General features: G+C 35.8%; 1 protein-coding gene across 2 annotated transcripts; it reads left to right on the top strand.

Annotated features, from left to right (window-relative positions):
- The first annotated feature begins 25471 nt into the window (after window positions 1–25471).
- Window positions 25472–88449, top strand: LOC150102356 (uncharacterized). 2 transcript variants are annotated; one of them, XM_090399449.1, is made up of 6 exons: window positions 25472–25615; window positions 25756–26082; window positions 38096–38332; window positions 52664–52789; window positions 86795–86843; window positions 87897–88024. In XM_090399449.1, the coding sequence occupies exons 2-5, from the start codon at window positions 25903–25905 to the stop codon at window positions 86801–86803; spliced, it is 552 nt and encodes a 183-aa protein (XP_090255575.1). In that variant the 5' UTR covers window positions 25472–25615; window positions 25756–25902; the 3' UTR covers window positions 86804–86843; window positions 87897–88024. The 2 variants fall into 2 exon arrangements, with proteins under 2 accessions (XP_090255575.1, XP_090255574.1); XM_090399448.1 differs by lacking the exon at window positions 86795–86843 and having other exon boundaries at window positions 87897–88449.
- The last annotated feature ends 38216 nt before the right edge of the window (window positions 88450–126665 follow it).

Genomic DNA, 126665 nt, shown 5'->3' with positions numbered 1-126665 from the left:
TCCAAGCATAATTGTTGTTGTAATTATTCGATGCTGACAAATTTGAAATAGCCATACAAATTATATTTACAGAACAAACTCAGATTGTGTGTGTGTGTGTGTGTGTGTGTGTGTGTGTGTGTGTGTGTGTGTGTGTGTGTGTGTGTGTGTGTGTGTGTGTGTGTGTGTGTGTGTGTGTGTGTGTGTGTGTGTGTGTGTGTGTGTGTGTGTGTGTGTGTGTGTGTGTGTGACTCGGTGGAAGTGGCATTTACACTCCGCAGCGATTGACCACACAAAGGAAGACTTGGATTCAAATGTAGTCACAAAGTAACGGAACATTTTTCTAAGCTTTTTTTTCGATTGGTTTCTGAGTTAGTCGATCTCTGGCACTGGAAAGTGATGTTTTTCTCATGGAAACAAACTCCGGTTTTTCGTCCCATAAACTTAAGAAATTCGACAGTCGAACCCACACGATTTTCAGACATTACAAATATTGTGCGAGGGCTAGGGAACAGGAGGTGGTAACACTTGTTATCTGTCTCTTCACTTCTTGCCGAATAAATTAGTGATAGCCTCGGACCAGCTATTTCTGGTTGGCTACCAGTGAAGACCGAACTGCCCAATCAAAAAAAAATCAGCTAACGCCTTTTTATTCCCCGTATACGGGGAGTAGGCGAGGCCATTTAGCCCTATCTAACTTTTGGAGACTGAGTGGCCAGTTCAATCTCCACCGGTACCAATCAGAGATAGATGGCCCAAGGCTATCACTAATTAAGCGGTACTCAGTGAAGAGAGACTGCTCAAATGTGCCGCCATCTCGTGGTCCCTTACCCTAACACAATGTATTTAATGTCTGAAATAATGTGGGTTCTACGGTCGATTTTCTTGAGTTTACAGGACGAAAAACCCGAGTTTCCGGGAGGAAAAACCTGCTTGCCCGTGCCAGAGATCGACTAACTCGGGAACCGGTCGAAAAAAGGCTTAGAAAAATTTCCTCTAGTCGCCGACTAGACTCGAAACCAAGTCTTCCTTCGTGCGGCGGTTGGCAAACGCCAAATCCACTGAGCTACACAGGCTCTCGCTGCCCAATCAGTCTCCCAAAATTAGGAATATAATGACCACTCCTACTCCTTATACGGAAATGAAATGCGTTGGCTCATTTGCTGATTTGATGTGTATATATATATATATATATATATATATTAAACATGAAACCGCCGCAATCTCTTACCTTCCTGAGACAAGCTCTGCAGATGTTTCGAGGAAGATAGCAGAAATACCACAAGAACAACAATTTGTAAAGTGAATGTTTGTTATAATAAAAAATGTAACAAAAATGTTTTAATGGTATATATGTAGATACACTGAATACGAAACTGATATCTATATCGAATTATTATTACTATCATTATTATTCAATTATATGTTGTAAAATATCTGTAATAAACATCATATATAACCAACATTATTGAAATATAATTACAAATGATGTGCAGGAAAAATTACGAATGTTTATATTAAATTATATTAAATTTCTATTATTATTATTAAATTGTGTGTTGTATTACTGTATTGTAATGGTGTATACAATGTGTAAATGTTTAACTAGTTAAAAATGAATATTCATATTTAAAATAAAATTAATGTGCTCTGAATTTTGTACCGAATCTTTGTACTGTACAGAAAATATAATCATACTCTATGTTTCATTGTATACATATGTAGTACTCTGTATGATAATACACCATGTGATTGTAAAAAAAATATTATTATTACAATTCGCCGACTGGAGGAACTTTTTCTAAGCCTTTCATTGACCGATTCCCTAGTCAGTCGATCTCTGGCATGGGTAAGCGGGTTTTTCCTCCCGGAAACTCGGATTTTTCTTCCCGTAAACTCAAGAAAATCGACCGTAGTACCCACATTGTTTCACAACAGTAACATATCTTGTTAGGGTTAGGTACCAAAAGATGGCAGTACTTGTTTGCCAGCCTCTTCATCGGTGGCTGCTATAATTAGTGACAGATATGGGCAAGCTATCTCTGATTGGTTACTGGTGGAGACTGAACTCCCACTCAGTCTCCAAAAGCTAGATAAGGTATAAAGGCCTTGCCTACTCGCTATAATGAAAACGTTTTGAAGAATTGAATTTGAAATTGAATTTGAAACGTTTTGAATCAGTGCTCTTACCAAAAGAGAGTTCAGAGTCCTGCAGCAGTGCCGGTAAGACTACAACTGTACGGTAAGCGGGTTTTTTTAAGTTCCATATGGAACAGCAGACAAACGTGACAACGTTTGAGAAGTATATCAGCATTTTATCAGACTGGGCGAGCTGGTCAACAAAAATTGGCCAGGAAAGGTAAAACTTTATGATACGTTTCCCCATTCAAGTGTCACAGACGTTGACGCCAAGATTATGGAAGATCAGTCAGAATCGACAAACCCCACTATTTCTGATTTTCAAGAAGTCCGCATACTAAAAAGCAGAGAACAACAGATGAACCACTCAAAAACAACATAATGGAACAACAATTTCAAGTTTCGGACTCCACTGCTTCTCCCGGAGAAAAGGTGCCTCCGATTATATTACGAAAGAAGCAGAGATGGGCAGATTTAAGATCAACAATGTCCAACCTACACATTGGCTATGTAAAGTTCAAATATATGGATGAAGGAATAAATATATATCGTACAACGGTGATAGACCACAAGCGACTAACAAAAGAAATGGACAATAGAGATATCAATAATATACCTTTTCGCTCAGCTCGGAGAAAAATTTAAAAGTGGTCCTCCGTGGCTTCTGTGACGACATTGATATAGAGGATATAGTTGCTGATCTTAATTTGCAGGATCTACCTCCTGTAAAGGTCAGCACAAAGTACAGATCCAACAAATCTCCCATGTCGTTAGTCCTTGTAGAGATCCATAACATATATAAAAATATCTACAATTTGAAAACAATCTGCGGGCTCATTGTCACAGCAGAGCCACTCCGAAAAAGGGCGTCTTCTGGACAGTGCCATAGGTTTCAAAAGTTTGGTCATGCCCAGAAATTATGTAAGGCGGAATCTAAATGTTTGAAATGCGGGGACAGCCACCCAACCAATATCTGCACAAAGCCAAAAACAACCCAGGCTAAATAATGTGCCAACTGCGGTGGCTCCCCATCCTGCTAACTACAAGGGATGCATTCAACACCCAAAAAAAGACGGATGGAATCAGCCAAACAGTCCACTTCCTCTAGTACAAGAACACCAGAGATCCCTGCACCACAGCCAGATGCTCAGCTTCCACAGTCAGAGACATTCAAAGTTAGAGTGAACCAAAAGCAAACAAGAAGATATGCTGACGTGGCCCGTACAAAAAATCAGCATATACAAACCTAACAGCTGTTATTACAGCCTCCCTAGCCAACATTCTACAAGATTTCAGTTTGTCAAACCCTTCAGCAACCTCTACCAAAAGATTTCTCCATGAAACACAGGTCATCATCACAGCGCTAATTGATGAGTAGAAACAAACTTATTCCATCCTCTTTGCAGATCATTGCATCGAATGCCAATGGCATAAGAAACAAAATTCTAGAGCTTCAAGACTTCACTAACAGATATCAACCAGATATTATATTAATCAGCGAATCTCATCTAAGACCCTCAGATAACCCTAAAATAAGGGGTTACCGCCTATACAGAAATGACAGATTGGTCTACAGAGGTGCTGGCACTGCCACCTTCATTAAAAACTACATCAAGCACAATTCTGTGAACAACCCTCCAACCACTAATCTTGAGATCACGGGCGTGGAGGTGTTCACCATCTCGGCTCGCAGACTGAAAATCTACTCTGCTTACAACCCACCCCTAAAACTCTATTACACTTTGACCTAAATGCCATCTTATGTGTCAGAGAACCCACCATTATAACCTGGGATCTGGACTCCAAGCACCCTGCATGGAATTGCAGATCCACCAACAAGAACGGTTGAATCCTTTCCAACTTCATAGGATCACACAAGGCTGTTGTGACAGGCCCCACCGAACCAACTCATCTTAGTACATTTGGGACTGCGGACATCCTGGATATAGCTATCTGCGGGACATTAATCTTCGATACAGCCTACGATCATTAAATGACTTGTCATCTAATCACAACCCAATACTACTTCAGATGGCAAGACAAGAATACCTGTCTCCTCCCCCCACTCCTATTTATCGTGGGAAAGATTGTCGGAAGTGTTCAGGAATAGTATTGGCCCTGTTTCTCACATACGTACAAAAGAAGACATAGAATCTTCAGTTACAAGCCTCTCCCAACTAATTAACACCACCATAACAGTAGCCACCTTCTCCAAATCTGTCTACAAGCCTGGTGGTCTGCCTGAAGACATTATGAACTTGATCAGGGAAAAAACAGAGTCAGGAAAAGATTTCGTAACACTCTTGCGCCACAAGATAAAACAAATCTGAACAGACCTACTGGGGATGTGAGATATGCACTCAAGGCTCACAGAGACCATCTATGTGAAGAAAAGTTAGCCTCTATCTCACCTACTGATCACTCTGTCTTGACATTACTAAGAAATATCAAAAACAAAGGCAAATCTCTTCTGCCAATACTCTCTGGCCAGGGCCTTGTACACATTGATGAGGACAAGGCAAGGCTATGGCAAGAAATTTGGAAGAGCAGTGCAAACCTGCATATGGAAATCTAGACTTCAATCATATATACAAAATTCACAAACAGGTCAGACACTCACTCAAACTTCCTGATACCAGTACTGACCATATTGTAGCCACATCACCTGGTGAAATATATAATATTATGAAATACTTAAAGAACAAAAAAGTTCCTGGACCAGACGCCATTTCAAACAGGGTAATCAAGCTGTTGCCTCGAAAAGCTGTAGTGCACCAGACCATTATAGGAAATGCAATCTTAAGATTTCACTATTTTCCTTCCACCTGGAAACTGGCTAATGTAATTCCTATACATAAGCCAGGCAAAGACCCACACCTATTGCAAAATTATCGTCCAATCAGTCTTATCTCCAACCTGGGTAAGCTTGATGAGAAGATCATCCTCTCAGGACTCCAAACCTCAGTAAATGACCTAAACATCCTCCATAAAGAACAGTTCGGTTTTCGGCAACACCGCAGTACTACCCAGCAAATCCACAGAATTGCGGAATGCATCACCACCAGTTATAACTGGCGCCGGTGCACAGGGGCTGGTTTTCTAGACCTATCCAAAGCATTTGACAAAATATGGCTTTTCGGACTCGTACACAAACTTATCTCAGCCGATATCTCACTAAAAACGGTTCATCTAATCCGTTCATATCTTCAGAATAGATCAATACAAGTGAAAATCAATGGTTCTACCCAGTGGCCTAGCTAGAGCTGTTGTAGCCCGCGGCGGTCCCTGAGTTTGCCACCCCTCTCAATACACACCAAAAATACTACAAAAAGTCAAAACGACGTACAGGGAAATAAATTAAAAAACTATGTTTATTTTTGAAGTAAAAATTTAATTTCAACATTCTAAAATGTTATTTTTCTTTTCTGTTAACAAAATCGTCGATGCCATTGGCGAAGTCTATTTCGTAGTAATGTAGGTAATTCTTAATCAAATTTTACTTAGAAAAACTCCTCTCACAACTAGCAACACGTACAGCAATTGTGAGGAAAATTCGCAATAGTATTACAATATTTAGAACTGAGTTCTCGAGACTGTACTTTAGAATTAACTGCAAAAGTTCAAAAAGGTTCAAAGTGCCACCTGGGGTGGACCGCCCCCCTCCTCAAACCCCTAGCTACGCCACTAGTTCTCTCTCATCACAGCGCCATATCTTTGTTGGAGTGCCGCAGGGGTCCCTACTAGCTCGATTGCTGTTTTCTATATACATGTCGAACATCCCGCACAATCCGATGTCTTCCATCTTGGCCCTGTATGCGGACGATACAGCAATACTAATCAGATCTCTCCGACCCAGTTTAATTACCAGAAAACTTCAAGAAAACCTTCGAAAGCTGGACGGTTGGTTCGCCAAATGGAGAATGGAAGTCAACCCCCCAAAAAGCTCAGCCATTATTTTCTCGAAAAGGCCAAATCTCCTGCAGGGGATGTATCGCTATTCAATACTAAAATTCTCTGGCAGACAGAAACAAAATACCTGGGTGTAATTTTCGAAAAAAGTTAACTTTCAGCCAACACATCAAGTCTACATGCGCAGCTAATTAATAGAAATAGCAAGCTAAGTAACAGAATCAAATTGCGGCTATACCAGATGACGATTCCTCCTATCATCACCCACGCCTCTCCGGCCTGGAGCCACACCTCTAATACCAACATTATCAAAATACGAGTACAGAAGAAGTGCTTGAGAATGATTCTGAACGACGCCCCATGGTATGTTAGAAACAATCAACTTCATAGAGATACAAACATTCCCTATATTTTCTCTTTCCTACAATCGTTAGCATCTAAGTTCTTCCTAAAGACGTCTATACGCCACAACGATTTGGTTCAGCAAGCTGCAGCACATGAGGCAACGGACATATTCAAACATAAAAGACCAAAATCTATTTTAACCTTCTATAGCGATGCATAATCTCCATGCCCAATCAGGGCGAGCAAACTGCTCATAAATTTTGCCTTCACTGTAACCGCAACAGATAGCGAGGAATATGAAAAGCATCTTGCTTCACCCCTAAAGACATAAATGTCAATTGTCGATATAAGGAAATAAAAGGCGTTAGCTGAGCTGAAATAAATAAATCAGGTCCTGTGTAGCTCAGTGGTAGTGGACAGGGAATCAATTATCAGGAATGCTAAGTGAACTTTAAGGACTCGAAATATGTAATCAGATAACGGTGTGATAAAATAGCTAACAATTAAAATTGTTAATAATAGTAATACAAAGGTATTGAGATTTAAAAACTGAATGTAATTAATAATGTAATGTCATGTAACTGTTCACTGTTAAAGGCTATGAGAATTAATTTCACAAAATGATTACTTGTAACATATGGTAAAATCCTTAAGGAGTTAAAGCATATGCAAACATATGATGAAAATATCTATCAATGTATCTGTTTTATTGTTGTGTATTTATTTTTATTTGTATAACAAAATTGATGTAAGGTTTCTATACGATTAATTCAGAGGATATTTTTGAAATCAGGACTGGTGGTGGTAGAACTAGGGGACATCTATGGAAGCTGGGCAAGAGTGTGGTTAGCATGGGTGTTAGAGCTGGGTTCTTTACTTTTGTAAAGTGGTAAATGAGTAGAATAAGCTGCCAGAGTCTGTTGTGTGTGCTATGACAGTGAATGAGTTCAAGGCAAGTTATGATAGATACTGTGAGAATGCCAAATAGTTGTGTGGACATGATGTTTAGGGCCTCCCTCTATGAGTCTAAGGACTCCCTCGAGTCGCTCGTAATAATAATAATAATAATTTTTTTTTGACGATGCCCAAAAAAAAATTTTTTTTTTTAAATTTTCTGAGAACGAATTATAAAATGTGGTTCTGTACGCTATCCTTTTATTTTTCTTTCTGATCTTCCTGATTTTTGTTTTAAAGATTTACATACTTATTTCAAAATATGATCGGATAAATAATCTAATTTAAATTACTTTAATTTAAATAATATATATATATATATATATATTTAATAATAATAATAATTTATTGATTTGCTAAAATATTTACACATACAATAAACATCTTGAGTGACATTGCAACTTATAATTTTACAGAATTCAGCACTAAGTGCTACATTTTCTACATTGGTTTTCAATTAAAATTTTTTAAAAATACTTTTTTGCCTCTACATTAGGTACTTACAACACATGTTCTTCTAATATTAACAATAAGGATTATACAGAATTTTTGAATATAGAATATACATAATAATAATAATAATAATAATAATAATAATAATAATAATAATAATAATTTTTTTTTGTCTCAGATAAATTGCATACATAGATGCTGTAATAATTATATATATATGTAATGTATATATATATATATATATATATATAATATTTATAACAAATTACAATTGTGGATAACAGATACTTGCTAGTTTATAATTTTCTTCCTCGAAGCTTAGCAGAGCTTATCTGAGGAAGGTAATAGATGACAGATGGTGGTGGTTTCATGGTTATGTTCCTATACTGGTCACAATCCAAGTGTTGATTTTACTGTTCGTTGGTATGTGCTTGGAAGACTTCGACTGCTATTACAGTTTAACTTTTTTTTTTGCAAATAGGGTTGGATTTAGACATGGTGTGTTTGTTTCTTTGTGTTCTTGTAGTGATGGTTTTTGAGAGGGGGTTTGTCATAGGTTTGTGTGTGGGGGGAGAGAAACAGGAATTGCTCTAATTTTCATTCTCACTATAATATTTATATAGCGCCCGTTTCAGCTCTCTGTATGTTCCTAGGTATGTTCTTCTGTATGTTTCTGTTGTCGAAAGGCAGTTTGTTTATCATGTCAGGTACGTAGAAGTTTCGGGTGGCTTTAATATGCTGATTGTTGTACTTATATGTTATGTAGTTTGTTGACTGTGGTCTTGTTATTTGATATGTTGTTCTGGTTACTCTCTAGGTTGGGCTGTAGTAATGTTTTAACATGACTGTGTAGTGGCATAAGTGCTTCACCTTAAATATTTTGTGTTTTGTCCATGCTTCCTGCATAAGTGTGGGTTGTTCCCAAAGATCAGTTTACCATTTTATCTTGCAACCATTGTAGCCTGCTAAGTCTGTAGTCTGCGCAGAATGCGTATGATGTGATTGCATATCTTAAAATGTTATCACAAAATGATTTATAGATTAGTATTTTTATGTGGGTTGGGGCAATGTCTTTTAATCCGTATAGTTTGCTTGCTATTATCCTAAGCTTGGTAGGTAGTTTGTATGGCTATTCCGACTTTGATCAGCATCGAAGTGAAGTCCGAGATAGCGTGTTGTTTTCACCAGTGTGATGTTTGTGATTTTAGGGTGTATAGGAGGACTAATGTTGGATAGTGAGATATTTAGTTTGTATGGGCAGGGTTTAGGGGTTTTTGAATACCATTAGCTTTGTTTTTCCAGGGTTTTTATATATATATATGCGTTTTCGGTTAACCAGTTAGTGATTTAATTGATGTCGTGTTGCATATTTGTGTAAGCGATATTTGCGTTGTTGTGAATGGATACTATGGCCGTGTGATCTGCGTACTGGAAGATTTTACTTTTTAGGGGGAGTTGGCTTATGTCGTGTGTGTATATGTTAAATAGAATGAGAGATAGGACAGCTCCTTGCGGTACTCCACAGGTTACATGTACCTCTTTGCTGCATGCTGATCCTATACGTGCGGTGTGCTTTCTGTTTTTCGTGTATGCTTTAAACCACTGGAGTAGACGACCTCCAATTCCGATATGGTTACGTTAACAAGGTTTTGTGTGTTAGTGTGTCAAATGCTTTTGTTAGGTCAATGAATACCACTAATGTTTTTCTGTTAGTTTATTAGATCTCTGAAATCTTCCAGGAGTGTTGCAGTTCCTTTATTTTTTTGAAAGCCATATTGTGTTTTGGGTATGATTTGAAATTTTTCAACGTATGTGCAGAGTTTCTGATGCACGATGCACTCCATGATTTGATTGATTACAGACAACGTGGCGATGGGTCTGTAATTACTTATAATGTTTCTTTTTCCCTGTTTGTGTATGGGTGTGATTAATGCAGTCTTCAGTGTTTCAGGTATGTGTCCCGTTTCGAAGATTTTATTTAACAGGTTTTGTATAACTGGAAGTATACAAATGATGTCTTTTGGTCTGATTCCGTCTATCCCCGGTCCTTTGTTAGGGTTAATTTGTTGAATTGCGAGTGATAGTTCTTCTTGTGTTACTGTGGGGAACCACATCGACTGGGTTGCTCGTTAGACCTAGTGGAGAATGTTCGTTTGTGTGAGGAAAGGTTGTTTCTTGTAGTTTTTAGACAGAGTTCACGAAGTGCTGATTAAGTTGTTTGCCAACTGCTTGAAGGATTTGAGGTCGCAGGCAAAGCTGTGTTTTATTGTTTCTGAGGCAGTGGTTCTGTGTATACTGTACAGCATTTCATTAATCAGATGCCAGGTTTCCTTTATGCCATTCTGTGCTGTTGTTAATTTGTTGTTGTAATAGTTCCTTTTTGCCGTTCTAATCTTTGTTGTTAAGAGATTCCGTTTTCTTTTGTATTCAGCTTTTAAAGCGATATTGTTCGGCGACTTCTTAAGTTATTTCCATAGGACATCTTTTCTTTGTATGTCTGTTAATATTTTGTCTGTTATCCATGGATTTTGTTTCGTTCGGGAGAGTGTTTTTATTTTTGTTAATGCTTTGTTATATATTTTGTTAAATGCAGTTTTAAGATTATTATATACAGCTTCAGCAGTGTCTAAAGATGCTATCTGCATCCAGTCTGTTTTTCTGATTTCATCGTTTACTATTGTTTCGTTTATAATGCTATGATACTGTTGTGTAGTCTCAGTGATTTTTATGGGTTCTGGTTCAGTGTGTAACTGTAATGCTGTGAAATAATGGTCTGCCAGTTTGCATGATATGACGGCTGCTGTGTGGCTGTTTGGAGGGGCCCTTATATTTATATGATCAATGCAGGATGAGGTTGTTTTGTTTCCGACTATCTCTTCTCGTGTATATGACTGTATGGTTGGGGTTATGTTATATGCCGATAATAGGTCTAGGTATTGTTCTGTGTTGATATTTATGTTCCTAATGTTTATATTAATGTCTCCTATTATTATCAAGTATTCTGAGGGGCCTACTTCCGTGGCTGAAAGCCATCTGTTTAGTTCTTCTAGGCATTTTTTGGTGCTTAAATTGGATGGTCTGTATATTGCGTTTAATATCATCGAAATTTGATGTTTTTAATTTCGATGCATATGTTTTCTGCGTATTCTAATTTATAGTTTATTTCTGTTACTTTTAGTTTATGTTTGGTAAATATTATTATACCACCGCCTCGTTTTGTTTGTCTGCAGTGTTTGTGTTGTTGGAAGTGTGGCATTTGGTAGGTGGATGCCTCTTCGTTCGTCGTAGATACTTCAGTCAGTATTAAAATATCTATGTCGTCTATATCTTCCTTCAGATAAGCTTGCAGGGTCAGCAAGTATTTTTGAATGCTTCTGATGTTGATGTGGAGAATATATAGTCTTTTTTTGGGGATTGTCACTTGTTTCCATTCTGTTATTGATTTCAGAATGTGGTAATTATCATGGTCCGCGGTGATTATGTCTGCTTGATGGTCTGCATTCATGTTGGTTGGTGTGCTGTTCCTTCTTTACGAGTTTTCAATATTCCTTTTAATGTGGCAGCTTGTTGAGGTCGTTCGTCTACGGATTTTATTTCGATTGGTGTTGCATCTTTTGTCTTTCTAAGGAATATTTTGCGGTCTCTTATCCATATAAACTGGTAATTTTTTTCTGTTTTTACTCTCCTTGCTTGATAGAATATTTTCTGATAATATGGCGTTAGGTATTCAGACAAGTGTATTGGGGTATTGTCCTGGTCTTCTTTCAGATCCTTGACTACTGGTTTTTTAATCCTGCTAGCTTTTATAAGTGTAGTTTTTGTTGGACTGTTGGTGAGTCATACTTTGACGGGAGAAGGACAGGAATTATTTTATATTTTCCTTTTTTGTGGTAACCAATGCACTGACTGGATGGCTTTTGATTCAATTGGAGAGCCAATTTTTTGGCTTAGTTGTATTACGGTGTCTCTTAGATGTTCCGTAGCAATTTCTGGGAGACCATCTATAATAATAATAATAATAATAATAATAATAATAATAATAATAATAATAATAATAATAATAACAGTATTACAAAGGTATTAAGAGTTAAACCTAAATGTAACTAATTGAAATGTCATGTAACTGATCCTTGTTAAAGACTATGAGAAGTAAATTCACAAAATAAATTACTTGTAACAAATAGTAATACAGTACCCCTAAGGAGGTTAAAACAAATGTAAATATAATATATGTATTTACTTATCTACTTATTTTTACTACTATGTATTTATTTGTGATTGATCTTAATACATTTGTACTACTGTTTAGTACGAAGGTATTAACCTGAATGTAATCTAAAAAATATTAAAAAAAATCAGCTAACGCCTATTTGTTCCCGTATAGGGAGTAAGCAAGGCCGTTTACCCTATCTAACGTTTGGAGACTGAGTGGGCAGTTCAATCTCCACTGGTAGCCAATCAGAGAGAGATAGCTGGCCCAAGGCTATCACTGATTCATCGGTACGCAGTGAAGAAGGCGGCAAGCTAGTGCCGCCATCTCGTGGTCCCTAATCCTAACACAATATATATATATATATTTTAATGTCTGAAAATAGTGTGGGTTCGACGGTCGATTTTCTTGAGTTTAAGGGACGAAAAACCCGAGTTTCCCGGAGAAAAAAACCCGCTAGCCCATGCCAGAGATCGACTAACTAGGGAACTGGTCGATAACAGGCTTAGAAAAATTTCCTCTAGTCGGTGACTAGATTTGAACCACCAAATCCTTTCTTCGTGCGGTCAAGCGTCGTAGAGTACAAACGCCACTTCTACTGAGCTAGACAGGCTCTCTGAATGTAATCTGTATGTATATATCTATTTATGATGTAAATATTTTACTACTATATATTTTCTTATTATCGTTTTAATAAAATATACTCAGTGGAAGTGGTGCTTACGTTCTCTGCGCTTCACGACTCAAAGTTTGACCTAGGTTCAAGTCAAGTCACCGACTGGAGCAACTTTTTCTAAGCCTATCTTCGACCGCTTCCCAAGTTAGTCGATCTCTGGCATGGGCAAGTGGGTTTTTCGTCCCGTACGTAAACTCAAGAAAATCTACCGTTATTTTTATTTCAGACATTATTTCAGACAATAACATATCATGTTAGGGTTAGAAACCAAGAGATGGCAGCACTTCTTTGCTAGTCTCTTCATCAGTAGCCGCCTCTAATTAGTAATAGACATGAGCCAGCTATCTCTGATTGGTTACCAGTGGAGTTTGAGCTGCCTACTCTGTCTCCAAAAGCTAGACAGGAAATAAAAAGCGTTAGCTGATTTATTTATTTATTATTGCTATTGTTATTAATTACAAATATTAATTAATTATACTTACAGAAACAAAAAACACTCAGCAATGAACCTTCCGAATCATGGTTTTAAAAAAATGTAAATATTCTGAAAGACCAATAAGATTATTATTGATATTGTTGCTAAAAATGAATATTATTATTCTCTTACATACATATGAATTATACCTCTTGTAAAAACATTTAAACTGCAGTGTTGATTTTTAATATACTTTCATGCATATATAATTTCTTTGAAGGAGAACAATAGTTTAAAAAATTACAAGATACTGCTTAGAGTTATATAAGACAGGAAAATGTGAGGTACAAATGAATTTGATTGATAAATTCAGGGAAAATATCACCATCAGCATAGAGGAAAAAACAGATATACAGAAGAATATATTGTAAAAGGGAATAAAACATCTGACTTTCAGGGGACCATGTAAACACTTAGAGAGCACGTCCCCTTGGTGGAGTATAGGGGAGCCCACCATGTATGTATGTATCTATGTGTGTATATACATCTATGTGTATATATGGAGGGGTGGTCCAAATATACTGAATAAGGACTGGTGGACCAGGGCCAAAACGGGCAATCATCTTGATTGTAAGGGAAGTGGCACTCCAGTAGTCCCCTTGCTGGATTTATCCACTTCTTCTTCTGCTTTGAGGGAGATCCACTCACTTTAATATTTTTTATAAGGCCTTATCAGCCAACTCTTCTTATTTTATGACTCTTATGCTATTAGAGTACTCGAGGGCCATGGGGGTCTTTTCATTTCTGCCTTATAACCATGTCCCCTCTATAAACCTTTACTATAATTCTACTCTATTCTACTATAATCTAATCTTTCCCCTTCCATATACCCCTATTCCTCCTATGGGTTAAAATTTGGAAGAAGGCTAGTTCAGTAGCCTTAAGGTAGCAGCCCTACCACTGAACTATCCATCGTTAGGCTAGTCACCTGACATAATTCTACTCTTAAGCTGACAAAAAAAAGTAATCGGAAGGAATCTATGGAAAACGACCCTGGAATGGAAAAGGTAAAACGAAAATGGAAACTACAAAATATAATACATATAGCATGGAGTGTAAGAGGAATAGCATCTAAAGAAAGAGAATTAGTCCAAATATTAAATGAAAGAAATTTTAAAATAGCACTAATCACTGAAACAAAAAAGAAATTAAAGGGAACCAACAGAACCGAAAATTTTAATGTGATATACAGTACAGCTGACAGAGACCAAAGAGCACAAGCAGGAGTCATGATTTGGATTCATAACTCCCTTTCAAAACAGCTACAACATTATAAATTATGGAATGAAAGAATAATAGAAACCAGAATAAAAATAGATAGAGGTTAATTAACAATAATTGGTTTATATGCCCCAGTAGAAGGAAGAGAATAGGATAATATTGAATTTTATAATCAGCTACAAAATATTTATGATAAAATCAATAAAAATGAATGTGCAATTTTAGCAGGAGAATTAAATGCAAGAATTGAAAACACGAAAATTAATAATTAATATAGGATTATATGCAGAACATATTCTAAACAGAAATGATAAAAAATAGATTGACTTTGTAGTTTATAATAACCTAAAAATAATGAAATCTTTCTATAAACATAAAGACATACATAAATATACTTGGGCAGCAAGAGGATGGAAATCAATATTAGATTATTTTATCTTAAATGAAAAAAATTCAAAGTTTTCGTTAGATGTTAGAGTTCACAGAGGATATGAAATAAGAAGTGACCACTTCCTCGTTAAAATAAAATTAAGATTACCACCTAAATGGCTACAAGTAACAAGAATAAATAGAAAAATTTAAAACGTTTGTTTATAAAACTAGACTATTAAATGACATAAATATACAATGGTATATGAACAAAGAATCAATCAGTATCTAGATTAAATAAAACAAAATTAAGAAATATAAATAGAATAGCTTAATATAAACACGATACTAAATGCAGCAGCAAATGAAAGCTTAGGAAAGACCAAAAAAATTCAATAAAAGGAAAAAACTGAACATATGGGATGATACAACCAAAGAAATAATCAAAATGAAAAAAGAAGCCTACCATAAATGATTAAGCAGTAAAAGATTAGAAAATGAAATATAATATAAAATAATAAGAGCCATAGCTAAAAGAGAAGCCAGAAAAAGACATCGAGAATTATGGAACAAATTCGTTTCTAATTTAGAACATGATTTATATAAAATGAGACCCAATGCATATAAAATTTTGAAACACCTGAAGGCAGACACTAAAGAAAACATAAAATTAAACACCGAATTGAAATTAGAAGAATTTCTAAATTTCTACACAGAATTGTGGACAAATAAATATTTTAATAAAGACAACTGGCAAACATTTAATGAAAATGAAAAGGAAATAACTAAAGAAGAATTAGAAATCAGCCTGAAAGAAACAAGAAACGGAAAATCACCTGAAGAAGATAAGCTAACCCATCTAGAACTATATAAATATGCAGGAACAAAATTCAAAGAAGACTCTTATTATTTTTAAATAAAATTTATTCAAGTGGTATTCCCCCAACCAACAGAATGGAAAAAAGCAATTGTGATTCCTATCTTTAAAAAAGGTAATAGAGATGACCCTAAAAACTATAGAGGCATCAGTATACTAAATTCCTGCTACAAAATATATAGCAGAATCTTAAATAGCAAACTAATGAAATATTCCGAAAACTTTATTTTAAAAGTACAGAATGGATTTAGAAAAGGACGATCATGTATAGACCCGGCCTTTTGCCTAAAATTAATAATAGAGAAAAGAAGAGAATACAATTTATAAACACATATTGCATTTATTGACTTTGAAGAAGCATTTGACAAAGTTAAAAGAAGCATTTTAATTAACATATTAAAAGAAAGACAAATAACAAATAATATCCTAAAAGCTATCATAAAGATATATAAAAATAATCAAATACAAATAAGATTGAATCATAAGCTATCATATACGAGAGAGATAAACCAAAGGGTTCGACAGGGATGCTCCCTCCTAGCAACTTTCTTTAATATTTACCTAAATGAAATAACAATAAAATGGAATAAAAATTTCCATCAAGGTATTAAACTTTCTCCTACTGTGAACTTAAACACTCTCCATTTTGCCAACGACCAAATAATAATTATAAATTCTGAAGATAACTTACAGAAAGCTATTTTAGATTTAAATGAGATATCCAAAGATTATGGTATGATAATATCAACAGAAAAATCAAAAACTATGAACTTTAAAGGACAAGATCAAATAAAAATTAAATTAGTAATTATTATGATTTAACACCTCCATGGAGTCTAAAGACTCATCGAGGGAGAGTGTACCAACAGAATCAAACGATTGTGGTCCCTTCCAACTACTAACCGCGCTCAAACTTACTTAACTGAGCCATTAGTAGCAGAGGCTCTACTAATCGACCAACCTTTGCCGGTAATAGATATTAGAACAGGTGAATTCATCTAACTACCTTGGATGTATGATCACATATGAAAATGAAAAAGATATAAACCTAAAAATTGCAAAATATTTAAAAATAATAGGTAATTAACTTATATTTAAACCAAACCTAGTTCAAAAACAAACCATGCTAAAAGTATACAATACATCAGCCCTACCAGTCTTACTGTAAGTGAAATCTGGACAATAATACAAAAAGAAACGAAGATTAATAATAGAAAAAATGAAGTTTATGAGAAAAACTGCAAAGTATACTCTATTTGATCACAAAAGAAACGAAGAAATTATGAAAGAATTAAACCAAGAATCAGTAATAGAACAAATTAAAAAATATTAACATAAATGAATGGAACACATTCAAAGACAAAATAGAAAGATTACCAAAACAAGCCTTAAAGTACAAGCCATTAGGAAAAAGAAAACGAGGATGTCCTATTAAAAGATTCAACGATGACTTCTAAGGCCGGAAGAGGCCACGCATATAAATCCTTGATATGCATGATGACGATGATGATGAATAAAACATCTGAAAAAACATAAAAGCCATGGGAGAGATGAGATTACTGCTGAGATATTGAAACATAATGGCTACGTAGTAATAGTCGAACTGAACCAGTTTATAGTCATGTGTAGATCAGTAGAAATGGTGGCTGCATCCTCTGCGCTTGGCCGCCCGAAGGTAGACCAAAGTTCAAGTCTAATTGCAGATTGGAAGATGTTTCTCTAAGCCTGTCTTCGACCAGTTACCGAATTAGTCAATCTCTGGCAAGGGCTGACGGGTTTTTGTCCCTTAAACTCAAAAAAATTGGCCGTAGATCGTTGCCGCCTATAATTAGTGATAGACATGGATCAGTTATCTCTGATTGACTACCAGTAGAGATTGAACTGCCCACTCAGTCTCCAAAAGCTACATAGTGTTAAAAGGACTCGCCTACTCCCTATAAAGTAATAAAAGGTGTTAACTGATTTATTTATTTATTTATACCAGTTGTATAACATGGCATGGGAGGAGGCCCAAACAACAAAAGAATGGACAAGATCAATTCTAATACCCATTCACAAAAAACGGAAGGAAAATAGACCTTAATAATCACAGAACAATAGTTCTCAAGAGTCATGTGGGAAAAGTACCTATGATGGTAACGAGAATAATAAAGAAATCAATAAAATGCATTGAACAGCATTTTGCCAAATATTAATTTTAAGGTGAATTGTAGAGTATGCTCTATGTCAAAATAAAAATGTTTATATCTGTTTTAGTTCTCAGTAAGATCTGCAAAATACCCCTCTATAGCTTCAATCACCTCTTGGTTCGAAGAAAAACGCTGACCAGCGAGGAAGATTTTTAGTTTTGGGAAGAAATAGATGTCAGAGGGAGCCAAATATGGGGAATAGGATGGATGTTACAACAATTCATAGTGCAGATCCCTTAATTTTCCCATTGTCAAAACACCTTTGTAGGCAGGTGCATTGTCCTGATGAAGGATGATTTTTTTATCAGCAAACCGGGTCTTTTCTCACGAATTATTTCGTCTAGTCTGGTTAAAAGATCGAAATAATATTCCCTGGTTATTGTTTTACCGTTTTCAAGATAATTAATAAACAAACTGCCTTTAGCATCCCAAAACACCGATGCCATGACCTCTCCTGCTGATGAAACCGACTTTGTCTTTTTTGGCGCTGAACAACTGGCTTCTGTTCACTGTTTTGACTGCTGTTTGGATTCTGGTGTGTAATGATAAATCCAAGTCTCATCCATAGTAATAAATCAATGCACAAAATTAGTTTTATTCTTGTTAAAACGCTCCAATAAAATCTCTATTCAGGGATTTTCATGCGAGTGCGTTTTTGATCTGCTGTGAGCAAACGTTGCACAAATCTTGCGGAAAGCTTTTTCATTGGTAATTCTTCATGCAAAATATATCCTACACGTTCTTTCGAAATGGCTATGGTCTCAATAAATTCATGCACTTTGACTCATCGGTCATCCAATACCATATCGTGCACCTGATTCCTGATTTCTGGTGTTGTTACACTTTTTGGACATCCTTCACATGAATCACATTCAAGGCTGGTATGGCCACGTTTAAACTCGACAGCCCATTTTGTAATTGTCGAAAACGAAGGAGAAGAGTAACCCATAAACTTTTATGAACTTCGAATGCATTTTTTTGGGGTTAAAGCTTCTTTTACAAAAAATTTTATAACAGCACTATACTGATTTTTATCCATTTCAAGGGATACAGATAACACTTTTGCTTCAGACAGCTGTATAAAACAAACTACTAGATAGAATGACTTGCACTTTCACATGGATGCTTATGACAGATGTACCAATTTAAAAAAAAATCTTGCCGTTAGTGTTGCAATATATGGTTCATGTCGAGAACATTTCAGACCACCCTCGTATAGTTGAAAATGAACACTGACCAAACAAAAATAATGATATTCGGAGTGAAGACATTCCATAAAACAAAGCAATGAATTCGGAATGAATAGGATGGAAAGCAAATAAAATTCAACGGAAAACAACTGGAAGAGGTTAGAAACTTCATACCTAGGGGAAAAAATGGCACATGATTTATACTGTAAAAAAGAGATCAGATTACGGATGACAAAAGCTAAAGTAGACCTATAAACAATTAACAACATATGGGAAAGTAAATTAGTGGGCATTCTCATAAAGCCGAGATTGCCGAAAACATGCATATTCACAAGTGCTCTCTACGGTTATGTGACATCGTAATGGTCAAAGTTCTTGTGTTGGCTTTCGAAAGAGCATGTGATAGAAAGATTCTACGAATTGGATGTGCACGAAAAGTAACAAATAAAGAACTGCATCGAACTGCAAAGAGAATTAATGCAGAAATTAAAGCATTGGAAACTGAAATTTTTGGCCTTATCTGCAGAATGGCTAACAGTAAAATTATTAAAACATTGATGCCTGTTACAATGGACGGCATAAATAAAAAATGACGGTCAAGGCGAGAATGGGTAGGTGGTGTAAAGGAGTTGTGGAAAAGGTTTCCAGGATTTTAATCACCTGTCAATTAACAGAGAAATGGAAAAGAATAATGAAACAAGCATTAGATACCAACTGAGGGTTTGAACCAATGGTCAGTGATGATGATTACAAGATGCCTCCATGGAGTTAGGGACTCATCAAGGGAGACGACATATCACTCAAACAACATGTCTCTCTTACTCTTTAATTCATTCAGGCTATCTCACATACAACCAAAGGGAAATCCATTTCATTTACTCACCGATCTATGAGAGAAAAATGTAGCTGTCACTGCCTTTCCTGACTACACTCTTGCACAGCTTTCGTGTATTTCCCTTTCACACTCTTCCCATTCTCCATAAAATTCAAAATTCCATCAACTGGTATCCTGTATAATCTATTCATATATTTTTAAGTCTTTATCATATCATTACTCTTTTTCCTCTCTGCTAGCGCCTGCAGCCAACAAATTCTGAACATCTCTCTCCTCACAATCTACATTTCGTAGTTCCAATATCATCTTTACACTCTTCTTTGCACATCCTACACTGTAACTGCATCATCTTGGACACCAGGACAAGAGACATGAACAACAGTCCAGAGTATATCGTATGATTGCCTTGTCATACGATATACTCTGTCAGTGGTCATCTTGTGAACAAACTGATTTTTTTTTTCATAATAATGTGTTAATGGCTTTGTGTATAAACAGAGTTTGCTTTGAACTAGGAACACTCACATAATAATGCGTTGGTCAACCTCTCTTTGCAATCACGTCTCGCAGATCTCTACGAACAGATTCAAAAAGTGGCAAATATCCTCAATGCATCCCTCGATCCATGTTCGCTGAAGCAACTCCGTTAGTTCACTGTCATACTTTGGAAAATAATAAGGAATTCTCACCCCCCCCCCCATTGTAGCATATGCCACACATGTTCAATTGGGTTACAGTCATAAGAATTTGAGAGCCAAGGCAATGTTGCAAATTCGTTGTCTTGTTCTTCCAACCACTCAGTAGTTATAGGAGCCCGATAACCATGTGCGTTGTCTTGTTGAAAGATGGCACAGTGGTCGAGGTAGACCTTCAGCAGATATGGATGGAGTGGTCGGTTAACTCATTCCTGTAGCGTTAAAAATTGAGAGTTTGTGTGATGATAGCCAACAGACACAGGGGGGGGTACCAAGAAAAAGCACCCCAGGCCATAACACCATTTCCACCTGCCTGTTGAACCACAGCTGTGCAACCAGGAGACAGGGCTTCATGCTGTTTATGCTAAATGCAAACCCGTCCATCAGTATTGTGCAGCAGGAAAGAAAGGTACTCATCATTTCAGACGATCTTCTTTCATCTGTCGAATGCCAATGTTCCTTTGTCCATGCGAGGCGTTTGTGATTTCTAGCCGTCATCATATGTTGGTCTCCGACTGTGGAACCGGAAGCGATGCAAGGTACAGCACATAATACAAGAAATAGGTCGAGCTGCCATACACGTGTACTGCTGGGTGAGCTGTTTGACTGCACGTCATTGCTGAGATACCAGTCGTGATACCCGACGCTCATCTCTAGGATCAACCAAGCGTGGCTAACCAATATGAGCCCTTTGGCTATATGTCTCTTCATGATTAATCCAGTCCTAATACACTCTTGATACAGTAGTATGGTATCAACTAAGAAATGCGGTTGTTTCCGAAATACTGACACCTGCTCTTCGGGCCCGTCGTGGCTTACTTCGCCAAGTAACCATATTACTTATAATTGTTTACTGATTATATGCAGAGGATTGGTGTTTCCATTTCTAGTAGCTGCATGTGGAGTTGAAATCACGTGGTACTTCGTTATCGCGCCCATATAATAACCAGGGGATGTTCCTAATTCAACGCTTACTCAGTGTGGTAGCTCCTGAGGTTTTGACAACATGCACACTCACTGGTTGAAGATCTCTTCTTCACCTTCGTCTACATAATATATAACACTAAGACGTGCAAATAACGATAAATTACAGCAACTGTTCTTCCTGATTGCTGCAGCTTGTAATACATGGAAGGCTTTCAGAAAAAAATACAGCTGTTTATTTGTTCAGGACAATGGCGTTTATATCAAAGTAATCAAATTGCATGCAGAAAATTGTTCTGAGCTCGAATCTGCTCGCCGAGTGGAGTGATTTTTCGACTGGAATCTCGAATTAGTCGATCTCTTGTATGGTCAAGCACTTTTATTATTATTATTTTTTTGTGTTAGAATCTTGGGTATTTAATCTTGCAAACTCACGAAAATCGACCTCCGTACATAATATTTTACACAATAATATATACATTGGCATAAAGGCCACTAGATGGTGGCACTTGTCTGTTTTACTCTCCTGACCGGATGCCAAAGATTACTCAGATTCTTCCATTGGCTATCGGTGGCCCCCTCCATTTGGCCACTAGTCTTCAAAAGTTAGTTATTTCTGAATGAACTTGGCTACATTCCTTTGGGGTTAAAAGGATTTTTTTGATATACAACAGCAAATGGCGTTATGAGTTTTACAGAAAATTTGGTCATTAAACATGCAGGATATTTATGTGTTTATACGTGGTTTAATGTTTGAAATAGTTAATCACTTAGTATTAAACAGGACAGAAATAGAAATCATATTGAAAAAGAAACTACTTCAGAAGTTTTAAGATGTTTTAAACAATATACAAATATGATTCAAATATGTAAAACTAGAGTTGGAAAAAAAACAAGACTCAAACTATGGAGACATGGTGCCTGACGCTGAAGAACAAATAATTAGTTTACTAAGAGAAGCATTATGGGTTTGTCTGTAAGAATAGAGAAATAAGAATATCATGGCGAATGCTAGAAAATTAAAAAGATGTTTCTGAAACGAAATGCAGCATATCGAAACTTTCTAGTATGTAAGTCAGCAAATGTACTATGCAAATACAAAGAAAAGTGGAAGAGAGCTAGTCTATGGAAATTAGCTATGCAAATGTAATGATGTCATGGTCAAGCACTTTTTTATTATTTTTTTTTGTGTTGGAATCTTGGGTATTTAATCTTGCAAACTCACGAAAATCGACCTCAGTACACAATATTTTACACAATAATATATACAATAGCATGAAGGCCACTAGATGGTGGCAATACAGAAAGTAAATATTAGGAAAGTTGGAAAAGCTTAGAACTGGATGAAAGACTATCGCAGAAGGAATCAGAGGTTAAGTGAAAATCGAAGTTGATTATTATTATTATTATTATTATTATTATTATTATTATTATTATTATTATTATTATTATTATTATTATTATTATTATTATTATTATTATTATTATATTTGAGACCTCCAGTTAGTCAAGGACTCATCGATGGAGATTGCAAATTACCCTACCCAGCTATCATACCTTCCCTTGAATTCATTCACACTAGATGCACTCACTAACCGTAAGGGCAAATTATTCCGCTCACTCACTGCTCTCTGGGAGAAAAACCTAGCTCTTACCCCTTTCTTGACTCCAAATAAATTTATCTTCCATGGATTCCCCGGTGTTCTCTCCGCACTTTCCATATAACGAAATATTTCATCAGTTGAAATGCTATAACACCCATTCAAAAGTTTAGAGATCTCTATCATATCACCCTCTTTCTCCTGTTAACCGGAGTTTGCAATCCACATACTAGCAATCTGTCCTCATAATCTAAATCCCATAATCCGGATATAATCTTTGTAACTTTTCTTTGCACCCTTTCCACAGCTTCGTTATCCCCTTGGAACCCGGGAGACCAAATCTGAGCACAGTAATCCAAGTGTCGTCATCAAAACCTTATAAAAAGGCAAAATTGCTTCCTTATCCTTACATGTCAAGGTTCTCTTCAACATAGCAATTATCCTCTGAGTTGTATTTGCAACTTTTACTATGTGACCTTCGAACTTTAAATTCTTATCCACCAATACACCAGATCCCTTGCCTCTTCAGTTTCTTGTAGCATAACCCCCCGCTAATATGATATGCCGCTGGAACTCTAATCACGCCAAAGTGCATACCTTTACACTTACTAACATTAAACTGACAGCCATTTATCTCCAGATATTCGGGATATCTGGAGGAAATAATTTTGAACAACTGTAAAATGAAACAAGAAGCAATGCCAGAACAGTAACTGAAAATATTCAAGAGAATTTCAGTCAGGAGTGTGTATATATATATATATATATATATAAATACTTGAGGTAGAAAAACCTATGAAAGTCCTGAGATGTAGAAATGCAGCTGATGTGGATGATGCTCACCTAGAAACGTTCAACTACAGGGATGTAATTTTTAGCATGACAGCACTGAGTAATTAAGAATTCAGAAGGAATAGTTAGAGATTGAATACCATATAATTAGAATAACGGTCTTATACTTCATCTATAAAAAAAGAGAAACTTGTTTTAATTTCCGTTTTCATACTCTTTTCATTTACAGAAAATAATAAAATTGAATATTACAGTCACAGGAATTTCTCTACTAAATGTTTTAGGATTGTACAATCAAATTTGAAAAGAGGCCAAGAAAATTTATGGAAGAACATTTGAGAAATAACAAGCCTGATTGAGACAAACAGAAGTTGTCAAGATCAGGTTTCCCTTTAAAACAGTGCTGAGACGTCATGGGAATGTAATAGGGGAAACAGAGCTCACCATCCGAATAATAAAATATAAGCATAAACGAAACATTAAATTCCTCCACTTAGGTAAAACAGGCCTGTCAGACCATCACCTTCAAACATGTCACAGCAATTAACTGGAAAGGTACCAAGTTCCAAGACTGCAGCAAAAACCTGGTTTGAAAGATAGTTCAAAGCAGCCTGTGAAATGCTGAAACATCATCCAAATCTAAATACGAATAATGGATCAATAATTCTAAGAATCTGGAGAACCCACCGCAACCCAATTGCATCCAATTAATTTTTCCGGCCTGGTTTGCCGAGTGGTCAGCGTATTCGCTCTCCAGCCAAAAGGCTGCGGGTTCGAATCCCACCGTGGGCATGGATGTTTGTGATTGCCTGTGAAAATACTAGTGGTAGTGGTCGGCGGCAGAGTGCGTTGGTGTAGATGATGACGGTGGTTGCAGTTGGTGGAGTGGTGGAGATGGAGAGTGGTGGAGTAGGCACCCCTCCCTCGATGAGTCTTTGGACTCCCTGGAGGTGTTATGTACTACTACTACTACTACTACTCTACTACTACTACTACTACTAATAATAATAATAATAATAATAATCCAGAACAATTCTCCTTCTTTTACTACGCGTTATTCCCGCTTCCTATGCAGGGGGTTCGCATGTTACTTAGATGCGACAGGGCCGATTTGCCTGCTTGCGGGATGAAAAACGCCAGATAAACTGTCAGAAAAAACCCTACTGCCCGCGCCCAAGACCGGCTATGCCTGAGTAAGATCCTCAAGTTCCTCAAGTCTTCGACGGGAATCGAACCTGGGATACTCATTCCCCAGGCATATGGTTGCAAAGCGACTAGGCTAACCGTGCAGAGAAGAAACCCTTAATATGAGAGGAATTGAGAAGATATTTAATGTAGTACTTCTATAAAACTTTTTTTTTTTACAAGAGGTCAGGCCAGGGTAAATGATTAACAGAATAGTTATTAACGAATTTAGTAGATTCATCTTACTTTTGTGTAGTGGCGTATAGATTTTGTCCTGTACATATGTATGCTTTCAATACAGAGCTCGAAACGTTGAATGTTATTTTATTATTATGTAACACCTCCAGGGAGTCCAAAGACAATCACAAACATCCAAACCCATGGCGGGATTCGAACGGGCAGCCCTTTGGCTGGAAAGCGGATGCGATAATCACTCGGCCAATCAGGCCGGCATTTTCTTAATTATAAAGAAGTAAAGTTATTATTCCAACACGTGTGTTTTTTGTCTCCATAAATTCTTCACTATGAATGAATTTTTATCGCTATTGCTCAAAATATCAGAATTAAATTTCGTTTTTACCTCAGAAAGCTTTTAAGGTAAAAGTACCACGTTTTACATTCATTTGGGCTCCTTCTGATTGGCTCTTTTCATATTTGGATTGTTTACTATATATGCCCTTATTTCTGTACATATATTATTTGAAAATTCGATTAATTTTTTGTTATTTCTTCCCTAGTGCAAAACATTTTGTTTTGGAAGAATGCAGACAAAGTGGTGACGGCTGATGTTTAAAACACTATTAAATGAAGTGGAAATGAAATGTGTGTAGAAACATTTATTTAGCTATGGTTTAACTTATGATTGCCTGGCGCCAAATTTGAGAATGTGTGAACAGGATTCTCAGTCTTCTTTGGATAAATCAGTACCTTCAAAAGTTTCATGTACTAACTCTAGTTATTTGGAAGCTGCATGTCAGATAGTGGAAAAGAAAATTGAGCAAGTAATTAATTCAGTGGAACTTAGTGAAGAACGTAAAGTGTGTTGTAAAGCACGTTTCATGGAGGTCAGTATATATATATATATGTGTGTGTGTGTGTACTGCAGCGCGTTTATTTTGTTTTGTTTAGGATTACGAAGATGCAGCAAAGGCTTTCATCTAAGTACACAATCTGTCTGATCGTGTTTTCCGATCGGATTTATGCTTGATGACAAATCTTTCATTTTCCCACCACCCACTGGAGTTATATGTTCGCAAATATTTGACATACATCACGGAGGTGTTATTCTCCTAATTTAGTAGTTAAATTGCTCAGTTTGTACTAACTAATTATACTCTAGTCCAACTTACATTCATAGTTGAAATTCTTGATACGCACACAAAATTATATGTAATTATTATTAACTGCTCTAATCAATTTGATTACATTTCAAACATAAAAAAACGAAGTAGTTTTGACACTTACTGAAGAAAACAAAAAGAACTGCAGTTATCTCCTTATCTTATAGTAAGCAGAATACTATGATTCCCATTTATCCTGTCATTCTAACCATGATATGCCTTTCTAACTTATTAATTCCTAATAAAAAAATATAAATAGATATCAAGACCAAGTGATAGTGGTCTTTGAGAACAGCAGCCATGCTATCATGGTATACTAGGGAAATTTTAATTAGAGTTTGTAGTGACTTGAGTCCATCACCTGCCAAAATTCATCACTTATGGTTCATGTTGCTCCTTTTACATTCTTTGATATAAAGAGATGAGCAAAGCTATATTTTTATGAAGCACCCTTGAATCAGAATGTTTCTTTTGCCTGCAACTCTTTTTAAATTAAAAAATTACTGAAATGATCATATATAGGTATTAATGGGAGTGTTGGTGGATAGGGAGTTGAAGTCTAGGGGGACACATTGCAAAAGTGGCTAAATCAGCTCATCAAATCACTTGGTTGCTGAAAAATACTTTAACAGGCAGAGACAAACAGGTTATTGTTCCTCTGTATTGAGCCTTGATAAGACCCCATCTAGACTACTGTGCTCAGATATGGGCGCCAGGGTTTCTTCTCGATGGGGAGGAGGTGGAGAGGATCCAGAGACGAGTGACCAAGATAATAGCAGGACTATGGAATGAACCTTACGAGAACAGGTTGAAGATTTGTGGGCTGCAGAACTTGGTTGATAGGTGAAAAAGGGGTGATATGATTGAGACATTCAAATTACTGACAGGTTTCTATAAGATTAATTCAGAAGATATTTTTGAGAATAGGACTGGTAGTGGGAGGACTATCAAATCACTTAGTTGCTGAAAAATACTTTAACAAGCAGAGACAAACAGGGGTCATCCACCATGGAAGCTTGGTAAGAGTGTGGTTAGCAAGGGTGTTAGAGCTAGGTTTTTTACTTGGAGAGTAGTCTGTTGTGGGTGCCATGACTGTAAATGAGTTCAAGGTGAAGTATGATAGATACTGTGTGAATGTTGAATAGTTGTTCTTGACATGATGTTGGGCCTCCCTCGATGAGTCTGAGGACTCCTTGGAGCTGCCCGTGATAATAATAATGCTTTCCTTTGCTACATTTTTGGCAATTATGATCTTTGAAACCTGAAGTGGAGATTGTAGTTAGTGATGAATGAATATGATATTAATGTTAAGTAGAATAGTAAGATGGATCTCCATTGAATCTTAAAATTTTAAACCTGAGATATAAATAAGTCTAAAACCTCAAAATGATAGGATACTAATAAAAGATGGAACATGGACAAAGAATAAATTTGGTAATGAATGATGTGATATTAATGATAAATACACTAAAAAACTTGTAAAAATTGAAATATATTAAATGATCTATGTGATCAAAGATCAAAAAATGTAAGAAAGCGAAGCAGTGTGTAAAACTAGCCAACCAAAAGTCATGGGAATTAGGAAGGTGGCAAAATATTCTCCACATTAAAACTGAAACCAATAATCTTTTGCAGATACTAACAGCCTATTTAACCTTTTGGCTACTCGTATATGAAAATATGACCTGCATTACTTCGACCTTGTCCGCGCAGTTAGCCTAGTGGCTTTGCGCTTCGCAACCATATGCCTGGGGAAGGAGTGTCCTAGGTTCGATTCCCGTCAGAGACGTGAGGAGCTGAAGGATCTTCCTCAGCCATAGCCAAGTTAGCCGGTCTTGGGCGCGGGCAGTAGGGTTTTTTCCGCCAGTTTATCTGGTGTTTTTCATCCCGCAAGCAGGCAAACCAGCCCCGTGAACACACAGGGATACAGCCAAGAATACCTTGAGGCATAGGAGTGACCATTCTATCCTCGTATTTCGGTTACGAAATCCAAGCATGCTTGGAAGGTTGTGGCCCTAAAAGGCCTGTTAAAGCCATCGGGATAGGATAGATTACTTCGACCTTAGTATCACTTCTGGGTCTGGCTCACACTGATGAGACCTCAATAAAGGTGAAAACTGGTCTGGGTGGTGTCCCTTCCCATAATGCATTATACATGCATTATACATGCCCCCAAGGAGATGTGCTTTGCATTATGGGACACAAGGCAAGTGATGTGATGTTATTTGCTTCTTTATATGAGTTGTCCCGGTCCTGAAAATAGTTCAGGCACAAACTTGTTTGCTTACACTTAGATAAAGGATTAAACCAAATATATAATTTATTGGTATCTTTAATTTTTACTATCAACATCCAGCCCTTGCAGTTTTACGTGCCATTATTCACACGTTTTTATCTCATTAATGCAGCTTCACAATATAATTTCTTACACCTTTTAGTAGTTTAAATATACCAACCAAATATAGAATATTTCTTAATTGTTGGGTTTTGACATTCTATGCTGAAGAGTCGAGAGTGATAGTGATGTCCACCGCTCGGTCAGTTTTGGAATTGTGGTGCGTTTATTATATTATGTGTCTTGAATATCATGCAATTTTTGATTCAGTGCTCTTGCTAAAACAGTACAGAGTCCTGTAGCAGTGCCGGTAAGACTATAACTGCATGGTAAGCGTGTTTTTTTTTTTTTTTTTTATTTTATTGTTTTTTTTTTTTAAAGATAGATACTTCACATTGATAATCATGGAAAAACAGACAATATTCGAGGAGGTATATAAAGAATTTATAAGACTAGGTGAACTACTTGGCCGGGAAAAGTGAAACTTTACGACATGCTTCCCCCGGAAAGTGTCATCACAGACGTTATCGCAGAAGGTCAGTCAGATTCAGTGCCTTCTACTCCTTTAGACTTTGTAGAAGTGCGAGCACGCAAAAACCGAAGAACAACAGAAGAACCGCACAATGACAATAATGAAATGGAACAGGATTCTCAGGGTTCGGACGCTGCTATTTCTTCCAAAGAAAAGGTGCCTCCGATCATCCTTAGAAAAAAGCAGAAGTGGGCAGCTTTAAGATCCACAATGTCCAATCTGCACATTGGCTTCATTAAGGCCAAAAACATGGATGAAGGCATAAAGATCCAGCCAGCAACAGTAACAGATTATAGAAGGTTGACCAAAGAACTGGACGACAGAGGCATCCAGTATCATACTTTTGCGCTCAGTTCCGAAGAAAACTTAAAAGTGGTCCTTCGTGGTGTCTGTGAAGCCATTGACACAGCTGAAATTGCTGACCTGAATTCTCAGGATCTGCGTCCAGTCAAGGTCACAGAACGTACAATGCAGACAAGACTCCCATGCCATTAGTCCTTGTTGAGATTCATAAAATATACAAGGATATCTACAACTTAAAAACAGTCTGTGGTCTCATTGTCACACCAGAACCACTCTGAAAAAGATCATCTTCTGGGCAGTGCCACAGGTGCCAGAAGTTTGGCCGTGCCCAGAATCTTTGTAGAGCGGAATATAGATGTTTGAAATGTGGGGACAGCCACCCAACCAATACCTGCACAAAGCCAAGGACCACTGCGGCCAAATGTGCCAACTGCGGTGGCCCTCATTCTGCGAACTACAAAGGATGTACTCAGCACCCAAAGACCAGACGGATGGAGGCAGTCAATCAGCCCTCCTCCTACAGTATAAGAACAACAGAGGCCCGGGCATCAAAACTGGAGACTCGGCGGCCACAGTCAGAGACCTCCAAAAATAGAGAACACCCAAAAGCAAACAAGAAGTTATGCTGATGTGACCCGTACAAATAGACCAATACCAGAACAAAATCAACCAACAGCACCTAAAAATCTAACAGCTGTTATTATGGCCTCACTAGCAAACATGCTACAAAATTTCAGCCTATCGAACCCTACTGAAACCTCCACTAAAGGATTTCTTCGTGAAACGCAGGCCTCACAGCTCTCATAAATGAATAGTAACAAACTCATTCCAGTATCTCTTCAGATAGTTGCTTGGAATGCAATTGGCCTGAAAAACAACATTCTGGAACTCCGAGATTTCACATATAGGTATCAACCAGATGTTATATTAATCAGTGAAACTCATTTAAGACCCTCAGGCAATCCTACAATAAGGGGCTATCACCTATACAGAAATGACAGACTACTCTACAGAGGTGGCAGCACTGACATCTTCATTAAAAACTACATTAAGCACCACTCTGTGAGCAATCCTTCAACCACTAACCTTGAGATCACAGGCATGGAAGTAGTCACCAGCTCCACTGGCAAACTGAAAATCTACTCAGTTTACAACCCTCCCCAAAAATCTCTACTTCACTGTGACCTAAATGCCATCTTATGCATCAGAGAGCCCACCATTATTACCGGGGATCTGAATTCCAAGCACCCTGCGTAGAATTGCACAACCACAAACAAGAATGGTTGCATCCTTTCCAATTACTTAGGATTAAGCAATGCTGTTGTGGAAGGCCCCACCGAACCAACTCATCTCAGTACGTTCGGCACTGCTGGCATCCTGGATATAGCTATCCTGCAGGATATTAAACTTCAATACAGCATCATATCTATGGATGAACTATCATCCGATTACAATCCAATTCTACTACAGCTGGGAAATCAAGAATACCTGTGTCCTCCTTCTCACTCCTACATTGCATGGGAAAGACTGTCAACAGCACTCAAGGATTATATTGGACCTGTTCCTCACATATGCACAAAAGAGGAAGTAGAAACTGTACAAATCTCACACAACAAATTAATTCTGCTATAAAGGTAGCTATCTCCTACAAATCTGCCGGCAAGCCAGATTGTTTGCCTGTAGAAATCATGAACTTGATCAGAGACAAAAACAGAGCTAGGAAAAGATTCCGTAACACGCGTGCACCACAAGATAAAACAGCTCTAAACAGGATAAATGGGGCAGTTAGAGATGCACTTAAAACTCATAGAAACCAAGTTTGGGATAAAAAGTTATCCTCTATCTCTCCTATTGATCATCTATCTGGGGGTTACTGAGAAACATCAGAAATAAAAACAGTTCCCCCCCCCATAATCTCAAACCAGGGTTGCAGAGAAGTCATACTAAAGACTCTAGAGGAGCAGTGCAAACCCTCTTATAACAACTTAGATTTCAATCACTTGTACAAAATCCACAGACAGGTCAGACACGCTTTAAATCTCCCAGATACCAGCGCTGACCATACCTGTTGAATTATATGATATTATTTAAAAACTTAAGAAGAATAAAGCCCCTGGACCAGATGGCATCTCAAACAGGGTGATCAAGCTGCTGCCTCGGAAAGCTGTAGTGCATCTGACCAGTATAATAAATGCAGTCTTTAGATTTCACTATTTTCCTTTCCCTGGAAAACTGGCTGATGTAATTCCTATTCATAAGCCAGGCAAAGACCCACACCTACCGCAAAATTATTGTCCAATCAGTCTTATCTCTAATCTGGGTAAAGTTGTGGAGAAGGTCATCCTCTCGCAACTCCAAACCTCAGTAAATGACCTAAACATCCTCCCTAAAGAACAGTTTAGTTTTCGGCAACACCATAGTGCTACCCAGCAAATCCACATTATTGTGGAATACATCACCACCAGCTATAACTGGCACCAGTACGCAGGAGCTGTTTTCCTAGACCTATCCAAAGCATTTGACAAAATCTGGCATTTTGGATTCCTACACAAACTTATCTCAGCCGGTATGTCACTAAAAATGGTTCATCTAATCCATTCATATCTTCAGAATAGATCAGTGCAAGTAAAAATCAACGGTTCTACATCGTCCCAGCGCCATATCTTTGCTGGAGTGCCACAGGGACCCTACTGGCTCCATTGCTGTTTTCTGTATACATGTCGGACATCCCGCACAATCTGATGGCTTCCATTTTGGCCTTGTATGTGGATGATACAGCAATACTAACCAGATCTCTCCAACCCCATTTCATTACCAGAAAGCTTCAAGAAAACCTTCTAAAGCTGGAGGATTGGTTCTCCAAATGGAGATTGGAAGTTAACCCCCAGAAAAGCTCAGCCGTTCTTTTCTCAAAAAGGCCAATGTCTCCTGCAAGAGATGTGTTACTATTCAATACTAAAATTCCCTGGCAGACAGAAACAAATTACCTGGGTGTAATTCTCGACAAAAAGCTATCTTTCAACCAACACATCAAGTCTTTGTGTGCAAAGGCATCTAAAGAAGCTGTAGCTCAGATCTCTCTGCTGATTAATAGAAATAGCAAGCTCAGCAACAGAATCAAATTGCAACTATACCAGATGGCGATTCGTCCTATAATCACCTATGCCTCTCCAGCCTGGAGCCACACCCCTTATACTAACATTATCAAGATACGAGTGCAGAACAGGTGCTTGAGAATGATTCTGAACGCCCCGTGGTATGTTAGAAACAATCAACTTCATAGAGATACTAATATTCCTTATATTTTCTCTTTTCTACAATCCTTAGCATCCAAGTTTTTCCTAAAGACATCCACACACCCCATTGATTTGGTTCAGCAAGCTGCAGCATACGAAGCAATGGACATATTCAAATATAGAAGACCAAAAGTTATATTAGCTTCCTTTAGCGATGCATAATCTCCATGCCCATTCAGGGCGAGTAAACTGCTCATAAATTTTACCCTCACTGTAACCACAACAGATAGCGGGGAATATGAAAAGCATCTTGCTTCACCCCTAAAGACATAAATGTCAATTGGGTTTTGAGGTCTTCCTGTATGTGAGATATATAAGGAAGACCTCATTTCATGAAGGGGTTATGCTCCCAGCCTACTGTTTGTAAAGGAAATTGTGCATAAATCAAGGTAAAATTATAATGTATTTAAATGAGATTGGTTCCTTCAGTATGAAAACTGACCTCTGTAAGTTAATAATTGTATAATTTTTATAAAGAATTATGGTTGTCTTTTAATTATTTTACATATATAATCTTTATAAGTTCCTACATAGCTCAGTCAGTATAGACGAAGCCCTTTGTTCGGAAAGACCTAGGTTCAATTCCCGTCCATGGTATGAGGAACCTTTATCTGTCTTTTTTGACTAAAGGTGAGTTAGCTGGTTTTATACCGAAGCAGGAGATTTTTTCACCCAGAAACTCTGGTTTTTCATCCCTTAGAACAGGCAAACTGGCCTGTGAACACACATGGATCTACAGTCATGAATACTTCCCCCTAGCAGATACAGCAGAGGAGTGATGAGCAAGCTGCATTAATTCGTCTTAGGAACTCAGTCCGTCCTAAGGGATGAATAAGAAGGAGAGAAAGAATCTTTATAAATATCATAAACAGTAAGTTATAAATTAAAGTAAAATATTGTATAATGGCCTAATGGAGAAATTTGCCTTAATAATGAGAAAACAAGGACATTGCCTTGTCCATAATTACTGCTTTAGTTCCGGGAGATGTATTTAGTGAAGTAGAGTTCTCTCCTGCGATGAGTCCTTGGACTTCCTGGAGGTGTCACATGATAATAATAATAATAATTCATATCATCGATCCACAGCACTAATCTTTTTTTTTTTTTTCATTACTTAAATATGTAATGAAAAAATATGATGTTACAATATCTCTGGATGTTACAGCTTTATCTTATCTGCATTGGTTATCATTATTGAAATTGCAGACCACATTAACTTTAATGCTTTAAATTCACATCAGAAGGATGCTTATCTGATTTCATACGTTGAATCACTTCCATTTTCTCCACAATAGTAATTTTTCTTTTATTTTATTATTACTCAGTAGTAATTTTTTCTTTTTTTCTTTCTTTTTTTTTTTTTTTAAAGCTAGGGAAGACATGGAATTGGCTCCTCTTTAGATGACGTTTTTAATTTATTGATTAAATATAATATTAGTAAAACTTTTTGGCAGACCTTACAATGTGGTTCATGGTGAACCAAAATGCAAACAAACTGTTTTCTCATCTTTTCCCGCAATGCCATGGAATATAAAACAAAAGACAATCAGTAATACTGCCAACATGCTGCCTTTAGATTTTTGTTTTGTTTATGTTTTTTATTTTATTTTTTGCTGTTGAATTTGAAATGCTTGCTAATCTGAATCTTCATAAACAGAGAAAATGTAAAATGAGGCCTTTTTGTACTACTCATATGTCAAATGTAGTAGCACACTCAATGTATTGATCACTCACCTCTGAATCTTATTATTATTATTATTATTACCCCAAGACCTCATGGAGTCAAAGACTCATCTGGGAGGTCCTTTTATCACACACACACACACACATCTAATCATACCGTGTCTTAAACACACTCAAACTCCTTGCAGACACCACACTCTCAGGCAAGGCATTCTAATCATTAACAACTCTGCACGAAAAAAACCTGCCTCTCATTCCTCTAATCACACTCTCTTTATACAGTTTCCAGGGATGACCTCTGTTTCTCCTCTGATCTCCCACTATTCTCTGTAGAACTTCTTCACCATTGATCTTATAACAACCCCTTACCAACTTATAGGTCTCTATCATATCTCCCCTCTCCTTCTATCCACAAGACTCTGCAAATTACATCTTCTCAATCTTTCCTCATACTCAACATTCCAGAGGTCAGAAACTACCTTAGTCAGTCGCCTTTGGACCCTTTCCAACATCTCTTCATCCTTCTGAAAACCAGGTGACCAAATCTGGGCACAATAGTCCATGTGCAGCCTAATCAAAGACTATACAATGGAACAAGAATCTCCCTACTTCTACACATCAGTGTCCTCCGCATCATTCCCAGAAGCCTTTATGTTGTCTTCACAATTTTGGCGATGTGTCCTCTAAATTTTAGATCCTTATCCACTATCACCCCCAGATCTCTTATTTCCTCTATCTCCAACAATATATTCTCACCAAGCATAAATTCTGCATCCCATCTTTGTTTTCCAAATTTTAAAATCTTACATTTTGTAACATTGAACTCACATCCTCATTTCCGTGTCCAATCACTCAATTTATTCGCGTCTTCTTGTAAGGCCACAACATCTTCACTGCTCTTTATGGTTCGTCAATTTATCTTCTTTACTGTTTTTTTGTCCTGACAAAACCTGGCAATTACATTTATAGCAATCAAGATGTTATCATATTGTGTACAACAATAACTTCTTTATCTCTGTTCATCATGTATCCCTTAAATTTTAACTCAGTAACAATTACAGCAGGTAATTTTCTCATTTCAGAATGCATAACCTTACTTGCAACATTGAACAGTTATGTTTGTCCACAATGCCAGTCTCTTCACATCTTCCTGTAGAATTTCTGTCACCTTCATTTATTATTGCCCTTCCCAGTTTAGCATTATGAGCAGAAAACTATATATTCTCTTTTCAGACAACATTATTATACATAAACAGAAGTAGTATATGCACAGTTCTGGAACATTACTGGTCACCTGCCTTCTAGATTCAGTTCTATGCAAATTTCTATTAACCATCCTCTTTTTTTTCTATTCTTATATCCAATCCTATTTGCTCTGGTTTACCTAATTTCTTTGTAGTATTCTATCAAATGCTCACAAAGTTCAGTATGTTACTAAGGTAAGGCCTCCATTTCACAAAATGATGATGCTTTCCCATAAGTGTATCATATTCCTATCTGCTGTCTCTATAAACATGGTAGACATCTGTTGTGCATGGGTGAAATGTGCATGTTTGTATTGCCTTTGTCTTAACTGACTGATAATTTTTCATTTTGTATTGAATTCAATCTAATTTTGCTGAACTTGTCATTTACATACTTGAAGAGATCAGGTATGCGAAAGAATTGTTGATAAATCAATTACCGTATGAAACCATCACAGTGAGACCTGAATCCACAGCAATAAATAGGAGATAGATGCTCTCCACTTGACTGTTGAAATAGCAGCTGAAATACCTTGTGTTGAAACATATGTTTGATAATGCGCATTCCTGTTGTCACATGTCATAAGTTGACATCTCAGTGAACTTGTTTCTTCATGAAATCAGTGAAAGATTGCATCCCAAAATCAGCAGTAGGCAACATTACCAGCCACTGGAAATGTGAGGCTGTTCAGGCTTGAAATTCACAAAATGACCCAGGAGGTTAACATCATTAAACAGCTACAAAGTCTGAGTTTTTATGGAAGTTTGTGATATGGAGTGAGATAAATAATGCTACACATTTTCCTGATTGAGCACGTGGCAAATTACTGTGCCATGCCTTATGTCTAAGTGCATCCCATTGCGATGGTTACATAATGACCTGAAGTGTTTCTCATGTGGACTCGGAATTTTGATATGCCAATGGATAAACACTCCTGGATATTGCATTGCTTTCTATGTTTTTGCAGATTTATGGAATAGATCCATGCTTTTTTCAGTGCAACAGTGCACCATATCATACTGCAAATGCTGTTATGACATTGTTGAGAAATGATGCAGAAAATCTTGACTGTCCTGCATAGTTATGACTGCACCCCACTAGCACTTTGGGATGAACTAGAATGTTGGATGTGGATCACACCAGTGCATTTAACACAGTGGTATACAAGGACTAGTAGTCATGATTAAAAAAAATATATATATATATTCAGACTAGAAGGTTGGAATGTGATCATAATGAACAGCATGTAGGTCCATGTTGTTGAGATGTGTAATCTAGGTTTTCTGAAATATAATGTTGTCCTAATACTTAATTCAGCATAACATATAGTGAAGAATAATAATCTACATTCTGGGGATAGTAAATGAAGAAAACCCATATCATCTAAAGACATTTATGAACATTCTTGCCACAGGAGTTTCCAACAAAAGTTGGAAACTCCTGTGGTAAGTTGGAAAGCAAAGATGCTATCTGCTCGAACAACCAAGGATGTTGCAGTGAATAATTATGAGTTTATATTGATAGTTATTATTATCTTCATGGAGTCCTGAGACTCGTTGTGGGAGACCCACACTAACTTTTATACACACAGTACCTCTCTTTAAACTCATTCACTGTCAGGGCACTCACAACTAATTCAAAACTAATAAGTGAGTGGAATGAATTGGCAATTCATTCTCCTCACTCACTACTTTTCAAGCAAAAAATCTAGTCCACACTTACCAACAGCACTCTTACACAATTCCAGGGATGATCTCTAGTTCTCTCTATTTGTCATGTATTAAAAAATTCCTTGTTTTGATATATAAGATCAAAACAAGGAACATTTTTATAAGTTTTTATCATGCCTCCTCTTCTCCACCTATCAACTCAACTTTGCAGCCTGTCGTTATAGGGAGCATTCCACAGACCACTCACCAGCTTAGTTACTCTTCTCTGAATCCTCTCCACCACCACCACCTGATCCCCAAGAAACTGAGGTGATCAAATCTGTGCACATTAGTCAAGGTGAGACTGAATCATAGCATTATAAAGAGGGACAATGACTTCCTTATCTTTATTAGTTAGTGTGTTTTTCAGCATCCAAGTAATCCTTTGAGCTATTTTGCCAACTTTTGCAATATGCTCTCTGAACTTCAAAGTTATATATGTTATTCCATATATTATTAATTAGAAATTATCTTTACATGGATGGGTTGTTGTAGCATTCAACCAATATGGTCATTTGGAAATAGAAAAGTACATATCTAAAATTGCCTTTCATATAAATTAAATAGTGTAGCAATTTTTGTAATATTAAAAATAGCTGTATTTAAGCAATTTATTTTTATTTTTTTAAATTAGATTTATATTGCAAGTCTTAAAGAAAATGTCACTGTTAATCGTTCAGTATGGCAGTATCCTTCTCATAGTACAGCATCTGGAGAAACAAGTGATTTCGAAAAAAGAAGATACATGAATGAAACTCTCTTACCTGAGCTTGGTAAGCTTATGAAAGAAGTAACAACAAAAAGAAAGAAATTGCCAACAGAAATCTACAGAGTTATGAAACAAAGATTAAAAGTGGAAAGGCAAAAATTGGCAAGTTTATTTTAGTAAATTAGGATACATGACCAATTTTTTTTTCTTTTTTTTTAATCAAAGCATTCTTTATATGTGTGATATTACTCTATATACATTTGTGTGCATTTTTCATCTGAACACTAATTTTAAAGATGCAATTTTTCATGAAATAATGAAGAATTCTGTGTACATTTAATCACTCAAGTTATACCACAACCTCAACTCATTGAAAAATGGTTTCAAACTACAAGGGTGGTCTGAAAAGTTCTCAGCCTCGACGATAGATGGCAACACTATTGGCAAGATTTTTTTTTCTAAGTTGATATATCTGTCATAAGCATCCATGTGAAATTGCAAGCCATTCTATCAAGTAGTTTGTTTTATACAGCTGTCTAAAGCAAAAGTGTTGTCTGTATCCCTTGAAATGGATAAAATTGACTATCGTGCGGTTATAAAATTCTTTGTAAAAGAAGGTTTAATGCCAAAAGAAATTCATTCAAAGTTAATAAAAGTTTATGGGAACTCTTCTCCTTTGTTTTCGACAATTAAGAAATGGGCTGCCGAGTTTAAACGTGGACATACCAGCCTTGAAGATGATTCATGTGAACGACGTCCAGAAAGTGTAACAACACCAGAAATCATTGATCAAGTGCACGATATGGTATTGGATGACTGCCGAGTCAAAGTGCATGAAATTACTGAGACTATAGGCATTTCAAAAGAACGTGTAGGATATATTTTGCATAAAGAATTGCCAATTTAAAAAAGCGTTGCGCAAGATGAGTGCCATGCTTTTTCACAGCAGATCAAAAACGCACTCACATGAAAATCTCTGAACAGAGATTTTCTTGGAGCGTTTTAACAAGAATAAAACTGATTTTGTGCATTGATTTATTACTATGGATGAGACTTGAATTCACCATTACACACCAAAATCCAAACAGCAGTCAACAGTCAAAACAGTGGACAGAAGCCAGTTGTTCAGTGCCAAAGAAGACAAAGTCGGTTCTATCAGCAGGAAACTTCGTTGCATCGGTGTTTTGGGATGCTAAAGCCATTTTGTTTATTAATTATCTTGAAAGGGGTGCATAAGGATCAAAGCTATAAAACTGAGAGGAGACCTCCACATAGCCTTTAAAGGAATGCGGAGAACCGACCAGGGCTTCTGACCTAATGTCCAATCCTCACCTTCTCGTGGTGCACCCTGTTGAGTATCTACTTGGATACTGAACGAACGAGGATGGACTGGCAATTTGGGATTTAGCCGACCAAATTGTATTCTTATTAAATATAAAACCAATATACAAATCGATGGTACAACATGACAAAATTTCATGCCGGCTGAGGCGTTGCCCGGTTAAACAAGGCCCGTATTGTAAGCGAAAAGTCAGCTAATGGAACAAATCTGAAAACACACCCCCAACTCAACATCACCAGAGTTAAAGCAGCATCGCCTGAATGGCAAAGAAATGGAGCTAGCTGAGGAATTAGATAAGTTCCAGATCGACATAATAGGGGTGACTGAAACAAAAAAGACCAAAACTGGTGAGATGTTTCTGAGCAATAAATATAAACTGATATATTCAGGCAATGACAATGAAGGAAAATGAGTAGGCGTAGTATTCAACATTAAATATGATGCTAATCTTCTTGAATGGCAGGCAGTGTCAAGTAGAGTGATGTGGGAAAATATAAGAATGGGGAACTGGACAATGAGACTTATTTGTGCCTATGGTCCCACAGAAGGTTCTACTAAGGTAGAAGTGGAGGAATTTTTTGATGCTTTAGAAAGAGCAACTGACAGAATGAAAAAGGAAAATTTGGATGTTGTTGGGGATTTAAATAGCAGAGTAGGAAATGATTGTCAGACATACAAATATATATTTGGGAAAATTTGGAGAAAAGAGCAAAGCTAATAATAATGGCAAATACCTGTTGGATTTCGGCTCAGGACATGGACTGGTTATTACTAACACCATGTTCCAACATAAAAATGTGCACAAATTCACATGGCAAGAAGAGGCAATGAAATACATAAAAGTCTCATTGACTATGTTATTGTTGATAGTGATGTTTTCTCTTTGGTGCAGGACACCAGAGTGTACAGAGGATTTGAAATTGGAAGTGATCACTATTTAGTCTTGAGGAGGATAAAATTGAATTTCATATTTGAAAAGAATAAAATATCAGAAAATTTTAAAGAGAATGAAAGTTGAGCTGCTCTCAGATGTGAACTGTAGACTAAAATACACAAAGATTATTGAAGAAAAAATGAAAGAGTTTGAAAACAGCAACCAGACCTTGGAGATTCAGTGGAAAACACTGATTGATTCAGCCAGAGAGGCATGTGGTGAAGTTGTCTGTAAGGATAGAAAAATAACAACTCCATGGTGGACACAGGAAGTTAAAGAAACAGTGAAGGAAAAGAAGAAAGCATATAAAAAGTTCCTGGCAAATAAGTCAGCTTGTGCTCTGAGACAATATAGAGACAAATGTAAGAAAGCTAAACACTGTGTAAAACTAGCTAAACAAAAGTAATGGGAAGACTTTGACAAGAACATAGAAAATAAATACCAAGAAGGTGGTAAGATATTCTGGTTGTTGTTGAAGAAGTTTAGAAATGAAGGAGAGTGCTGTAAAAGGAGTTAGAGATGATAAAGGTGACATGAAAACGGGAGAAAAAGATATCCTCGAAGTATGGAGTAATTACTTTGAAAAATTGCTAAATGAAACAAGCAGTGATAGCACAGTGGTAAAAAAACACTCTACAGGCATATAGTCAGGAATACATATCCATACTTGAAGTAGAAAAAAGCCATCAAAGGCTTGAAGTGCAGCAGGAGTAGATGATATTCGACCAGAAATGCTGAAGTATGGTGGTATAAAAGTCTTACAGTGACTGTACTGCATTGTTCAGAAAGCCTGGACAGAGGGGACGAATTCCTAATGATTGGAGTAATGCTCTCATAGTACCCATATATAAAAAGGGAAATAAAACTGAATGTGAGAATTACAGAGGCATTTCATTACTGAGAGTTCCTGGTAAGATATATGCAAGTATAGTTGAGAAACGGTGGAGAAGAATTGTGGAAGAAAAGCTTGGTGAAGAACAAACTGGATTCAGGCCAAATAAAGGCTGTCAGGATCAGATCATCTATATTTAAGTTTTGTCAATCTGGAAAAAGCATATGATAAGGTGCTGAGAGAGAAGCTATTCAATACGCTACAGTTATATGGTGTCAATAGGGCATTATATCAAGCTATACTTAGTGTTTATTTGAGTTGTAAGTCAGCAGTTAGAATTGAAGGAAGTAGGGGAAGATGGTTTAATATTAAATCTGGTGTGAGACAACGATGTACATTATCCCCTCTGTTATTCATTATCTATATGGATCACATTATGAAGGAATGTGGTATTAAACATGATATCAAAATTGGAGATGTTAATGTCAGCTCTTTGCTTTATGCAGACAATGTTATACTTCTGAATAAATCTGCTACAAGTTTGCAAGATTCCCTGACTAAATTGAATAACTGTTGTAATAGATATGGTATGAAGGTGAGCATTAAAAAGATGAAGACAATGAAAATAGGTAGAATTGTTGAAAATGTCAACTGTGTTGTGAATGGGGAACCTGTGGAACAAGTAAAACATTTCAGCTACTTAGGCACGATTTTTAGTGAAGATTTAAACATGAAAATAGACAACAGAATCAACAAAGCTGGTATGGTAGGAAGTCAATTGAATAAATTCATATGGAATAAGAGAGAAATTAGTCGGAACACTAAATTAGTTGTATACAAGACAGTGTTCTGAGAGCTGGGTCAGAAGTAAAACACTTGACTAGAGACCGCAGATATGAGCGTCCTGAGAAAGATTAGAGGCGTGAACAAATGGCATCAATGGCAGTATCATATTAAAAACAAGGATATTGTGAAAGAACTTGACATTATCAGTATCTGGGAATACGTCAGCAGGGCTAATCTAAGGTGGTATGGTCACTTTAACAGAATGGGCAAGGAAAGATTAGCAAAACAAGTGTTCTCTGCCAGGTTGGCAGAAAAACGACCCAGAGGAAGACCAAGATATATAGGTGGATTGATATCGTACAATCTGCCTTAGACGATAGAAATATAAGGTCTGATAATGTTGGAGTCTTTACAGGTAACAGACTGATTTAGAGGAAAATTGTAGATAGGAAGTTAGTAATGATGTAAATTTTTCATGTAGTACTATCATATCCTGTACACTCCCTTGAGGGTACATGGCAGGAATTTGATGATGATTATTATCTTGAAAAGGGTAAAATTATTCAGGGCATATTATTCCGCCCTTTTAACCAGACTAGACGAAAAAATTCGTGAGAAAAGACCCGGTTCAAAAAAAAAAAAAAATCATATTTCATCAGGACAGTGCACCTGCCCAAAAAAATGCTTTGGGAATGGGAAAATTAGGGATCTGCACTATGAATTGTTGGAACATCCACCCTATTTCCCAGATTTGGCTCTCTCTGACATCTATTTCTTCTCAAAACTAAAAACTTCCTCGCTGGTCACCATTTTTCTTCAAATCAATGATTGCAGCTGTAGAGGGTTATTTTGTAGATCTTACTGAGAACCACTATAGGGATGGGAAAATGGCACTGGAGCATCGCTGGAATAAATATAGTAGTTTTATGAAAGATGTTGAAAAATAAAAATAATTTTTAAATTATAAATACGTTTTTTCATTGTTAGGCCGAGAACTTTTCAGACACTGAGAATTACATAAGATTATTTTTTTATTTCTAGATATACCTGTTCATCATCACAAATTGTTGAAACCCCTTTTCATATTGTCTCTCTTTTGCTATTTCTTTGCTGCTTTATGAATGCTATAAATCATTCTATGAATTGGTTTCCTGCATCCAGATGACTCCAACTGAGTTCCCTTTTTAAATCTAGAACTAGAAAAAGTGCTGAAGCATTTGCTGCAAAAAAAATATTAAAAAGTAATCTGTTCACTAAAATATTAGCCAGTTGTCACCACTCTTTTAAGACCCTTGACCTCATCCTTAGTAACCCTTCCTTGTATTTTGTAGTTAACCTTGCCTGTTCATGCTTGACCTGTTTTCATAAATGAGGCTCTGGAGGAAATTGCCAACTATATCTGCTCTAGTTGGTTGATGACTTTCATTAATGAGTGAAATATCACTATGCTTATTAGAGGTCTGAAGTGGCTTATTTTTCCATGTTTGGTCTCCAGAGAAGTATTTTCAGTCCTGTTTCATCTCTCTCTCCCCCTCTAAACATGCAGTAGAGAGCAAATAAGAGCAATGCAAATACTGTAGGGATCCTGTGCCTCAGAGGATATGCATGATATTACTGTTATGTAATATCAGGATGATGCAGCAGTTTTGCAGGCCAACTGTTTGATATGGTAATGCATCAAGAGGTCTTCAAACCGGTTGCTAATTTGCCAAATTGAATGTGGAGGAAAACTATAATAATATATATAGAGGTACATCATCAAGCCATACAATGGACAGGTGACTATATACTCTCTAGATGGGGAAAGTTTTTTCTCCCTTTTAAAATCAGTGAAATTTTAAATTATTGAACAGTACCAATGTTAAAAATGCAGATATTAGGAAGAAATCTCATATTGTGAGCATTAGAGATTGTGTGAGCAGAGTTAATCTTAGATAGTATGGTCACTTAAACAGAATGGGAGAGGAAAGGTTAGCTGAACAGGTAGCTGGTACCAAGATGATAGGAAAAGAACCTGGATGTTTCTTTTCCTACCCAGAGTGGATCGAATCTCATATTGTGAGCATTAGAGATTGTGTGAGCAGAGTTAATCTTAGATAGTATGGTCACTTAAACAGAATGGGAGAGGAAAGGTTAGCTGAACAGGTAGCTGGTACCAAGATGATAGGAAAAGAACCTGGATGTTTCTTTTCCTACCCAGAGTGGATCGATGAAGTACCCCAAGACTTGAAATCTCAATATTGTAAGATCAAATGTATGAACTTACAATATTGAGTGCTGACAAATAACAGATTAATTTAGAGAAAAATTGTTAATAGAAGTTAGTACTACGTGAATAAGTTTACATTCTTATCATCAGTGTTCCTGTACGTCCCTTGAGGTTATACATCAGGAATTTGACTATGATAATTTGAATTTAACTTCCTTGTCCAAAAGAATAAAAAAATTATAAAAACTTTACTTCAAGAAATATTAATTAAAAACTACATGCTCGAATTTTGATCAGTTCGTTTTGTGAATTGATTAAAATTTGAGTTTATGTAGTTTTTAAAATCAATGCATATTCCTTCTGAAAAATAGTAATAGACAAGGTTTTAATTTTTGCTTGATTTGTAATTTTACTCCACAAATTGCAGTCTTTGTGCTTCTTACTTTCTATACTTTTACTCTACTGTTTCCTTTTTTTTTTTTTTTTCTCTCCTTACTTTCTTTAAAAAATTATCCCAATATTTTGTTGTATAGTCAACTTGTGTGGTGAAAGGCTTGGTATTGAAGGCTTCTCAGCAAATTACCTTATCGTCTGCTTTGCATTTTTTTAACTGGATTGCCAGTTTTCTCTGGAGTCATTTGTTGTGTGTGTGTGTGTGTGTGTGTGTGTGAAAAACTCGCTGATCTCAAATCCTATCCATACACCAAACACTGCAATGCTCAAGCATCCAAAGCTTTAAGATCATTTACAATTGTGATTTTCATATTATCCTTCAATAGAAGGATGACAATCTAGTCAGTTTGTGTTGTCTCCTTTTTTTATTGAATGGAGAGAAATCATTGTTCTTCTCTCCTTCCCTTTGATAATGCTTAACTTAGTGAAGACCTTTCAGACTGATACTTACCCCTAGCCCTTCCTTGCACATATTACTTCTATAATATCCTCAGCTTCCAAAAAAACTTTGCATCCTTTTTTTGCTGAAGATATTTTCTTTCTCTCTCTCTCTCTCTCTTCAGCTACTCTATGCAAGTCCCAAATCTGCCCAACTTGGAGTGTGCTCACATTTGGGGTGTTGCATTAAAAACCTCTAAAAATTGTTGATGGTGTCTAGAAGAGGGCAGTTTGGCTAATTAACATTCCTTCTATCACTCTCTCTCTCATCTCACAATCTGTCAATTTCCACATTCTCTCTCTCACACACACACACACACTCTGATATTTCCACTGTTTGTCAGAACATGCATCTATTATTCCATTTCTGTTAAATCTACATCATGAGCAACAGCTGCTCATCATCCTTTTTACAGATGAATTGCTATCTTGTCAAGTCTGCTACTCCAGTTCATCTTTCCAACTTATTTTTCTGTTAATTCACATTATCATGTGAATCACAAGTCTAATGTTATAAATGTAGGTCTTTAATGGTTCAAATAAGATCATATAGTCATTTATTTCTTTGGTTAAGTGTTTTTGTTAAGCATCTGGATTCATGTTTGGTATATTAATCCAGTAAGTGTTATCATTTTTCTAACTTTAGCCTAAAATGCACAGTGAATAGAAAATTAACTAAACACTGTGTGCAGAATTTCAAAAAAAATCAGGAAAATTGATTTAGAAAAGGGGGGGGGGATCTCAATAGCACAAAGGTGCAGTGTTGTTCTAGCATTTGGAAAGTATCAAAAGCTAATAGCAACAGAAGAAAGTATTAAAAAGTAAAAGTTTGTGATAGTTTGCACCTGAAGTATCTTCATGATTAGCTTACTTGTATGTAGTCTAGTAGTGATCTACGGGTAGTCAACTTGTGATGATATTTCACATGCAAACTTTGTTTTCTTACTTTATCACTTGAAACAAGAATATAATTTCTTGTCAAGTATAATTTACTTTGTTACAAAGTGGAAAAATTTTCTACAACTATCTTTGATCCAGAGTATTTTAATAATAAAGTGATGTATCTTTTTACTTCTTATACATGTAAAATTATGAATGCTGCATAAATCTACCCTTGGTATCTCCCTGGCTCTGGCTGGATAGTATCCCTTTCCATAATGTGTATATTCTTAGCAGAATATACATATCTGAAAGGAAGTATACATTTGCTTTATGTAAAGGCAATTGATATGAAATCAATAGCCTTTACTCATGAAGCTACTTGACATTCAGACTTTGTTTGATTTCATTGGATAAAGATTAAACAAGAATATAATTTCTTGGCAAGTATAATATAAAATAGTTTGATATTGGTATTTTTTGACTATTATGTATGTGAATAAACATCAGTCTTATGAAGTTGAACTGTTTATGTAGCATTAAGATATTTAAATATCTTAACATGATTCCGTTTAGGGGTGCTTAAGGGTCAAAGCTGTATAATTGAGAGGAGACCTCCACATAGCCTTTAAAGGAATGCGAAGAACCGACCAGGGCTTCTGACCTAATATCCAATTCTCACCTTCTCGTGGTGCACCCTGTTGGGCATCTACCTGGATACTGAATGAACGAGGATGGGTTGGCAATTTTTGACTTAGCTGACCAAATTGTATTCTTATTGGCACAATATTAAATGATGGTACAACATGATAGAATTTCATGCCGGCTGGGGCGTCACCTGAATAAACAAGGCCCCCGTTGTTTTCGCCAGGGAACCAGGGCGAACAGTAAAAAGTCAGCTACTGGGACAAATCTGAAAGCACACCCCAGCTCAACGTCACCAGAGTTAAAGATCGGTACTATCAACATAAGAAGCCTGAATGGCAAAGAAATGGAGCTAGCTGAAGAATTAGATAAGTACCAGATCGACAGAATATGGGTGACTGAAACAAAAAAGACAAAAACTGGTGAAATCTTTTTCAGCAATAAATTCAAAATGTTATATTCAGGAAATGACAATCAAGGAAAAGAAGGAGTAGCCATAGTATTCAACACAAAATACTAGGCTAATCTTCTTGAATGGTAGGCAGTCTCAAGTAAAGTGATGTGGGCAAATATGAGAATGGGGAACTGGACAATGAGACTTATTTGTGCCTATGGTCCCACAGAAAGTTCTACTAAGGTAGAAGTGGAGGAATATTTTGATGCTTTATAAAAAGCAACTGACACAATGAAAAAGGAAAAGTGGGTCCTTGTTGGGGATCTGAATAGCAGAGTAGGAAATGATTGTCAGACATACAAAAATATTTTGGGAAAATTTGGAGAAAAGAGCAAAGCTAATAATAATGGCAAATACCTGTTGGATTTCTGCCAAGGACATGGACTTGTCTGCACCACGTTCCAACATAAAAATGTGCACAAATTCACATGGAGAGAAGAGGCAAGGAATAAGAAAAGTCTCATTGACTATATTATTGTTGATAGTGATGTTTTCTCTCTGGTGCAGTACACTAGAGTGTACAGAGGATTTGAAATTGGAAGTGATCACCATTTAGTCTTAAGCAGGATAAAAATTGAAATTCATATTGAAAAGAATAACACGTAAGTTTTAAAGCAAATAAAAGTTGAGCAGCTCTCAGATGTGAACTGTAGACTAACATACACAAAGATTATTGAAGAAAAAATGAAAGATTTTGAGAACAGGAACCAAACCTTGGAGATTCACTGGCAAGCCTTGAAGAAAACCCTGATTGATTCAGCCAGAGAGGCATGTGGTAAGGTTGTCTGCAAGGATAGAAAAATCAGTACTCCATGGTGGACACAGGAAGTTAAAGAGGCAGTGAAGGAAAAGAAGAAATCATATCATAAGTTCCTAGCAAATAAGTCAGATTGTGCTCTTAGAGAATACAGAGACAAATGTAAGAAAGCTAAACACTGTGTAAAACTAGCTAAATAAAAGTCTTCGGAGGACTTTGGCAAGAACATAGAAAATAAATATCAAGAAGGTGGTAAGATATTCTGGAGGTTGTTGAAGAAGCTTAGAAATGGAGGAAGAAGTGCTGTAAAAGGAGTTCGAGTGATAAAAGTGACATGAAAACTGGAGAAAAAGATAGCCTTGAAGTATGGAATAATTACTTTGAAAAATTGCTAAATGAAACAAGCAGTGATAGCACTGCTTGTTTCATTTAGCAATTTTTAAAAGTGTAAAAATTGCTAAATGTGGTAAAAAATACTCAACAGGCATACAGTCAGGAATACATATCCATACTTGAAGTAGAAAATGACATCAAAGGCTTGAAATGTGAAAAGGTAGCAGGAGTAGATGATATTCGACCAGAAATGCTGAAGTGTGGTGGTATAAAAGTCTTATAGTGGCTGCACTGCATAGTATAGAAAGCCTGGACAGAGGGACGAATTCCCGATGATTGGAGTAATGCTCTCATAGTACCCATATATAAAAAGGGAAATAAAACTGAATGTGAAAATTACAGAGGTATTTCCCTACTGAGTGTTCCTGGAAAGATCTATGCAAGTATACTTGAGAAACGGTTGAGAAGAATTGTGGAAGAAAAGCTTGGTGAAGAACAAGCCAGATTCAGGCCATATAGAGGCTGTCAGGATCAGATCTTCACTTTACAACAAATAGTCGAGAAAGCATGGGAATATAACAAAGATCTGTATTTAAGTTTTGTAGATCTGGAAAAGGCATATGACAAGGTGCCAAGAGAGAAGCTATTGTTATATGGTGTCAATAGGGCATTATATCAAGCTATACTTAGTCTTTATTTGAGTTGTAAGTCAGCAGTTAGAATTGTTGGTTTAATGTTAAATCTGGTGTGAGACAAGGATGTACATTATCCCCTCTGTTATTCATTATCTATATGGATCACATTATGAAGGAATGTGGTATTAAACATGATATGAAAATTGGAGATGTTAATGTCAGCTCTTTGCTTTATGCAGACGATGTTATACTTCTGAATAAATCTGCTACAAGTTTGCAAGATTCCCTGACTAAATTGAATAACTGTTGTAATAGATATGGTATGAAGGTGAGCATTAAAAAGACGAAGACAATGAAAATAGGTAGAATTGTTGAAAATGTCAACTGTGTTGTGAATGGGGAACCTGTGGAACAAGTAAAACATTTCAGCTACTTAGACACAATTTTTAGTGAAGATGTTAAATTAAATATGGAAATAGACAACAGAATCAACAAAGCTGGTATGGTAGGAAGTCAATTGAATAAATTCATATGGAATAAGAGAGAAATTAGTTGGAACACTAAATTAGCTGTATACAAGACAGTGTTCAAACCAGTTTTAACTTATGGATCTGAGAGCTGGGTCAGAAGTAAAACACTTGACCAAAGACCAGAGACCGCAGATATGAGAGTCCTGAGAAAGATTAGAGGCGTGAACAGATGGATCAATGGCAATATCATATTAAAAACAAGGATATTAGGAAAGAACTTGACATTGTCGTCATCCAGGAATGCATTAGCAGAGCTAATCTCAGGTGGTATGGTCACTTAAACAGAATGGGCAAGGAAATATTAGCAAAACAAGTGTTCTTTGCCGGGTTGGCAGGAAAATGACCCAGAGGAAGACCAAGATATAGGTGGATTGATATGTTACAATGTGCTTTAGACTATAGAAATATAAGATCTGATAATGATAATATTGGAGTCTTGACAAGTAATAGACTAATTTGGAAGAAAATTGTGGATAGGAAGTTAGTAATGATGTAAATTTTTCATGTAGTACTATCATATCCTGTACACCCCCTTGAGGGTACATGTCAGGAATTTGATATTGATTCTGTTTACAGAAGATATTGTTAGTTTAGATGATTGAAAAAGAAATAAAAGTTGTATAAAAATATTATGTTGAGAATGTTATGTTAAAATGATATTCAAGTGTAAAAAGAATAGAACAACATTGCTTGTGGGTTTGCTATTATTAGTTGACTAGCAAAGCCGTTAAGCCTAACCATGCCTCGTGGCTATGTCATCAGTGGAAATAGCTTATCATTTAGCATCATGAAGTATTCACAAGATGCATATACCTTTCTGCATCATTGGAAATTAAACTACATGTAGAAGTTTTTATGCTAAATACATGCAATATTCATCAAGTAGAAAAGAAACTTCTATTGCACTGATGAATGGATAGAAGAGGAAGAGTTGGAAATGATTCTGTTGAAGAAATAAAGAAAAATATAAGGGATGAATAGTTGTTTTTTGTGATTGCTTGTTTGTTTAATTTACTATTGAGAAGTTTATGTGTCTTCACTGTTGTAATTTTTTGAGTGAATATTAGATGGAAAACCATTCTCTCTTTGTGGAACTGACAATTATCAAGTAAAAATGCTGGAACGTTTCAATATAGTCATTATAGTTGTTTTCTGTTTTGCTGCTGGATAGCAGAATTTTATGAAGCAAACTGTAAATGTTTTTGATACCTGTTTAAAATAAAAATTGAATATGCTTGAAGTAAGGCATATATTGAAGATACAATTCTCATTTTCTTGTGTGATTTTGTTCAAGGAAATTTGTTGCTACTATTTCCCTTAGTGAACTTGAGGATTGATGAGGAACTTGTCTTGATTTCCCAGAGCAAGATTGCCGAGTTTTCTGTTGTCTGTTTGAGTCTCTCACTAAAATGTGTTAACTTTGCAGATATTTTGTATTTAAAGTTAGATGACCTAATTGTGCGTGTGTGTGAGTGAGTGAGTAGAAGGGTTCATATAAATTTTTATATAATTTTATTCTATATATTGTGTTTTTATGTATATATTGTTAATAAAATATATAATAAGAGAACTAATTTTACAGGTTTTTCCCCAAGCATGTGTATTTGGTGTTTAACTAAGTTATATTACATGGCTTTAACAATAACAGGACAAATGTTGTAAGTCATCAGGGTTACGAATATATGGTCGTAGAACCCTACCAATAAATATTAACAGTAGACTATTTTTAGTCTATATATACACTGCTCAAAACAGTTAGGGGATATTTTAGTTTCTGTTGGATAATTATAAATTTCTGCAAATAAATATAACTATTGGGTACTTTATACATGAATAAATATTTCTTACTTATGGATAGGGTGTAATTGATGATATTGTTTAAATAATTGATAATTATTACAAATTTAACAAATTATACATTTTAACGTGAAATAATTTTAACAAGAATAGCCAAAAACGCTTTGGTTATTTTTTAACAAACAGTGGAGAAATATCCCACAAGAGCTGTTTGATCATCCTGGTCCAGGCAATCAAGATGTACGTACCGGTGGTTTCCATTAACAGCGGTACATACATCTTGATTGCCTGGACCAGGATGATCAAACAGTTCTTGTGGGATATTTCTCCACTTTTCTGTGAGAGCAATTTTGAGCTCTTGAAGCGATTGTGGTGGCACCAGTCAAGCAGAAACGTGCCTACCTAAAGCATCCCAGGCATGTTCGATTGGATTACAATCCGGTGAACAGGCAGGCCAATCCATTTGTTCAGTACCTTCTTTCTCAAACTCTTGTACTAAATTTGCACAGTGTGGACGAGCATTGTTATCCATAAAAATGAATTCTTGGCGAATTGCAGGAGCATGTGAACGCACTATAGGTTCCAAAATTTCATTGCAATACCTTTGGACTGTTAAGGAACCGTTTCTGATAAAATAGAGATTAGGATGGTCACCTATACTTATTCCAGCCCATACTATCAAACTCCCACCTTGAGGTTGGAGTCTTTCACGGACAAACTGGATTATTTCTTGTTCCACTTTCACGGCATATCAAGATACATCAGTTATCTGGTTGCAGATTGAACCTGGACTCGTCACTAAAACGTACACGAGCCCAATCCTCATTTGTCCAATTGTGGTGTTCCTGTGCCCAAATTCTTCGGGCTCTTTTGTGATTTGCAGTAAGTGGAATACAAACCATTAGTCTTCAAGCATGTAAACCTTTGGCATGAAGACGATTTCGAATATTTCCCGTCTCCAGAAAGTGATTCCAAAGTCATGAAATTACGCTTTGAGATACACAGCACGCTTGAGCGACAACTTGCTGCATTTGTTCAGCTTCTAATCGATCAATGGCTCTCCAAGCCATGGATTTTGGGATATCATGTTGCTCTTCCATTTTTAACAAAATAAAGGTTGGTAGGTGACACAAGTTTACAATTGAAGTGATAATTATGCACTGTGGAAGTGAGCAACAAGCCACGCTTTTATACCCCCCCCCCACATGCTAATATGGCTAAGACATGTTTCGACAAGTCTTAACATGATTTTGCAGTTGCGTGTTCTACACTATTGTATATTAAGAATATTTTAAAACAAATGTGTTACATTTGTAAATTATTTTTATAACTTTATATCTTACAAGAAAACCAAAATATTCCTTAATTGTTTTGAGCAGCGTATAGTTTATTGTATAGTGTATAGTATAATGTTTTGAGCAGTGTATATATATATATATATTTTTTTTTTTTTTTTAACTTCAATACAGAAGGAAAAACAAGTAAAAGTTCAAAATCCTACATTAAACAGCATGCTTGACAAGTTGGCCTCAAGTGATACCGGTAATGTAGAAAATATACAAAAATTCGTGACAGATCTTAGCTATGTGAAAAAGGTAAGGTTATATACTTTTTGCTTGATGGTTGCTTTTCATGGGAGGTTTATACATTAACTAAAAGTAAGCATGACTTGTTATGTACAGTTTCATTTTGCCTCTATATAAATATAGTAAGAAGTTAGAAATTTACCTGTTTAAAATATAAAAATACAAACTTAGTTCTTTGAATTGATGTGTATGAAGGTTTACTGGATTAAATACAAATATTGAAAATTGTGTACCATTATTAGATTGAAGAGGAGTAGAGGCTTTTAGTTTAATATCCTAAGTGGAGGTGGGTAGCCTCTTTTGGTGTTGTTGCTGCTGCACAGTAGCATTGACTGTTGGAAAGCCTTACTTTCAGTTTCCCAGATTTTGGGAAGTTGTAAACAGATATACTCATTGAGGTGAGCATAGCTTATGATTTTAAGATAAACCCAGATTTGAATGTGTTTTGTCGTGACTTTTCCTGATAAACTTCATATCCGGATGCAGTGGCTTAAGGATCAAAGAAAGAGAACAAGAAGATTTACACATGGACTGTTAAAGAATTGTCTAGGACTCCTAACAGTGTCCATTCCTCAACTTCTCATGGTACTCTCCTAATACTGAATGAAAGAGGAGATTGGTGGCAATTTGGGACTTAGGTCAACAGAACCCTCAAGCTTAACTGAATTGAAGATGAGCATCAGTGGAAAAAAGGTGGGAATAGCAGACCTTGTAAGAAATACCATTGCAGAAATATAACTAGCGTTACCAGGCTGAGCATGACAAACAGGTACAAATACCATTATCAAAGTCCTGATGTTTACCCTCAAGGGATATACAGGATACTTTAATAGTGCTACACGATAAGCTTATGTTATGACTAACTTTCTATTAAGTTTTCCTCCAAATTAGTTTATCTGTTCAGGCCCCTAAATATTGTCAAATATTAAACTTTGGTCTTCTAAGGCAGTGTTTTTTAAATTATTTTGAAACTGTGAAATCCTACATAAAAATTATTGGAAAGAAATTATGACAACGAACCTTAACCACAAAATATTTTAATCAAGAACACATATGGTACATAATATTACAAATAATAAAGTATAACTGTTCTAGAAATAAGTCGATTTAATGAAAAATTAATATTTTCCCCATTCACTGAAGGTTTTTTCTCTTGAATATATTTTACCAATGTTCTCTCACTTGTTTCATTTAAAGTTTTAAGTAATTACCACAGACATCTAGAATATCTTCAGTTTTCTCTTTTATTTATTTCTAAACATTTCAGACCATTTGCCTCCCCCCACACACACCAAACGTTTTATCTTCCTATATTTATTTTTTATATTCTTACTAAAGTATTCCCAATGACTTTTGTTTAGCTAACTTCATACATTAATTTGCTTTCTTACATTTATCTCTGTTTCTTGCTAGAAACTTAATATACATCTTTAATTTCCTGAGTTCACCATGTAGTTCTTTTTTTTTTTTTTTTTTTATCCCTATCTTTGGAGACAGCTTTACCACCTGCTTTTCTGGTTGAATCAGTCGGTGTTTTCTTCAACTCCAAATGAGTCTTGAAAGTTTAGTTCTTGTTTTCAAAACTTTTTTTTTTTTTTATCACACACATACGCACAAATCTGTATAGCTGAGTGTATAGTTGACCAGAAAACTGCTCAATTTAGATTTTGTTTAACATTTTTTTTTTTTTTTTTTTTCCCCTAGTAGGAAATTCATTTTTACCCTACTCAAAACTAAATGGTGATCACTTAGTGTTTCAGATCTTCTGTATATCTTTCTATCTTGAATCGACATGAAGATATCACTATCAACAATAGCATAGTCAATAAGCTTCTTACTTCTTTATCTTCCATCTATGTGAGGATGTTCAGCCTCATTTACAATGCATTTGAAATGCATTGTAAATGAGGGTGAATATCCTGCCCACATTGAATGTTATGAATTTTGATTATTCATTGATGATTAAAAAAACTCCATCGTCGTAATCAAGTTTCTAATATATACCCTTGGGGGAAGAGCCTCCATAGCTTAGTCAGTATAGATGAAGCCCTTTGCTTGGAAAGACCTGGGTTCGATTCCTATCCATAATGTGAAGAACCTTTATCTGGTCTCTTTTGACTAAAAGTGAGTTAACCATTCTCATATAGAGGTAGAGGGTTTTTTTCACCTAGAAAGTCTGGTTTTTCATCCGCCAAAACATGCAAACTGGTCTCATGAAAAAAAAAAAAAAACAGATTTATTATTATTATTATTACTTGACACCTCCAGGGATTCAAAGACTCGTCAAGGGAGGCACCTACTCTACAACTATGTCTCCACCACTCAATCCACCAACTACAATGAACCGCTAATACACCAACGCCATCTACCACCCACCACCACTAGTATTTTCACAGACAATCACAAACATCCCTGCACACAGTGGGGTTTGGACCTGCAGCCTTTTGGCTTGAGGGTGGATACGGTAGCCACTCAGCCAACCAGGCCATCAACATTAACAGGACACCTTCAGGGAGTCCAAGGGCTCATCGAGGGAGGGCACCTATTTTGTCTCCACCAACTACAACTACACTATCTATCACAAATAGTATTTTACACAAACAGTCATGCCCAAGGCAGGATTCAAACTTTCAGCCTTTTGGAGGGAGTTTGGATATGCTAACCACTCAGTCAACCAGGCCAGCGGGTCAGTATAGATGAAGCCTTTTGCTCAGAAAGACCTGGGTTCGATTCCTATCCATGACGTGAGGAACCTTTATCTGGTCTCTTTTGACTAAAGGTAAGTGAGCTATATACCAATACCAAGCCAGGATAAAATGGGGTTGAGGAAAACATTGGTGAATTACCAGAAATGCTTTGTAACAAGAACACCTACCTACAAAGTTACCAAGCCCTAGCCTGGATAATTATGATAGTGCTACATGAAAGAGTTACACCATTACTATCTTCTGATCAACAGTTTTCCTCTAAATTAATCTGTTATATGTCAAGATTCATTATCAGATCTTATATTTCTCTCTTTGAAGGCATTTTTTACTATCAATGCATCTACATCTTGGTCTTTCTCTGAGTCTTTTCCCTACTAACGTGGCAAAGAGCACTTGTTTTGCTAATCTTTCCTCTCCCATTCTGCTTAACTGACCATACCATTAGTAGAGCTAATCTCAGGTGTGCAACACCTGAGATTAGCTCTACTAACACATTCCTGAATGCTAGCAATGTCAAGTTCTTTCCTAATATCCTAATTTTTAATGTGATACTGGCACTAATGCCATCTGTTCACTTTACTTATCTTTCTCAGAACTCTCATATCAGGTTTCCAGTCATTGACAAGTGTTTTATTTCTAACCCAGCTCTCAGTTCCATACATAAAAATTTGTTTGAACACCATCTTTTATACAGCTAATTTAGTGTTTTGATTAATTTCGCTCTTACTCCATATAAATTTATTCAGCTGACTTCCTACCATACCTGCTTTACCAATTTCGTTGTCTATTTCCATATATAATTTACCATCTTCACTAAAAATTGTGCCTAAACAGCTGAAATGCTTTACTTGTTCTATAGGTTCACTATTCAGGACATACTTAATGTTTTCAACTTTTTGCCTATTTTCATTTCTTTGTCTTTTTTATTGCTGATTTTCATACCAAATTTACTACAACAGTTATTCAATTTAGTCAGGGAATCTTGCAGACTTGTAGTAGATTTATTTAGAAGTATAACATCATCTAAGAGCCTCCATAGCTCAGTCGGTATAGATGGAGCCCTTTGGTTGGAAAGACCTGGGTTCGATTTCCATCCAAGATGTGAGGAATCTTTATCTGATCTCTCTCTCGACTAAAGGGAGTTGGCCAGTCTCATACAGAGGTAAAGAGTTTTTTCACCCAGAAACTCCGGTTTTTTGTCCTCCAGAACAGGCAGACCGGCCCTGTGAACACATGTATCTTCAGACATAGGACATTCTGGGAGGCATAGGGCTAACCACCTTATCCTTGAGGCGGTTGCAGTTTCGAATCGTGATAGGCCATGCCTAATATACATATAAGGATGAGGATAACATCATCTGCATAAAGTAAAGAGCTAAGATTAACATCACTAATTTTGATATCAGATTTAATACCACTTTCCTTCATAATCTGATCCCTATAGAATAACAGTGAAAATAATATGCACACTTGTTGCACACCTCATTTTACCTCAAACCATCTTCCTGTACTCTTTCAAGTCTAATTGCTGATTTACTGCTTAAATAGAAGCTATGTATTGCTTGATATGATGTCCCATTTAATGTTTTCAACTTTTTGCCTATTTTCATTTCTTTGTCTTTTTTATTGCTGATTTTCATACTGTAGTGTTTTGAAGAGCTTTCCTCTTGGCACCTTGTCATATGCTTTTTCCTGATCGACAAAACTTAAATACAGATCCTTGTTATATTCTCAAGATTTCTCAACTATTAGTCTTAAAGTGAAAATATGATCTTAGCAGTCTCTATTTGGCCTGAATCCAGCTTCTTCTTCACTTAGCTTCTCTTGTGATTAAAAAAAAAAAACTGAGTTTTTTATTAGGTCATTGGGATACAAAGATAAAATAGTGAACTTACTTGTTTTGTCACCAAAAATCTGTGGGTTCTGCAGGATAAATACAAATCTAAGGTCAACAATTGTAAACTAAAAGTTAACAGACTTAGCTTGCAGGATCATGTTGTAGCTTAAATAATAGAAACATGAAGATAGTGGAAGGTAGAATGAATTATCCACTTTCCAGCATTGCTTAGAGATAAGCTGAAAAGTTGAAATCTGATATGCAGAGAGATCTACAGAAAGATTTCCATGTGTCACGTAGAATCTTTGGTTCTTATAAAGAGTCATGAGAAAAAAATGACTGTTTTTTATGTAGCTTCCACCTGCAGAAGGTTTCTCTATAAATAAACCTATATTACATTAGTACTATGTAGAAAGGCTTATGCGCTGGTTAAACATGATAACTACATACTTAAGGAATTGACAGCGTACACTAGAAATATAAATTAAATCAACTTTAATATATACTTTCCGATATTTCGGCAACGTCACGTTACCATCTTCATGGAAACTTAAGAAAAAAGACACCTGCATGCAAGTACTACATAACAGCAAATGAGAAATTAAGTGAGGAAGCTACTGTTTTCCTAAAGTCCTGATGGTGCCCCCCTGGCGCTATATTAAGTGTTCTTGGCCTTTGGGCTGAAGTTCTTCTGATGTATGTTTCCCAAATTTGGGGCAGTCTCATGCATCCAAATTTGTTGAGGTTTGGCATGTTCCTAACGGCTGAGGCTGATTCCATGAATAGTCTTTCATATTTAAACTTGCTGCAGTGTATTACTATGGCTTTCTTCCATGGTGAAATCGAATGTAGTCCTTGTGTTCTGAGATTCTGATATTTGCTCTCCTGTCTGTTTGGCCAAAGTAGGACAATTTACAGCTGCAAGGGACCTGGTATACACTAGCTATTGAAAGTTTATTTTGCACCTGGTTAGACTATAATAAATTTAGTTTAATGCTTTATCCAAGTGTTAGCAAACAAAGTTTGCACCTGAAAGTATCTTCAGCACTGGGGTAAGGTGGTACAACACCAGGCAACTCGTTGCAAAGGCAGAGCAAGCTAACATCACTCCTGTCTCAGTATCTCCCATAATGCAAAACACATCTCCTTGCGGATATGTATAATGTTGGCACACCGTTTGGCAAATCCTATAGGTAGAGATGACCTTGCTAATGCTTCTGCCTGGTATCTCCACTTGGGCCTGGCTCCCACTGAAGAGACTTCAATAAAGGTCGAAACTAGTCTGGGGTGGCCCTTCCCTTAATGAATAACATTATACATATCCGCAAGGAGATGTGTTTTGCATTATGGGAGATACTGAGATAGGAGTGATGTTAGCCTGTTCCATCTTTACAACAAGTTGCCCAGTGTTGTACTACCTTACCCCAGTCCTGAAGATATTTTCAGGTGCAAACTTTGTTTACTCACACTTGGATAAAGGATTAAACTAAATTTATTATAGTCTAACCAAGTGAAAAATAAACTTTCAATATCTTTCTCTAAATCCAGAGTAATTTAATAAAAAGGTGGCACACCGTTTGGCAACTCCTATAGGTAGAGATGACCTTGCTAATGCTTCTGCCTGGTATCTCCACTTGGGCCTGGCTTCCACTGAAGAGACCTCAATAAAGGTCGAAAGTAGTCTGGGTAGTGGCCCTTCCCTTAATGCATAACATTATCCCTCCTACTGGCCAAGGTGGATGAAATAGCAATACTACCCCAGACTTTTTCATGGATCAAAACTTCATCGGCATTCTATCTTTTATCAAGTATTTACCCTCCACTGCTGTTAATCCCTTAACAGCGATTTGAGAGCCATTAGTGGATTAACTGTGGTCGAGCGACTTTTGTGTCACTTGTCTTTACATGTACTCTGTTACTTCGAATTTTCTTCACTGTACTTGGATATTTGATCTTTTTTTTTTTGCTGAACAATTTATTTATTGTGTCTCTTTCCAAAAATAGAAGTTTCACATCTGCCAAAATAAATAATCAATCTTGAAATGACCATAGATCAGCCTTTGCAATGAATATACTTTAATAATAGTTAATTTTCTCCACTTTACTGACAATATAGATTCTTTTTTGTGAATTTTCAAATGTCTGTTTGCATTTAAAATATTTTTTCAAATATTTATATTTTTAAATAACATTTAGTGAAATAAATATGACAATTTGCTTTCTTTCTTTGCAAAATAACTTTATATGGATTGTCACAATTCAATTTCAGGAACAATTTTTTTTTTTTTTTTTTTTTTATGAACAGCAAATGATTATAAACAGCATTACTTGGTTTCCGATATTGTCTTGTTTAGTATCAAAAATTTATACCTAATGGTATTTTATCAGAGACTCTTTGCCTTCTTCTTTTGCTGAAAATTGTATAACTACTTTATACTTTATAACTACCTGGAACATTGCATAACTACTTTAAATTTCTACAGCTTTGAAAGCTTTCAGACGGTATTCAAAATCTCTTATTTCAGTTTACCATTTTGACAAAAGAAATAAAGCAATAATATTGTTGTATATCGAAGCTTCTAATTCTGTACTCTTTCTTTTAATCTGAAATCAGCGGTCTGCTGAAATTATTCTAAGATTTAGAAATGCTATGCTGTATTTTCAACATGTATAACTGTATAACCACACAAAGAAATTTCAATTATGTTATTTCTGTTTCTTTTTTTTTTTTAAATAAATCTAAATATTACTACTTCTATTTCTGCTGATTGCTATTTCTGAAATACATCTTAGAAATGCTGGACAATAATCCTCTTACCTAGAGGAAAAGCTAAAAGTCATAGATTACTCTTTTGAGAAACACAAGACAGAAAGTTTCCGAGAAGTCGGACTAAATTGCCTCAATCAAGAATGTCTTATTTCATTTTCTGTTGTTCAGATATCCTAACACAGTAAAACTGACATTTCTTTTACAGGCTGATGAAGTATTTATGCCAAAAATGATTTCTTTATTTATAGTGATCAGTTTCACTTTTATTATCGAAAAATTCTAAATTATTTGATAATTATCTTGAAAAAAATTATTGCTGTTGCTCTTGCTTGCCATCTCACAAATGAATTGTATATTGGGTGTACTTTATAATATCCTTTCTGCCCAGTAACAAGTTGTAGACTAATGGAGATTACTAACTCCCCCCCCCACACACACACCACTGGGAAACAGATCAAAAGAACATGCCCAGAAGGCAGCACACTAAAGTACCTCATGCAATAACTGAATATTTTACAATCAGAAATTCCTTGTTCTGTTTTTCCATCTTTCTAATTGATTAGCAGACATTTGAAGCATATTCTGATATTGCATTTGCAGGATGAGAGCGTTTTTAAATATTAATTTCCCCTATTAGCCAACGTCACATAACTTTCTGATTTATAATAATAGGGAAATAATATGTATATTTTCTTATTTATAATTTGCAAATTTATAATAATCAAAACTTAGTTTCTGTGTCAAAAAATAAATGTTATGTGGAACGATTATTATGGAAATATCACGAATGAAATAAAAACTCCTATGTTTCACAACAGCTTTCGGGTGTCTGTAATGTTGCAACGGGAGGGGGGGGGTGATGCTATCAAAGTCGAAATAAAGTTCATTTCTATTGTGAAAATATGAAATTTCACATTTGATGCATGCACATATACATATTTTGTATTAGAGAATATATGCAAAAGTATCACTTATATTAAAATTGGTGAAAAATATATAAACTAGCAGAAAATACATACATATCAATTTAAATAATAACCGTTTATTTCATTTTATAAAGACAGATTATACAGGGAAACCAAGAAAGTGAAAGTACAAAGAACAGTAGATTACTATATAATATAAAGAAAAAATTTAGCGATATGATTAAAGAATTTCATGTTATTCTCTATAAAGCAAAGTTGCTCCAGAATATCCTAAAGGAAATCTGTGAAGTATTATTCGATTTCGATGGCTTTGTACGAACATAAAAATAGTATAATCTGGAACGTCGGCAGCCGGTTTTCTTTTCTTTTTTTAAAAGAATATTTCAAATAATTATCATGAATTAATTTCTTCGAGAACAAAGCAGAATGTTTTGTCTTGAAAGTGATTAGAAAAAAATTAGCGCAAAAAATTAAAAATGAAATTGGTTCTCCAAGGTAAGGCAATATTTAAGTGAAGAAATTATGCAAGACCTTTATTTTGTCCAGAAATCAAAATTGTATTGTACAATAAAAAGAGAAAACAAAAATATAAATAATTTCTCTATTTTTAGTCTATCCTATATAACTAAAATCTAGTTACCCAGCATAGAACAAGGATGTTCTATGCTGGGTAACTTGCGTTTCTTGTTATAGGCAACTGAGAGGTAGCTACGAACATGAGATAATCCGATTGCCTGTTCTCTTCAGCATGAGGGTTTATCACACCTTCTAATGGACAGGACGGTCAAATTGCACTTCTTATCCTGGTTCTTTAAACAGGTGGGCTGAATCATATCCAGATTTAGCTGGACGTCTATAGATGTCATAGCCGTTTGGTAGGTTATACATATCTGCAAGCAGATGTGTTTTGCAGATACTGAAATAGGAGTGATGATAGCTTGCTTCACCTTTGCAATGAGTTGCCCTGTGTTGTACCACCTTACCCCAGTCCTGAAGATACTTTCAGGTGCAAACTTTGTTTGCTCACACTTGGATAAAGGATTAAACTAAATTTATTATATACACCAGGTAATTTTAGGGGAAGTGGTTGGTCTTTAGTGGAGCAGATAAGGGATGCCGATTTTCTATATGGTCTTTAACAAGAGGTCAAGTCATGTTTTTTTAGGATTTTGTTGATTTTTTCCGAGGTGCCTCTGATGTAGGGAATGATGATGGATTTAGAGTAATCTTTTTTTGTGAAGGGGGGGGGGAGTTGTGAATAACTGGTTTTAGTGTTTTTTTTGGGGGGGGTAGCCATTGGCTAAGAAAGTGTTAAGGATGTGATTTAGTTCAGTAGTTAGGCTTGATCATTTCGACAGATTAGTTTTACCCTATTGAATAGTGTCTTAATAACTCCATATTGTTGTGAGGAGGGGTGGTGGGATTGTTGGTGAATGTATCTGCCTGTATGGGTGGGTTTTCTATAAACTGAGAAAACCAAGGTTCCATCAGGTTGGCGGATGATTAGTGTGTCTAGGAAGGGGAGGCTATTGTGTTTCTCTTTTTCCAGGGTGAACTTGATTCTAGGGTGTTGGTTGGTTAAGTAGGTTAAGAAGGAGAGGAGTGTATCTGGGCCATGTGGGCAAATAGCAAACACACCATCAATGTAGCAAAGCCATATGGTAGGTTTTTTGTGGGGCAGAGTTTAAGGCGTTCTCTTCAAAAGTCTCCATAAAGAAGTTGGCCAAGGGTGGGAAAAGTGGTGAACCCATGGCTGTCCCCTCTATCTGTTTGTAGAATTTTTCCTGCCAAACAAAATAGCCTGAGTTCATTATGAACTGAAATAGGGCTTAAATATCGGGAGGAAATTTAGCTTGGATTAGCTCTAAGGTTTGTTTGAGAGGGACATTTGTTAATAAGGAGGAGACGTCAAAACTGACCATTATGTTGGAGTGTAAGGTTTTCTATACTGGCTTTGAAATGGGCTGAGATTTTTCTGTGTGATGGTGTGTTGCCAGTATAGTGTGAGAGTGCTTTGGCTAAATATTTAGCTAGTTTGTAAGTGGAGGAATCAATGCCATCCACTATGGCACATTTTCTTTATGTATTTTTGGAACCCATATATACGGGGGGGTTCTTGAGTTATATGGTTTTAATCTGTTAGTAATCTCCACAGGCCAAGAAGTGACCTTCTTAAGGAGCCTATGGAGTTTTCTAATTTGTGAGTTGGTGGGATTGTATTCAATGGGGAGGTAAGTAGCTTGGTCTAATAGTAAAGCCTTAAGCCTACCCGTGTAGTCATTATGATTGAGTACCACAGTAACGTTCCTTATCTGCTTTGGTGATAACTATTTCTTTGTTTTTCTTCAATTCCTGTAGAGACTTGTATTCACTAATGGATATGTTGGCTTTTGGTGGTTTTGCTTTTGCGAGACCACAGGCTACATCCAATCTAATATCGTTGGCGATGTCATTTGTAAGGTGGCGAATCCTGCATTCAATCTTGATCATTAATTCCTCGGCCGGCAGTTTTCTAGGAGCAATGCCGAAGTTGTGACCATGTGACAGAGCATTGAGTGCTTCAGGCTTCAAGATGACTGAAGAAGGTTAACTACAGTGTTGGTTTGTGGTTTTGGTTTGGACGTTGAGTTCTTTAATTTATCAAACTTGTTGATATGTTATGTTGAATTGCTTTTATGTAGTACTTGCGTACACTTGTCTTTTTTCTTAAGTTTTCATGAAAATGGCAATGTGACGTTGCTGAAATAACAGAAAATATATATTAAAGTTCATTTAATTTATATTTCTAGTGTACACTGTCGATTCCTTAAGTATTTAGTTATCATGTTTAACCAGCATATAAGCCTTTCTACAAGAATTACTATCATCCATGGAGATTCCATTGCACGAAAGGCCCGCCATTACAGCAAACTGAAGCTATCTAGACAACTGAATCGTCTGACATTCCTAAAACACTGCCGGGATAATCAGGTAATCCCAAATTGTGTAAAATTTAAGCACCGTTCGTTTCACAGAAAGCTCTCCTTATCTACAACCGGACGAGCGAGGCTTTACTTTGGGAGCAAATTAATGCTACACGCGGTTCTGGCAAATAAAGAATTTGAACGAATACTGAGTCTACATATCAACAAGTTTGATAAATTAAAGAACTCGACGTCCAAACCAAAACCACAAACCAACACTGTAGTTAACCTTTCATCAGTCATCTTGAAGCCTGAAGCATCATTTGAACAGATGATCACAATTCGCCATTGCTCCTAGGAAATTACCGGCCGAGGAATTAATGATCCAGATTGAATGCGGGATTTGCCACATTCCAAAACGACATCGCCAACGATATTAGATTGGCGATGTGGTTCTCACAAAAGCTAAACCACCAAAAACCAACATATCCATTAGTGAATACACGTCTCTACAGGAATTGAAGAAAAACAAACAAATAGTTATCACCAAAGCAGATAATGGGAACGCCACTGTGGTACTCAATTATAATGACTACACGGGTAAGCTTAAGGCTTTACTATTAGATTGAGCTATTTACCTCTCCATTGAATACAATCCCACCAACTCACAAATTAGAAAACTCCATAGGCTCCTTAAGAAGGTCACGTCATGGCCTGTGGAGATTAATAACAGACTAAAACCATATAACTCAAGACCTCCCTGTATATATGAGCTCCCAATAATACACAAAGAAAATGTGCATTGCATTCCATAGTGGATGGCATTGATTCCTCCACTTACAAACTAGCTAAATATTTAGCCAAAGCACTCTCATACTATACTGATAACACACCATCACACATAAAAAAACTCAACCCACTTCAAAGCCAGTATAGAAAACCTTACACTCCAACATAATGGTCAGTTTTGACGTCTCCTCCTTATTAACAAATGTCCCCCTCAAAGAAACCTTAGAGCTAATCCAAGCTAAATTTCCTCCCGATATCTCAGCCCTATTTCAGTTCATAATGAACTCAGGCTATTTAGTTTGGCAGGAAAAATTCTACAAACAGATAGAGGGGATAGCCATGGGTTCACCACTTTCCCCTACCCTTGCCGAACTTCTTTATGGAGACTTTTGAAGAGAATGCCTTAAACTCTGCCCCACAAAAACCTACCATATGGCTTTGCTACATTGAAAATGTGTTCACTATTTGGCCACATGGCCCGGATACACGCCTCTCCTTCTTAACCTACTTAAAAACCAACACCCTAGAATCAAGTTCACCCTGGAAAAAGAGAAAAACAATAGCCTCCCTTTCCTAGACACACTAATCGCCCGCCAACCTGATGGAACCTTGGTTTTCTCAGTTTATAGAAAACCCACCCATACAGGCAGATACATTCACCAACAATCCCACCACCCCTCCTCATAACAATATGGAGTTATTAAGACACTATTCAACAGGGCAAAACTAATCTGTTCAAATGACTAAGCCCTAACTACTGAACTAAATCACATCCTTAACACTTTCTCAGCCAGTGGTCCCCCCCCCACCCAAAAAAAAAAAATACTAAAACCAGTTATCCACAACCCATCTCCCCTCCCTTCACAAAAAAGATTACTCTAAATCCATCACCATTCCCTACATCCGAGGCACTTCGGAAAAAAAATCAACAAAATCCTAAAAAGACATGATTTGACCTCTTGTTACAGACCATATAGAAAATTGGCATTCCTTATCTGCTCGACTAAAGACCAACCACTTTCCCTAGGTCCCTTGCAGCTGTAAATTGTCCTACTTTGGCCAAACAGGCAGGGCAGCAAATATCAGAATCTCATTCTGATATTTGCATCCGATTTCATCAATACAGTCACTCTGGGCTTGCAGACCATGCTCTGGATACTCACCACAGAATAAGGTGGAAGAAGCCATAGTAATAAACCGCAGTAAGTTCAAATATGAAAGACTATTCATGGAATCAGTCTCAGCCCTTAGGAACATGCCAGACCTCAACAAATTTGGATGCATGAGACTGCCCCAAATTTGGGAAACATATATCAAAAGAACTTCAGCCCAAAGGCCAAAAACCTAATATAGCCTGCTAGGGTGCACCATCAGGACTTTAGGAAAACAGTAGCTTCCTCGCTTCATTTCTCATTTGTTGTTATGTAGTACTTGTGTGCACGTGTCTTTTTTCTTAAGTTCCCATGAAGATGGCAACCTGATGGGGCCGAAATATTGGAAAGTATATATTAAATTGAATTAATTTATATTTCTAGTGTACGCTGTCAATTTCTTAAGTATTTAGTTATCGTTATTAGTACTATGGGCGGGCTAAGGATCTTTTCATTAATTTTGTATATTTTTTGGTATTTAATTTTTTTTTACATATTCCAAAAACTCTGTTCTAGAACTAAACATGGAATTTTTTCAAGTGATCTCAGGCCTCCAATAAGCGAGGCATTTTTCTCACACCAGGCGATACAGTTCATCTTCCACTTAAAGACAATCACAAACATCCATGCCCATGGCAAGATTTAAACGTTGGAGAGCGGATATGCTAACCACTCAGCCAACCAAGCCAGCTGATTCCTCTATCTGACAAGAGAGGAAATTGTCTTCTAGATAAGGCATAGAGCTCTTGTCGCAATCAGTATCATATGTGTATGAAGAGTGATGAACTACCTAATCTTTCTTCTCTATTATGAGCTGTCTTTGATATGTTCTTTTTTTTTTTTTATCTCAAAATTTCTAAAGTCTGATCCAGTGTTGCCAATTTAGCTCTTTTGGAGCTAGATCTAGCTCTTTTTTTTTTTCTCCATGGCTCCAAAAATTTTAATCTAGCATCTAGCTCCAAATCTACCTCCTTCAGAACTGGTTTCAGCTCTTTTTAGTTGTTTTTATAACTTACTGTTAAAGAAATTGTTTTGAAAGTTTTCCAGATGTTCGCATTTGATAAGGATGGTATTGTAAATTTGGTGTGAGCATCGTACACGTTTCAAATTCATGATGATGTCATTCAGTAATGTGGCCCAACAATCTGCCATTATGTTTCCTTAAAGTTAATAGCACCGCTGCAAGTTAGTCTTTGCACAGTGTTCTGGTTGGTAGTTAAAGATAGCAAGTGGGAAGTTTTAAAGACTGATCGTAATTCGTTTGCAGTAAAGAGTTGTATACCCTTCTTCAAAAATGACAAAGAGAAAAATAAAGCTTACAAGCAAAAATTTAGGAGGGGGTTGTTGCAAACGGGAATGTTTAGTAAATGGTTGTGTGAAGTTCCTGGTGACGCTACAAAAGGCTACTGTAAGTTTTGCAGATGTGATATAGCTGCTGAATATTGTCAGCTTGTAAAGCATAGTGAAACTAAGAAACATCTTGCTGCAGTTATATATAAGGCTTTTCCTATTACAAATATGCTTGTGAAAAAGTCTGATGAGACCGCGAACTTTGAAGGTAGGTTAGCATTATTTCTTTGTTGTCACTCAACAGTTGCGATCATCTAGTAGAGCTTTACAAAAATAACATCCCAGACAGTCAAATTATGTCAAAGGTAAAAATGCACCAAACTAAGTGCTCTGCAATTGTACAGAATATTCTAAGTGAGCATTTTGAAGATCTAATTGTGGACATTGGTGATGAAAATTTCAGCTTGCTAATAGACGAATCGAATGATATCACAGTGAATAAGAGTTTAGGAATGGCTATCGTTTATTATAACAAGAAATTCATCAAAATTATGCATATATTTCTGAGTATGGTGGTTCTAGAAAAGTGTGATGCTAGTGGTATTGTAGCTGCATTGAAAAAAGAGCTCTTGACCAAGAAACTAGATATTAAAATCTTTACAATTGGTACAGACAACGCCAGTGTTATGGTTGGTGTCAATAATGGCATTTATGAACAACTGAAGGCATATATTCCCTCCTTAATTTTAATTAGATGTGTATGCCATTCATTACAACTGACAATGTCTCACACTTGTGCAGAATCTCTCCCAAGAAAATTAGAATTTTTAGTTGCCGAAACATATAAGTGGTTTTCACATTCTTCTTCAAGACAAGCGGCATACAAAGAGCTGTATCAAACTATCAACAAAAATAATGCTCCTCTGAAAATTGTAAGCAATTATGCAACAAGGTGGCTCTCCATTGAACCTGCAGTAGACAGAATTCTCAGCCAGTGGTTGGAATTAAAAACTCACCTCAAAGTCATGAGTGTGACTGAGAAATGTTACAAAGCTCAAATTTTGCGGGAGATGTACAAAGATGAAAGGAATCTGTTGTACCCTTTATTTTGGCATCCTGTTGTAGTTCAAGTTCAGTAAGTTAACAAAATTTTCGAATCTAACAGTGCAGATAAGATGAGATTATTTGAAGACCTTTCTCGTTTGATTCGCTCTATTGCTAATATGTTAGTGCTGCCATCATCCACAGTCAACCCTCTAGAGTCAGAGATTGATGACTATTTGGATCCCAATCCAAATCTTGGTTACAGATTTGAAAGAAAAATTTGACAGTTGATGATACAAAAGAAAATAACGCAAAATCTTAGAAGTAGAGCAAGACAGTTTCTTCTTGGTCTCTTTAAACAGCTTAAGCAAAGATTGCTTGAAAACTTGAATATTTTAAGAATGATGTCTTCTTTTTCTGTTGACAATACCCTAAAACAGATAAAAGAACCTGTTCTCCCATCTTAGAAATAATGCTGAAAACAGAAAAAGATGTTGCTGCTGCTGAATAACAGTACAATACTATCCACTTAAATAAATTGACAAATATAGAAAACACTGAGCTATTCTGGACTGGAGTACGAGAATATAAAGATGCATCTGTAATGAATCCAACTAAAGAAATTGCTCAGTGTGCAATAAATTTATTAATACTGCCAAATTCTAATGGCAGTATTAATAAATTTATTAATACAAATTGAACAAATTTTTAGTTCAATCATCATCATCATCATCATTATACGTATCAAGGATTTAGGTCTAGCATGGCCTGTTCCGGCCTTAGAAGTCATCGTTGAATCGTTTAAGAGGATGTCCTGGTTTTCTTTTTCCTAATGGCTTGTACTTTAAGGCTTGTTTTGGTAATCTTTCTGTTTTCATTCTTTGAACGTGTTCCATCCATTTATGTTTATATTTTTTAATTTTTTCTATTACTGGTTCTTGGTTTAATTCTTTCATAATATCTTCGTTTCTTTTGTGATCAAATAGGGTATACTTTGCAGTTTTTCTCATAAACTTCATTTCTGTTGTTGTTAATCTTTGTTTGTCTTTTTGTTTTATTGTCCAGATTTCGCTTCCATACATTAAGCCGGTAGGGCTAATGTATTGTATACTTTTAGCCTGGTTTATTTTTGAACTAGGTTTGGTTTAAATATAGAGTTATTACACCTGTTATTTTTACATATTTTGCAATTTTTACGTTTATATCTTTTTCATTTTCATATGTGATCATACATCGTAGGTAGTTAAATGAATTCACCTGTTCTAAGATCTTGTTATCTATTACTATTTTAGTTCTTGCTGGATCTTGTCCTTTAAAGGCCATAATTTTTGATTTTTCTGTTGATATTATCATACCATAATCTTTGGATATCTCATTTAGATTTAAAATAGCTTTCTGCAAGTTATCTTCAAAATTTGTAATTATTATTTGGTCGTCGGCAAAGAGGAGAGTGTTTAAGTTAACTGTAGGTGAAAGTTTAATTCCTTGATGTAAATTTTTACTCCATTTTATTATTATTTCATTTAAATAGATATTAAAAAGAGTTGCTGAAAGGGGACATCCCTGTCGGACACCTTGGTTTATCTCTCTTGTATATGATAGCTCGTGATTTAAACTTATTTGTATTTGATTATTTTCATATATACTTGTGATAGCTTTTAGGATATTATTTGGTATTTGTCTTTCTTTTAATATGTTAAATAATATGTTTCTTTTAACTTTGTCAAATGCTTTTTCAAAGTCAATAAATGCAATATGTGTTTCTAAATTATATTCTCTTCTTTTCTCTATTATTAATTTTAGGCAAAAGGCTGGGTCTATACATGATCGTCCTTTTCTAAATCCATTGTGTACTTCTAGAATAAAGTTTTTGGAATATTTCATTAGTTTGTTATTTAAGATTCTGCTATATATTTTGTAACAGGAATTTAGTATACTGATACCTCTATAGTTTTTAGGGTCATCTCTATTACTTTTCTTAAAGATAGAAATCACAATTGATTTTTTCCATTCTATTGGGGGGGATACCAGTTGAGTAAATTTTATTTAAAAATAATAAGAGTCTTTCTTTGAATCTTGTTCCTGCGTATTTATATAGTTCTGAACCTAGCTTATCTTCTCCAGGTGATTTTCTGTTTCTTGTTTCTTTTAGGCTGATTTCTAATTCTTCTTCAGTTATTTCCTTTTCATTTTCATGAATTGTTTGCCAGTTGTCTTTTTTAAAATATTTTTAGTTCAATGAATGTAAAAACTAAATTAAGAAACAAAATGGAATTGTCAATGCTGACAGCTATTTTGTCAGTCAAGTATGGCCTCAGGTGTAACAACAAGTGCTGTATAGACTATACAGCCTATCATTTACTAGCATCTACACTGAGTAATATTGGAATGATGGCCACATATAATAAAGCTGAAAATCTAAGTGAAAATGTACATGAATTAAGCACAGAAGCTCAACATGGAAGATGAATTTAGCCACTTATATGCAAGCATCACTTCAGCTTGAATAAAGTAAGTAACTTCAAAGTGTCAGCTACAACTTTTAAAATTTTAGCTTCAAATTTTTATTTTTAACTCTTTTTAGCTCTTTCTAGCTTTTTTTTTTTTTTTTTTTTTTTTTTTTTTTTTTTTTTTTTTTTAAGATTTAGCTGTTTTTAGTAATTTTCATTTGGCAACACTAGTCTGATCTATATAGGAAAGAACAAGGAATTCTGTAAACTTTAGTATGTTTGTAGAAGGGGTTAATGTCTTTTGCAGAGCAGAAGATGCTACAGATCATGATTTGGATGGGGAATAGGATTAGAAAATAGTATTTCTTGGACCAGTTTCATAGATTATCCCTTAAGAGTAGGATAGAAGTTGCAGATCTTTTTTTTTTTTTTTGTCACTTTTTAGGATAGTAGAGGTAGCACATTTTTTAAGAGTATGAATGATTCCTATTTTTTTTATGAAGGATGGTGGTAGCATCAGGTACGTGTTGGCTTGTTCCAACAAAAAGAAAAGAAATTCACATGAAGTCACGATACTATCAATAACACTGGTTTATAATATAAGAGTAGACAGAGGATTTGAAATGGGAAGTGATTACTATTTAAAGCAGAATAAAATGAATATCCATAAAGTGAAAAGTGGCACCATCAACATAAGAAACGTCAATGGAACTATCAAAAGAATTGGATAAGTACCAGATCGACATAATAGGTATTACTGAAACAAAGAAGACAAAAGTAGGCGAGATCTCTCTAAGCAACAAATACAAGATGTTATATTTAGGAAATAACAAACAGGGGAAAAGCAGTAGCTATCATATTAAATGCTAAATATGAGGATAATCTTCTTGAATTGCAGGCAATATCAAGTAGAGTAATGTGGACTAATATCAGAATGAGGAACTGGACAATGAGACTTATTTGTTCTTATGGTCCCACAGAAGGTTCTACTTAGGAGGAAGTGGAGAATTTTTCGAGACATTAGAGAAGGCAGCTGACACAATGAAAAAGGAAAAGTTGTTCCTTGTTTGAGATCTAAACGGCACATTAGTAAATGGTTACCAGACATATAAGAATGTTTTGGAAAAATTTGGAGAAAAGAGCGAAGCTAATAATAATGGTATGTGCCTGCTAGATTTTTGCTCAGGACATGGACTAGTTATTACTTACACCATGTTCCAAAAATTTTTTAAAAAACTTTTGAAACAAATGTAGACTCAAATACACAAACGATTTTCAGAGCTCTCCTATAGCACCACATTTAAAAGGCCATTATTTTGTTGAATTACTCTCCTTGAATATCCAGGTCTCACTTCCATATGTGAAAACTGCCCACACTAATGTTTTCATCATTCTCTTGTCTCGATACCCACAGAACTTCTGGGCAGATCTTTATTTTTCCAGAAGGCATCTTTAGCTACTATGGCTGTTCTTATTTTTATTTCTTTGTGCAGCACCATGTCCTTCCAGTTCTCTCTGGTGGCTTTCCTTTTTGTTTCTGCATGTCCATGATCTTATATTTTCAAGCCATATCCTTCGTTTTTTACCTCTTGATCTTTTTCCCATATTTTTTCCCTTCTAAAACTGTTAGTATTCTCTGTCCTGCTGAACCTCTCAGTACATGTCCTGCCAGTCTCATCTTTCTCTGGATCATTTCCTATAATAAAGATCTCTGTAGGACATCTGTATTTGTCACATGTTCTGTCCATGAGATTTTCAGAGCTCTCCTATAGCACCACATTTAAAAGGCCATTATTTTGTTGAATTATTCTCCTTGAATATCCAGGTCTCACTTCCATATGTGAAAACTGCCCACACTAATGTTTTCATCATTAACCAAATCTTGGAGATTCAGTGACAAACCCTAAAAAAAAAATTCAGCTGGAGAGGATATGGTGAAGTAATATGCAAAGATTAAAAAAAATCAGAACCCCGTGGTGGACTTAGGAAGTTAAAGTGGCTGTGAACGAAAAGAAGAAAGAATATCGAAAGTTCCTGGTAAGTGAGTTAGCTTGTTCTCTTTGAGAATACAGAAAAAAATGTATAAGAAAGCAAGGCATCATGTAAAATTAGCTAAACAAAACTCATGGAAGGACTTTGGTAAGAACTTTGACAATGAATATCAGGAAGGTGGTAAAATATTCTGGGGGCTATTGAAAAAGCTCAGAAATGGAGGAAAGATTACTGTAAAAGGAATTAGAGATAATAAAGGGGACATGAAAAACTGAGGATAAAGATATTCTTGATGTATGTGTTATAAAGAGATTTGATCCCTGTAGCCATTTGTTATAAGCAGGGATTATTTTTTATTTAATTGTTATCAATCCTCATTTTTTATCAGATTTTCTCTATAACGATTAATTCTATTTATGAGTGTTTTTTATATGCACAAGGATTCAATTCCAATTGGTGCAATGACTTTTAACTGTTTCTTTCAGAATCTGCAAAATCACTGACTCAAGACCAAATACAAAATATACACATTTAATAAAACAAAAACAATATGTACATTTAAAATAAAATTACACAACTAACTACAAAATTAACTGGATCCAAGGACTTTTAAAATAAATTTACACTTTAAAGATCACCCATTCTCTGACTTATTCTATTACTGGTTTGTTTACATATACTTAATCATGTCTACTAGAATAAACACCTTGTTTAGACAATAACAAAATGTTCATGGTCAGTTTCTTTGTTAAGGCATTTTTTTTTTTGAAGATATAAAATTCTCTTCTTAATTTTCCATAGAATACTTTCTCATCACATTATGTAGCACACATTATACCTCCTGACTCTGAAGTATAGATATTCTGAATTCACCGAAGTATAAGTACTCTTACCTCATGCAGTTCAATTTTGTTAATTTTTTGTACCAGCAAAAAAGGCTTCTTCTACTGCTTTATCTAAGTTGCAAAATTCCGTCTCCTTTTCCAGTAGAAATAACAGATAGATCCAGCGTCCTTAAAACAGATGAAATTTTCAATCAGCGTTTTCTCGAACATTCCTATAGAACAGGGGTTGGGAACCTTTTTGAACCAAAGAGCCATTCCACCAAAAAAATTAATTAAAATAAAATTTTGGGAGCTGCAAATTCAATTCGATTTTTCCTGGTGACTCAAAGTTGCAGTTAGTTCAAACTTAGGTAAATTTGTTTTTAATTCAGTACTTCAGATATCAGATACCACTTTTATGTTTGCATATACATTTTTTATATGTTCAATAAATAAAACAACATTAAGTTTGATTAAGTTTTTAATCGCAAAACATGTTTAAGTAAGTATAATATTGCAAAAAAGTCAGAATTTATATTGCAAAAAGAATTAGTTCGAACAATATTATGTATTTTAATAGATATTTGATTGTTTTAATTTAAAATTCACTAATGAGACTTTTGATTTTGCATCTTCTCTACAATCCAGATTTAAGCCAATTGACTTAAATCTGGATTGTATGTTGTGCACTTTAATAGTAATTCGGCTTTCAAACTTTCATCAGTCAATTTGTTCCTATACTTATTTTTAATGTAATTCATTGAAGAGAAAAATTGTTTGCAATTGTACGTTGAACCAAAAAGAGCCAAAACCCCAAAAGCAAGTCGCCTTGCATTTGAATAATTAGTTGAGAAAGAATTCCAACATTTAAATATAATTGCTTGTGTTATTTCTTCCATAGTTTCCTCATTTTCTTCAATTTGTGCTACCATTTCCTGAAGATTTTGTACCCAGATGCTTTTATTCTGAATTTCCAGAAGCTCCATTTGTAGTTCTGCAATTGATATTCTGGGAAAAACTTAAAAATCTATGTATTTTAAATTGCAATTTAACAAATGTAATATAAATTTCATTATCTCCTGATGTTTTTTTTAAATCCTGAAATCTGCTTGTAAATGAATCTAAAATTACAGTAATCATTTCAGTGACCGTTTTGCAATCAACTTTTTCTTGATTTAAATTCAATCTGTAATTTTTTAGATTTTCAAAATATATAAATTTACTTCAGTAACATCTTCGAAAAACACTCTTAGTTTCTGTTCAAAGGTAAGGACCTCCTCTAGTAATTGTAAGGCTGTGTTTCCCTTCCCTTGCAACTTCAAATTTAGCTTATTAAAATGTTCTGTCATATCAAGCAAAAACAAAAATTTTGTATTCATTCGGGATTACTGAGAAGTTCCAGATGATTTATGTTATAATTTTAGTGGTTAAGAAAACTATTACTTCTTTTAAGCACTGGAAAAAAAAAACGTTTTAATGCTTTTCCTCTTGATAACCATCGTACAGATGTAAATGTCACTAAATCGTTATGTTGACTACCTAGTTACTCTAAAAAGTGTCAAAAAGTCTGTCATTCAATGCCTGAAATCGGATGAAATTGATCATCGTCACAACAACATCCATCACTGTTTTTAATTGTGGTAATAATCCCAAAGAATTTGCAACTAAAGCTTCTTGATGCAAAATCCAATGAAATGAAAATACTCCATGTGGAATATGAGTGGAGAATAATTTAACAAATTCCGTATTTTTCACAATCATAGAAGGCGTGCCATCAGTCGCAGTGCATACTATATCATTAATATTTATATTTTTATTCTGTAAACTTGTTAGAAGGCTTTCTGAAATATCTTGACCTGTAGTGTGCCCTTTAAGTGTTAGCAGATCAAGAAGTTCTTCTCGAATACTGGAAGATGTGACATATTTAACCATCACGCAGCATTGTGCCATATTGGAAATATCATTGGATTCATCAACCGCAATAGATATAAAATTGGCAGAATTAATATCTATAATTTGCATATTTGAAACTTCTGCAGAAATTCTTGCAATCTGTTCCTTGACAGTGCCAGCCGAAAGAGGTAAATCTTTAATTTTTTTTACATATCCCGTCCTTATTTTTCATACCCTTAAATAGAATTTCAGAACACATTATACATGCAAATTTTTAGAAATTCACCATCAGTAAAAGGTTTTCCCGCTTTTGCTATTTCAAGGGATAACAAAAAACTTGCTTCAGTAGTATTCGACAAAGATTTCGTCCAAGTTGACAAATTTCTTCGCTGAAGCAATGTTTTCTTTTGTAATTATTCAATAGCTTTTTTTTTCTATTATCACCCTCAGGATATTTTTACTGTAGTCTAAATGTTTTCCTTGAAAATGTCGTTCGACCTTACTTGATTTGTTATTCTGAAGTCGCAGATGGCAAATTAAACATTGCGGATTTCAATTTATTTCTATAAATGCAAATTTCTCTATCCACGTTTTATTGAATAATCCTCTGTTTTTTTCTATTATTTCTTTTTCTTGAACTCATATTAGGAGGGTTATTATCACAAATTTACCTGCAAGTAAAAACACAAATTCCACATAATAAAAATTAATTTGTGCATACTGACACTAAATTAAACACCAGTTTAGTACCACAATAAATAAGTTAACTAATAGAATATTTATTTTAACAGTTAAAATCTGTATGTATCTAAAAACCGTGGTGTTTGACAGCATAGCGGATCAATTAGTTTAAATTTTCGCCAATGCGCTAGTTACTTTAGGCATGCGTAACACACATCACAAGCATAGTATCTAGCACCACGAACAAGCTGTATCAAAAAACAATATTTAGTTGTTTGTATTAATTATGTATCTTTTAATTCAATATAAAAGAGCCGCACTTTGTTCGTCCAAGAGCTGCCGATTCCCGATCCCTGGTATAGAACGTCAATCTTTTCTTTTATTTACCAATACTTATTCACAGTCTTAACTCCTCCACTTTAAATGCATGCTCACAATTCTGCTATTCTTTTTTTTGGAATCTTCTATTAATATGCCCCCTGTCACATAAAAACTTAATTTCTTAAGAACAAAATTTTGCCGGCCTGCGTTCTTAAACTTCCATTAGCTCTCTAGTTTATCCTCCGTTCTTTGATACCGGACGCTCTCTTCTTGTCAGTTGTCAATCACCCATCAAACTCTTCGGCAAGCATGTTCATTCCATGAAAGTGGCAAGCAAGAAGTTATGTATAATGGCTGACGTGTCATCTCCGTTAGAATGTCTACAAAAACACAGCACTTAATAATTTTAAACCACAATAAAATTTCTGAGAGTAACACAACTATCCAAATCCAGTAAGTACATACATTTTTTTTAAATGCTTCACATTTCATTTTGACCAAATAACATCAATAACATGCACATCGCAGGTGCCGACAATATGTATTATGAAACCAAAACTAATAATGTACTAACATAAACAATTTGTAAAAATATTCAGAATTTTAAATTATGTCTAGTTTGACATATGAAGTAATTACTTTGAAAGATTGCTAAATGAAACAAGCAGTGACAGCATGGTGATAGAAAACACTCAACAGGAATGCTATATGGAATATATATCTGTACTTGAAGTAGAAAAAGCTATCACAAACCTGAAATGTGGAAAAGCAGTGGGAATAGATGATATTCAACCAGAAATGCTAAAATATGGAGGTATAAAAAGTTTAGCGGTTACATAGCATAATTCAGAAGATTGTTTCAAAATGTTGAATTCCAGATGATTGTAGTAGAACACTCATAGTACACCTCTATAAGAAAAGGGAATAAATCTGAATGTGCAAATTACAGGGGTATTTCCCTACTGAGTATTCCTGGTAAGATTTATGCAAGTATACTTGAGAAATGTTAATAAAAATTTTTAAAGGCATGCTTAGTTTAGAAGAATCTGGATTCAGACCAAATCGAGGTTGTTAGGAGCAGATTTTCACTTTAAGACAAATAGTTGAGAAATCATGGGAATATAACAAAGAGCTTAGACCAAGGCTTCTGACCTAATGTCCAGTCCTCACCTTCTCGTGGTGCACCCTGTTAGGTATCTACCTGGATACTGAAGGAATGAGGATGGGCTGACAATTTGCGATTTAGCCGACCAAATTGTATTCTTATTGGCTTAAACCACAATATTAAACGATGGTACAACATGATATAATTTCATGCCAGCTGGAGCGTCGCCCGAATAAACAAAGTCCCCGTTGTTTTCGCCAGGGAACCAGGGCGAACAGCGAAAAGTCAGCTACTGGAACAAATCCTAAAACACACCCCAATTCAGTATCACCAGAATTGAAGATCAGTACTATCAAATAAGAAGCTTGAATGGCAAAGAAATGGAGCTAGCTGAGCAATTAGATAAGTACCAGATCGACATAATAGGGTGACTGAAACAAATAAAGATCTAAACTGGTGAGCTCTTTCTGAGCAATAAATACAAAATGTTATATTCAGGCAATGACAATCAAGGAAAAGAAGGAGTAGCCATAGTATTCAATACTAAATAGGAGGCTAACTTTCTTGAATGGCAGGCAGTGTCAACTAGAGTGATGTGAGCAAACATCCGAATGGTGAACTAGACAATGAGACTTATTTGTGCCTATGGTCCCACAGAAGGTTCTACTAAGGTAGAAGTGGAGGAATTTTTTGATGTTTAGAGAAAGCAACTGACACAATGAAAAAGGAAAAGTTGGTCCTTGTTGGGGATCTAAATAGCAGAGTAGGAAATGATTGTCAGGCATACAAAAATATTTTGGGAAAATTTGGAGAAAAGAGCAAAGCTAATAATAATGTCAAATACTTGTTGGATTTCTGCTCAGGACATGGACTGGTTATTACTAACACCATGTTCCAACATAAAAATGTGCACAAATTCACATGGCAAGAAGAGGCAATGAAATACATAAAAGTCTCATTGACTATGTTATTGTTGATAGTGATGTTTTCTCTTTGGTGCAGGACATTAGAGTGTACAGAGGATTTGAAATTGGATGTGATCACCATTTAGTCTTATGCAGGATAAAATTGAATTTCATACTGAAAAGAAGAACATGTAAGAAAGTGTTAAAATGAATAAATGTTGAGCAGCTCTCAGATGTGAACTGTAGACTAAAATATACAAACATCATTCAATAAAAAATGAAAGAGTTTGAGAACAGGAATCAAACCTTGGAGATTCAGTGCCAAGCTCTGAAGAAAACATTGATTGATTCAGCCAGAGAGGCATGCATGTGGTGAGGTTGTCTGCAAGGATAGAAAAATCAGAACTTCCTGGTGGACACAGGAAGTTAAAGAGGCAGTGAAGGAAAAGAAGAAAGCATATCAAAAGTTCCTGGCAAATAATTCAGCTTGTGCTCTTGGAGAATACAGAGACAAATGTAAGAAAGCTAAACACTGTTTAAAACTAGCTAAACAAAAGTCATGGGAAGACTTTGGTAAGAACATAGAAAATAAATATCAAGAAGGTGGCAAGATATTCTGGAGATTGTTGAAGAAGCTCAGAAATGGAGGAAAGAGCTGTAAAAGGAATTGGAGATGAGAAAGGTGACATGAAAACTGGAGAAAAAGATATCCTTGATGTATGGAGTAATTACTTTGAAAAATTGCTAACTGAAACATTCAGTGACAGCACAGTGGTAAAAAACACTGACCAGGCATTCGATCACGAATACATATCCATACTTGAAGTAGAAAATGCCATTAGAAGCCTGAAATGTGGAAAGGCAACTGGAGTAGATGATATTCAACCAGAAATGCTCAAGTATGGATATATAAAAGTTTTACAGTGGCTACACTGCATAGTTCAGAGGGCCTGGACAGAAGGACGAATTCCAGATGATTGGAGTAGAGCTCTCATTGTGAGAATTACAGAGGTATTTCTCTACTGAGTGTTTCTGGTAAGATTAATGCCAGTATACTTGAAAAATGGTTGAGAAGGATTGTGGAAGAGAAGCTTGGTGAGGAACAAGCTGGTTTCAGGCCAAATAGAGGACTGTCAGGGTCAGATATTCACTTTATGACAAATAGTTGGAAAATCATGGAAATATATCAGAGATCTGTATTTAAGTTTTGTAGATCTGGAAAAAGCATATGACAAGGTACCAAGAGAGAGAAGCTATTCAAAACGCTACAGTGTATGGTGTCAGTGGATCATTATATCAATATTTGATTTGTAAGTCAGTAATTGGAATTGAAGGAAGTACAGGGAGATGGTTTAATGTTAAATCTGGTGTCAGGCAAGGATGTATATTATCACCTCTGTTATTCATTATCTATATTATCTATATGGATTATCTTATGAAGGAAAGTAGTATTAAACCTGATATTAAAATTGGAGGTTTTGATCTCAGCTCCTTGCTTTATGTGGATGATGTTATACTTAGAAATAAATCCGCTAGAAGTCTGCAAGATTCCCTGACTAAATTGAATAACTGTTGTGATAGATATGGTATAAAGGTCAGCAATAACAAGGCAGAAGCATTGAAAATATCAGGCTGCATTGTGAATGGAGAACCCATAGAACAAGTAAAACATTTCAGCTACTTAGGCGTGATTTTTAGTGAAGAAGGTAAATTAAATATGGAAATAGACAACAGAATTAACATAGTCGACATGGTAGGAATCAACTGAATAAATTTATATGGAATAAAAGAGAAATTGGTCAAAACACTAAATTAGCTGTATACAAGACAGTGTTTAAACCAATTTTAACTTACGGATCTGAGAACTGGACCAGAAGTAAAACACTTGACCAAAGACTAGAGGCCGCAGATATGAAAGTTCTGAGAAAGATTAGGGGCATGAACAGATAGCATCAATGGCAATATCATATTTAAAACAAGGATATTAGGAAAGAACCTGACATTATCAGCATCCAGGAATGCATTAGCAGAGCTAATCTCAGGTGGTATGGCCACTTAAAAAGAATGGGTGAGGAAAAATTAGCCAACAAGTGTTCTCTGCCAGGTTGGCAGGAAAAAGACCCAGAGGAAGACCAAGATATAGGTGGATTGATACGGTAAAAAGTGCCTTAGAAGATAGATATACAAATGTAAGATCTGGCAATGTTGTAGCTTTGACAGGTAACACATTGATTTGGCAGAAAATTGTAGGTAGGAAGTTAGTAATGATGTAAATTTTTCATATAGTACTGTCATATCCTGTACACCCCCTTGAGGGTAAATGTCAGGAATTTGAAGATGATAATGATGAGATCTGGAAAAGAATGTTTCAAGAGAAAAGCTGTTCAAAATGCTCCAGCTGTATGGTGTAAACAGGACACAATATCAAGCAGCACAGAGTCTGTATTTGAGTTGTAAATCAGCATTTAGAATTGAAGGTGGTACTGGAAGACAGTTTTGATGTTAAGTTAGGTGTGCCACAAATGTGTACATTATCTCCACTGTTATTCATCATCTATATGGATCAGATTATGAAGGAAAGCAGTATTGAACCTAATATCAAGATTGGAGATGTTGGTCTCAGCTCTTTCCTTTATGCAGATGATGTTATACTCCTAAATAAATCTAGGAGAAGTCTGCGGGATTCCATGATGAAATTGAATAACTGCTGTAATAAATTTGGTATGAAAATCAGCATTTAAAAGACAAACGGTGAAAATAGGCAAAAACATTGAAAACATCAATTGCCTTCTGAATGGATAACCTATAAAACAAGCAAAATATTTTGGCTATTTAGGCACAATTTTTAGTGAAGATGGGATGGCAAATTTAATTTGCAGAGTTATCAAAGCTGGTATGGTAGGATGTCAACTAAATAAATTTATATGGAATAAAAGTGTGATTAGTCAATGCACTAAATTAGCTGTATACAAGACTGTATTCAAACTAATTTTAACTTATGGATCTGAGAGCTGTGTTAGAAATAAAACTTGATCAAAGACTGAAGACCACAGATATTAGAGTCCTGAGAAAGATTAGGAGACTGAACAGATGGCATCAATGGCAGTATCATATTAAAAATAAGGCTATTAGGAAAAAAATTGGCATTGTTAGCATCCAGGAATGTGTTAGTAAAGCTAATCTCAGGTTTTATGGCCACTTCAACAGAATGGGAGAGGAAAGATTAGCAAAACAAGGGTTTTTTGCCAGGTTAACAGGGAAAAGACCCAGATGTGGATGGATTGATACAGTAAAGAATGCTTTGAAAGAGAGAAATATAAGATCTGATAATATTGGAAGGTTGATCTATAGCAGGCAAATCTGGAGGGAAATTATTGATATGTAGTTAGTAATGATCTAACTTTTCATGTAGTACTATCATAAAATCCTGTACATCCCCTGAAGGTATATGTCAGGAATTTGATTATGATGATGATAAAATGAATATCATAATAAAAATATATTAGAAAGTTGTAAAAAGAATCAAAGTTGAGTAGCTTTCAAACGTGAACTGTAGACATAGATATACAAATATTATATTTAAAAAATGAGAAATATATGTAAGTTCCAAATCTTGGAGACCAAGTCAGTATTCATCTGGACTCAAAGTTAAAGAGGCAGTTAAAGTAAAGAAGTTATATCAAAAGTTCCTGGTAAGTAAGTCAGCAGGTGCCGTCAGAAAATCAAATCAAATTATAAAATACATAAAAAAATGTGATAATATCTGAAAAATATCTGAACAAAAGCCAAGGAAATACTTGGTTGGTAGGAACATAAAAGATAACTGTCGTGAAAATGGTGAAATGTCCTGGAGGGTAATAAAAAAAAAGTGATAAAGGATAAGAGAGTAGTGTAATACTAATCAGGGATGATAACAGTGACATGAAAACTGAAGATAAAAAATTTGGAGAGAAAATTAGAGATCACTAAGTAATTACAAAAAATAGGATTTTCACTTGTATATACAGGGTGTTCGGGATAAATTTGACATATTTATAATTAATTATATTTTTCCGTAAGTTACATGTATTAACACACACTTCTCTTCAATTAAAAGTTTGGACCCTTCTTCATTCATATACAAGATGTCAGAAAGGATGGATAGCTGGAACCCACCTGAATCATGGAAGAGAATAACTTGTATCATGATGATTCGTGCCCGCCATCAAAATAAGGATATTACGACTGCTGCCCAATGCTCCCTGAATACAGTAAAAACAATCAGGCATGAACTAGAGACTTGCAATGGTGACTACGAGGATGTAGCAAGAAGAAAGATCCCTAGCAGACGATCTGATTGCGTTCGTACAGCAGAATTCCTCGCAAATCTGCAGGAACAGGTGTTGAAGAACCCTGGCATTGGAATTCGGGCTTTGTTCGTGGAGTTGCTAACTGTAGTCAAGCCCTGGATAACAAGGGTAGCCAATGGTAGGCCGTATGTATGGCAGCAGGATTCGGCCCCTTGCCACACCTCTGGGAAAAGTCAAAAATGGTTGTCTGAAAATTTCTACGACTTCACCAGTCCAAATGTTTGGCCTCCAAACTCCCCAGACCTTAACCCCATGGATTATTTTGTATGGGGCGCAGTTGAAAAAGACACCAATCGCACTTCCAGTAATACAAAAGCCCAGTTAATGGATAAAATTAAAACAGTTTTTGCGGCCCTTCCCAGGGAGACTGTAGCATCAGCTTGTTCGAGGTTCCGAAGCAGAATTGAAGCTGTGATCGATGCTAATGGTGGTTATTTTGAGTAAATCTTGTTGATAGTATTGTAATTAACTCTGCCTGTAATGTTTTTTTGTCAATTCATTAAATTTAATAGATACAAAGAAGATTTTCTTTTTCCTTACGAAACTGTCAAATTTATCCCGAACACCCTGTATAATAGAAAGAAATTTCTACATTTCACTGTTATTGATAGTATCTTCAAGAAGTAGTCAACTTCCTGAAGATGGTATGAATAATAGTGAAACATGCAGAAGTTTATTAGTTTCTGTTGAATGAACAAGTGAATGTCTTGCTATTTTCGAGATGTTGGGTAAAATTACTTTGAACAGTTCTTAAACAAAATATGAAGAATACGTGGAGGTATAAAAGTTTTATAGTGGCTATATACTGCAACTTCAGAAAGTTAAATTGTAAGGAGTAGAGCTATCTTAGTATTTATCTATAAGGAGGAAAATAAAACAATGAAAATTACAGAGGAATTTCTATGTTGAGTGTTCATGCAAGATTTATAGAGTTCACATCACATTGGACTGTCAAGATCAGATTTTTACTTTAAGGCAAATACAGCAACATCCTTGCATAAACAAATTCTTAATTTCCAGATACGATTCCCCCCCCCCCCATCATGTAGTGAAAAATTTCTTCTCCATCAATCATTAAAACTTTTCAGTAATTTATGCCTATCATATTCCCCCCCCCCTTTTTTTTTCACATTAAACAATTTTTATAACCTACACATCTTCCTTCTTTCTTAAAGGAAGTATTCCACAGACCCATCACTATTTTTATCTCTTCACTTCTGGATCTGTGCAGTAGTCTGGTTGTGGCCATTTTAAAGCTGTATAAAAATATAATATTTTTATTTATGCTTGTGCAGTATATTCTTTGTTTATCCTATGAGCTATTTCAGCCACCTCTGCAATATGCACCCTTAATTCCAGCTTCTGTCTACAAGCAACCCAAAATCCCTAGCATCATCATTTCAGTATACAGCTGATAATCTTTTCATCTCAAATGCATAGTCTTGCTCCATTAAACTAACAACCATTCTTCTTTGCCCATAGAACATTAAAAACATCTGCCAGCTTTTCTCCATGAACTTTATTAACTATGGCTTTGTATTTGGGCTGCTACCATTTAATCTGAACATTAATGATCTCAAGGAAAATATTCACATTGCTGATAATGCAAAATTGGGTAGGGATGCTAGTCATCCACCTTCTGCATTCTACTCCTTGATAATCTACTTGGATCCATCAGTCACCCCTCTTCATTCCATCTTTATATTTGCCCAAATTTATGCAACTTTCATGCAGCATTCTGTCAGATATATTTGCAAAGTCCAGCAGTTTCCATTTAGAGGAGAGGCTACACAATGACAATACTTTTGATAACACTGATCACTAACCAACTCTGATTTCTTCTTGGGCTGACTTGCATATCTAACTTATCCTGGCATTAAAATGCCACAATCATAGCCTCTTCACCCTCCAAAAAAAAAAAAAAAAAGATTTTTCCTAAATATTACTTTTCTCCTTATGCTTTTTTTTAAAAAAAAAAAATAAATTCCAAGTCTGTATTTATAAATTTTATAAATTCCCAACCTTAGAATACTGTTCTCATATCTGAGGTGGCACACCTAAAACCTGCCTCAGTGAGACTCCCGAGTATCACTGACTCCCTCTAATCGCTTTTCCACAGACATTATTTTTCTGCATTGTCTTTTTTATAGGTATATTCCCATGGATGCTTCTCTGCTGAACTGGCTGTCACTTTTTTCTAATTATGTGTGAACATTATGAACACGGACAGTGGCTGATCAACATCACTGAACCAACTTCTCATCCTCTTCCTTCATTCCACACACCCCATTCCTTTGGAACAGACCTCATACTATTTTTGCCCATCCACCACGCAACCTCCAACTCTTTATTAACAAATTCCTTCCTTCTCTCTAATCACTTGCCTGCACATGAAAACTGTTGTGTTATGCCTTAAGACTTCTGATGTGCAGGATTGATATATTTCATACCTATCCATTTCTGATTTTTGGTCTTAACCAATTTCAGGACTAGCTAAACTGAACAAGTTTTATATGAAAATCACCAATTAAAAGAAGAAAAAAAAAGACACCTGGAAAACATCAAGTGCATTTTGAATGAACCTATAGAACAAGTATGTTAAATTCAGTAATAGAATTAACGAAGCTGATATAGTGGGAAGCCAAATGAAGAAATTTATATAGAATATGAGAGAAATTAGAACATTAAAGTAGTATATAAGAATAGTGTTCAAACCAGTTTTATCATATGGATCTGACAATTGTTCAATGGATAATTGGATTCTGGATTATTCAGGACATCTGAAACGGTTCATCATAGACTAGAGACAAAAGTTCTGAGAAAAATTAGGTATGTGAACAGATGGCATCAATGGCAGAATTTTACTAAAAATGAAGATATTAGAAAGGAACTTGACATTGTTGGTATTGAAAAATGTCTGAGCAGAGTTGATCTAAGATAGTATGGTCATTTAAATCAAATGGGAGAGGAAAAGCTAACATATTTGGTGGCATGATAGCAGAAATGAGACTCAGAGGATGACTAAGATCTAGGTACATTGATGCAAAAAGACCTTTAGAAGACTGAAATGTTAGGCAAGAAAAACAAGATTAATTTGGAAGAAAAATTTCTTGATAGGAAGCTGCCAATAATTCAAAGTTCATCTTGTAGTGCTGTCATAGTGGTATCTCATGCACCCCTTGAGGGTACACATCAGAAACTTGATCATATTGTTTGTAGAAACTACAAGTAGCTAATGTACAGAATGTAATGAAACAGAAAATGAGCAAGTTGAAAGTGTTTTTAAACCTTTGAAATTGTATAGCTATGTCTAGGGTTTTTTTTTTTGTTGTTGTTGTTGTTGTTTTTTAACAATTATATTTCCTCACTAACAGAATATTTTTCAATCTGGATTATTTTTAAAATATTATAAATGAAATATATAAGCTGTAAATTGGGCACTACTGTTATAAGGGAGGCCTAGAAAGTTCTGATTAACACCTAGAACAAAAATTATATTAAAGAAACTGATATAACCACAAGAAAGAACAAATCTTAAAACCCTTTGACCTCCTTGTTTTATCAACTTGTAATAATTTGTTCTTTTTCTTTTAAAATATATAGGAAGGCAAAATTAATTTTTGTTCTGTGTTTATCAGAACTTTCCAGCCCCCCCCCCCCCCAATACAGAATTATTTGTGCTTTTGTTATATATTTTTGTTTCTTTAAAATCTTATTTAATCTTTATTCTTATTAAATCCTATTAAATGTTTGTCTGCTACACCTTTGTAAAATATTTACTTTCTTTACTTTTCTCTTTATCTATTCTATCTACCTGCTTCCTTACTTAAATTTATTCTTGCTCCCCCTTTTTCTGTAGCTAGATGACCTCGTGTAATAAGTCTATCCAACGTAACAGTCCCTGAGCAATCGCACAATATCAATTAAGAAATTTATTTATTCGTAATGACTGTGCCACTTAATTGACCCTTTTATGTTTGAAAGTCAGGGCAAGGAGAAAACAAAAATAAATTAATACTTCTATACAATTTCTTTACATGCAAGTCATGGCTCATAACTTTATTCTATTCCTGCAGGTTCGTTAATATTTTCGGGATAGTGCATTGGCTAAGGAATGAGAACCAGGTAATTACAAAACAAAAACATGTTTATTTTCAAACTAGAGGATATAATACAAAGCACATAAAAGTTAATAAAAGAATTACTTAGTCTAATGCACTTTAACACACAAAGACAACTTACTATCTAAGCAACAGAAACTATAGTGCGTTCACTATCAGAAAATTTATTGTACTTCGAACTAACAGCGTCTTCTATGACCACTTGGCCTGCAAGCATGCATAAATATTCCAAGAAGGATCACATTAACTTTCTTCCAACACATTCAATACTTAATTGATACTAATTCAGACACTATCACAAACAACTTATGAATTAGACATACTTAACAATACATGTTCTTCCCTTATTTCAAATTCAATCTAACCACCAGTTAACAAGTAACCTCTCTCAATCCTTTACAATTTCGAGTTACATTCACATAACATATTACAACAAAATAATGGCTTGCTAACATTCTCGAGAGGAAAGTCCAATTTATATTCCGCAACACACATTGAGACTAGAGCATCTTCCGTCCTGTTAATTCTCGAGAGTTTTTCTTTGTCGGACGCACTGGGGTTCTGCCGTAGCTACCCGGAGCCTAGAGAGAGCGAGCTGGTGGCAGGAAGAACGATCCTCCTGGATTCAGGGAAGGAACCCCTGTAGAAGTTGTAGGTAAAGAGCCAAGCAAGAGACCAAGGACTAAAAAGCCCAGAACCACGTGCTGCATTGCCTTTTATTCCATTTTCAGTTCTTTGTTCTTAAGTAATAGTATTCCAGGATTAGCCAGAAGCAATGAAAGAATTGACGTCATCGCTGGCCGCCAGACCTTACAATTTTGGTGGTATTCAGCGCTAATCCAGCTTAACTCCTATCAAGCTTTTACAAACAAGTCCACAGTGCAGGTGAATTCTAACAGTAATTTATTTTTTTATATTTTCACATCTTACTAAGCACAATTTTTTCTTATTAATTCAGACAAAAAAATTGGAAAATCTTTAGCGAAAATTCTCTAAAAAAAAATAATTTCTCACAAGATTTTACACTGTTATGCGAGTAATGTTTCTTATTATTTAGAACATTCAGTCTACTATCGTGAAAGTACAAGAGATGAAAGAAAGCAAAGAGATCTTTAATAAAGTGCTTAATAGTAAGCAAGGAAAAGTGCTGTTTTCTGATGTGACTTCACTGAACGTTTCATCTTCTGAAGACTTCAACATAGAAAGCAGCCATATACATCCAGCTATAAGACTGAAAAGACAACGCACCTCTGCTGTCCCTGTGGTATATGAGTAACATTATTTATTGGACTATTTCTTCACTTTTTGTGTAAATGTACACAAACCAGTTACAATGAATTTTTGATAACTGAATCATGAAAATAACTTGTAAATTTGTAAATACTTTTAGACATCTATTCTTTATAACATCAGTATGTATATGTGATATTTCTTAACTGCAAAATAATGGCAATTAATCTGACATTTGATCTTTTGTCTTAAATGATTAACTCTGCAGTATGTATTTAAAACTTTATCTCTGTTGTTTATGTTGTTTATAACACTGGTGACGCTGCATAAAAAAAGTTAAACAATTACTGATGTATTTATTAAATTTTGAAGCTGATGTAAACTGACAAATCATATAAATTTTTAATATACTTATATATTATTTTGGCGAAGTTTTTGTCTAAAATGGCTCCGAATAGATGATCAGAATATGATATTCTGATAAAAATATGAAGTAAACTCTTTCTCATCCAATTTTAATATATTTTATTCACCAAACTAAAGGTGTTTTTCTCTCTGTATTGCAAGGGCGTTCAACCAAAATACACAAATACTGTGTGGAGAGAGAGAGACGTTGAAAGAAATTTCATTGCATTTGAAAACTTGCATCTCATACTCATTAGGAACGGCAGAAAAAGTTGTTCCAAAAGAGCATATTTGCTGAGAATGAATAAAGAGAAATAAAACTTTTCTGTAAGTGAAAAGGAATGGTGAGAATTGCTGCAATTTATCTTAACTCATAAGATACTGCCATCACATCCTTAGTTGCGATAAACAACAGCATAATTATTTCTTTTTCTGGTTTGATACCATTTCTAAAGATTTTTTGGATTGGTTGGATTGTAATTATGAGTGAAGATATATGGCCTTAACGAATACAGCCATAAGGCCAGTACATGTCTGTTAATTGCATGTTCTCCAGGCCAGCTTGTGCATTCTCCTCCAAAGTTGTCTGGAAGAAAAACTCTGCTCTATTCGTATTGAGATCATCAAATCGCTTTCACTTGAGCAGTCCTTATACGTACTTGACATATAAGGACTGTTCAAGCAGTCCTAAGATATTGGAAAGGCAGAAGTGTCACTTGGCATATGAACTATGGTATAACTACAGTTTTGGGGTTCTTCCATGCAAGAGGTACCAGTATCAGTTCTGATGAACAGTGATTAGAAATATCAATAGAAAATGCAATCAGCAGATACAACATCCACATGTAAGCCAAATGAAGAAACTTATATAGAATATGAGAGAAATTAGAACATTAAAGTAGCAGTATATAAGATAGTGTTCAAACCAATTTTAACTTATGGATTTGACAATTGTTCAATGGATAATTGGATTCTGGATTATTCAGGACATCTGAAACAGTTCATCATAGACTAGAGACAAAAGTTCTGAGAAAAATTAGGGATGTGAACAGATTTGGATTAGTGAAGGATGGATCATTGACAAGTGATTATTTTCTTTTAGATCTGAGAATAGTTGAATGAATTTATGATTAGTATAGTTAATTGTTATTCCGAGGTTGAGTAATGCCACAGAAGAGAAAAACTTAATTATGGAGGAGAGAATTGTGGCATGTTTATGTCAAGAGAAATTTCATGTTGTCCAGTGATTTGTGTTTCAAAAGTAAGTCTGAAAAAAAAGTTTTGTGAAATTTGACAGGACTAAGTTTTGTTTGCTAATATATGAAGCTTAACAAAATTTTTCAGAACTCTATTGAAATTTATAGATTAGTACTTAAGTAAATATTCTCGTTTTTGGTGACAGGGTGCAAGATCTATCAAATGGGAAAGAAGTGCACTGCTGTTATAAGTAGGACTGAAGAATAAATTTGTAGGCAAATGGGAAAGATCAGCCTTCCTTATCTTTGATCATCATCTCAAAGATAAGGGAGAGTTTTGTGCCAAACTTGGACATATCTAGAAAAATTCACTTCAGTTTGCTAAAAACTTAAAGTGGGCTCCTTTTGGCACTCACTTTCAAAATAATTTTTGAGATAGCAGGTAAGCTGAAAACAACTATCTTGAGCCTTAATATAAACAAAACAAAGAAAGAAAAAAAGGAAGGAAGAAGAATAAGTGATTCTCTACAATATCAAGAATCATTTAACAAGACACTCATATAAATGCTTGGATCAGAATGCTGGAAGTAACAATCCAACCAAGCAAAGTAATACCATTCTTATAATGCTAGACAACATATCAATCAGTGTAGTTGTACAAATACTGGTTCACGGACAAAGAACTTAATACTGGATCGACTGGGTAACAGGATAAACAATATCAATATATTGAGCAGAATTACTGATGAGGAAAAGATCAGATGGGTTTGGAGAGTAGTGAAGATTATCTGGTATTTTGCTTGCCATGTGAATGATTTGTATGAGATCACTGGTAAAGTGAATGCCTTGTCATTGCTATTTGCCAGATCAAGGCATTTGGCAAAGGGAAGTCAGTTGGAGTTTTGAACATTAAAATCTATCTCGGAGAAAGCTTTGATATTAAGAAAGTTGAACTGGGGAAAATCAAGATTCAAAGAAAGGAAATCTAAAAAGTTCAGAATAATTATTGATATTAGGACAGATGTAGAAAGAAATAACAAAAACTTGATGGTATTATACAGAGACTTTAAGCCAATGAAGATGGAAAAGATCTCAAGTTGGACCCTCTCTAACACAGGACATCAGAATGCACAAATGCCAACTGGGACAAGAAGAGGCAAAGAATGTAATTGGAGAGTGAGACAATTTGTGACTAAAGAAAGTTTAGGTTGCTTGCTGTCAGGAAAAGCATTTGTTAGACTAAAGATAGATTGAAAATTGAGACAATAAATGTGATCATCACAAATTTGTATAATAGATCTAGAAGATTTTGGACAGTATGCTTTTTCTGCATGTAATCTGTTTCACTTTAATGGTCTTTTGAATAATTGTTTAAGTTGAAACTGGAGAGATGTGAAATATGTAGTAATCCATTCTCTACTAAAATCAACACAAGGAAAATGAAAAAGCATCGATGTTTTCTACATTTTGAATTTTATTTAAAATACACTAACAGTATTATGTTGATGAAATTCTTGCATCCCACAAGAAGTATCCTGTCTGATTGGATATGTTATGTCTAAAGTTTATTTAGTTATAAAATTGTACAAAACCTGTCAATGGGACATGCCTCTTCACCGAAGATAGATTTCCAGGTTTTGTAACTTACTGTTACAGTTAAATATAACAGAAAAGTAATTATTTTTCATATTAACAATGTTTCATGGCACATTAACAGGAATACTGTATGAAATAGGTAGCCCTCAGTTTATGATGGACTTTCAGGAACCATCACCAAAAACAAAAGTTACGAAATTAACCTAATTATACAATGTCAATGAGTTGCATTTCAGGCTCCTCTCAAAATTGATATATTTAAAGCTCTGAAATTAATTTAATTAAATTTTGTACATTTTCTTCAACTACAAAGTCTTTGTAAGCAGCATTGTATATGACCCCTGCATTCATCTTTTTTGAAGATGGTATAATGCAAAAATTTATAGCATTCGATGTTGACTGTCAAGATTTCATTTCTTTGGGAATCTCATACAATGATGCTATTATGCTTTTCACTTTCACACTTCACTTCCAGTCATGAGATAAATCTATATGTAACTTTTTGTAGCAGCATTTACTGACTTTTATGGCAAGTGAATGTAAAACATTGTGCCTTTTATTTTACTAATTCAATCAACAATTTTAAATTAAAACTTGCAACTTGACACGTTGCAAGTTTTAATTTAAAACAAACAAACTCTGTGTGCCTCATCTCTGCTTGGTTTCTATAGTAGATGGGATGGCTCTTATCTTTGATTGGCTATTCTATTTCTTTACAAAACCATTATTGCAAATCATCACAAAACAAAGCATTGTAAACCAAGCATCTTTGGAGATGTAAGAGTAGATGTCACTTTCTATCAATAGTGAAAGTCTACTTAAAGAATAGTCAGTTCACTTCAAAAGAAAACATTCTCAAATTAGCTGTTTCAGCATTATTTCATACTCGTGGATAGGCTTATGTTTTCATCAGACATGTAATAGATTTCACGGTATGATATGAACACAGATGGATAAGAAAATAATTATTTATTAACTTAAAAGCTAATATTTCGCTGATATTATATCCAGCATCTTCAGAGCACACAACACAAAGTTTGTTACAAATGCAAGACAACCACAATCCGATGTAACAGTGGGGCTAGTATAAGTAATTGCAGCGTACAACACAAGACTAAAGTCCTAATATGGTGCCATCTAGGTTAAAAAAAAAAAAAAAAAAAAGTTCAAAGTTTTGAAATAGTAGTCCAAATGATAGTCTTAGAAAGTTTGAAAAAAATATAAAATAAAATAAAATAAATAAAAGTAATAAATATTAATTTGGTCTTAGGATGACTGTCTCCCAAATCTTTGGTAGATTTATACAGCCATACTTGTTAAGGTTTGAAGTATGTTTTAAGGCTTCTGTTGTTTCCAGGAACAACCTCTCCGACTTGTAGAAGCTTCTGTGCATTACTTTTGTTTCTTTCCAATTGATCCTGTGTGCAGGGGTATCCAAAGCATGGTCTGCCAGACCCGACTTGCCATAGCGAAAGTGTCGGATATATTTTTTGTGTTCACTGAGGAGGATGTCCACAGTTCTTCCTGTCTGTCCGTAGTAGGCTTGATGACAAGAACAGAGCACTTCATAGACTCCTGGATGTGATAAAGGAGTGCATTTGTCCTTTGGTGAACAGATGAGAGTTGCTAATTTTACATAAGGTTTAAATACTGTGCGTAGTTGGTGTTTTTTAAGCACTCTAGATATCTTTTCAGATGTGCCTTTAATGTATGGGATGGTGATAGTTTTGTTCTAGTCTTCTGTTGTAGATAGTGGGGATTTATGGGTAGCATTTAGTATGTCATTTATCTTATGGGGATTACAACCATTGGTTAAGAAGGTGTGACGTAGGTGAGAAAGTTCAGCAGTGAGAGCAATGTCATTGGAACAGATTGCTCTAGCTCTATGGGTTAGTGTTTTTAAGATACAATATTGTTGAGAAGGGTGATGGTGTGATTGTTTGTGTAAGTATCTCCCTGTATGTGTGGGTTTTCTATAAACCGAAAATGATAAGGAACCTTCTGGAAGACGTGTGATCAGTGTGTCCAGGAAGGGCAGGCAGTCATTGGCTTCTAGTTTTCCATTGTAAAGTGGATTTTAGGGTGCTGGCTATTTAGATGCACTAAAAATGCATTCAATGTCTGGGCCATGTGGCCAAATAGCAAACACATCATCAACATAGCATAGCCAGAGACTAGGTTTGAGAGTAGCTGTGTTGATAGCTAATTTTTCCAGATGTTCTATGTAGAAGTTGGCTGGGGGGGGGTGAACCCATAGCTGTCTCATCTAATTGTTTGTATATTTTCCCATTCCATGTAAAATAACCTGCCTGTACTGTAAATTTAAATAGCTGAAATATATCTGGGGAAAAATTGTGAATTAAGTAAATTAAGCAAAATAGCGAAATAGTAGCTTTTAAGTTAATAAATAGTTATTTTCTTATCCATCTGTGTTCATATCATACCGTGAAATCTATTACAACATTATTTCATATTTTCATAAATAGCAGTATGATTACTGCATGACAAGTGAAAAAATTCATTAAGGGAGACAAAAGACAAAAGCACGGTTATTTTCTATTAATTTATTTTTGTGTGTATTCAAGTATGAAAATAAATTATGGATATATTTACTGTATATTGGAACTTATTCCTTGGGAATATCACACAAACTATTTGTGAGCATTGAATGAAACAGAAATTAAATAACTCAATTTCTGAGTTATATAGAACAGCTGCAGGTATTCAGATGTGGAATCTACTATATATTACTTATTAAATCTTTGAAATAATTTTCCATTGCTAGTCAACATTAACATTCTTTGAATAAAACATACATATACAAGCACTATAATATTTACTTCCTTAAAACCCACCCAAGTTTTGGATTCTCCAATGCTGTTAATAAGATTGTTATATGAGATTTGGTTTTTCACTGGTTCAGTGAAAGAGTGTGAAGCAGAAATTTACTATTATCTTTAGTTGTATAAATTTTAACCAGCAGCATATAAAATTAAGGTGATAATATAATTAAATTTTCTTCTTTTTTTTTTTGCAGCTGTTAAAAATCACTCCGAAATTTTGTTAATACAAAGAACTGAAAGTAGCAGTGAATGAATCATTACTTAACCATGCAGCCACCAAATTAATATCTCAATCTGACTTTGAATGAATGGGAGATTACTGTGTGTGTGTGTGTGTGTGTGTGTGCGCGCGCGCGCTATTTCTAAGCAAAATCAAGAAATAATAAATAGCCAACAAATGTAACGTTATTACAAGGACATTCAAGTTGAAGGGTCTGAAGCCTTTGATACAGATATTTTAAGTGGACATGGCCAATTCTTAATCCCCCCTCCTCTCTAAATTCACAACAGCTGAATCTCATCTCACACTCCTGAACTTTTCTTAGTGATGACACTGAATTAATTTCCCACAAAACTAAAAATACTGTTTCTGTCAGCATAAGCATGACAAATTAGTGACAAGACATGTTTAGATTAAATTGTCCAATAGATTTTTATGTCACTCTTTTTGGAAGGAAAGTATAGTTATTGGGAGGGAGCTTACAAAAATATTCAAATATGTAAAGCATATTCATTACATTATGTTAACTTGCTTGGACAGTGCTTATAATGGGATTAATACATGCTGATAAACCCCACTGTACTAGTCTAGCTATAGCTTAAAAATGAGATATCACTAGTCATTATCATGTGATGCCTAACTGTGGTGTGCATGTACGCATGCACACCACACACACAAATGAAAGGGAATTAGTCATCACTGTTACTTGTAAACTATTATCAACAGATTTACAAATAACAGTGAAAACTAATTTGTTTTCTGGATAGTTAACTTTGGCAGTTAAATATCTAGAATCAACTACTTATGGAAAATCTGAACTATGCAAACATTTTTGCATGTGGAATAAACTTTTGAGAACTTGTATAGCTTTCAGTGAATCTAAACTGTCTGAAATCATTTTATGCAGAAAAAAGTAACTGTGCCAGCTTCTGATGACAGATTAAACTTATTTGGAAATCACCAGGTGATAGATATGTATCCTTGCTCTGTAACTCTTGCACTTTCTCAAGTACTTATTTTATTTTTATTTTATTTGGTCACAACAATTTGTATTTTGCCAGAATCCAGCCTATTCTTCAATACATAAAGTTCGAGGTCAAGATTTATGGACTGTATCACAAAAATTTGACTAAACTTTTTTGTAGATGGACACTATAAAGAGCACTGCTCCAGCCTTCTGAATTATGCAGTCTAAAAATCTTACTTAGGTACTGTATTTCTTATTATATATATATATATATATATATATACATATACACACCCACCTCCCAGAAGTGTATATAATTCAGAAGGCTGGAGCAGCCTTCTGAATTAGGCAGTCTAAAAATCTTACTTAGGCACTGTATTTCTTATTAACTATCTGCTCCAGCTGTTTTATCACATTTTGGGTTTCTAATTTTTTTATTTTTTTTTTTATTCTGCTCTGTAGCTCTTTATCATCATTTCCTAATATGATATATATATATATATATATACACACACACACACACACACACACACACACCTCCCAGAAGTGTATATAGGCCCTTATGATAGTACACATACTGGCAGCTGAATTAAAACCTTTATTCAGCTGTACATAAACGCCTACAGCGTATGTGCAACATATACTTGCTCATGCATCACCATGTGTTCTAGGCAACTATTTACGAATGCTGCTGTCAGTAATCAATAGTGTTGAACACAAGGAGAGAAAGATAAAGGGCTTGTTGTCAGTGCTCGTCTGGCTAGAGCCACAATTTTGAAAACAGCAGAGCTGACTGGTTTCTCAAAACGTGAGATATCCCGGTTAATCAGTGGAAAAATAATTGACATTACTTGGCTAACAAGTGTAACTGTGGGAGAGAGTGTTAGGAATGAGACTGCCGTCATCTGAGAATGCTTGTAGCCAAGTAGAACATCCTGTGTGATTGAAGAGGATCAGTATTAATAATTGCATTGTTGTTATGTTCCATCGAGTCGTTTTCGACTCCTGGTGATTCTGTGAACATACTCTCTATTCAGATCTATCCCTGGCCATATCTTTCAGAATTTCCAGGCACATTCCAGTTGCTTCTTTAACTCCATCCATCCATCTAATTCTTGATCTTCCTCTTCTCCTACTTCATAATTGCATACCTGTATGGAAACCACTGATTTTTGCAGGCTGAAAAGTTCATCTACAGCAGTGTCAAGAATGCCATGACTGGACAAGTCATGTGGTCCAAGTCAAGGTACACTTTGTTCTGTATTGATGTAGGCAGAGAGTTTGGTGTGTGGCTCATGAAGCAATGAATCCAGCTTGTCTTGTAAATACAACTCAGTGTTTGAGATGGTGTATGGGTATGTTCTGTTACAGAATGCGTCCCCTGATATTGCTTTGAACATTGTTGCCAATCAAATCCATCCTGCAGTGTTGATTTTATCCAACAGATGACATTTGTTTCATGGATAAGGGTACTGTCCATCATGCAAGAATTGTTCAGCACTGGTTCAGTAAGCATGACAGCAACTTCCATCATCTTCCAGTTGCCACAAAGCCTGCATCTGAAACCCCCCATTGAGAATGTATCGGACATATTAGAAAACCATCCAGAAGTAAAGTCCTCTTCAGTCAAATCTCAACCAGTTATAGGACTGGCAACGTGCCAGGCGTTCATCAATGCCTGATACAAAGACTATAACGAATTCCTCTCAAACACCAATACAAGGAGACAAACACGCTACTCCAACCCCCCCCCCCCTCCTTCCACGCCTTCAAAAAGGTTAAACTGTGTGGATGCAGTGATTGTCAGCGGACGCTTGCATCTACACGTTAACTGGAGGGGAAATGCATAATATAATATATATATTCCAATATATTTGTTCGTAAAAAAATAAAAAAAACTCGTATTATTCTGATTATTTTGTGAATGTTTTCAAATAAGTTTTATTATATTATAATTTATATTATATTTTTATGTGTTCACATGGTTATATAATCTACAAAGTATGTAGATTTAGATGATTCTAATTCATATTTGGTAATAATTATTTTCTATGCAATAAATTAGAATTGCAAATCATTCAGCACATTTTTTTTTTTTTTTGATTATTCTAATTTTTTGATTCGGGGGTGTATAATGAATATCGCCCATTTTGAGGAGTGTGTCTATGTAGGACAATCCACACACGCAACCAATACTGGCTTCATTGGGAAATTTTGTGCAATATACCGATACCGGATCTCAAATTTCTTGAAAAATCAAAAATAAAGTGTTTTTCGGACTCGCATTTTCTTCTCTGTGTACATATGCTTATATCGCATTTTGGATTGAAAAATAAAAATAATATATATAGATGCAAAAATATATTTATTATATTTTGCATGTTATAATTTGTAAAGAGTTAAATGAAAATTTTTTACTTAGTCTTATTCGTTTTTCGACAAAGTCAGTTATATCCTCAATATTTAAATTTTTAGCTATTTCGTTTTCAACAGATATGCTTTTATTTTGTAGTAATTTGCTGACAATATTTATTTTTTTACAAAAGTCCATACCAGACTTCTATTCCCAGTTTAATGGCATAGTCGGAAACCGTTTTATTGAGGCCCTTCAATGTTAAAAATTTAGGATTTGAAAACGGACAGTTATTACTTCTGTTTTGCTTTTTCCTTAGTTTGCTTTGGGGAAAAATTATTAATTTAATACAACGGAATTTATGAATTTTTCATATATTTATACCTTGTACAACTGAACAGGTCGCACATGCAGACATCTCAATGTCTACACTACTTAATTAACCACAATCCCCATCACTCCGTCTACCGCCGATTGATATACTACATCATGGTCGCGTTGCCCGCTAAGCAACTAGGCAATGCCTAAGAGCGGTAAATTTCGAGTGTAACAAAAACTGTCGAAATTGTATTTCAACCATAATGAGGAGTTATTTATTTATTATTTAGCGATGGCAAAACCATGCTTGTTTAGGGACGCATATGCTCTACCAAACTACACAATCCATCTAACACCCACTAATGCTATACGTAATCAACCATCTGCACTACATACCGTCCAATAAGCAATATTAATGGACCAATAAAAGGTGAATATATGGACGCTTGGGCAAGCGATCATGTCTTCTATATGGTCCGCGCTAGGACAACTCGTAAATGCTGGCGAGCGTATTCCCGTAAGCTCTCTGGTCAACTTTTTTTTTTACTAAACTTTCATAGTTTCTACATTCGGCTTTGGAATAATGCTAGATTTAATATCCACTTGATTTATATAATTTTGCATCGCCAAACTGAAGCCTTTTGGCTTTTTATTTTAGTAAATATTAATGGATCCAACACTAAATAGCATTTATTTTCCAATCGAAGGCATATGTTCCATCGCAAATTTATTTTAATAAATCGGCAATCTGTTCTTTTGATGGATCACGCTTGAATAAAAAGATCTGCTTTTAACTCAATGTTAAAAAAAAAAAAAATATATCAGTAACTCAAAATGTTAAATGGATTTGTTGTACCGGATAGAGATATGCATAATATTGGTTATTAAATAGATAAATAAATAATCGCGAGTTGTTCTGCTTATAGTCGCAATAAGCACACTGGATGAACAGAACGTATCAGTAACGAAATTGAAGACTGAAAATGTTTACTGTGAAAAATAAATAAAATAAAATAAGGAAGAAAGAATGAAAGTAACATCGAAAAGTGTGTTGCGATAATATATAAATAAATCAATGTGTGTGGGGGTGTAACGAGTTGTGACATGGCTATTTATTATACTCGTAAGTAGATATGTCACAGCTTTTTACGGCCTGAATATTAAATACGTGGTACCGGTTGATTCTTACGGCTTGACTATTAAATACGTGGTACCTCCAAAACATTGTGTTTTTAATGTATGCGAATACTTGCATTTCCATTTGTGCAGTCTCTCAAAAGTGAGTGTTTTATTTTAAACATTTGAAAATAATTTCATTTAATCACTATTTTAGAGTCGTATTAAAATAAACCTTAAACCACTTTAAATTTCATGCATGAAAAATTGAAGAACTTTTAAAAATTTTGCTGTTTCAACGTTGTGAAACATTCGCGAATGTACAACACATACTGGATGACTAGCAAATTACAAAAGTGCATCTTTGGTAAGTTTCTTTAATAACCTTAAACAAAACTGAATACTTGATTAGAAATATTCTGTTAGTTTAATAACTTGGGTTTTGGAAAATCAGTAACAGCTGCACATTATTCTGGGGGAGGGAGGGGAGAACATTACCTCCTTTAATTTTAGGTTGGGCCATTAAACTTAGCCAGCGTGGTGGGCGAAAACAAGCCTTGCAACCAACCAACCATTTGGCTAATATCAAATGGCGCGAAAAATACCATGTATAGTGTCGAGAAACTTTACAATGCTATTTACAGTATGTTTGTCTAAAAAGACATGAGTACTTGGATCATTAACTATAAAATAGAAACGAATACTGTATGTACCAAAAAAAAAAAAAAAAAACAGTTCATCGACTCATTCGCAAGCTTACCTTATGGATATTTGGAGGTGAGTGAACAAATAAATTCTCATTCACCTTACAATCACCTGGTACAGATAAAGGGCTTTTTTCTATAATACTTAGCATATCCGGTTTTTACGCCTGAAAGTAGACTTTGTCATCAAAAGCAGATAAAAAGGCTATTGTTTTATGTAAACACGTAAAGGCATAGTGTAGTTGTAGAAGTTTAATATAAAAATATATATAAATCCCATAACGCCTTTATGATAATCCGCGCTCAAGTGCGAATTAAAACCATCGCCTGTCAGAAAATGACTGTTCAGTTGATCACAAAGGCAAGTTAATCGTTTCAACAATTTTCTTCGAATTTCTTCTTCCTTTTTTTTTTTTTTTTTTTAAAGTATCCAACATGATTTACCTATAGGCTGGTATATATGCGTGTCCCCAAAAACACTTGAATCTATCTCCAAGAAATATCAAATTATCTTCTTTGATCCTTTATGCATTACTCCAGTTATATGAATGATATAATCACGTAATCACAAGAAAGATATTTATTTAACCAAATATTTCGGTCTGGAAATAGCAGACCATCGTCGGTGGTATTACAAGAACAGTTTAAAAAATATACAAGCTAGAATACTAACAATAGATCGTTGAAATTAGAACATGCCGCGTGATGTTATATCACTAAGTATGAAACGAAATATTTTGAAGTAGAAACATGATTGAATTTGCTATTAAAAAAAAAAAAAAAAAAAAAAAAAAAAAAAAAAAAAAAAATTAATGGGTAATCTTGATTAGGCTTTCCCAGATTTTTGATATAGATATGCAGTCATTACGATTCAGGTTGGGATGATGGAGCAAGGCCTCCACGCTTTCCTTGAACAAACGTTCGAACCTATAACGGGATCTATGTAAGAGGCGCGTTTTGGACCAAAGGATGCTGTGGTCAGTTTCAATCCCGTGTTGAGCCAAACCAGACTTTTCAGGTTTATTGTGAAGAATGGATGATTGATGTTCTTGGATTCTTTTTTCAAGAGAACGTCCAGTCTGTCCAAAGTAAGAGAGATCACAGTTGCAAGGAATTTGATAAACTCCAGGAAGAGATAAAGTTGAGCGTTTGTCTTTAGGAGAAGGAAATTGAGAAGACAATTTGTTAATAGGAGAATACGTAGCTGTTAAATCATATTTCTTCAAAATTCTTGCGATAGGTTCTGAAATACCGGAGATATAAGGAATAGGTACTCGACGTATTGAATCTTTGTTGTTTTGTGGAGGATTATAAGATGTAAGAAGACGTTGAATACTTTTTTCAGAAAAGCCATTGAGTTTCATGTGTTGCTGGATAGTAGAAAGTTCTTTCTGTAGATAATCAAAAGTAGAACAATTAGTTTTGGCTCTTTTGATGAGACATTTTATAATTCCTGTTTTATGACATGGATGATGGGCTGATTCTTTCAGAATATAACGACCTGTGAATGTTGGTTTCCTGTATACTGTAGTTGTAAGAATATTTGAAGATGATCGGATGAGGAGAACGTCTAAAAAAGATAACTGGTTGTTTTCTTCTAATTCCATAGTAAACTTTATGCGATGATGTAAGGAATTAATACTGTTTAAAAAGGAAGATAAAGTGTTTTTACTGTGAGGCCAAATAGCAAATATGTCATCTATATATCTTACCCAAAATATAGATGACATATTTGCTATTTGGCCTCACAGTAAAAACACTTTATCTTCCTTTTTAAACAGTATTAATTCCTTACATCATCGCATAAAGTTTACTATGGAATTAGAAGAAAACAACCAGTTATCTTTTTTAGACGTTCTCCTCATCCGATCATCTTCAAATATTCTTACAACTACAGTATACAGGAAACCAACATTCACAGGTCGTTATATTCTGAAAGAATCAGCCCATCATCCATGTCATAAAACAGGAATTATAAAATGTCTCATCAAAAGAGCCAAAACTAATTGTTCTACTTTTGATTATCTACAGAAAGAACTTTCTACTATCCAGCAACACATGAAACTCAATGGCTTTTCTGAAAAAAGTATTCAACGTCTTCTTACATCTTATAATCCTCCACAAAACAACAAAGATTCAATACGTCGAGTACCTATTCCTTATATCTCCGGTATTTCAGAACCTATCGCAAGAATTTTGAAGAAATATGATTTAACAGCTACGTATTCTCCTATTAACAAATTGTCTTCTCAATTTCCTTCTCCTAAAGACAAACGCTCAACTTTATCTCTTCCTGGAGTTTATCAAATTCCTTGCAACTGTGATCTCTCTTACTTTGGACAGACTGGACGTTCTCTTGAAAAAAGAATCCAAGAACATCAATCATCCATTCTTCACAATAAACCTGAAAAGTCTGGTTTGGCTCAACACGGGATTGAAACTGACCACAGCATCCTTTGGTCCAAAACGCGCCTCTTACATAGATCCCGTTATAGGTTCGAACGTTTGTTCAAGGAAAGCGTGGAGGCCTTGCTCCATCATCCCAACCTGAATCGTAATGACTGCATATCTATATCAAAAATCTGGGAAAGCCTAATCAAGATTACCCATTAATTTTTTTTTTTTTTTTTTTTTTTTTTTTAATAGCAAATTCAATCATGTTTCTACTTCAAAATATTTCGTTTCATACTTAGTGATATAACATCACGCGGCATGTTCTAATTTCAACGATCTATTGTTAGTATTCTAGCTTGTATATTTTTTAAACTGTTCTTGTAATACCACCGACGATGGTCTGCTATTTCCAGACCGAAATATTTGGTTAAATAAATATCTTTCTTGTGATTACATGATTATATCATTCAGTCTTATGTCGCAAGTATCCTTAAAACAACAAACTCCAGTTATATGTTTTTACACCCCTTTCCTATTGTTTTCGTGTTGAGTTCAATGGTCAGTCAGTTAAGCAACTTGGCTTCTTTGAGACTTAATTAGTGCTTTGATGGGGAGGATGATTCTATCGTCATACACTACAATGGTTGTCAATAACGTGTGTTCTGGCCGGTTTGCCTGTGGATTAAAAATCCAAGCTTCCAGGTTTTTCATCCACATGAAATAAAAAACCTAGAAACAGAAAAAAAAAAACGAACACTTGATAGCGGAAAAAAAAACGTTATAGATTGTATCCTAGTCGTTTACTAGAGCAACTTTTTGTAGACTTTTTTTTTTTTTTTTAAAGCTGGTTACCGATGTACACTAGTTTCAATAAATGAAGGAATAAAGTAAAAAGACGCGATAACTCGCGGGGAGGGGGTTCTATTTCGTATCTGGCGTGAGAACAACGGATTTCGTTATAGCATACTTCTAGAATATAGTGGCACGACTCCATTTAATCGATGAATTCAGGTGGCGCGCCATCATAAGTAGGCTGACCGTATTTCTTTGAGACAAAAACGGGACGGGGGTTATGTAATATTCTGTATTTATGAAAAAGCAAGACGATAAAAAAGTTTTATTACATAAACATATTGAGCTTCTCATTATTCTTCAGTGACAGAACCCATACAAAAATTTCGGTAGATGCAGGGGGGGGGGACTATTTCACCGCCATTTCGTACCATTAATATTTCTCCGATGAAGGAATCTTATGCAGAAAATTTCGGTCTTTCAACACCTTATCATAAAACTTGTCATAATTGTGTCAATGACACAATTTTGTCTTACAACTAACATAGCCCCCATTGTCTCAACACTAAATCTAGATTTCTCGTTCGATATTTAGTATTGAACAATGCGACTCCATGGTTATACAAATTACTGGCATCCATGATATTGATATATGATTATAAGTTATGAATAATAATTTATGATTGATCAATATTAAAGTATTTATAGTTTTTATTAAAAACGGAACAATTTACATTTTTACTAAAACGACGGGACGGCCCAGAAATATGAAAAAAAAAAAAAAAAACGGTACTGTCCCATTCAAAACGGTACTTATGGTCAGCCTAATCATAAGACCAGAAACTAGCCAAAGGCAAGAGGGGGTAGACAGATGGTTGCATGTGAGTCGTTCTGTGGTTCACATACTGTGGAACCAATTCCAACACATACAAACAGCATCCCAGAGATACAGTGAAGGAAGGCCATTGGCTACAGTAGCAGTGGATACCAATTACCTTCTTGTCGAAACAGGAGTGCTACAGAATTAGTTAAGGTCTAACCTCTCGTCGGCTACAGGAACATTGGTATCTGCTTACACTGATTCCATTGTGCACAGAAGGCTTCACAAAGGTAGTCTGTAGGCCCTGTGTCAACTCCGCAAATCTGATGACAATCCGTCGTGATTTTGGCCAGCGTTGTGGTCGTTTTTCCTAACGTGGAATCCATCACTTCTTTGATTATTGTTATCAGACCACAAAGTCAACAGACTCATTGCGGAAGGTCCCATTGTCACACATGCAACTCTCATGCCTTGATTTAAATGCTCTCCATGCAAAAAAAATCTACTCGCACTCTACTTGTAAAACTTCTGGTGATAACTTGTTCTCTCACTGTCTCCATATATTATATGAAAAATCTCATCCACATTAATCTGGTAATTACCCCTCCATAACTTAAATGTCTCGATCATGTTCCTTCTATCCACTAAGCTCTGCGATTGGCATTCTCTTAAGCTGTTATCATACTCTAAATTCCAGAGGCCAGAAACCGACTTAGTGAACTGTGTCTGAACCCTTTCCAACTCACGATCCTTTTGACCCACATGCGACCAAACCTGTGCACAGTAATCCATATACGACCTGATCAAATCCCTGTACAGTGGAATCATAACATGTTTACTTCTACACCATTCCCATAATCCACTCTGTTGTGCTCACAGTTTATCCTTCATTGGTCTTGTCATAGAGTAATATTCCCAGCCCAGTGCTATTTTAGATGTTTCACTCTTTAACACTTTGATCTCAGCTCTTATTCAAATATTTAGTATCAGAAACAAAAGAGTAGAGTTTGTTGCATTGGTTAATTGGAACCTCCTATTTTAAGCATTAGTGAGACCTGGCTATCAGAAACAGACGTACTAATTTGCTTCGGATTCAAAGAGTACAGTATTTTTAGGAAGGATAGACAGGATAGGAGAGAAAGGAACATGCTGTTAATGATAGACGACTTGAATCCACTTAGAGCTGAGACCTGTGACTGCAATACTAGTAACAGTTTTTCATGTAGTAAAAACATTTTCATGAGTTTGAAACCATCTGGTGTGAGGTAGAGTCTCACAAGATTAAATACATAGTGGGGTGTTGTTACAGACGTGGTGGATGGGTTGCTAGTGACGAAGAAATGCATCACGAAATAAATACGATGGGTGCGAAAAGAGTAATAATTATAATTGAGGACTACTTTAATTATCAGAACACTGATTGGGTATCTATGAAATCGTATGAAAAGAAAGAAACTGAATTTATTAGCGAGTTGTTGTGAGGCATGTGCCAAAAGGAACTCTTAGTCAAAGAGTGTTAGATCTGATTATAGTGTCAGAGAGGGTTTCAGTTAAAGACCTAACTATTCTGCTTCCGGTTGATGACAATGAGCATGAGTACTCACTTGGGAGTTGCTGATTTATGAATCTTCCATTCAGAAACGGTTACATGCTCAACTACAAAGCAAGAATTTGACCACCTGAAGGTATGCTGGGTTCTCTACCATCATGTTCTTGGATGGGAAGGATTTTAAAAAAAAAAACTTAAATGGTGCAATATCAGAATGTGTATCGATAATTCAAAGAATAAATAAGATAGGAGTCAAATGGATGTGTAATCTTATTAAGCAAGAAATTCGTAATAAAGGGATGATGTCCATTATGAAAATTATCAGCAGAAGGCTAGAAGAGTCACAATATTGTATGAAAAGCTAAGTCTCTGAGTATTTAAAGTGTGGTATGGAATGCAGGTGATGGTGCAGAAGTGATTGTTCAACTAATGGGCATCCATTTTGCTAAAGGCTATCAATCTGGTACATGCAACAATTGAACTCACTGCTAGCTCTTCAACATATGAAGAAACTCATGTGAATGAGGATGAAGTACTAGAGCTGTTGCACAAATCAAATAAAAATTCTCCAATAGAAATTGATAGGATATCAGCACGGATGTTAAAAGTGTTCAGCTGACCTGGCTAGTCCCTTGACCAGGCTATATAATTTAAGTCTCAGAATAGACAAAATTCCACATGAGCGAAAAGAATGTATGGTAATATGTTAATCACATAGCATAAGGGTGGTCCAAAGACCACATATCCAGCTAGCGGCTAATCAGTATCTCAGGAGTGGTGGTAAAGATTTTGGATAAGTTGGTTAGAGTTTGCATTCAGACATGGGTTCACATAGAATCATACTTTGCATCGAACAGCATGGGTTTAGTAAAGAAGATCATGTTTCAGTAACCTGCTAACATTCTGTAATAATGTTACCACTGGTTAGACAAGGGGCATATATACACTATGATACATTTGGATTTTGATAAGGCTTTTGACAGAAAACAGTATGCATAACTGTTGCATAAATTGAAGAATATGGGATTGGATAAAATTGAATTTCATACATATTGAAATGAAGAACATATAAGAACGTTTTAAAGCGAATAAAAATTGAGCAGCTCTCAGATGTGAACTAGACTAAAATACACAACATTATTCAAGAAAAAATGAGAAAGTTTAAGAACAGGAACTAAATCTTGGAGATTCAGTGGCAAGTCCTGAAGAAAACACTGATTGATTCAGCCAGAGAGGCATATGGTGAGGTCTATAAGGATGGAAAAATCCATGGTGGATTTTTCCATCCTTGATAGAATTCCATGGTGGACAGAGGAAGTTAAAGAGGTAGTGAAGTCAAAGAAGAAAGCATATCAAAAGTTCCTGGCAAATAAGTCAGCTTCTGCTCTAAGAGAATACAGAGGCAAATGTAAGAAAGTTAATCACTGTAAAACTAGTTAACAAAAGTCATGGGAAGACTTTCATAAGAACATAGAAAATGAATATCAAGAAGGTAGCAAGATATTCTAGAGGTTGTTGAAGAAGCTCAGAAATGGTGGAAAGAGTGCTGTAAAATGAATTATCATAAAGGTGACATGGAAAAAGGAGAAAAAGATATCCTTGAAGTATGGAGTATTTACTTTGAAAAATTGCTAAATGAAACAAGCCATAATAGCACAGTGGTAAAAAACACTCAGCAAACATGCACTTATGGATATATTCCTGAGTGCATGCTGAGTGTTTATTGAAGTAGAATAACCATCAGAGGCCTCAAAGATGGAATGGCAACAGTAGTAGATGATATTCAACCAGTAGTGCTCAAGTGTGAGCTATAAAAGTCTTACAGTGGCCACTGCATACTTCAGAAGGCCTGTGTAGAGGGCCGAATTCCGAATGATTGAAGTAAACCTCTACAAGTACCCATATATAAAAAGGGAAATAAAACTGAACGCGAGAATAACAGAGGAATTTCTCTACTGAGTGTTCCTGGTATGATTCAAGCAAGTATACTTCAGAAAGGGTTGGTGAAGAACAAGCTGGATTCAAGTCAAATAGAGGCTGTCATGATCGAATCTTCACTTTACGACAAACAGTTGAGAAATCACGGGAATATAACAAAGATCTGTATTTAAATTTGTCGCTCTGGAAAAGAAATATGACAAGTTGCCAAGAGAGAAGATATTCAAAACGCTGTAGTTGTATCCTGTCAATGGGACATGATATCAAGCAATACTTAGTCCTTATTTGAGTTTTAAGTGAGCAGTAAGACGTGAAAGAAGCAGAGGAAGATGGTTTGATATTAAATCTGGTGTCAGACATGGATGTACAGTATCCCGTCTGTTATTCATTATCTATATAGAGCACATTATGAAGGAAAGTGATATTAAACCTGGTATCAAAATTGGAGATATTAATGTCAGCTCTTTGCTTTATGTATATGATGTTATACTTTTAAATAAATCAGCTACAAGTCTGCAAGATTCCCTAACTAAATTGAATAATTGTTGTAATAGATATGGTATCAAGGTTAGCAATAAAAAGACAATAATGAAAATAGGTAGAAGCATTGAAAATATCAACTGCATTGCGAATGGAGAACCTATAAAACAAGTAAAACATTTCGGCTACTTACGCACGGTTTTTAGTGAAGATGGTAAATTAAATATGGAATTAGATAACAGAATCAACAAAGCTGGTATCGTAGGAAGTCAACTGAATAAATTTATATGGAATAAGAAAGAAAATAGCCAAAATTAGCTTTATACAAGAAAGTGTTCAAGCCAATTTTAACTTATAGATCTGAGAGCTTCTTCAGACGTAAAACACTTTACGTCTGACGAAAGACTAGAAACTGCAGATATGAAAGCCTGAGAAAGATTAGAAGCATGAACAGAGACATCAATGGTAATATCACTGATTAAAAACGAGGATACTGTGAAAGAACTTGACATTGTCGATATCCGGGAATGCGTTAGCAAAGCTAATCTCAGGTGGTATGGTCAATTAAACAGAATGGACGAAGAAAGATTACCAAAACGAGTGTTCTCTGCCAGATTGGTGGGTAAAAGACCAAGAGGAAGACAAAGATATAGGTGGTCTGATACAGTTAAACGTTCCCTAGAAGATTATGATTAGATCTGATAATGTTGGAGTCTTGACAGGTATCAGACTGATTTGCAGGAAAATTGTACCGTAACTAGGAAGTTAGTAATGATGTAAATTTTTCATATAGTCCTGTCATATCCTGTAAACACCTTGAGGGTACATGGCAGAAGTTTGGTGATGATGATGGGATTGGATTACGAAGTACTGGCATGAATAAAAGGATGGCTGACGGACACATATCAAAAAAGTCATATATGGGGGTGCAAATCTCCAAGATTGAAGGTAACCATTGGTGATGCCTCAAGGATCAGTTGGTCCTCTGTTATTCAATCTGTACATTAATGATATTGGGAAGGATTTGACAAGCAACATACATTAGTAAATGCAAGGTATCTCTTTTTTGTGATTAGGTATCCAGTATTGTATTATATTGGTGGGATTGTGAGAAGAAACTGATCAGGCTAGGGATCTTGGAATTTTAGTAGACAGGTAGTTGAAGTTCGAGGGTTACATAGTAAAATTTGTAAATATTATTATTGTTGTTGTTCCGGGCAACTCCAAGGAGTCGACAGAATCATCGAGGGAGGCCCTAACATCATGTGAAGAACAACTATTCGACATTCACACAGTATCTATCATACCGTGCCTCGAGCTCATTCACGGTCGTAGCACCCACAAAAGACTCTGGAAGCTTATTCCTCTCATTCACTACTCTCTAAGTAAAAAACCTAGCTCTAACACCCTTGTCAACCACGCTCTTGCCCAGCTTCCATGCATGGCCCCTAGTCCTCCCACCACCAGTCATATTTTGAAAAATATCTTCTGGATAAATCTTATAGAAACCCTTCAGTAATTTGAATGTCTCAATCATATCACCCCTGCTTCGCCTATCGTCCAATCTCTGCAACCCAGAAATCTTCAACCTATTCTCATAAGGTTCATTCCACAGACCTGCTATCATCTTGGTCACTTGTCTCTGGATCCTCTCTTCTTCCTCCCCATCACGAAGAAACCCTGGTGCCCATAACTGGGCACAGTAGTCCAGATGGGGTCTTATCAAGGCTCGATACAGAGGAACAACAACTTGTTTGTCTCTGCATGTTAAAGTATTTTTCAGAAGCCAAGTGATTTGATGAGCTGATTTAGTCACTTTTGCAATGTGCCCCCTAAACTTCAATTCCCTATCCACCAACACTCCCAAATCCCTGGCCTCATCAATCTCCTGGAGAACGATTCCACCAATGCGATATATACTGCTGCTATTCTTTTCACCCCAAAGTGCATAACCTTACTTTGCCACATTAAATTGACATCCATTTTTCCTAGTCCAGTCCTCCAAACTATCCAAATCATCCTGTAAAATTTTGACATCCTGTGCACTCATAATTGCTCTACCCAACTTTGCATCATCAGCAAACAAGTGACCACTTCCTCTCAAATCCTTACCTATATCATTGATGAACAAATTGAAAAGCAGTGGTACAAGAACAGAGCCCTGTGGCACTCCACTAGTCACAAGCCGTCTTTTAGACTCCACTCCTGAATAAACCACTCTCTGGTATCTCTCCTTCAACCACCCTCCTATCCTTCTCACCAACTCTATATCTATCCCCATCTGCTCTAGTTTACTGATTAGGGTTCTATGTGGTATCCTATCAAAGCCTTGGCAAGGTCCAGTAGTATTACTGTAAACCCATTACCCCTATCCAGTTCAGCCGTCACTGTGTTATAAAACGTGAGCAAGTTACTGAGGCATGATCTACCCTTCACAAAACCATGTTGTCCCCCATAAAATATCCCATTTTCATCTATCCAATCCTGTATTCTTTTCTTGACTAATTTCTCTAAGACCTTGACAATGATTCCTGATATGCTAATTGGTCGGTAATTTACAACAGCAGTCTTGGAACCACCTTTATGCAGTGGAACTATTTTCCCCTCTTTCCACCCCCCTCGGGACTAACCCAGACCCGAGACTCAAATTACACAAAATGGTCAAGGGTACTGACAATCTTTAGCTGCTTCTCGTACAACACGAGCTGGTATACCATCCAATCCCACAGATGTATTGACATTGAGGTTATGCAATAGACTACTCACCTCCACTTCATTCACCACAATTCCCGTATAATCTACTGGTACATTCGTTTCTGCAATGTCACCACCTGGATGATATATTCTTGCAAAGTGCTCACTCAGTAACTCAACTATCTCAACTGATTCAGTTACCTCCCTACCATCGGCATTCTTTAAAATCATTCTGCCATGTACATTTTTCCTTTTACTTGCTACATATCTAAAAAACTGTTTAGGATTCTCTTTAGCCTGCATGGCCAATGTTCTTTCGTAATCCTTTTTGGCTTTTCTTACCACACTCGTCACCCTTCTGGCCTGCACTTTATACCGTTCATGTGCCTGCCGGTCACCTTTCTCCTTAAATCCCCTCCATAGTTGTTTCTTTTTTGCAGCTCAAGCTTAATGGTGTTATTCATCCATTTAACCCCTACTTGATTTATTATTCGGACTCTAGCTATACAGTCAGCCATTGCTTCATGCAAGCACTTCTTAACTACCTCCCATGCACTATCAACTTCTAGTCCTTGCAGTTGTACATGCCATGGAACTGAGCCAATCAAACTCCTAAGCTTGTCATACTTTCCAGCCCAATAATTCCACATGTACCCTGTCTTAATTGAAAATTCTGCACCTTTAGCCACCTCCCAAGTCAAGACCCTATGATCACTCTCACCGATTGGTGGCAATGTGGTCATATTTGTTACAGCCAAAACCTCAGATGTAATTACTAGGTCAAGCACTCTCTGACCCCTAGTATTTTCCATTACATGCTGTCGCAGATAGTTATCCCTTAATAACCGCATAAAATCCAATTCCTTCCTTCCGTGTGTCCTCTCCTCACTCCAATCAATGCGACCATAGTTGAAATCTCCCATAATGATCACCCTCCTTCCACTCATTTCTTCTATTTGCTTGTGCATGCTGTTACCACCATCTTTTCCATCACCTGGTCTATAGCAGCACCCAATTGTATATTTAGTTCTGCTAGCCACAATCTCACACCAAATGGCCTCAAATGTGCTCTTTTCTCTATCCTGCAATTCAACTTCTATTCTCCTTGGCTGTAGCTCATCAGCTATCATCAACAATACTGCTCCCCCCATTTTATTCTCTCTGTCATTCCTGAACACACTATACCCATCACATTCAATCCCACTAGCTATATCATCTACAGTCAGCCATGTTTCACTAATACCAATAACCTGTGGTCTGGAAGTGCCAACCATGGCCAAAAACTCTTCCTTCTTGTTCCTAATATTCCTAGCATTAGTGTACATGAATTTAAGACCCCCATTAGCCCCACTCTGATTTGTTGTCCTTATTTGCTTGGGAATATTATATTCATTCATACATTCAACTGCCTCCCTAAGGACTATATATCTACCCTCCCCTTAATAAATTTAGTTTCCCTGAATTTGCACATCCACCACATGCAGCAACACTTTCTCAAGTCTTCTTACACAACCATTCAAATGTAAGCCATCCATCTTATATAGATCCTTTCGCCCATCGAACTCACCCCACACGTCCACAAATTCCCCACCACTCGTCATACATAACCCACGCATAAAGTCATTCGCAATTATGGCCCTCCTTTTAAACATTTCATTGTCATACCGTGGCAAAAGACTAATCATTCTAACTCTCTCACTCTTTTCTTTTGCTACCTCAAACAATTCATTCAGGTCTTCTATCATTTACATTTTATCTCCTTTCAAATCATTCGTACCTGCCACAACAATCATTTCTTTCACTCTTTCCTTTTGCTCTCTAATAGACTCAGTTACATCCTTTATGGTCGCACCAGGTTGGTACGATTTTGTCAAATCCTCTACTATCACACCTCGTACTAACGAGTCTCCATACAGCACTCTATCCTTCATTTTGTTCATGTTCACACTCATACATCTATTTTTCCTGTCATACTTTTTATTATTGGCTGGTTCATTCAGGCGACTTTTGCTCATACGCTCTAGCTGCTGTTTTGCCCTTTGTATTGCACCATTCAACAACGCGATCTCACTCATTGCGTCTATCTCATCTTTTTTATTCTCAGTAAAACCATTAATACTATCATTTACACTTTCTACATTCACACTCTCACAATTCTCTCATACAACCTCGCCGTTTCTTGTCATATCCCTATTTTCTTCATTCTGAAGTTTGACAGAAATATCACACTCACGATCAGAAATACTCTTCAATTTCTCATTCTCCCTACATTTTCTACACACATTCACTCCTTTATTATCATCTAACCACACTCCGCAAAGCGTACATTTCGCAGCTAGTACACTGAATCATCTCTTTTATACTACCGTTCTTTGATAAAGATGGCGAACCATCATTACTGGCCGCCATTTTACTTCGTACTGAGCCATACGTACTTGCAACGTATTTTATCAAATTATAAATTATAACACACCAAAAACACACAAAAAGATGCACTAAGAGACGCAAGGCAAACAAAACTACGCAATATTAAATAAATTTATCAACTATAACTGAAAATAATACTTATCTTATCCGGAGCTTTCACGAACAATACACACTACGAATCCCTCTAGCGGCGACAGCTCCAATAAAATATGTTATAAAGACACACAAAATACTCTAAAAACACGAAAATCTTTCTAATATACTATAAAACCAATTTTCTAAGGAAAAACACACACAAAAAACACCAAAAATCAAATCTCAGAGAATAATGGCAATGCCGAAAAGAACCTTAGCATGTGAAGATAAGGAAGTCATTTTGCCTCTTTACGAGGCCTTGATAAGATCTCACTTGGAACTATTGCCCACAGTTCTGGTCTCATGGTTTCTGTGTCTATTCTGATACAGTGGAGTGCCAAGGAGAGTATTATAATTGATATCCGTGTTGGCATATACTGATTAGGAAGACAAATTGAGAATTTGTAGACTGCGGGAACTATGAAAGAGGTGAAAGAGTGGTCATATAATTGAGATATAAAGTTCTGAAAGGGTTATTATTATTATTATTATTATTATTTTAACGGTGTCTCCATGGAGTCAAAAGACTCATCGCGGGAGACCCGACATTGACACACTAACCATTATTTACACAATACCTGTCATACCTCTTCTTAAATTCATTCACAGTTAAAGCATTCACAACCAGTTCTGGCAAAGCATTCCACCCATTCACAACCCTCCAAGTGAAAAATCTAGTCCTAACACCCTTGTTAACCACACTCTTACACAATCTCCAGGGATGGCCCCTCGTTCTCTCACATCCTGTATTGGTCTTAAGAATATCATCAGTATCAATCCTGTAAAATCCCTTTAACAATTTAAATACCTCTATCATATCTCCTCTCCTACGTCTATCAGCTAGTTTTTGGAGCCCACAGATCATCAATCTATCCTCATAGGGAACATCCCACAGACCTGCAACAATCTTTGTAACCCGCCTCTGAATCCTCTCTACCACTTCCGCCTCACCAAGAAATCCTGGCGACGAGATCTGTGCACAATAGTCCAAATGCGGCCTTATTAATGCCTTATAGAGTGGAATAATAACTTCCCTATCCCTGCTTGTTAGTGTGTTCCTCAACAACCATGTAATTTGATGTGATGTTTTGGCAATCTTAGCAATATGCCCTTTAAACTTAAGTTCTCTGTCCACAATAACTCCCAAGTCTCTTGTCTCATCAACTTCCTGCAGTTCAGTTCCGTTAATATAGTAAACAGCATGCGATGTCATCCTCCCGAAGTGCATCACCTTACACTTAGCCACGTTGAACTGACAGCCATTTACCTCAGTCCATAGCGTCAGCCTATTTAAGTCATCCTGTAAAATATCCACATCATTTGAATTGATTATCGCTCTTCCCAATTTTGCATCATCAGCAAACAAGTGGATATTTCCATTCAAGGTATTTCCAATATCATTGATGTACAAATTAAACAATAGAGGACCAAGAACTGAGCCCTGAGGTACACCACTAGTCACTTGCCTTTTCCTGGACTCAGCTCCTCCGTAAACCACTCTTTGATATCTGTCCGCCAGCCATCCTTTAATCCAAATCACCATCTTCGGATCCAAACCCATTTGCTCTAATTTATGTAACAGAGTTCCATGTGGAATCCTGTCAAAAGCCTTTGCAAAGTCAAGCAGTATCACTGAGTAAGGATTTCCTTTATCCAACTCCACTGTTACTTTATTATAGAACTTAAGTAAATTACTTAGGCAAGACCTACCTTTCACAAAACCATGTTGCCCCTTATAAAGTATCATATTGCTGTCCACCCAGTCCTGAATTCTAATTTTAACTAATTTCTCCAAAATCTTAACCACCACTCCAGATATATTGATTGGTCTATAATTTGCAACATCAGTCTTAGAGCCTCCCTTGTGCAATGGAACTATTTTCCCCTCTTTTCACTCTATTGGCACTTTACCAGAACTGAGGCTTAAATTAAACATCCTGGTTAGAGGAGTTGCTAATTCTCTTGCACATTCTCGTAACACATGGGCCGATATGCCATCTAACCCAATGGCAGTGTTAGCATTAAGGTTCTTTAATATATTAAGCACCTCAATTTCATCTATCTCTATACTCTCATCAGTCAATGGCACATCTGACACTGCACTATCACTACGAAGATGGTATACTTTTGCGAAATGATCACTAAGCAACTCAACTATTTGATTAGCTTCAGTAATTTCCTTACCATCAACACTTTTTAAAGTAATCTTTCCATGGATATTCTTCCTTTTACTAGCCACATAGCGAAAGAACTCTTTAGGGTTTCTTTTGGATTCATCAGCTAGCTTCCTCTCATAATTAGCTTTGGCTTTCCTTACCATAGAGGTTACTCTCTTTGCCTGTACCTTATATTGATCATTGGAACGCTCATCACCTTTTTCTTTATATGTCTTCCACAACCTTTTCTTTATCTGCAACTCTTGTTTAATAGTATTAGTCATCCATTTTATTCCTACTTGATTTCTCCTTCTGACTCTGGGAATACAGTCTGATACAGCTTTCTTCAAATACTCCTTGAGAATCTCCCACGCACCATCAACATCTCTCCCCTTGAATTTCTCATCCCATAATACAGCTGAAAGCTGACTTCTCAGCTTGCCATAATCACCAGCCTTGTAATTCCACATATACCCATTCTTAATAGAATATTCAGTACGTCTTTCAATCTCCCAGGTCAAGACCACATGATCGCTTTCCCCAAGTGGAGACATTGTAACTAAATTACTTATTGATATGTTCTCCGATGTTATGACCAGATCTAACACTCTAGAATCTCTTGTCCCTTCCATCACCTGCTGTCTCAGGTAATTATCTCTTAACAATTGTATAAACTCCATTTCCTTTGTTCCTTGTGACCATTCCTTCCCCCAATCTATGTCCCCAAAGTTAAAATCCCCCATAATAATTACTTGACCTTTACTCATCGTGCTAATTTGCCAATCAGTACATGGAATTTTGCATTTTATGGAGGGTGGGGAAAGTACGCGATCACATCCACAGAAATAGAGAATAAATGTTGTAATGAATGAGGTGAGGGATTGATTTTTCTCTAGTAATGCAGGGCGTGATTGTAATGTATTGCCATTGAATACCGTTTGTGCTAGTAGCATGAATGAATTCAAGAACAGGTATAACAGCTAGTGCGAAAAGTATGGCCTTCCTCGATGGGTTCCTGACTCTCTGGAGGTTTTTCTTGATAATAATAATAATAATAATAATAATAATAATAATAATAATAATAATTTCTGCGAGTTAGTCGATCTGTGGCATGGGCAAGCGGGTTTTTCCTCCGGAAACTCGGATTTTTTTATCCCGTAAACTCAAGAAAATCGACCGTTATTACCCACGTTATTTCAGACAGTAACATATCTTGTTAGGGTTAGGTACCAAGAGATGGCAGCACTTGTTTGTTAGCCTCTTCATTGGTGGCTGCTATAATTAGTGATAGACATGGGCCAGCTATCTCTGATTGGCTACCGGTGGAGATTGAACTGCGAACTCATTCTCCAAAAGCTAGAGTGGGTAAAAAACGCCTCGCCTACTCCTATAAGAGAATAAAAGGCGTTCACTGATTTTTTAAAAATTTCTGCGAGGCCTGTGTAGCTCAGGGGAAGTGGCGCCTGTATCATTTGCACTTGGTCAATCGAAGTCAGACTGAAGTTCAAGTCTAGTCGCCGACTGGAGGAACTTTTTCTAAGTTTTTCTTCGACCGATTCCCGAGTTAGCCGATCACTGGCATGGGCAAGTATGTTTTTCCTCTTGGAAACTCGGGAGTTTCGTCCTGTAAACTTAATAAAATCGACTTTATCACCCACATTATTTCAGACAGTAACATATCTTGTTAGGGTTAGGTACCAAGAGATAGCAGCACTTGTCTGCCATCCTCTTCATCGGTAGCTGCTGTAATTAGTGATGGACATGGGCCAGCTATCTCTGATTGGCTACTGCTTGAGATTGGGCTGCCAACTCAAACTCCAAAAGCTGAATAGGGTATAAAGGTCTCGTCTACTCCCTATAAGGGAATAAAAGGCATTAGCTGATTTTTTTTATGATAATTTCTTGTGCGAACCAGTCTTGATACCAATTTTTTTTTTTTTTTCAGTTTTCTTTGCCTTTAAATTCCATCTTTTACAGTCATATATCGATACAGGAATATTTTGATTCACTGATATCCGTTACCCTTAGTACACGGAATATATATATATATATATATATATATATATATATATATATTTTTTTTTTTCCTTATCTGGGAAGATGGTGTCATCAACCTCAATTTATTTTTTCATGACACCTAAACAAGTGTCATGAAAAAATCTCTTTTGCCTTCGAACTAGAATCCCATGACTGCCTCCCTTTTCTAGACCTGAAACTTACCAGATGTGTTGAGAGTATTAAAATCTCAACTTTTGGAAAGCCTCCTCATACTGATAGATACCATAATGTTTCATCCCATCACTATCCCCCACAAAAATTTGGTATTATTTCCATCTTAGCTCATGGAGCCAAATCTTTACTTACAGAAGAAACAGAAATTGAAAATGAACTAATTTTTCTTAAAAAAACTTTTATTGATAATGGTTTCTCATCTAAGAAAATTGACAAATTTCTTTCCCCCAGTCACTCAACTACTTCTGAAGATCCCTCTTCCCCCAAAGCCTTCATCTCTATTTGCTTTACATCAGCTCTCTTTCACCAAAACTGGCAAAAGTTTTCAAGAAGTTTAACTTCAGAACTTGCTTCACTACGCTCCCAAAACTTCGTTCAATACTTAGTAAACCTAAAGAGAAACATCTTCCATCCCAGTTTCCTGGAGTGTACAAGATTTTATTTGATTGTGGAAAGCCATACTATGGCCAGACTGCTAAATCCACCCTTCTACGTTTGGAAGAACACCGTAGAGAGATATCTCCTATAACAGGACTAGAGCCAGCGCTCTCTCTAGCCACGTTCTCTTTTCGTTTAACTCAGACGAAGGCCGCTGACACATTGTGAACTGGACTTGAACTTCTAACATCCATGTGTGTATGATGAGCTCGAAAGAAAGATTGTCGAATCTGGAGAAATTTTTCTAGATTCTTCTCATATCAACAACAGCCTAAGTATCAATCTCTCTTATGCACACGTTGCCTCTGTTCAGTATTGGCTCACTCGCGACAGCGCGTAGTAGTATACGTTTGTTTGGAACTCAAGCTCGCATTTTGTTTTCAAACACATTATTTTTTTTTGTACTTGTTCTCTTATTACAATTTTAAGACTGGAATTCTTTATATATTTCTTTGATTGTGATACCTGAAGATTTTGATCTATTCAGCGAAACTTGTTAACTAGTAGTATCTTTTAAAATAAACCATGTCATCTTTTTATCTCTCGGTAACAGTCATTTAAGTTTTTTGAATATATATATATATACAGGGTGTTCGGGATAAATTTGACATATTTATAATTAATTATATTTTTCCGTAAGTTACATGTATTAACACACACTTCTCTTCATTTAAAAGTTTGGACCCTTCTTCGTTCATATACAAGATGTCAGAAAGGATGGATAGCTGGAACCCACCTGAATCATGGAAGAGAATAACTTGTATCATGATGATTCGTGCCCGCCATCAAAATAAGGATATTACGACTGCTGCCCAGTGCTCCCTGAATACAGTAAAAACAATCAGGCATGAACTAGAGACTTGCAATGGTGACTACGAGGATGTAGCAAGAAGAAAGATCCCTAGAAGACGATCTGATTGCGTTCGTACAGCAGAATTCCTCGCAAATCTGCAGGAACAGGTGTTGAAGAACCCTGGCATTGGAATTCGGGCTTTGTTCGTGGAGTTGCTAACTGTAGTCAAGCCCTGGATAACAAGGGTAGCCAATGGTAGGCCGTATGTATGGCAGCAGGATTCGGCCCCTTGCCACACCTCTGGGAAAAGTCAAAAATGGTTGTCTGAAAATTTCTACGACTTCACCAGTCCAAATGTTTGGCCTCCAAACTCCCCAGACCTTAACCCCATGGATTATTTTGTATGGGGCGCAGTTGAAAAAGACACCAATCGCACTTCCAGTAATACAAAAGCCCAGTTAATGGATAAAATTAAAACAGTTTTTGCGGCCCTTCCCAGGGAGACTGTAGTATCAGCTTGTTCGAGGTTCCGAAGCAGAATTGAAGCTGTGATCGATGCTAATGGTGGTTATTTTGAGTAAATCTTGTTGATAGTATTGTAATTAACTCTGCCTGTAATGTTTTTTTGTCAATTCATTAAATTTAATAGATACAAAGAAGATTTTCTTTTTCCTTACGAAACTGTCAAATTTATCCCGAACACCCTGTATAACTAATATTAACTCGAGGTTGGTATATATTCATTTTTAATATAAACTGACTAGAAACCCGAGAATTATAACAAATTGAGATTTATTTGAAAACGCAACATGTTTCGTCGAGATTGACTTCATCAGGCGTTAAGAACATAGAAAGATATTAAAAGAATTATAATCTCAGCAATATTTTGCCTGACTCTTTCAGCTCTACTATCAGATACTGGAGATCGCGTGGTTCCACACACGCACAAGTGTACAACATTAGAACTTTAACCCGTACTATAGCACAAGTTCATAACAACTGTTATTTACAGTCGAATATCATTACTTTATAATTGTATAGCTTTAGAGTGTCTCAATGTTATTTTCAGTCTTTTAATATCTTTCTATGTTCTTAACACCTGATGAAGTCAATCAGTTTGTTATAATTCTCGGGTTATATATATATAACCCGAGTATATATATATATATATATGTTAAAGATACCAAGCAATTTTAAACCTGGTTTTACTCCATTTCCCAAGTAAGCAAACAGACTAAAAGTCAAGTTTGCGCCTGCAATTGATGCAAGTCTAACTGATCCCACAGGTAGTGCAGGACCAGGGCAACTCGTGGCAAAGGTGGAACAAGCTCCGATCACTAATCTTAATATTTACCCTTAATGCCAAAACACATCTCCAAGAAGGGGATGTATGATGTTTTGTATTAAAGGCAAGGGGCCACTACCCAGACCGGTTTCGACCTTTATTGAGGTCTCGTCAGTGGGAGCTAGGCTAGAAATACCAAGATTTAGTAATACAGAGCTTGTAAGTATTTCACCAAAACAAGTTACCATAAGGTGTTTTAACCTTATTAAATAAAAATCTCTGGAGGAGATATAAATGTAGAAAGTATTTTTTACATCAAATCATACATCCCCTTCTTGGAGATGTGTTTTGGCATTAAGGGTAAATATTAAGATTAGTGATCGGAGCTTGTTCCACCTTTGCCACGAGTTGCCCTGGTCCTGCACTACCTGTGGGATCAGTTAGACTTGCATCAATTGCAGGCGCAAACTTGACTTTTAGTCTGTTTGCTTACTTGGGAAATGGAGTAAAACCAGGTTTAAAATTGCTTGGTATCTTTAACATATTTATACCCAAGGTAAAAAATACTTTCTACATATATATATATATATATATATATATATATATATATATATATATATATATATATATATATATATATATATATATATATATATATATATTGTAAAATGAGTTGAATGACTGAAACCGAGAATTAGGTAAAAAAAGGGTGGGTTTAATAGTAAATTACGACTAGTTTCGGCTTATAATAGCCTTCATCAGGTGACATTATAAAAGAAATGAAAAAACACTAAACACTGAAGGTTAAAAAATTATGAACAACATAGAGAGTCTCTACACATAATTAGCATAAAAATTTTGTAGTTGTATTTAAATCTGTTCTTTAGTTTGTTGCATTGTTGGGAGAGTGCGTGCTTGCAGCATCATGTGAACGCCAGTACATGATTACAACTGAATGACTATCTTGAAGGTTGTAGCTCAAGTTATTATTTAGATGTTCAGGGTTGAGGATGATTTCTCTAGATTCTACGATTTTTCTCTCTAATTCATCATGGCAACGAAAGATGTTAGTAGATCTGTCCAAGCGGACTGTTTGACTTGGGTTTTCATCATTAGGATCAGCCGAGAAAAAGATATGACTTGATAAGGCACTGGCTCACTGTCTCTTGTAAGAAATGTCCCTCATGTGTTCCTCTATACGTAATTCAATAGATTTGTCCGTCTGGCCAAAATAAGGAATGTCACAATTACACTATATTTTGTACACACCAGGCCTTTGATTCCCTTGTAGGCAATAAGCCATGCCGTTTTAGCCCTTCAAACTTTATGAGAACTTAGTGGGTAGTTTAATCTCCATTGGTGGCTAATCAGAGATAGCCAGTCCAATGCTATCATTAATTTAAACAACACGTAGAAAAGAGTCAGCTAACAAGTGCCGCCATCCTGTGGTCCCTGATCCTAAGAGAACATTTTTATTGTCTGAAATAGTGTTGGTTTTACGGTCGAATATCTTGGAGTTTTGGGGACGAAAATTCTGAGTTTCCAGGAGAAAAAACTCACTTGCCCCTGCCAGAGGTCGACTAACTCAGAAATCGGTCGAAGAAAGGCTTAGATAAAGTTCCTCTAGTCAGCGACTAAAATCGAACTCGTGACGCTCTTTCTTCGGATAGATTAGCGCTGAGGAGTGTAACACCACTTCCACTGAGCTACACAGGCTCCTCTATATAAGATCCCAATCATTGAAACTAATATCCACTTGACTTATATAATTTTACATCACCCAACTGAAGCCTTTTGGCTCTTTATTTTAGTAATTACTTTTACTCACCGACCGAGAGTTTGCTTACGAAAAATACATCTCTCTGACATTCAGTCAGTGAACCTTATCAAAATGGACCAATAAAAGGACATATAGAAGACATTAGGCAGCGCCTATGTCTTCTATATGTCCATACTCAGGCAACAGCTTATGGGGAATGTATTCCCATAAGCTCTCTGGTCACCTTACCATACGAAACTCTCATAGTATCTACATTCGGCATTGAAATAATGTTAGATCCTGTATAATTTTGCATCGCCGAACTGAAGCCTTTTGGCTCCTTAGTAACGGTACTAATAGTTTATTTAAATATATATATATATATATCAAAAAAAATCAAAAATCAACTAACGCCTTTTATTCCATAATAGGGAGTAGGCGAGGCCTTTATACCCTATCTAGCTTTTGGAGACTGAGTGGGCAGTTCAATCTCCACCGGTAGCCAATCAGAGATAGCTGGCACATGTCTATCACTAATTATAGCAGCCGCGGATGAAGAGGCTGGCAAACAAGTGCTGCCATATCTTGGTACCTAACCCTCACAAGATATGTTACTGTCTGAAATAATGTGGGACTACGGTCGATTTTCTTGAGTTTACAGGACGAAAAACCCGAGTTTCCGGGAAGAAAAACCCGAGTGCGTGTGCCAGAAATCGACTAACTCGGGAACCGGTCGAAGATAGGCTTAGAAAAAGTTCCTCTAGTCAGCGACTAGACTAGAACCTAGGTCTAACTTCAAGCGGCCAAGCGTAGAGAACGCAAGCGCCACTTCCACTGAGCTACACCTCTGATTAGATACCGGTGGTGATTGAACTGCCCACTCATTCTCCAAAGGCTAAATAAATTTAAAAAAAAGGCCTTGCCTACTCCCTATAAGGGAATAAGATATAAAGGGATTTTGAAATCAGTTACCAACTATAATAAATTTAGTTTAATCCTTTATCCAAGTGTAAGCAAACAAAGTTTGCACCTGAAGTATCTTCAGGACAAAAAAAAAACTTCTAGTTACCACATTTTATTGCCTAATAGGGAGTAGGCAAGGCATTTTGAAACCCTATCTAATTTTGGAGAATGAGTGGGCAGTTCAGTCTCCACGGGTAGCCATTCTGATCCTAAGATTGTGTAGAAAAGTTCTTCCTGTCTAAGACTACACTTGATCTTAAGTTTCTTTTCGGGCAGCCTAGCGCAAAGGATACAAGTGTCACTTCCAATGAGCTACACAAGCCTTTCATACAATATATATAACAATAATTATTATCAAAGGAAACAAAGGGTAAGTAGCCATCGCATAATCTAATCTCACTCCCCACTTGCATATTCGACTAATTGATATTATTTTTAGCATCTCATCTTTTTAGTTTCTCTTAGCACTTTCCTTGCATGTTTCTTAACATAAATTAATGAAGTGTAAGAAATAACACCTCAAAATTTACTAAATGATATCCCTAATTTAAGTTGCTAGTGCCATATGATCACGAGAATTTATCGTTCTTCATTTATCGGACGACTATTTATTCTCTTTCTTTCAGTACTGAAGAGTTGAAATATTCACTTTTCTCCATCCTTTTCATCTATATATGCTCTTTCAGTAATTCATTTCAACATATTTTCATTGACTCCAGTTTCTTCTCTATCGAAGATTAAATGATATGAGGTCATCAATCTTTCTAATAATTTACAGCACTTATATACTATTTAACATCAAAAATGTTTAATAAGCAACACATTAAAATGTGTTGTCCAGGTTGACCTACTTTATCTAAAAATTTATTCTCAATGTTTAATTTTATTATTTTTTTTGTCCTCATGTTCCAGATCACAACTGTATACTAAAAGCTTTTTTTTAATGCTGGAAATTCTTTATTCACTGATTTTCTTCTTATGCATCTTCTTCATCTCTCTCTTTCCTTTTTACAATATTAAATCCATTTTTTTTCTTGTCAAAGTCCGTTGTTGAATGTTTTGATAAGTTTTTATTTTCATCATTAACCATCTCATATTCCTTATGAAGACCTGTGCAGCTCAGCGGAAGTGGCGCTTGCATCATCTACACTTGGTCACTCGAAGTTTGACTTAAGTTCGTGTCTAGTCGTCAACTGGTGTAACTTTTTCTAAGACTTTCTTCGACCGGTTCTCGAGTTAGTCGATGTCTGGCATGGGCAAGCTGGTGTTTCCTCCCAGAAACTCGGGTTTTTCATCCAGTAAACTCAAGAAAATCGACCGTAGCACCCACATTATTTTAGACAGTGATCTATCATGTTAGGGTTAGGTACCAAGAGATGGCAGCACTTGTTTGCCAACCTCTTCACCGGTGGCGGCTATAATTAGCGATAGACATGAGTCAGCTATCTCTGATTGGTTACCGGTGGAGATTGAACAGCCCACTCAGTCTCCAAAAGCTAGATATGGTATAAAGGCCTCGTCTACTCGCTATAAGGGAATAAAAAAGGCGTTAGCTGATTTATTTATTTATTCCTTACGAAACTGTCTAATTATTCTAGTGGATTTTTTTTTGCTTGCTTAGGACCTCATTTGCGATTAATGACATCATCTCAATATCTTCTCCATCTCTCATTATTATTATTATTATTATTATTATTATTATTATTATTATTATTATTATTATTATTATTATTATTATTACCTTAATTTCTTCTTCTTCTTCTTCTTCTTCTTCTTCTTCTTATTATTATTATTATTATTATTCGTGACACTTCCAAGGAGTCCGAAGACTCATCGCCGGAGGACACCTACAACTGTCTCAACGACTACACCCAACCTCTACTACGAATCATCTCCATCAACGCCATCTACCACCCACAACTAGTATTTTTTGTCTGTAAATTGCGTGTGTTCTGAAGGGCCGATTTGTCTGTATGCGGGATGAAAAACCCGAGTTTCTGGGAGAAAAAACCCTGCTTACGTTTTTATTACTATTACTACTACTACTATTTTTATTTTTATTACTATTTTTATTACTATATGATTATTACTACGTTCACTATTTTAATTGAGAAACTGGGATAATCACTAAGTTCTCACATCGACAATCCTCGAATATGCATAGAATCTATAAATAGAAGGCAAATTTCATTATGTATCCTTGTCATCTGGAGGTTTCTTCTGTTTATTATTGAAATGCGATTATTCATACCAGCAACGTTATTGCTGAAGTCGTTAGTTTCGCCAATCTTATACGATTTTCATATAATATGAATGTATGTGTATTATCAATAATAAATATAACATCATTCCTTGGACATATCTGTCAAAGTCCCTCTCTGTAACTTTTTTGGGCTTATGCATTAATTATTCTATAATTAAAATCTCGGACACTCAAGTTTTAGACTAACTGAAGAATACTGACCATGGAACTCACACTTTTTTCAGACAATAATACATGATATTGTGATTAGTGACCATGAGAAGACAGAAGTTCATACCATATACTCCTCCTCGAATGCCAATTAAAATTACTGATAGTGTTCGGTCAGTTATATGTGAATGGTTCATGCCTCTCCAAAGACATTCTCCCAAGGCTCGGACCAAACGGCCTTGTGCAGTGTCAAAATATCAGCTAATGCCTTTTATTCTCTTATGGTAGTAAGGCCATTTTAGTCCTATCTAACTTTTGGAGACTCAGTGGGCAGTTAAATCTCGACTGGTAGCTAATCAGAAATAGCTGACCTAAACTCTCGCTAATTATACGAGTGAACTGATTAAGAGAAGTGCAAGCAAGTGGTGGCATCTATTGGTACCTGATCCTAATAGGATATGTTATTTTCTGAAATAGTGTATGTGTCATGGTCAATTTTCTGTTTAAGGGAAGAAAATCTCGAATTTCAGGGAGAAATACCATGCTTCCCATGCCAGAGATCGACTAGTTTAAGTATTGAGTAATCATTTTGCAAGAGTGTATCACCCAGGTGATAATATCACAGTAATAGATATGAGAGGAATTCGTGTGGAAGTAAGGGCAGAAGAAATCGATGTACGTAGAATATGACGGAATCTGGATGTCAATATAGCTATGGATTTGGATGTGACATCAGCTCGTGTATTACGAGAATATGCCATGAAATTGGAAGTCTCAATGGCTAGGTTGTTTAATCCGAGTCTCAGCTCGGTTGAGTCTCAAGGGAATGGAATTAAATAAGAGTTTCATTGTGTAAAGTGGTTCTAAGACCGAAATAGCTAATTGTAGACCAATTAGCATTTCAGTAGTGGTGTGCAGATAGGTTGTGCTTCAGTAACTTGCTTTCTATAATAGAGTGACAGCTGAGTTGGAGAAAGATAATGGCTTCAAGGTCATACTATTGCATTTCGCAAAGACGTTTGATAAGGATACAACATAGAATCCTTCATAAATTACATCAAATGGGCATGGACATGAAGATGACATTGTGGATAATAGATTATTTGATGGAAAGATACTAGATAGTAGTTTAGACAAATGCACAGACCTGTAGAAGGCCTGCAACTAATGGCATCTATAGTTGCAGGCTCTGTACTTGGACCACTACTATTTATTGATATAAGAAATGTCCAGAGGGGAAATATTCAAATATTTGCAGATGATGCAAAATTAGTGATATTGATGGAAATGTACTTCATGAACTTGAAAAAGCCACGGATTTGCTGGTGTTGGTGAATACGGAATTACATTTCAAAGGACATATTTCAAAAGTGGTTAAAATAGCTCATAGGATTGCATGATTATTGAAAAAGATCCTGACATGCCAAGATAAGAAATATGTTTTTCCATTTTATATAGCTTTGATAAGGCCTTATTTGGATTAGTGCACAAGATTATTTCTCCTGGACATGGATGATGTCCAGGCGCAATAATAGCCTGGGTTCCTTGGATATGTGGATGAATTGGAGCGGATTTAGGGGGGAGAGTAACTAAGATGGTGGCAGGGCTGT

The sequence above is a fragment of the Typopeltis vanoorti genome, chromosome 10 (assembly GCF_054136105.1).
Source record: "Typopeltis vanoorti isolate ZY-2024b chromosome 10, IOZ_Tvanoo_1.0, whole genome shotgun sequence".
Lineage (NCBI taxonomy): Eukaryota > Metazoa > Arthropoda > Arachnida > Uropygi > Thelyphonidae > Typopeltis > Typopeltis vanoorti.
The sequence above is the reverse complement of the archived record's forward strand: the minus strand, read 5'-3'. Positions and strand labels throughout refer to the sequence as shown.

Coding starts and splice junctions, on each gene's coding strand:
- LOC150102356 (XM_090399448.1), top strand. CDS start 25,903: ATGTGTGAACAGGATTCTCAGTCTTCTTTGGATAAATCAGTACCTTCA. Junction 26,083..38,095: donor GTAAAGCACGTTTCATGGAG/GTCAGTATATAT, acceptor TTTTTAAATTAG/ATTTATATTGCAAGTCTTAA. Junction 52,790..87,896: donor ATCTTAGCTATGTGAAAAAG/GTAAGGTTATAT, acceptor CTTATTATTTAG/AACATTCAGTCTACTATCGT.